The 144,179-nt window shown below is 39.6% G+C and overlaps 2 long non-coding RNA genes across 2 annotated transcripts; one reads left to right on the top strand and one right to left on the bottom strand.

Annotated features, from left to right (window-relative positions):
• Positions 1-41,018: 41,018 nt before the first annotated feature.
• Positions 41,019-96,237, bottom strand: LOC116451643. Its single transcript, XR_004243265.1, has 3 exons — positions 96,116-96,237; positions 84,555-84,650; positions 41,019-41,195 (listed from the first exon to the last, which is right to left on the bottom strand). It is a non-coding gene; the product is annotated as an uncharacterized LOC116451643 (long non-coding RNA).
• On the top strand, positions 71,315-73,029 carry LOC116451642. Its single transcript, XR_004243264.1, has 2 exons — positions 71,315-71,849; positions 72,198-73,029. It is a non-coding gene; the product is annotated as an uncharacterized LOC116451642 (long non-coding RNA).
• Positions 96,238-144,179: the final 47,942 nt, after the last annotated feature.

Below are 144,179 nucleotides of genomic sequence, written 5' to 3'. Positions count from 1 at the left end.
GTGTCAAGAGGTAAGGCTGACTCAACCCTCCGCACAGCTGTAACAAACACACCAGAAATCATTCTAGTCTTTTGCATGCTCCATGAGCTGGGGAACAGCTGTATGTTACTAGTGTTCCAGCCACCACATCTGTCACACATAAATACATAACAGCAACTACATTCATAATCATATAAGTAAAAACTGACATGCTTTTAATTACCTTGTTTTCAGTTGTTTATATTTCGTAACTTGAGCTGTTTGCAATAACATCATTTACAGGAGTCTGCCCCTCAGGGAATTTATCAGAAAAATTATCTCCCTTAGTAGGTTTTCCAGACATTCACACTGGAACCTGTAAAAATAAAGGACTGCAAGGAATAAATATAAATCAAATGTGGAACCCTAATGGTTGGTTTTGGAAAGTGGGAGGAACAAGGATGCAGTGGAGAGCCATTAGGATGAGATTTGAAACAGTACAGAAACTGAAGGTTTTAACTTAAATGTCAGAATCAAGAAAAAGATGTGTAAGGGAATAAATTTGAGGAGATATAAACTGATAGATGAAATCAACTTTGGTAACAGGAGACAGAAGAAGGATATCAGAGAGATTTTGAGGACCAGCGTAGAAAGCAAAAGTATCTACAAAAGATCTTCCCCTCACTGTTAGAAACTACCTGTGAAACCCAGTGCTGTAATTTCTCAGTATTTTCTTGAAAGGATGACAAAATTTGGTTTGTTGTGCTAATGCATAACTACACATTATAGTCCTCAAATTTTTCTTGCCTTATTGAATGCACAAGACAAACCTGATTTGGGTTTCTGTCAGGAGGCTGTTAGAAAATAAGAATGGATTTATTAGGTCAGATGAGAAGTGTAATCTGTTATCCTGTCTCAGCATGGAAAACCTTTTATAAGTGAGGGAAAAGCATAAAACAAGCAAATATAGATAATACTTCTGCAATTATAATGTCCCAGCCCCTTGACATAGAGTTTGCATCTGCATCATGGTGTTTAATAGCCCTTGATGAGTCCATGATTTTCTCTAATTGCTAAATGCTCTTTTTATACTTTTGATACATATAAAATCCCGAGTTACACACTTGAATTATGCATGGCATGTAAAACACAGCATTTTGGTTCAAATTTGCTTTATAAGTGTTTCAGTGGTTGCCCATTGGCTCTTCTGTTACAAGAGGTGATGAATAATCAGTCCTTATTTGCATTCATTTGGAGACCTTTATTGTGTACTTGGTTCAGTTGTTTCTTTTCCAAGTTCTAGTCCATTTAACTTTTCCATACAGGGAATTCATCCCAATCTTCTTGTCATTTCATTATTCTTCTCCATCTCTTTTCCAGGTCTGAAATATCCTTGCCAAATTAAAGAGGGAGAGCACCTTCTAAAAATGTGTCTTCCCTTTTCAGTTATTTTTTAATTAGGTGGGCACTTTTGCAGAATAATCCATAATTTCCCAAGATCTCTGAATAATGCAGTGAAAACAACAGCATTTCTGAAGTTACATACAGGTATCATTTCAGAATTAGCAACACTGAAATTTATCTGCCATTTTTTGCATAGCGACTCATAGCAGCAAGGTCTAGTTTCATTGTTACTGAATGTTATTTTATATTTTTGAACTTTACCACCTTGCTATTTGTTCCCTGAAAATGTAGGATAAAGATGATTTTTAATGATTAAAGATGATTTTTAATGATTTATCAATGATTTTTTACAAGACCACCTGAAGTCTTCCTCAAATGTCCATAGCCTTTCCTTTTGTTTTGATCAGGCATTACTCTATAGGAGCAATGACTCTTTTGACATTACAGCTTGATTTAAAGCACATAGCAAAAATATTTATCATAAGTTTTGGAAAAATCTGCATATGGTACACCAGCCAAGTCATTCTTACCCACACGTCTTTTGGCTGCTCTGAAAATTCCTACTGTGCTTATAATCATGTATTTATATGATTTCCTTCTACAAAGCCATGTAAACTTCTTTCCATTACTACTATTTTCTCCCTTATTACACATTTTTTAGTACATAAGACATGCTCAATGATTACATACATGGTCCTTTTAAAATTCTATTTGTAGAAACTGTAGAGTGTAGAATAAAAAAGATGGAGATTTCAGGAAAAAGAGGAGTACTAATCAGAGGAACTGAGATATTTTATCTTTTCTGACAGTCTGCCCACAACCTTGGTGGGAGAGATTAGTTCCATTTGTTCAAACTGTTCAGAAACTGCACAACTCATCTGAAGGCTTTCTACCCTCATGGAAATAGTTCAACACCCAAATTCTGTGCACATTTTCTGGTAGTGACAGGCACATCAAAGATAATGGGAGATGAGTTCTAAGTATACAAATTGCTATGTAATGCTAAATATTTGGGGCAGACAGAAGAAAGGTGATAAATGTCTGAAATAGAACACCTGTAGTGAGTTCTGGCATTAATCTCTCTGTACTTTCATTCCCAACTCGAAAGACAGATAATGCGAATACCATTCATCTCAAAGCTGTTTTATGAAAGTTCATTAACGTTTTTGAAGCACTTACATACCATAGTGATAAATACAACAAACACCATTTAGAAGCCCATGAGAAAATTAGGAGCTTGGACTTGGGAGCTGCATTCGAACAGTGGGCAATAAATATAACATGAGACAGAAAGTGAACTTCAAGGACAAAAAGATATAGATCAAAAACTTCCTCTTCTGTTTCACTAAATTAAACAGGTTTATAAAAGAAGTAACTGAATACTATAGGATTTAGAAGTTCCAAAGAAAAGATATACAACTCTAGTTCAGACACTCATGAATTTTTGGAGGCTGGACTAAAAGACAGCAGTGATGTCCCCAGAACATCATTTTGTATAAACACAATGCACAAACTGCACACTCCTCCTTCTAATTGCAATGTTCAGTTTACAAGTGCAGATAGATGAATGTAGTCTCATACTAATTATTTCAGGACAAATACTGGAGTCTGACTCATTAATCAGATAAAACTTTCACTGGTTTTAAGTTGGCTCTTTGTTTCTACAGCCTGCAGTTTGCAGCCAATCCTGTGTTAGTTTTCTTTTGTCTCAGACTTCCCAAGGACATGGAGATATGGTTTATACAGTAGAGAATTGGACATAATTTTTATCAATTCAAGCATTTTGAATAGATAATTCTTTGCTCTGCTCCCTAGGCATTATTCAACTTTTAATTGGTACATCTGCAACTCTTTCAGCTGGACACATTCACCTTTGGTTTAACTGCTACATAACAAATAAGGCAGACTGACTGCCCAACCGATTTTTGCCTACTATGCTAAATCAAGGGCTGCTTTGTGCATTTTAGGAAGCTTTTCACAGGAGGCAGGAAGCATTGCACACATCTGCCCATGCACAATGCCTCTGCTCCTGTTGTCTTTCAGCAGGTGCTTCACATATTTCCTTTCATACCTGACTAGATTTGCTGGCTGGTGAGCACTTAGAATCAGGACTATGTCTTTAACCTATCATTTTTGTGAAGCCCTGTGGCTGTTGTAATAAAAGGAAAAATATGTGTTGAACAGAAGTGTCTAGCCAAGCAGAAGAAAACAGGTGGTTTCAAGCACTTGCGAGAAAAACAGGGAGGACAAAATTCATTAAAAAATACCCCAAAACCTTAAAAAGACATGACACAATCATCTCCCTGTCATTCCACAGCTCAGTGGAGACCTGTATATTCTTTTTAGTTCTACAAGAGCAGTTTGAACCCGTATGCAAGACAGGATCAGCTCAGCATTTTCAAACTTGCCTGTTAAGAGAGTTTCACTTTGCTATGCCTTGACACAATATGCAGGAACATAAATGAACCTTCCCTCTTCTGACTGCAGAACTCCAGCTACATGGGCAGATATCCAGCAAGAAAAATAAAAATAATAACTACTTAGACAGTTGCTGCAAAAAGGCAGCACCTCCAAGATCTGAAACTGAGAAGACTTTCAGACCAGTGCCAAGACCCCTCTGGAAACTGGAGCTGAACTCAATATGGTGTGAACATTATCAGGTTCCCAACAATGTCATCAGTCATCCAACAATGAACTCTTCAAGGAGCTCCAGCTCTCACCTCAACATGATAGAGAGTAATTGAATAAACTCCTTCTAAAGTAAAGCTGAGCATTGCATCACCAAACCAATAACTTAGAGAGAAATTCAAAATCTGCCAGAAAAATTTCCAGATGAAGTACTGATCCCACAGGTAAGTTACAAACCACTCTGAAATGCTCATTTGGAATATCAAAGAGACAAATTTCAGGGTCTTTGCTCACCACCAGTTGTGCCCTGTGGCCTCAAAAATTCCCTCTGGTGCGTTTAGTAATGTAATACATCAAGTGCAATATAGATATTGAACACTGGAGTCCCAGTGGAAGACTGATCTCTATTTTCTGACCCACCAAAAGGACAGAGATGAGATGTACTAGTATTATTTCATAGCTGTGAACAGTACCCCTGACTGCAAATATTGCTACATATTTCATTCACACACCAAATTTTAATTTCTTTTTTAAAAAGAGAAAGAAATAAATTTTCTTTTGTGCAGTCACCTAAATTTAAGACACAGAGATAGATGCCTAAAACAGAAATCAGCAGACACCGTCTGTAGTTTAAATTGTCTCCTGACCACTTCGTGGAGGTCAAATAAATCCTTATTGCCAACTGTCACCCCAACACACTCACTGTTATTCAACCTGATGTTCCAAACCTTATCATGGCTGCAGGGAAGTGCTATCAGCATGGGTATAATCAGAGAATCTTAAGAGTGAAGCATCTGTTCATAAAGGCTCCACAAAGAAGCTTTTCCTAAAATTCTCTTTAAAGCAGTCCTGCCCTCCTTACTCAAGCACAGCATTGCCAGTCAGCTGCAGATTAAATGAGGTTGCACCACATGGAAACAGGGACAAATGGAACGTGATCCCTACCACCACATGAACATAACAGAGAGGGCAAAAAGCACAACACAAATATTTCACTGCTATGTTTCACTTGCAACCATTTCATTCAACTCACCAGGACAGATTATACACACACATGCAAGAAAAGAGGGAACAAATGATTTCATTTAGCAGATTCTGTTCACATTCTCAGCTTACAACGCATTATTTCATCTAAGGCTTTTTAAAAAAACAAAATCCTACAGCAGGTCAATCAAAAAATCTTTGCATTCTGCTGTCATTGTTTTCAACTGTTTAAAAGGAAAAGAAAATATCCAATGCCAGTCAATCTAATTTTCTGTTCAAACTGAACTGTAGTATGGAGCAGCACTGCTATTCCTGTCAATTACCTTTTCTAACCCGAAGAAAAGCAAAAGTTACTGAATGACACCAAGGAAAATTTCTTACATTCTATCCTCACAATCCAAAGGGCTTTGAGAGTTTAAAGTATCAAATTAGTGTCAACTTGAGGTATTTCTAAGAAGTAGGCAAAGGAAAAAAAAGCAACCAAAACCACTCCAGATTACCTGCCTTCATTTTAGATGTGGCCCACAGCAAATTCCTAATCATAGGCACTGCCTGCCAAGACACATTATGTCCAAGCCCATATTCTTTTTTAATTATATGAATGAATAATCTTGCTTCACTTGAACTTGAAAAGGTAGGGATTTAAATATCAAACAAAAAAATACAGTTTTAACTTCATATTGTCTGAAACAAATATTTCTTTTCTGACAAAGGAAGATGAGTTGAGAGTTCCTGAACCGTTTTGTCTTTCCTCCATGGGCACCTACCAACTCATTCACCTTTTCAATAATTCACGTTGTGAATCTCCAGGGAAAGTGATGAACCAATTCTTCTAAGTTTAATAAAATAATTGTAGCCAATAAAGGACAAATGTGATATTTGCTATTTTATACATAAATGTGCTATATATAAAGCCATAAACTCTAAAATTGAGAAAATAGTTTAATCCAGTCACCCTGAAATAACATTTGGGCCACATATATTCTGCCCATGTCTGCAAGTTTACTATTTATTATTTTAAAGTGTCAGCTTGTCTTGTCGATGCTGATTGTCAGAATCAACTCTGAAATTCTTGCAGCATCTTCGCACTCATTGCTTAGGCCCATTTTGCAAAGTTTAAGCTCTTAAGACTATTTGTGGAGCAGATACTGCAGTCATTACTCAGCTGATTTCTGCACGGTGGATAAAAGGCCTGGCTGCAATGAGAGCTCTGACTCAGTCCTCTGAACAAGCCAGCCCAGCTGCAGAGCTGATGTGAGCACTCAGTCCCTTAGCGTGGGACTGCATTGCCTTCTGTAGAAATACTCTAGCATCTCCTGAGGGTCCTCTGGTATACAAGATTTCTCTAAAAAGGAATGGTTTTCATTCTCTCAAAAGAGACAAATATGTGCATCACAGATACTCCATTAACAGTTATTTGAATAACTTAGCTCCCTATTTCATGCCTTTCACCTGATCTTGGCCCTCTGAGGCCTGCGGTATGGAAGGGCATTGGGTATCTTTAGTCCACAATTGTCCCCACAATATCTACTCAGTTCAGTCATGGGACTGAAAATTCACATTTGTTCCTCTAGATGAAATATATCCCAAGTGGAGAAGAAGTTAGTGGTATTACTGGTTTTTATTGCCTCATATGCTTTACACTTAACATTATTTCTTGGTGCCCATTTCAGTGATTGATTCAATTAGGAGTGTGTACTGTGGAGCACTATTTCTGATGAGCATATTCCTGTATGAGCTGGGGAACATCTACCGAGAAATTGCCTCTGTGAGAAGAAACAGAAAACCAGTGAACACACACACGCACAAAACCAGGAATTTTAAAGGTTATTGAATCAGTTATGCTACCTTTAAATACATATTCATGAAGACATCTGCAGGTACTGTCAAAATCTCATGGAAATTTAGAATGTATTTTTTGACTGATTATAAGGCATATAGGTTTGAAAATGTTGAGAAATGTAAGAAGATGATAAACACAGTGAAGTGAAAAGAAAATGGCAAATCTCCTTCTGGGTCAGAGTAAGTGAGGCTGCTGAATTCTACTGCATCTCTTTCACAACCTTTTCCTGACCCTTACACAAAGGACACACCTTTGGAATAGCCACCAAATTGTCTACCTAGACACACTGGGGCTTTTATTAAATGGCTACGTGTACAGACAATACACCAGCCCTGCATTACCTGCTCTAACTAGTCTAAAAAAATTTAAATGAAGCATTTCTTTTAGAAAGAGCAACTAAATATAATTTTTCTATGCTCTTAGAAGTATGGAAAAGAAAATTCCCAAAAGTAAAGACTAAGGTAAAGGCGTCCACTCCCCCCTCCCCTTTGAAATCTATCAGACAGTACAATATTCCTTTCTGCAGCCTGAATTTCCACCTACAGGGGACTTTCTTCACAGCATCATAAATTACATTTATCAGTGTGATTCCTGACCTGCAAGGCAGATCAAAATTAAATGCTTCCAAAGCTCACATTAATTAGGCCCGGAGATGCCTCCATAGGTTGTGATTTAACAAATATTCTGTACCTGCAAATAAGGTATGTGTGGGGGGAATATTGTGTTTAGGCAAGATATTTTAGCTGTCTGACAATACAGGTTGATCTGTATTAACTGCTCTCTTCTCAGAAACTGGGTGCAAGTCTGTGATGGGTTACCACAGCTACGGAAGTGAGTCTCTTGCAAAGAGGTGCTTACAGCTTCCTCTATGACCTGACAGAACCTATCAACTGGCTAGTTTGAATACTGACAATTTTTTAAGCCACTTAAAGAGCTTGACACACCTCTGTGGTCCACATTTAAGAATGGACAAACCCCGGGAAAGCCTCTCTCTCTTGCTTCTGGCCTTGGGACACGTAACTGGGCAGGGCCCGTGAGGCCCAGCGGGGCCGGGCCAGGACACAGCCGTCCTGGAGCTGTGCGGCCCTGTTCCATCTGCACCCCCCCACAGTCCTGTTACATGCAGACAGCGCGTGCAGCCCGGCTCTCCCCACTCCCCCTCCAGTTCGGCCAAGGTTCAGCTGAAGCTTCCCCACTGCCCTGCAAAGATCATGTGACCAAGAGTGATAAACGAATTCCAGCTGCGGCCCGGGTGAGATTAACCCTTTTAGTGCTGTAAGTTTCCTCCAGAACAGATGAAGCCTGCAGACATTAATCCTCTTCCGAGTCTGAGGAAGTGGGAAGGTGAAGAAAACACCATAGAGACACCAAAGTCAGTAAAGAAGGAAGAGCTGAAACTCTGAGGGAGGAGAAAGAGGAGATGCTTAGAAGCTGAAATTCTGTTGTAAAGCTATGGTGGTGATGGACTATGATACATCAGAGTACTCGTTGTAATTTCATGAAAGCATGGGGGGTGGAGCATTCAAACTGTACTTGTGAGCAAAAGTACCTATGCTGAAACAAGCAAATGATTGTAATTGTGAGCAAAAGTACCTGTGCTGGAATAAGCAAATCCTGAAGCAGCTGTAATTTGATGAGAAGTTTGAACAGGGAGAGATGGAAGTGATGAGGACCCTTGCTCCAAATCGGAAGGAGAAGATCTCTGTTCCTAGAGATACTCCCAGAGATAGTCCTAGAGATGAAGATGATGGGGACCCTTTTTGCTCCCAGGGAAGGAGGAGGGCCTCTATTCCTAGAGATGAAGATGCTCCCAGAGATGGGTGAAGAGAACCTTTGTTTCTGAACAGCTCAACCTTAAAATGGTACCCCAGTAGCTCAAGATTGGACCCTCAAAAGCAGTTGTGGAGAAAGCTGCAAGTCGGGGGAAGGGACTCTCACACGCAGGCAGAGAACCAACCTGGGCAGCTGTCTCGCTGTGACATTGAAGCCATGAGAGAACCTCTTGTGGAGATGTCTCCATAGCATGAGTAAGAGAGACTCCTCTTCTAAGTGAACTGAAAAAGGTTATTATAGAAGTGGTAAACTGACTGAAAATCTCAAGGGTTGTCTTTTTACATTGTCAGTGGGAGAAGAGTGAAAGTTGGGGGGAGGAGAAGTGTTCTGAAGATGTGGTCTGATTTTTTTTCCCCTTCCTTTTAGGTCTGTTAATAAACTTCTTTAATTCTTTTAAGTTTTGTGCCTGCTTTGCTTTCTCCTAATTCTTATCTCACAGAGGGTAAGTAAGTAAGTAATGAGTATTTTGGACCAAACCACTACACTAAATTGGTGTTTCTGCGTGGTTACAAACTGAACCCGCTACAAAGTCATGTCCTGATGCTCTGCTTCGGAAACAAAGAGAGAGCCTGCTCCTTTTCTAAAAGAAGGTTGGGCTCTAGAAGGCTGCTTATGGCCATGAGCAAGTGTGGGCAGCAATAAATCATATGGACTTATTTAGGGAATCTGTACACCTCTGGCCTTTTTCAGAAGTCTTGCACATGTTATGCAATAATTATGACCTGGCAAAGCAGGTACCAGGCCCAATTCTCAGGCAGAGGCAGCTGTAACAAAACCATATGAACAAGCTACACAGCTAAGGTGACAAAGACTTGTTATGGAAAACTAAAATAAGCACCATTTAAAACAAGTTCCTGGGCCAGGTGAAAATTACTACGGTAGAGAAAAAAAAAGAGAAAAGGTGCAACAAAAGCTCACATTCTCTGCCCTAAGCACCACCAGAAGCAAAAATCCTGGGCACTGCTTGATCATATCACTCACCGAAAGCATTTGTTAACACCTGGTATTTCATTTGCTAATGACTGGTATTCAATGCAGAGGCAGCTGACACTGCTTTATATCTTACAAACTCTTTCCTGGAAGACAACGTGCAGAACGGAGGACCCTCACCTATGATCTCCTTCAGTGCTGTTGGCCTTGCAGTGATGTGAGCAGATGGTCACTGGAGATCAGGGGCACTGTGGAACCAGGGGAGAGCTCAGCCCTGCACACCGCAGAGGCAAACTGGAGTCAGCAATTCAGTCTTTTGAAATATGAATGCTCCTTCCTCCTAAGTCTAATTACCACAGTTCAGTGGCTTAAATGAAGTGATCCAATAGGTTCAGACCTGTTTTCTAGACACCAACCTTCCAGTGAAAATATTTAATCTTCTTTATAGCCCTGTTTGTTTTCCATCTCCCTGCAAGGCTTGTAGTTTACAGAACTAAGTTCTCTGTTAGGATCCCACCAGAGGACAGGGTAAGACAGCAAGGCAAGCAGAGATTTAGGCTGCTCTGGATAGTAATGTTGCAGACCTAAGCAATGAACCAGACACAGGATATCAGAGAGACATTAGAGATCACATCTAAAATCTAAGCAACGATTTAAACTGTTTTCACACAGGTTACCACAGAATATGATACATTATTGAAATAATGTTACATTTGTAATATAAATTAGGGGAGGAAAGTATGATGAAAATCAGGGCTGATTCTAATTTCTGAATATCCTTAGGCTGAAAAGAAAAGGAGCATGAAAATTTAAATCATTATACTCACTTTTGTTGATTTTGTAGTATGCTTCTGTCAACTCAATGTATCTCCTATCTATACCATGGAAAGAAAAATAACTACTAGTTGCCCTTATTACTTTCTGAGCTTTTCTACCTTTCAGTCTTGCACTGAGCCTGTATTACCCAGGTAATTCTTGCTCAGAACGAACTCTTAGTAATAGAACATTTGTTCTTCCTTCATCTATACACACAAGTATTTACCAGTAGAAAAGAACCACGTTAGTAAAGAACTATATTTTACATGTAGAATATAGTTCTTTATTTAACAGGAATGGCTTCCTTTTGTTAGCAGAAATTACATCTAATGAATGGATATTACGTAAAATGTGAAATAACATAAAATGCTAAATAACATGTTTTCTTTATTATACTCAGTGCATTCCCTACATGACTGACAAGCTGGCTGGATGCACATTAATTTGTTTATGAGAGATTACACGTATTCATGTCTGTTCACCATCCAAGATGAAATCAATTAGCCTTAACAGTAATCCTTCACCTGCCCCTGGCAGTTTTTAATTACAACAGTCGATGTTTTGGAGAAGGTACTTTGTTACCTTCTAAAATCTGAAGCCTTTGGACTTGTAACAAACTAAGTGGGAAAAATTAATTCCTTTTCCTAAAATGAAGGGAAGTGATGTTTCAATACAAAAAGAAAGCATGATAATTGCAAAATAATTAATGAAAGTAATGCTGAATGATAACAGTAGAAAAGCACAAGCATGACACAACAAAAAACTTAGATACATGGTCTTAATAGAGAGAAATTTACTCTTCTAGCGAAGGACAGAAACCTCAATCAGAAAATGAGGAGACATGTTGTTTATTTGTAGATTTTTGTTGTAGATAAAGTCAGCTGACTGAAGCTGCACTGACTTGCATCCCTCCCAAGCTAACAGTCAGAATGTATCCAGCATTTAATTGTAACATTGACAGGCACTGAGCTCATATGAGCTGCTTACCCTCCTCCTTGCACTGATGGAATTCCAGTAGATTCATTTTATAGGAGAGCAGGTATGAGCAGGAGGGATTTTTATTGCTTTCTCCATACGTTGGGTATGCTATAACCAGTACTTATTTATTCCATCAAAACACTTGGCATATTTTGAATGACTACTTGCCAGGTGTCTGAAATCTGCCAGTGCAACTCAACAAAAAAGTCTCTGCCCTCTCACCTCCATGTGGAAGATACAGAAAAAAACTGTTATGAAATGTAAAATGCTGAGCTAGGTGTGTGGCCAGAACTGGAACCCAGCTTTGTGCACAAAAAAAGTAAATCATTAGATGATTTTGAAAGAAACTAAATAGTAAATTTCTTACATTACCTATAAAAAAGAAAATTAAACTAGCAAAAATCAAAATCCATCTAACCAATCTGATTCAATTCCATTAAGATACAGGACATGTGGATTTGTGCCTTTTCTGAAGCCGAAGTTTTCTGCTGAATATTTATTTTCTCTTTCTCAACCCTCCACCTCATGATCAGAAATCACTTCTCTGTGAAGACTTAGGGAATAAGAAAATCAGTCCACAAGGCCAGTGTCTCACATGTAGAATTGATCTACATCCTCTTCTTAGCATGTTGGCTCCATTAATTGATACAGTACTGGAAAATAACAATCCACTAATAGCTCTGAATGTGGTTTTAATGGAATAGAAATGTGGAAAGCATTACACTAATAAAAAGAAATGGAACAAGATTTATGCAGTAACAATAAATATTAAAAGGAAAGCAGAATTTAAGACCCAGTTATGATTCTGACTATTCAATACCAATCTCTTCATTTTTTTTAATGAGGTCAGTTTTAACATGCCATTTGAGATACACACGCATTCCTAGGGAATGCCTATAGGGAACTTGCAGCTGGGAATGCATGAACCAAATCAACACACAATACATCTTTTCACTTTGTTTCCCCTATTATTAGAGTCAATTCAGACTGCAAAGTTCTAAAATACATGGGATTTGGTTTTTTATTTTGTTTTGGTAGTTTTTTTAACTTATTTCATTTGAATGTGATTAGAACAATCACCACCCTTTAACCTGTTGTTAAGAAACTAATGGCAGCATTTCTTCATGCTTCTCTTTCAGGTGACTAAGCATTAAAAAAGTTAACTAGTCTGTATTTTACATTCAGCTACCTAGAAATTATGGAAGGCTATTCTAACCAGCTGGATAACAGTAGAGTGTGGGCATAAATTCATTTTCTTGGTGAAACACAGTCATCCAGCTTCATCAAGGGCACTGAGAAGAGAAACCAAACATTTCAAGCCAGATATTTGACTTCAGATCCTGATGATATATTTTTTTTAAATACAAATGGAGTTAAACTCACAAATGTTTAAAAAGGAGGTTGGAGATATATTCTACAGAAATTTAAATTAGCACTATTAGAATACAACAGTAGGTGCCCAGGACCTAGGGTTACCATACCACCAAACCTGACTTTATTTTGAGCAATATCTTGTTTCCTCAGAGGTCTAATTAAATCACTGGCACTATCATGCAAGTAAAGCTCTGCCCCCTTGATCCTCCATTACAAGATCACCAAATATTCACTTTACTAAACTGTTTTGGATGTAACATTTTTCTTCATTTCATCACTACATTTAACCTTCTAAGTTATTTAATCCTGTAAGGGTAAGAAATGAAGATAACACCTTGGCTCTAGAGATATCTCTTTAATGCATGCATGTCCTTTTAGATATATAGCCTTTGCGATACTTTATGTGTGCTAATAAATTAAGCTTCAGATCATAGAAGTACTAATAACTGCTTCTTATTTCCTTCTTTCTTCCAGATTCTACTGAAGCACCTCAACCGTTCTGTTCTTTACATATAAACACATCAGAAAAGCAACATTCTGGAATACACTAATGGAGAAATGAGGCAGAAGTGCCATGATAAAGATCATAAAACAAGTCACTGGGAAATCAGAAAACTAAGCCACATTTGCAGATCTAGTTTTTCAGCTGGCATGTAAAAGCATAGCTCTGAAGAAGTGCAACCCCAGCTGAGATGTTACCTCCCCTGAATTAACAATTTAATCCTACTCTCTACTGAATAATTGTGTAAGACATGTAAATGAAATTTGTGTCATGCTATCAAGTATTATACAATCTAGGAGGCATAATTTGAAGTGTCTTGATTTTCAACATACTGCAGTCTTCTATCAGTACTGAAAATGTGAAAAATGAGCCATTGGAGAAAAGGGATTAATATTGTCATACGAAAAAATGAATTAACCTGAAGGCCAACACAGAGTCAGAGCCCAATTTGAAAATTACTGTGCTAGTCATTCTAAGAAAAGAGACTGTACTTCAAGTAACTATTTATACAGTGCAACATTGGTACGGTCACTGGGTGGAATCTAAACAAGGATCCACGTAGTACTGTGTTTTGTCTCTCATTGTCATATTTGAAGTGAAGAGATAAGATAATACATAGATCACAATTACAGAAAGATTTAAGAACACAGGGAATTTAATGTAATTATTACTTTCAGTAGTTAGTAAGCTTTAATCTAACAGATGTTACTGTAAAATGCTACACCACGTCTATCCTTTCTCAAATTTTACATACTTTAGACTTAATGATACATGATGTCAAATCAATTTGACACCAATTCAATTTGACATCAATTAATTCTAAATGCAACAGTTTGACAAAAAAAACATAAAGTCAGAATTAACTTAAGTACAGCAATTGTAAGCATCACTGTGAAGATATGAGCTACCTACTAAATGCAATTCAAATTCAGAATATTGTTTTAGTTTCAAAAAAAAATCAATGCCTGAAATACACTGTGGATGGGCTACACTTGATGCTGTTAGTCTAAGCAGAACATGGAGTTTGCAGATCTACTGAGATATTGAATAAATTGTAAGATTTTTCCAATACATTATTGTAGAAAGGGTAATTCAAGTACACTATTTACAGGGAAATCAATAAAACCCCATTGATTTGAGAAAAATGTTTTCCATCAAAATGAGAAATATATGACTTGAAAGAAATTTAAGAAGTTTCTTATTTCTCTCATTATCCTCCTTCTCTATTTTTCAGTCTGACAAAGGCCAATTCTAGATAACAGACAATGAAATTTCTGTATTGATAAGGAGAAAAAAACCCCTGCTATCCTTCACTGTATTTGCGTAATTACATTGTATTTTTCCCAGAAAGTCAGTATATTGCTCAAATGTAATTGCTTGAGTCTGTGAGTTTGTTTTATATTTATTAGAATCTATTATAAAAACCATTAGGTGAAATACTATAGTACCAAAGAAAAGAAAAAAACACCGCCAAAACCATGATACTCTTCAATAATGAACTTATGAGAGTTGAAGGAAGTGCCTGTTCCCCTTTTCTGGGCACTCAGAAGGACACACCTGGAGAACTTTGTCCCATTTTGGGTCCCCAGACCCAACTAGGAAACTGAGTTCAAGAAGAGGAAAAAAAAGATGCTTATGTGAGGGAGCCATGTTCATTTAGCTCACAGAAAAGAAGCACCTGCAGGTGCACAGCAAAAGATGCAACGAGGAAGGAAAATTCCAATTGAGTATTGGGGAAAAAAAATCATAATGAGGATGGCTAAGCCCTTGGACAGATTGTCCAGATCCTGAAGAATGTGAGTCACCTTAAAGGGTAGTCCACAGTTAAATAGGTTACCAAATTAAAGAAATAGGAAAACAAGATATCAAATTAATGAAAGAGAAACCTTCCATGCAAAAAAACCCAACCAACCAACCAACCACTGCTAAACTGTGGAAACAAGTTCACAAAACCTGCTATTAAAACTCTGCATGTAGCCCTTTTTTCCAAACTGGACACACAGAACAGACCACTCTGACATCCTGTATGTAAATAACATCTTACATTAAAGAGCAAAAACATTTCTAATATTTGTTCTGTGTACTCGGTAGATTCTGGGTATTTTGCCCCAAGGACTGGCTGTAAAATCTGGATGAAACAGGCTTCACAATACCTTTGTGAGATACATATGAAAGACTGTCCAAAATTAGCAGATGGTCAAACTAAAGAATAGAGATTAGATACTGTTAAACTAATCATAATATGAAGTAGAGCTGGGCAAGATATTTTAGCAGAAGAGATGCAAACACAGATGGCAATTTTTTAAAAACAAATTTATGTTTGAACACATCAAATTAGGCGGCAGAACTCACTTTCGAATTAAAAAAAAAATTAAGATTAAAAAGAAACCAGATAAACTTCAACATGACATGATGTCTGCTTAATGGTGTATCTTAATTTTGAAGAAAACAAAGAAAGTATAACGTTCAGGGCTAAGGAAAAAAAAAATCTTTGTAAGAAAGCAGGGAGTAAGATTCCTGGTAAGAAAAAATTTTTGGAGGCTAAACTTTAGCTTAATTTGGCAAGGTATTAGCTCTGCCCAAAGAGTTTTACTTATTCTTGGAATTGTACTATGAAGGCAGCAAGCACCATCTCTTGGTACATTAAGATAAAATTCAAAATACTGTGGCTTACCTGGAGAAAATTCTACAGATCTGAAAAGGTATAGTGAAGCTAGAATAATCTACAAGTTGAACTAGAAAAACAAGACAATCTTTTCTGATTCAGAGACAGATCCTAGGAGCTTTTCAATGATAAAGGCCGTAAGTACAGATTTTCAATGAAAAAAATTAAGATGCAACCGAAATGGTTCTTGTCTTTTGAGGCAAAGATGTGATCACAGTCTTCCCAGCCTGCTTTCCTGGCTTTTTAGTTTACAAACACCCATGGGTTTGTGCAATTTGATTAATAGTTTACATATAGATGCATTATCCTCTTGCCAGCAACTGCCTCTACCTACACTGCTTATGATTCCTCCTGACTGCAACTGAGCTGAAGATTTGTTCACTTCAAGCGACATCTTGATGAGCACAACAGCTTCTGCACTGGCCACCTTTCACCCTCCAGTTCCATTCCACACACACTGGTTTAGCCCTGAAGTAACCAAGTGTTTGCTATTGTCTTTCAGCGGTTTCATCACTACAGTTAGAGCAGCCATTCTCTAAAAAATAACAGACTTAGGGAGAAAAAAACATGTCTAGGCAGGTTCCAATAAAATGAAACACTGAACTTACTGCCTATTTGGTGCAACTGTATGAAAATTAGAGGCAATAAAATTTATATGGCTTGCTCACAAAAAGTTTCATGCATCAGTGAAAAGGAAGCATTTCCTTCCTTAGTTATCCATTAAAAAAAAAAAAAAAAAAAAGAGAAGAATTTCTGGCTTTAATTCCCAATTTTCTGCTTGCTTGATGCATGTGACACTCCCTTGAAAGAAATTCTGTAGCCTCACCTGTGAAACTTGAATTTTAAGATATATCTGCAATCACTTCTGATTATACAGGACGTAAGCATGATAAAATGTCACTGGATGGAATTATAATAGCATCTCAAAAGATCATTACATTATGTTAGGGTCGGAATCAAATATACATTTTAATTCAGATCGATTCATGCAGAAATCCATTGACTTTTGTATCCCTTGCTTTGGTCATACCGTGGGCTTCATGCTTCACTCACGGAATATAGGGTCCAATAGGAGCATAACAGGATTTCAGGTTAAAACCATTACAGATATTGCAATCATCTTACTTTTACACTGCTGATCCTTGTAGGCATTTGATCATATTCTCCCTTTTGTAATACTGCAATCAACATGCAATATCCTAATGGTCTAATTAAGCAATGATGACTCAGGCAGGAGGTTTCCTGGGAATTAATGACCTCTTGGGAGGAGCTGATATCCCAAAATATAGCCCAGCACCATTAACTTCATTTGTTTATTAATCCTTCGGAAATGCTTCATGATGAGATTGCTACCTCTACTACAAGATGGAAGAATTAAATTTACTGGATATTTTAAGTCTGTCATGTTTCAGCTAGAAAATGTCAGACGTGTCTAGAGGATTTAATGATCCATACAATTATTTATATTATGCTTCACGATTGTGTTGTTCATATTTGTGGGATTTTAAAACAGAAAGTATATAAATGTGTATTATTGAAACTTCAAAATGAGAAAATGAAAATATTCAAAATCTGAATAAAGATGTTGTGGTTGAGCACTAAAGAATCACGGAAGCACTACAGAGGTGTACTTGGGCAAAGAGGATTACTGACAGAGATACAACTTGCTACTGGTACTGCACAAAGAATACAAAACCAGATAAGGAAACCTGAAGGAGTCTTTTCATGACCCTCAAAGCTCACCTTCCTGTATCAGGGCTAAGCAGGCTTAATTTCTTATTTATAACAATCCCATGAGTGATACCTTGGTCGCTGAATTAATTTATTTACATTGAATTTTGAGTTTTAGTCTGATTTGAAAGTTATGAACATTTACAGAATGTATCTCCTGGCAGGGGTGAAGCTTCTGAGAACACAGAGTGGTTTTAACCCCAAGAAAACATGGGGATTTATCACCCCAGTTTGTAAAATAAGTGGTTTTTTTCAATTTTGCAAAGTAACAGAATTCTCACTCAAATGAAAGTTGTAAATTCCAAAAAACTTTCACTGACTGGACATGAAGCATCAAAAATTACTGCTGAATACAAATTCCAAAGTGTAATTTTAAACAACTCAGATGATGTCCCATTTAAATTTTATTTTAAATAAAATGGATATGTCTTGTAATTTAGAAATCCAAGTCTTTGTTCAGAGTTCTTAGCCACCTGATTCTGAGTTACAAAGCCCAAATTTCTCAGCCTAAACCCAAGCCAACAATTAGCAGATCTTGGTGTGAAATCCTGAAATGGCAAATTACTGACACTGATGGGGGTGAAGGAGTACTCAGGGTTCGGCAGCTGTAAATTGCTTTTCATTATGAAGTTCAGGGAGGAAGAAGAGTTGGTTGAATCTTCTATGCAAGTAGATTTACTGCTAGAGAAACATTTCTAAATGACATGTTCATTTTACCAATACTAGAACTGAAAGATTTTGAGCAGCAGTATAATAACATCATTAATATCAGTCCTTCTTATAAAAAGCATGTTTTGACAGTTAAGTAAACAAACATCATTGATGTGAACGTATTCTCCTAGGCATCTACACTTTCATCTGAAAAATAAAGACTTCATCCAAAGCCAGTGAAATTAAATAGATTATTTACCTGAAAGTGTTTTTTGATTATGGCATTAAATGAGAATAACATTCAAGAAGCATGTGTTTTACCTCAGAGTGCTAAATTATTACAGCTAAAAAGAGGAATTTTTTGCATATTGGGTTTCCACATATAACTGCTAAACTGCTTTTGCTCAACCCATAGGAAAAAGAACAGCATTATTTTAGACAGAAGAGAATACAAAGGGAAGATAAGCTCCTTGTAATCAATATGGTCACAACTCTCCTGGCAGTTTCTTTCCATTGTTCTTGTGTCAGCCACCTTCTGACATGCTAACAATGGTTCTTGGTTACAACATGGGGGGAAAAAATCCCTTATTCAGAGCTGCATATATTACTGTGTAAAATAACATCTTGGTAGAAGAGGAGAAATTAAGACTAGAATATTCACTGAAGATTTAGGTAGCTTGGTGACAAAATTCCACTAAGAAAAGGCAAGGGGTTATCCCTTTACATGTCTGTGCACATGCCACCATCACAGCCACCCACTGGTGTCTTGCATACATTTGCCTTTTATAAAGTGTGTGCTCTTGGTTTTGAGCTACAGCACTTAAATTGGAGCCATGAGCAGAGACTTCTAAAGGTAGCTGCCACCCCTGGATTACAGAAGAAGCACTGCTCTATGATGAACAGAAGGGTCCCAACTATTATGTGTTGTGTAGTTTGCTGCAGACCTGGAAATACTCCAGTTTTTCCAGCACAGCAGTTGACTTTTTCAAAGATGTCTGGCTGCTTACTTGAATTAAAGTGAAATTTATAGAATATCACTGAAAGCACCATAAAATAACAGATTTATTTGGATCTTATCCTACTAAATGCTAGATGATGTCTCTAAATCTCAGCACTTTTACAGTTGCCTAATAGCATAGCATAGGCATAGCACTAACAAAGAAGATTGTACACTTGAACTATCCTATTCAACTAATAGAACAAAGGAAATTAGCAAAGCATAATTAGCTCCAATCTTACTCGAGGTAAGAGAAGGCAATGAGAAGTTATTATTCCAAATGTGGAATATTGAACGGGTGGTTTTACAGCACTTCAGATGACATCATTACTCTCTCCAGATAAGCGCCTAAGTGTTTGCCACATGAATGAGCCACAGGATGAAGATGCTCCTTTGAGCTCTACAGAAAGATCAATATAGAGAAGAGATGCTGTGCAGGCTCTTTGGTTCATTTGTGGAGAACCAGCCAGTTGACTTAAGAATGAGAGTCAAACTTTGACAAAGGAGCTTCATACAACCTTCAGAACCATCATAAACACTGCAAGTATTGCACATTTATCAGGAAAACTATTCTAGATAGGTAATGTCAGAAATTATGAAAAGAGAAACAACTGCTTACAAATCTTTCTTTTTAAGTCGTGTCTCCTATAACAACCTCATGTGAAGACTTCACTGCTAAAAAATTGTCGTGTTTCACTCTAATGATGAAAGTGAATATATTAATGCTTCAGATCTGTTAAAGGATCTCCTAGCATTTCACAGTTATAGTGATAAAATCTTCAGAAGAAACGGCCTAGAGGAATTACTACGAATGTAGTCCCTGTTGCAAGTAGTCTTCCAAGAAAAGTATTTTGGAGATTTTATTCTCACTCTCCTCATTCAACCATGTGTGCATCTAAGTCAATGTTTATTTCCCATGGTAAAGAAAGCTGGGACTCTACCCTAATTAATGACACAATAGATGTAAGAAGAAACAAATAAATAAAATGACACAACAGACAACTCTGTTGACCCAAACTGGATACAGGACCAGTGACAGTAAGAGATGAGGGACTGTACTGGCAAGGACTGGCCTCATTCAGTAGTATTCTGCAGTCACCCTACCACTGTGGAACACTCAAAAAAAGCTAGGATGCACTGCATGCTTGTTCTTATAATCAGTAATGGGCAACAAAAGAAAATATTCAATTTTTTTTCTTTTGTAGCCTTTCAAAACTACAAAAGCAGACATTAAAAGACCCAGAAAACCTCAGAAGGGATTTACAGGTTCTATACACATAGTTCCTCAATAATCTCTGTCCTGAAATGATTAAAATATAACACAGCAAATCAACACTCAACAAAATCAATGGGATTATTCAGCCAGCTCGCTCTCCCCCAAATCAAATAGTTCCAGTTTACAGCCATGAGGCAACTGCCCCAGGTGAGTCTGACAAAATGACTATGATCCCCTGCCTCCCTTCATGTTCCATTCACAAATACCTCCCTCTTCCTTCCCTGGTCTCATGAGCTCCCCAGGCAGAGCTGAATGTGAGCCTGCTGCTCAAAATCTTTAGTGTACTGAAAATGGAGCTGTGTTTGGTGTGACACAGGCTCGGCATCAGCAGTAACATCATTCAGATGAATCATTTTTTCAATTCTCTCATAATAAAAGATAATCTGAAACTAAAGAGCAGTTTAAAACCAGACTGAAACAAAGTCAGTTTAATCAACTGTAAACACATTCAGAAAATATGAGGATATTTCATTGGAATCTTTTGAATTGGACACAGTTGTTTCTGCTTATCACAGATTTTGTTTTGTATCCTTTCTGAGGCTATAGAAAAGGCTTATTGTTAAACTGTTATGGTTTTATTCTCATTAATCTACCCTCATTTCCTTTTTCCAAATGCTTTTGATTTGAAGGGTCACATTCAAATGCCACTATCCCAAGGACTAAACGGAGAAAATTTAAGCACAGGCCAACGTATCACTGGGATTAGCACAACCTTCTGTAAGGTAAATAAGGCCCTTGTGGCTTATCAGTCATTGGTGTGTTCAGCTCTCTAAACTAAGAGAATTGAGGGGATTAGTTAGAGGAGAAATGAAATGTACCTAATTAATTCCCCAGATCCCTGCAGATTATATGGCATGTTCGGAACAGCAGGAAACTGTGACTGAAGTTAAAAATACATACCTACAACAGTGATGCTGAGAAATGCAGCCTTTTCTCCTACTACTACAATATCAGTGATTTATTAATAAGGACCATTACATTTCAGGGTTTTTTTATCATTTTATAACAAGTTTTCTTGTCACACTTTTTTTTTAAAAAGTACATAAAAGAAAAATTATGGCAGTTTCAATTTGTTGAAGCGTGAAATAATTTTTATATTTCAGCTCCTCATTCTAACCTACTTTGGAAGAAGTGCCTTAGTTGTCTCTACATATTCTTACTGCATAGTGGGGAAGAAAAAAAGTGCTGCTTATACAGCACATAACAAAACTTTTCAAAAATTATCTTCAGGAGAAGATTACAGAAATATTTCTCTGAATTCATGCCAGTGTCTTCAGAGTTCTGCTATTATTTATCTTTTCAAACCACATAAATTGAAACCAATATAAATGTTTCTGCAGGTCCAGTCAGTTTTACAGAAATGTTTGCCAGTGCTTCTTCCAGTGTTGATTACGGATTCCTCGTATTTTCCTAATGTGGAATATAAATAAATATCTTTCCTTGTTTGTCCATTCTTTTCTGTGGTCCTTCCACATGCTCTCATCCATGGAATTGAATATCCACTAAAGATGAAATTTATTTTTCTGTGGGAGCCCTTTACAATAGCACTCCCAGTAGGTAGAAATACTTAAAAGTAGAATTTCAAAGAAAGGGTTTTAACAAAAGAGGAGCTAAAGAGGAACATTTGCACTCCGCTCGCTGCCAAACTACGGGACAGCACGGAGAAGGCATGGAGAATGTAAAAGCAGCTCTGGGAAACATTTGGAGAAATAGTCACAGATAGACAGGAAATCAAGTACTTTTTCATACATTTTGTAAACAAGAAAGGTAATCTGAACTGACCACAGGGAAGGACAAACAGGAATTCAACAAAACCACTGTGTGAAAAATCACTCAACTACATCAGTTCCCATAAGACAAAATGATTCAATTTGCAATCCATCAATCATTTGCCATAATAATGGAAGTAAATACATCATAATAGAGAGCTGTCACAGGATCAATGTCTTCTACTTTCAAAATAAACATTTTGAGATTCCTCCAGTATTTATCTTCCATAAAAGAGATAATTGTAAAATAAATAATTGGGTTTACTACAGCATTTCAGTGTCAGCAGGAAACCATTGCTTTGCAACTTTATTTCAACAGCATTATGTCTAAAAAATTTAAAAAATAAGAAGGTTGAGTAGTTGTGGATGTGTCTGTCACATTCCATTTACCTGACCCTAACTACCAATGGCTCCATAAGAGCCACTGGCTGACAAATAATTTCATTAAAAGACAGCAAATTAACACAATGCAATTGTCATCACCTGCAGATTTCTGGACTTTTTGTATTTTAGAATGATATCACTCATATAAGACCTAAACACTTATTAAAATATCTCAAAATGTACAATTAATAAGCTACTTACATTTTGCATGTCAGCTAAAGCTTGCTGTGGAGTAGAAAGGTATCAGTTTGAGACATTTTTCCTAAGGATTATGAAGCATTTGATTACAAACATCAACAAACATACAGAAAACCTATACAATTGAAAATCCTTTCCTAGTTTCCTTTCTCTAGTATCATTACAATTCAATAGTTTCAATCTCTTGAAGTGTATGCCCACATTGTACCCATTTTTGAGAAACACGGAATTAGTTAAATTTTTTCCCAGCTTAATTCCTGAATAAACTGAAAAATAATCTGAGTTTAATTAATTTAAAACTGCCACGTGATAGCAGATTTCATGTGCTACTCAGAATTTTTATCTGCTGGAACATCTAAGATTGATTTGTAACCCAAACTGAAACTCAAAGCACCTCAAAAAGCTCAAGAAATTTAGGTTATCATACCTAAGCCTATAAACCAGAAAGGAAAAGTACATGGGATCCTGCCTATAACCAGCACTTGCCAGTGGCAGACAGAAACTCTAAAAGATTTATCCATTGTGAGAGATGGAGTTACCAGCCCAGTTCCTCAGAAATTGAATTCTCAGGTTTTGTTTGTTCGTTTGCGGTAGAAGCCTGAATTCTATGCTGTAATTCAGTTCTTGGCAGGTACTGCCTTTCATTAACCTTCAGTTCACTCACCTGAAGTCAGAGCTGTTCACATAACAGGCCAGGCCCACAATTTCATACACCTCTAGATTCTCTCAATGAACTGTTTGCAGAAACTTGCTTAAGCATCTGCTTAGCTCTCATAAAGCACCTGAAGACATACCAGGCTGAGCCAACTATCTCCTAGAAATCTGCATAATAATTTAACAGTGCAAATGTTTTCAAAGGGGAATATATGTAGTATGACCAAAGTATTATGCAAATGTTGTTTTTACAATGATTTAGCCCTGCCATAATATCTTATGCTATTTTACAAGCAGTGCATTAAGCCATGTCATTGCTGACAAAGGCAGGCAGGAGCTGGACCAGATATCCTGCAGCCTCAGCCTGAATGTATGGATGCCTTGGGGGCACACTACCTATTAATTTTAAATCCTGAAACTAATTATGTATGTCAGGGTGACCTCTTTCTAATCTACATTCATCACAGAACACAAGCCTTCTGTCTCTGTTGTTTCCATAATAAAATAGCTGCTGATAGATTTATATAATTGACTGTATCTGAAGTGGACTCCTACCATGGTGCTACATTCAAATAGTATGTAATCCCACCTGAATAAAGATAAGCAAAAATAATCCAGCTATTTCAAGTAATTAACTTCTAAGGTTACATAGTAACATTGGAAAAAATTATTACCCATAATCTTAAAAACAGTGTAACAGAGTACATAGAAGTCACATTCATTGCTGAGCTACCAAGAAATTATTTGCAACATTTAAAAATGCATGTAGTGTAATACATAGACATTTCTATTTACTTATCCCATAAATAGCTTGACATGTTCAATACATATTGATGAAATATGCACCTACAGGCCCCTCAACCTGACAGTGGGATTTTTAGAGATGCCTAAAAGAATTAAAGGCAAAATTATCACTGATTTCTAAAGGAAACCATACCTAAATCTCACTGAATTTTAAAGAAAACAAAGGAGAAAGCATGGTAGAGCTTTCATTCTCTGCTGGACATCTATGGACACTACAACGAAAAACAGAGAAAAAAAGAGGTGCTGCTGCCTTCTTCTCCAGCCAACCTTGGAGAATTCCTTAGTCACATTGCTTTAAGAGAAATCAGACTTACAGTCCATTCATATGCCCAGCTTAGAATACTAACAAGATCACATCCCAACAACCTTAAGTTCCCTTTTCTTTGGCACTGGTGACTCACAGGCTGGTGACTGAGGAAATTCCAAATGACTTGGAAATAATTTAGACAGTGGTTCTGAGATCTTCGAGCTCTGTAGACCTGCTCACTTTTGGGAGCAGTCCCACAATCTCAAGCCAAGTGACTCAGACACATAACGGTCTTCATAAGATCATGTTTCTTCTGAAGATCTTTAAACCCCCAAATAACTTCACTCTATTGCATGCATGAACAGCAAAATGAAACTGAAAAATCATCATTAAAGGGAGATTGATCTCTGAAATATCCTGGCTCAACAACCACACGTACTCCAAGGAGACCTCCTAAGCTGCAGTACAGGCAGAGGGACAGAATGCAATAAGCAATCAAAAAGCAAACATCGTAATAATAATGTAGGAGACATAACAGATACATCTTTTTTGAAGCATGTTCAATTTCTAGTGGTCAGGAACAGAGAGCTTAGTGAGGCAAGAATTCATCTGTTTTCCCTCTTAGACAGCAATTATGAGAACAGCTACACTACAGAAAACTATAATAACACGTTAAAAGATGTAAACAAGATCCAGCTTAAAAGTCAAAAGTACATTTATACTTGGAAATTAATATTAACTTCTATTACCAGGAGTGCAGCAGATGTCCTAAAAATCACAAAAGCAGAAGTCTATTCTGTATAAATGAGCTGCAATGAGGAAAGGAGATGGTAAATGCATTAACTGATCTGTGTGATATTGTACCATAAACATTTGATTTAATCAGTAACAAACATTAATTTAACATTTAATCATCAGTTAAAAACAAAAACATTAGCATTTTTAAAAAGTAGGTCAGTGTGCGCTCCTGTGATACATATCTGAGTTGTACATGTAAAACAGCTGTACACTTGAACCAAACCAAAGCTTTTACACTTCTATGTGTATCTTTACCAAATCAACTCTGCTCTGCAGCAATGTTACTCACTTTTTCTCTTGCATTTCTTAATCCTCCTGATTTCTGCAATATTTATTTATGCTAATAATGAAATATTAAGAGTTCTTTTTTCACTAGAATGCATTCATTTGCACTGTGGAGTGCTCCATTAGTATCCATCTCGTCTGAAAATGATGGATACTCACTTTTTAAATGCTTCATGCTTTTCTAGAAGAGCCACTTCAGACTAATAGGTTATTTGGCTCAAGTAAAATGTAGCTGGATGAAGTTGTATGAATCTTTCATAGAGCACACTATACCATGTACCAGCCAGCTGTGAAGAATCCCGCTCACAGCTGTGAAATAACTCCTACAGGTCTAAAGACCTATGTACCCTACTTCAGGTAAAAATGAGAGGCTTTTTACCTCATTTTCTCCAATAGGTGCACACATGTCCTTTCCAAATAAAGCTTTCCCCTGGATAAATTTTGTACATGGAAGAACAAGCACATGTCACCTTATGCACTGCTGGTAGGATCCAAATGCTACACTGACAGATGCAGTGTAAGGGTTAGGACAGAATAAAATCCACAGCACAGAACATCTTCCTGTAGTCCTTAAAACCGGACAAAACACTACTTTACAACTGAGGTTACTTTTCACGCAGTTTAGCTGCCTATTTTGCCCATTTGAAATGTCACTCACTAGCATTCTAAGAAAACATGAACGCATTGTTTTTACTGAAAAACGCATGTGAACTTTACTGAATGCAAAGCTGAGCTCCTATAACAATACTACTACATGGGACTAGTGAATCTGGGTTTGCAAAATTCCCTACTGAGCTTCAGAAGAAAACATGAAAGACAACTTACTTTGCCAAAGACTAGTATTATGACCTCGCTGAAAGGAGGTTCTCTGTAGAAGTCACTTTTGATATTTCATATTTAGTGGTCTCTACAAAATCAAAAAAGCATACCATTTCAGGAAACATTCACAAAATATCAAGTACTAAAATAATTGAGAAAGTATTTCCTCAAAAGACCAGTCAGCTTATCTAATGCTTACCATTTATATTCTTTGTATTCTTACTATAGCTTCTACAAAGATGGCATTTCTTCGTGTGATTGTAGTACTTTATTTTTTAGACTTCCTATGTGCAAACTTACCCTTTTCTCAAGGAACAGTTTTACCTTCTTTGTGTGTCTGTTTGCTTGCAGCAGGATGTGCATGTGTGTGTGTGTAAACTACATAAAAATTTCCAACTAGAACAACACATTTTAATTTCTTTCATTATTGACAAAAACACTTCTAAGGAAAGATGCAAGCAAATGGTACATTTGTCTGTAAGGGATTTTTCAAGTAATAGCTAAAGAACAGAGCCACTCAAATCTTACAGACCTTTAAGATGTGCAGCTCCAGAACTGAAGTTTTGTTCTCATATTACGGAGCTTAGCTAGCAATCAAGAAGCTGAAATTCCAGACTGCAACATATTTGCAAATCACAATAGACCTCCCAGTCTTCTGTCAGTCATTTGGACAACACTGTCCCCGCTGAAGCTCTCAGGCATTTTCTGATACACCAGACAGGTTCTACAAATAACCTTATCACAACAATAATAGGTTGGCTCCCTTCTTGTGAACAACAGTTGAGAATATAAAATTCATTATTTACACAATGCGAATGTTGTGAGCATACAATAGTTTTACTTTATTAACAACATGCTTCTACATTAGCAATCCTGGTGTAACTTAAGTGATGTCCCCATTAGAGTAGCAAATCATCTTTTCACTAATACAGCAAGAAAGCCACCAATATGAAAATTACTTATTCTGAATCACATTAGGTAATGTACTTTTCAAGTACATTAGGGCTTAATTTTAACCTATGTATTGAGCAACCTGTGAAGCAGCACCTTCCAGGGGTATCACCATCCCAGTGTTCCCTCAGTGGCTTTTATTATTCTTTTGTCAAGAGTTTTGAATCATTTTTTAGCACTGCACAAAGCCCACATTTTTTTCCAGGTAATCTATCTATTTTACATGCACAATGTTGCATTTAGTAAACCCCAAAGTGCACCTATCTCTCATCATAGGTAAGAGATTTAGAAATGAAAGTCACCTTGAAACTTGCTAGAATTTGAGGTCCCAAGTAATTTGAATTATTTTTGCATCCTTTTTTTTTTAAACTAAACACATTTAGCACCTGTGCTCAGCACAGCATTCAATGAAGGGCACCAACTGGCAACCCCAAAATCTCTCTTAACAATAATTAACTTACAATTCTCAACTTTACATTACAGCAATGACATATGATAGCTCTGTAATCCCCTTCTAAAACCAATCCCTCATTCCTTGCACAGAAACAGTTTTATAGTTTTGGGGCTGTGTAATGTGAATACATGGAAACAATAGAATGAACTCTTCACTTAATGTCTCTTCATCTCAGAATACTTACATAACTTTTCAGCACGTACTAGTACATGCCAGGCTAGGCAATGGGTTGGAATCAGCAAGCTTTTTTTTCGTATAGAGAACAGGATTCTTTTATTGACCTACTTTAAAACATGAGATTATATCTATTCTGATAAGAATTTACTCCTAGTTATCACTACCCTTAAGGAAAGAGCATGGTAAGTCAGACGTTTACCATTCACTGCATGACAAGAAGGCACCTAATCTTTCAGAAGTTTTCTCTGGTTCAGGAGACAAGTTTTTAATGTGGTCTGTGGCAATGACAACACCCATGAACTGCAGAAAAAACTAATCTGGACTTTTACTGTATGCCCACCAGGCTATCCAGAGCTGCTTTGTTCTCAAAGGTTTTTCAGTTTTCTTCTTATTATTCACCTGTTCTCACTAACATAATGCCCAATAACATCTTAAATGAGGTTTGCATTGACTTCCAAAGCAGTGAGAAGTGAAAAATAATCATACTGAAATAATAAAGTGCCAAGCACCATGACCATCAGGGATTTGCATTATATTGTACTTTTGAGAGAAAAGAGTCATCATCAGGAAATGAAACTTCTGAACAAACCCCTCTATGCAACTGACCTGTTGTGATTAGAGTTCACTGCTGAGTCTATACACTAATTTCTTAGGACTTTGTCCTGAAGTTCAAAGTTATATTTCTTAGCACAAACCTTAAGAGCATTCAGAAGTGGTTACAAAGCTGTGTCAGTCCCTTTATCCATCCCACTGATAATATATCAGCAAGCTGCAACTCACTTTCAAACTGTCACAAGAAGTTCAACAGCAGTTAAAGAATTTTCTAAAGCACCTCTCTATAGCATTGGCACTTCTTTCATGCAAAATTCTTAACTAATTGAAGCTAGGAACTACATAACTACATTTTTCTCCATTAGGAAGTGACTGATGATTCCTGAAGAAATTACTGTTATGGCCCTTACAAAAAAATAACAAAATGGGATTTTGTCTTTTTCTTAAAATGGACAGTTCTTTACAAGTCCTAGTGTGACTTTATGTAAACCCTTTTGAGTGGAACCTTTTCATCTCCTACTGGCAAAGACTGTTCCTACCTTTTTCTTTTAGTGTCAGAGGAAGGGCTTTTCCACATGCTCAGTTGTGGCAGTCAGGGATAACTCCGGGTTTGTCAGTGATGAGTGCACAGCCTTGCAGAACAGAACAGCTAATCCTGGGTTGTGACTGATCCAGCTCCATCAATAACTTACACCTCCTCCTGCACTTACAGAGCCAATGCCATGCTCAAGGGATGCTTATGGTTGTCTCACTGAAGACTGTGGGATGATGCTTAAAGTTGTGCTAAGTTTGAACTGTTTGGCAGAAACCAATCTCACTTGCTTCTGCTTAGTCGTTAGCTTAATTACTATCAGTCAAAATAGCATCTCATGGAGACCACACTTTTGCAGGAACCGAGTGACGGGAAAAGACACGTCACTACTGATGCTGTAATAAATCTGCTATTTATATGCTAAGAAGCTTCAGAAGTACCCATGTGTTTCATGGTGATTACACAGGGAGCTGTGGATCATGTGGAGCATGTGGATGACACATGGATGAACACAGGCAGCTGCTTTACTACTGAGATTTCGTCATCTTGACCTGTACCTTTACACTGTAGGAGATGACTGCAGTAATATCTGCTTTCACACCTCACATTTTAACAAATCAAAAGAAAAGCCAGGACTTGGAAAAAATTCAGTATCTTCATATCACTAATAAGTTATTCAGAGGATTCAGCACATATTGTAGTCAACCTGTACAGTAATAAATTATGCCACATACTATACTTTCTCAAGTTGCATATTCTGCTGTAGGGGCTTGGTGTGAGAGCTAGTTACCAATTTTTCCCTTCTTCCAAGAGAGTGAGCCATTAAAAAAATAATTTATTGAGCTAATTTAAAATGGTTTGAGTAGACTTACAAGTTGATTGGCAGCAGATTTTTTTTTTTTTTTAATAAGTTTATTCTTAAGATTCCCCCAAACAATGTATTTTTTCTTGTAATCTGCTATTTGTGATTCTGGGTGGACCACATTATAAATGTAGCAATAGTCACATATTTGGTATAGCCTGCTCACACAATATAATGCAGGTAGGAGCACAGGAAAATAGGTCACTAGAGCTTATCGATGTGCAGCTGTCAAACCTTTTATTCATCTCAAGGTTTGGTGGTTTCTGGACAAATGCACTATGATTGAAATCCCATTGCAGAAGTAAAGCTTTCAATATGAAATAGTATTTCATTTTCATTATCATGAAAGAAAAGAAGAACAAATGTCTGCAGTAGCAGAATACCACAGCAATATGTTAAGAATGGCAATTCTACAACACTGTTAAGTGTGAATAGAATGGTGTTCATGGCTGTCTTTTCCTTTCCCCTGATCCCCATTCCTTTCCTTTTCTTTCTCTGCACTCTTCCAGTAAACAGAAGTTATAAACAAGAAAGGCTGCACCAAAAAGGTGCTTTTGAGACATTACTCACAGTATCACTGCCTTCTCTGGGAAAAAAAGCCACCGTTTTGTCTCAGGCACCTTACAAAGAAAAGCAGAAAATGGCAAAATAACCTTATTGTTACATATTAAGCAAACAATATTTTTACATATTAAAGAACAAAATCCCAATATTTTGTCTGGTGGTATAAATCAACTCTCTCCTGGAAGAAGGCTGCCCTCTGTCCTTAATCCTATGAATTTTTCACAGCACCATTCCCAGTACTGGTTTTCCAAGCACAAAAGGAAACAGCTGAGTATCTAGTGCAGCAGGACAGCAGGACTCTCACCACCAACCCTCTCTGCCCTTTCCACTTGGGTTAGCAGGGGCCTCTGGAGCTGTCAGGAACAGCACTGCCAGGCAACACCTATTTCATCACCAGATCTACCCATCAGGGCTCTGTACTGCAGCAATCAAACAACTGAGGGTGGGGTGAAAATAACCAGTCAGTCCCAGCACTGCCCACAACAAAGTGGGGATGTGAACCATGGAGTGAACTATACAAATGATGTAGGCCCTGAATAAAGGATTTTAATTACTTGTAAAGAAGATGGTAAGATATGGCCATGTGGGAGGGAACAGCAATCATTATCATCCAAATTTTGGAAGCATAACCATTTGGAACAGAAAAGGAGGCAATGCAAAGGGCAGCAGGTTTAGATGAAAATTCTTCCCAGGGGTGATGCCCCCACCCAAATCTAATGGGAACAGGTCAAGCACTACACAGGGCAGGCACAGCAAGCCTGTGCCAGCTGATGTCAGGATCACATAAAGGTCCCCATTTCATAAAGCAGAAAAGAGTTTATTTAGTAGTACAGAGCAAGGCCTCGAGGATCTCTGACTGGAAGCCACCCTGGCCATCTGCAGTCAGACACAGGTGGCTTTCTGGCATGGACTTCCCTGCTGTCCCTGGTCAGCAGCAAAAAAAGGGCTGTTGGCACTGCCAAAACAGCTTGAAAGAGGCCTGTAAGCAAGGTGGTGCCTGGGGTCTTGCTCAGAGCCTCATGGAACGAAGACCTGATTGCAGCCTGCTTACTTAGGTTTTTTAAATTCACTTATACTCATCAGTATAATTTTTTTCCTCTGTCCTTACCATCTCCCAATTTATTTTTGCACATTCTACTCCTCGGGTGAGCTTGGCATCTCATTAGAGAGAGGAAGAGAACAGTAACATGGGCAGTGCTGCACCAACCTCAATACAGGGCTCTGGCATGAAGAAACTGTTCAAAACAGTGTGCAGAAGCCTGGGAGCATGTGAGCTTGAAATATTCACGTAGGCAGCAGTGAGTGCCCCAGACATTACATTTCTTGGCTGTAACCAACACTTTATGGCATGCAGATGTTTACTACTACACAGGAAAAAGGAAAAAACCTCTAATTTTTACCCTTTCCATCAAACAGTGAGAACTCTACAATAACATGGCACCATATTATTAATGCATAGAGATGAATTGCTTGATATTACAACTAAACATCAGTGTTTCATTGATCTTTGAAAAGTATAGTGCTTAAAAAGCCAACAGCATCTCCATCATACAACAAACAGCCCTGTTCCTAGGAAAGCTTGTCTCTTACCTCTTAGACACACGGTAAAGGGTAAGCCTAAAACATCTGCTGCAAGATAGGCTTCAGAGAAATCTAATTAACACCATGTCCAGGAATGATGATAACAAATGTATCCTGGATAAAGTCGCTGACAGGAGATCACTTTGTTATGCCAACACAATTTCAGTTTGGAAAGAAAAAGATTTGGAGAAGTCTCCATTTAAAAAAATCATATAATATTAAAATGACAAATTACAGCAAAGGAAGGAGAGAAACACACCTCATGTAAGAAAACCCAAAACTGCACAAGGGAAAAAGAAGCTGAGAGGAAGGATCCCATCCTCACTTACACTGGACCTTGCAACTGTGAAGGTCAATAAATTAAAAAATGGCTGCAGACATTCTAGTGAGCAGAGCAGTGCCCTGAGCTGTTATGAATGTTTTAGAGCCTGCTGAAGGTGTTGACTGTAATTAAAGCCCAAATAATGGCCTCAAAATACTGAGAGCTGATATCACTGTCTTTTCTGTTTGCATTCAGCAGCAAACCAACAGCTTGGAATCTGAATGACTTCATTGTTAACGTGGTCTAGGATAAGTTCCCAGAAATCTACAATCAACTCTTCTGTCACCTAAACAAGAAGGAACACAGCGCTTTTCTTTCAAAATATTGCCATCTTACAGCTTTGAAGATCCCTTAAATAAAAACAGACTCAGACCTGGTTTTGGGTACAAGTGAATAACTCTCATTATTGTATGTATGGCCTATGTTTTACAATGATTTTCACTTTATTGATTGGCATTGCTCAAATCTATTTCATTGCCTCCCCAAAGGACTGTACTCACAGAAGGAGATCAACAAAAAATATCAAGTTCATCATGTTTAGAATGGTTTCTCAGCATCTGCGCAGCCTCTCTTTGCAATGACCTTTCACTGATAGCTTTTCAGAAGCATTTTCAGAACGACTGAAGAGAAGGAATGGCAGCCAGGTCTGCTCTAAGTTTTGTGATAGGTGTCTGAGAGATTAATGTTTTGATTAAAAGAACCTTGATTGAATTTTCTGACAGAAAATTGTTCATAAGCACATGTGCCCCTTAGTTTTGGATCCTAGGTTGGTTTTCTTGCTTACAGAGACACTGTATGTAGAGGGAAAGAAGAGAACAGAAGTAAACCCAGGCAGTGCTCAGGCGTGTCATGGTTAAATGGTAGGTGGCACAAAACAGACTATCAGGCTCAGGCTCCGCGTTCATTTTAGTGCCAGTTTGGACAACAGTTTTCCTCCTTGATCAGAGTTCACAGGTTCCCATAAATAAATAGTGACTTCATTGTACTGTCCACTAAATATTTCACTTGTGACAGGTCACGTTTCAGGAATGAAAACAGATATGACACAGATCGTGAGTAATACGCTCATTCATTTTGACTTACAATTAAAAACTTGTCACCCTGGTGTTATTAAATGGTTCCAAGGAGATTGATTTCTTTTTCAGGGTTCTTTTTGGTTTTGGTTTGGTTTTTGGGTTTTTTTTAAAGTAGAGACATACATTAGAGCAATCTTTTAATCACGCATTTATGGAGTAAGTAGTGTGTCTAGTAGGCAGAGAGGAAGCTGGCAATGAGGCTTCCCAAATTTTACTTTTAAGCTAAGCCATTGATCTCTACGTTGCTTTTGGCAAGTCACTTTTTGTGTTAGACTTGATCTAAGCATAATATACTGTAAATAATGCAGGTGTGCTGAAGTCTATTTAATCTCTGTAAATCATATTGCAGGATTTAAGCAAAGCAGAGATCCAAACACCCCTGTGGTGGGAGGGATATAAAATCCCAACTGGAGTAGAAAACCGAGTACTCTCTTTATTAAGGTTTCAAGGGTCAGTCTCAAAACAAGCAATTTTCAATTATCATTCACATACTACGTGCATCTCCTTGGTTTTTTTTCATTAAAATGTTTCCTTCAGCCACTGACAAAATGACAGATTCTGTTAAGTGCTAAAGGTAAGGGCAGCTGGACTTTTTTTTTTTAATTTTTTTTTTTTTTTTTTTTTTTAGTTTCATGCCCAATTTTTCCATCAACTTCAATCCTGAATAGTTCCTTTATGTTATGATTTTACATTCACTTTGAACAGAGAAAAATGAGACTATGCAGTTTAAAATAGTGAAGAAGCAAACTTTTGATATAGAAATTTGAATAGTTCTACAACCGTTATTTAGCTTTCATTTTAGTATCCTGAGATGGGATGGAAGCAGACATCCCATCTCCAGCATCCCATAATTGCTACAAAAATGAAAGCAGAAGGCTATTTTCAGTTGGTAATTTCTCTGCTGCTTATGTGTAATAGCAGTAGAAAAAGAAGAGATTAAGTTATCCATCAGCCTTGGAAGAATTCTCCATGCTCGTGAGAGAGTAAGAAAGAAGTCTTTGAGATGTTAAATCAAATACAGACATTGCCAAAGAAGAAGGAGGCCAAGCATGGGTAAAATACACACAGGTAGACAAAGGAAGCAAGTATGCTGGAGAGCTCTGAAATGAGTAAAAAAACTTGGATTTGCTGTTGAAGAAATACAGGCTAAGAAGGTATTACAGAAGGGATGCAGGGTGAAAAAAATGCAGAGAAAAAGGTAAAACCTGGGGACAATGTATCTTGAGTGAAGGAAGAGAACAGGCAGCAGATAAATTTTAAGCAAGCAAATGCTGAAAAAGAGGGCTGACAACAGTAAAAACAGTGTAAAATAAGTAGAGAGATAAAAAAAAGAGAAAGAGGAGTAAAATTGAATACACAAAGCATCGTTCTCTTTCAAATCCTGCCTTTCAGTTTTCTGATTCAACTCTTCTGATATTTATTCTTCACACCTCTAGTCTTCCACATCCTCACCCTTTCTACAACATTTAGCAAGAGTATTTCAGCATTCTGCCCTTCTTCTGTCCCCCATGCTCTCCAATGTTTCGTCTGCAAACACAACCCAGGCTTTATCTGTGATGTCTTGTCATTCTTCTCTAGACTCCAGATCCACCCCTGCTCATACTAAAAGAGTGAGCTGCATCTGTGATCTCTCCTCTTACCTAAATAACTAGGAGAGAGACCTTAAACCCTCATTCACCCCTAACATCTTCCCTTCTCTCTCCCATAAAACAAAGGGTCTACAATCTTCCCAGCATTCCTTTTCCATCCACTTCTTGGGGCTCAGGCTTTTCTTCAGACATCCAACCTCTCTCTAGTACCTCACATCCAGAACACACCAAACCCTTACAGAACTTCCCTGCACGACATGCAAAATATGTATGTAATTATGCCAACTTTCATACTAGTCTCTGAAAACACTATTTTCCAAACTTAAGAGTGTGTAGGAAAAACAGTTTCTTTAGGCACCTCCTCCCTTTCCTATTACCTCAAACCTGAGCTGCTCATTTACATGTTCGAAGTCCTTCTAAACCTCTATCTTGCTTGACTCCTACTGAACATCAGGAGGTCAACCCCCACCTAAGGTTAGACCATGACCCCAGCATCTTGTATCTGCTTGTCACATTTTTAAAAAGCACTTTCTCCCCAGCTGCTCTAACACAGGGAAGACATCCCATAAATATCCACAAAAATATTACATTATACATCTTCAACAGCTCTTTAAACCATACTATGATGCCCACAAAAGTTTTAACAATGCATAAGTAATTTATTTTATAAGTACACAGACAGCTAATACTGTTTCTTAATGTCACTGTACATCTAAATCTGTTGTATCCTACCAAATACTTAAAGGAGAAGTCTTTTTGATCTGTGTTCATACCATGTCTGGCATATACATGAATTTCCAGATGTTAGTACACAGACCCACAGTTCCTATATGCTGTATTGTTAAACATACAAACAGGTACCTTAGTAAAACATGCAAGCATAAAGCCCTATAACAAGTAGAATGAGGGCCTTGTCAATGAAGCCAAAATTGAAAACACTGGCTTCAAACCCTGGACTTTTACAACAGCTCTATTACTATCATAGTATAAGTCCTGAAAAAGAAGCTATGACTGAATTCATTGGGAAGCAGTAATGAATTGTAGCACAAAACACAGCGACATGAACAAAGCCTGTTGGTATCATTCGTATATGATTAAACGAACATCTATAGTCATAAGAAATGAGTATTTTCTGCCGATCGCATGTTTATAATTTTTTCTCTTGCTAAAACAGGAAATGGGAAGCCATCTGAATTCTAATTTGGAGCAGAAAGTACTTCAGGGAGATCTGCTGTTTTTAAAATATAAAAAATATGCAGGATTCTTTAATTAAATCAAGATTTAATGCAAATAAATGAACAAAAATATTAAAGATTCTAGGGCTTCGGAAGCGCTCAGCTGACCAGAGATTCACTTATTTACCACACTTTGACATACGCTCGATTCCTCAAAGCCATATTTTAAAATAAGCGAGAAGTCTGAAGAACCTCAGTGTTCTACATGAAATCATTATTCTGAAGACTGAACCTAATGCTGAGGTAATGTACAGTCTGACCTTTCCAAATAAATCTCTCTTAATAAATGTTCCTCTCTACTCTCAGGAACAATAGAAGTCTCCAATGCAGCAACAAAGTAGAAACAAGGGCAAGATGCAATAGCGAAGCAAGAGGCAATGTGATTTAAAGGTGAAAGGATTTGGACATGACCCTACTGGGCAAAGGGAGGCAGAGTCTACATCTTTCATGAGTGCCTAGGGCATCTTGTTTGCAGTCTGGACCTCTGGTGAACAGCTCACTGCAATTCTTGTCTTCTATTTTTGAATTTTATCAACTTGATTTTTATGTCAATGAGACAAGAGGTAGACTAGTTGCTGTACGTCAATTTACAGCAGGGAATTACCACTACGTATACCAGACATTCATAATACCACTAGAGGTGCTATTATTTCTACCAGAATCAGTAAGTTTTAATTCCCAGGTATAAAGAAGACTCCTTTTAAAAAGTTAGTGTAAGTTTAAAATCAAATAACTGCACAGAGACCCTTCTTTTGGCAGGATGATGCTTAAATTTTCAAGTAAACCAGAGATAAAGGATTGCAGCAGAGGTGAGACAGAAATGATGTTAATGACCTAACTGAAATGAGGATTAAATAACGGGGCACAGCAGGGGAGGCATCCAGAGTCTACAGGGCAGCACTAAGGACGCACTTAGGATACTTTGTTGGAATTCTTGAACAAATTGCACCACTTATTGAGTCCAGGGAAAGATCCTTTCACTTGTAATAGGCTGTAATGGCTCCTCCTTTGTTAGTCTGAGCATTCCAGACAAAGGAACTCCAGTTAAGACACTGGTTCTGCTTGGACACCTGTAGAGGTAATGGCATTCAATGACACATCGTCTGAGTGACAGGCCCAACACAAAAGGACTTTTCAATTGCATCTGGGATAAGGTTAAGATACACACACAAAATCACACCCAGCAGAAATGCTGACAGAGAAGCACAGCAGAAAAACAACTTGCTTACACAATTTTAAACCTCAGAACCATGTAGTTACCCTGAGATTTTGAAGCGATGCCCTCTGCTTTAAGTCATGCCAATTCTTCTAGAACATACCTGCTCTCCAGAGGAGTAGTAGTTATATACCAGTGAGGCCCCACACTGGCTGTTTACTCAGTCTTTACCTTCAGAGTTTATTCAGTCAGTTCATACTTAGAGAAAATTCTGGATGGATTTTCTTTTGCTACTTCAAACACTGAACAGATCCTTTAACAGTTTGCATACAAGTCCACTGCAATCTCCTCTAAAAGTCCTCCTAGAGAAAATATATAAATAAAAATTCTTGTGCATTTGGTAACTTTACTCCTATAGAGGACAGAGAGACCTATGCTGAGGTAATACTCCAGTTATGCATTCCTAGGTAATGAGCTTTATCTCTCAGGATCAATTTTCCATTAATAGCATTCAGTGCTCCATCCAACTTTCAAATTGATTTGACCTATGAACCTGGGGTGTTCTGATGTTTCTTTTTAAACTACTGGAATGTCAACACAACACAGAAAAAAATTATAGCAGCAAGACTTTAATGGCCAAACTGATGCTTATTGGATGATTTTAAGGCAGCTTAATGGCAAGTAGGCAGCCCAAATTCAGATGACAATTAAAATAAATAAGTAAGTAAAAAATAAAAACAGAGGTTTCTGCTCTTTCTACCTTAGCCATTAAGTCAGTAAGATAAGCAATTTAAAACTGCATTCTCCATGACTTTCTGAGCAAAGAAAGAATGCTATGCTATTGATCTGCAAGAAGTTTATTTCTTCCACTCTGCAATGTTAAAGGAATCAATCTCTTAACTAAAGAAAAAATAATGGTATTGATAATGAAGATGAGGGCTGAGCTTTTGTGGGACAACAAGTGTATTGTATTGGTGGTGTAATAGCATAACTGCCAGGTGAGCGTCTTTGACACACCAGCTGGGAGGTTATGACTACTGGAGTCAATTCCTGACAGTGAAAGACATCTCCAAAATGTTCAGTGGGACAAGCAAATTGTCAGGACACTGTCTGCATTAATCTCTCAGTGTTCTGCATAGCCCAGGTGCATTTTATTACTCACAGTCCAAAAGTCTGAGGACACATTCAAGTGAATGCAGATGAGCTAACGATAGTCAGTGGTGGCTTTCAGTAAATTGATATACACATGTATATATGTGGCTGTATACATGGGCTTGCATTCCTACCTGTTTTATTTAATTTTTTTTTTTTTTAAATGGGCATTGTTTTCGTTTAAAAACCAAAAACTCTGCTATACCAAAAAGTGAGTTGGTTGGAAAGGGGTGCTTAAGCTTCTAGAATTATCCCTTTTGCCAGAATCCAATACCTTGTTACAGGAAACAAAGATAGAACTGTTTCCACTTATCTGGAAGTGCACAGTAAAAAGATAAGAAATGCCAATTTCTTTCTTGCATTTTTAAAAAGCAAGCAAGTAACATCAAACATCAATAAACCTTTGGCATTGAGATTTTGGCTGTGATATGCAAGTTACAACTATTTTAAGAGTCATAGTTAAAGATGTATACCAATTAATTTAAACCTTGAAGGTACTGAAAATACCTGCTGTGTTCCAAGAAAAATGTTATCAAGGAAATAGTCTAGTTTATCCTTGAAAGGATATCAGTTTATCAGTGAAATGAGAAAGTACAGGCACACAGAGTAAGTACTGCAGATCTCTGGGAACTGAGGGCTATATAGAAAGGATAAAGATAGCAGGGTTATTATAGAAGAAGTCCACAGACCTTCAGAGTAACAATTGAGAAAGCCTGTCTTCTATGCAATTCATCAATGAACAGAGGCACAGATAACAGCCACTGAGCTTACAAGCATCAATCAATCCCTGAACTTTCACTCCACTCTGACCCATGGGTAGTCACCTTCCTGTAGCTGTATCTGCGTATATTTTCATGGGAGTTTTTGGTAGTTATTTTGGTTTTTTTGTTTTTTTTCCTTTCCTCCTTTTTCTCTCTTTGGTCTCTTAGAAGGTGATACACACACTATTTTAATTGCAGGGATTATCTGTCTTTTCACCTACAGCAAAAGAGAAGAAATAGTAGGTACTACACAGAGTTAAGCCTAAAAAACCAACAAGCTGTGATTTCCAGATTGGGCACCAGCCACAATAGCAATGGAATCAGCTACTGGAGAATTCAGTTCACACCTCTAGGAAAGCTCATGGAATACTTGCTTTCTCTAAGATCTCCACAAAAATAAATATCCCTATCACACATCAGGCTAGAGGATTCCCACCAGGATAAAGGTGTACACTCTCTCTCCTGTCAATCATAGCATTGTACTGGACCAAGATAGCATCTGCGAGCTACCACAGAATGCTGCAATACATCTGTTCTGCAGGAAGGGCTGCTGTGTGCGCATCTAAATTGTTCTCTTGCATTTCTCAAATGTGCTTGCTCTTCCTTCCTCAGGGAAAGGCAGAGAAGGACAACCACACAGCAGGTGTTAGTCACATCACATGGCAGGATGCTTCAGCACTAACTGAAGCTCATCTTTCTCTCACTCCAGTGCAGAGCATGGCAAGTCATGCTTTACCAAAGAGACAATAAATTTAGCTGGTCACAACAAGAATCACTTTCTAAACTCTACCTCTAAGAGTTTTTTAGGTCTGTAGCATTAAAGTATACCCTCACATACTTGCTCCAGAATTTTACATAGTCTGTTTTGTTACACATAGAACAATCAAAGAGAACACTATGTCTGTTTAGGAAATTGAGCTAATTCTTACAGCACAGTAGGAAAAGATTAGGTTTCAGATAAGTTTCAATTAGTTATTAGAATATTATTAAAAACACAACAGGAAAATTTGACATAGTAAAGCTTTAAATATAAAGTTCAGAAAATATTTAAAAAAGGAGATATCCATGCAAAAGTAGAGTTTTAGTGTGTCTCCTTATGATAGCAGTTCCTAATAATAAATGCAGAATGCATTAAAAGCACTACAGTAATTTAGCAGTTGTGGTTTTATGTCTCCATGGCACAGCAGGCCTCCACTGAAACAGGAGAGGATGTAGCTAAGCCACTTTTAACTTTTTCTGTGTGGTTAGTCTTAGAAAGTTTTGGGTTGAATCTGATATAACAGCTACGGCACGGACTGAGACCGACAGGGAATCTGAAACGTTTATTGAGAGAAACAAGCTGGTTTTTATACACTTCTTCAAGACACAGTATTTCCTTATATGGTTTTTTTTGTATTTTTCACTAAGCGACCTATCACACATTGCCACGTCAGCAGCACACTTTCCCAATGTCCCTATATGGGGGTGATCACGTGCTGCCCACCCATCCAGCAGGCTCCAGCAGGCTCCTCTCTGCAGGGCTCTGCCGGCTGGCATCTCCTCCCCCCAGGGTCAGGCGGAGACAAGCTTCTCGGTTCTGCCATGGTGTTCTGCAGGTGTGTCCCACAGCCTGTAGCTCAGTTCTATCTTATCTCCCACCACATGAATCCATTGTGGAAAGACTCTCAGTTTATACGAACATTTTGATAAAGTCCTCTCTGTACCTATTGAGAGCAAGAAATACATAACAATTTTTAAGGTTTTTACATAAAATTTATAATAGTCACCAAGTCAAGCTCTTCAATAACAATTTTTCATAGCTGCTAATCTTAGTGGGTTTCAATGCACCCATAAAGGTGCTTTGCTCCAACATTCAATATCATTTTAGTCCAAATATTATATGACTTAGAAATAATTCATTTCAAGCTAAATTTCGCCTTAGAGTCAATTAAAAGAAGCAACACAAAACTAAAAGCATCAGAAAAGGCTTTAGTGAAACCCTGTCTTATATGGGGTTCATTTGTTACAGTTCCTGAAGATAATCTATATTCAGGAATACTGAGCCATAGCAACTGATTAATTTGGATCATTACTTACAAAGACCTAAAAATTCTACCACCGTAGACAAAACCTATGCATCTACTTAAATAGATATAATTACTCTGTCAAGTACATAAAATGCTATTCCACCCCACTAACTTTTTTTTTTTTTTTTTAAAAAGCACTATGGTGATGCATTCATATTCTTCTGAGGTATCTGTTCTTTACTGAGTTACATTCAGCGTGTTTAAGGAAGATGGCTTATTTTGGCATTAAGACCAAGTTAGGATGTTTTAACGGGTCTTTGCCTTTCAGTGTTTCTCACTATGACAGTGGTGGAAAACGCAATGTTTATAAAACCATGTATGCCCTTGGAAAGCATTTTTGTTGCAAAAAGCCCTTCTTAATTTCTTAACAAATGCACTTCAGAATTTACTAAATTGACTGATTTTTGGCTGCACAAAAGTACATTACTCAGAGGTGTTATCAAGTAGACCAAACTTCCATTAATAACACTCAGATCTTAACTTATTATTAAATAAAACCAGCATTGCAGAGCTCAGATCAGCTCTGTTCCAGAGACTGTCCCTTCATCATGTAGTCTTGTTTCCTGAGGCCTGATTTAGTGAATTTAATGAATATTAAATTTACTTAGTAGCCCCCTTTCCTTTGCCAGACAGCAAAATGGGATCATGAAGACAAAGTCAGCAAAGAGCCTATTAATGTTACAATTCTTAGAATGACAAGAATCCCTGAACTAAACACACTACCATCAATCATGTATCAGCCAATGCCATGCCCCAGAATGCTAACTCCACTTGACGATGAGGAAGAAGTCTGACTCACACTTCTTTCAAGTCTTACCTTTGCCTCTAATTCTCAGGGAAAGCAGCTAAACAATACAGATACTGTCTGTACCTTTACATTGCCTAGCGCAATGGGGCTGGGGCCTCCAAGAGGCTTGCAGTGTAAATAACACAGAGTAAATAACAATGACATACTTTTTAACTGCAGAAACTCATCAACCATGCTAAAACGTACATCACACACTGCCACCGTTTCTCACTGTTCATTAAAGAGAATGAATCCTGAGGGAAGCATCACTGAATACAGATATGTCTCCAACACACCAAATCATATCCTGAGCCTCCAGTAAAGCTAATAAAACCATGTTAAATACATCCCAAAAGTTCCCTTGGCTTAGTCCAAGCCACTTGGGCAATTTATAATTTAAAGGAGAATATGAGATTAGAGAGTGATGAAAACAGTGTGATCTAGAATTTGAAACAACAGTTTAACTGTTTTGTCATACTCAGAGGATGTACTGATTTACTGAAATTTGCTTGTAGAGAACTGAAGGTCTCAGTATTTTCACTTTCAAAAATTGTACATACAGTAATGTTGGACTCCCAAATAAATGGTAAAATATACTACTTGTAAAATCAGTATAGTCAAACCCACTCTATTTTAAAGATAATGGGGTGTGACAGTGCTCACATTTATATTCTACCTACCCTAACCGTCAACAGCATCCTACACTCTGGGCTGATAAGGCTTTTAAGTGAGAGTGCCTGAGATGCACTCTCTGCCCTTGTCACAGTCATTCATTCCTAGCAGTTCAGTTCCATAGTGCACCTAATTTCAGTGGAAGTTACAGATCATAAATGCCCAAGAGCAGCACAAAGAATATTCACTGGGTCGACTCTCCTTCTCCCTTCATTCTTGCTATTCCAGACATTTAGCTCAATTCAATATCTTAAAGAAGCAAGGGATTCCTAAGAAAGAACTAAACTAAGAATGACCATAACAAATACTTGATTAGTTTAAATGAAGTGGAGAACAATTACTGAGATCATGAAGTGATAAAGTAAAATGAGTGAAATAATGTGAAATAATGAAAACAAGCTTCTTAGCTAATTCTATCACAGTTCTTATGAGATTCAGTTGAGTGTGTAAGGCCTTCTCAAAGAAAATGACAGTAAGCTGCAAGAGAAATTTAATATGAAATTCAGTGATGTGAGTTTATTTTCTTATACAGCACCTACTTAACATCTAAAATCCCTTTCCTGCTATTACTGTCTCACAACACAACATTTTGCTAGTACATCACAGCTTCCAGACTGGAGTTAGCCTGGGAGAGGTTGAGGGACTTGGTTCAATTCTACAGCCTTTGGGATAGCAGAAATTCACCCAAACCAACACCCTTTGCCAAGCAAAAGATTCCCACCACTTCTGCAGTAACAGAAGGCTTCAGCCCTGCCTGCTTAGGTAATATTACTGACCCAAAGGAGAGACTAAAACTCTCATCTGCAGCACTTCCTTAGCAATAAAGAAACTTATCCCTGTGAAGTGGTTGCTAACATTTGCCTCATTATTGGTTCTTTGTGAGCTCTGCACAGCAACTGCAAATTTAGTTTCTGTAAAATATTAATCTCCTAAAATGCAGTGACAACAACTTTTCCTTTTAAACTTGCATTCAAACCTATATCCATATTCCCACATGAATGTGTGCTTACAACACAGCAAGGAATACAAACCCATTCACAACTACACTGCTGCATCTTGCAGATTTTTTTCCCTGAAGAAATCCCCCCAGGATATCAGCTTAGCATGACACATAGAATTGTTAAGACCTCCATCTATCCTCCTCCAAATCACGGAAAAGACCGCCAAGATCCTCTACCCCAACATTTGACCCTGTCAACTAAACCACAGCATCAAATGTCAAGCTCAGTCATTTCTTGATCACTGTCAGGGATGGTGACTCCACCACCTCCCTGGGCAGCCCCTTCCAATGCCTGATCCCCCTTTTCAGTGACGAAATACTTCCTGATATCAAACCTAATCCTCCCCTGGCACATCTTAAGACTATGTCCTCTTGTCCTGTCACTGGCTGCCTGGCAGAAGAGGCTGACCCTCACCTCACTCCACCCTCCTCTCAAGGAGTTACAGAGAGTGATAAGGTCTCCCCTTTTTCCCCAGCCTAAACACCCTCAGCTCCTTCAGCCGCTCCTCACATGGCTTTACCCCCTTCAGCTTTATTGCCCTTCTCTGCACATATCCAGCACCTCAATGTCTTTGTTGAAATAAACGGCCCAGAACTGGACAGTACTCGAGGCATGGCCTCACCAGTGCTGACTACAGACATGATGTAAGATTTCACAGAAACTTCTATTTTAATCTCAAAGAATCATTCTTTTGCATAGCTTTGGTTATTTAAAAAAATAAATAAATAAACACACAATTATTATATTCTTTGCAGTTATATGACACCAACAAATCTGGAATTAAAAATAAATCTAAAGAAAGTATTCCATATCACTGTTGTGCCCTGTCAGCTTTTCATTTGTGTATCAAGGTGAAATATTTGACGCTTACAAGCCACAAAATGCCTAAAATGGTGTATAGTTGTACATGGACACTGGCACCAGTACATTACATTTTGTTTGTCAATGGCATTTAGAGCAGCTGGCTTTTTGAAATAAAGCATGTATTCAGTGGAGTATCATTAAGGGCAATTGAATTGCCCTTCATCTGTTTCTGGGGCTCTGAGGACTAAAAGGCAGCATCTGGAAGCTTTATGGGTATTATCTGGCTTTCTGTTTTATTCTGTTTAGGCAGACTTGTCTGGTTTTTCACACGTTAGACTCAAAGGCAAAAGGATTTCCAGCAATAACCTCCTTCTGATGAAACTCATCTTTATCTGCTGCTTCTTGTTTCTTAGCAAGTGATGAAAAAATCCTTTATGGGCATGAGATTACTTAAATCAATAGTGACTTGCCCATGCACAGCAGTGCTTTGTTGCCTGTTCATCAAAATGTCTGTTTACTGGCTGCACTGACTGTTAGAGGGAACACTCACCTGTCCAAGCACTTAGCTCAGTGCTATGGTAAACAGGGACACTAAATATTCCAAATATTCATGTTTTCAGGCTTACTGGTATCAGGGGCAAAGTTTCTCTATTTGTGATGGCAGCAGTGCTACACTTGAAGACAGCTGGCAGTTCCTAATAACCGGACAGCTTGTTGTCCCTATTGCAGTAAGTGCCACCTTATTATCCTTCCAAAAAAGTGGCTGGTACTTGCTTCCCAGGAAACTTCCCTGAGCTTGCAGGCTGGGCTCAGTCCCAGGTATGTGTCTGCTCAGCTGTCACTGGCCTCCCTGTCCAGACAGCTTGCATAGTGATTTCTACATAAATATGAATTACACACCTTGAACAGTCAGTTCTCTTTGGCAGCCACACGATCCCTTCTCTGTGCCTGCTGGCTCCTTTGACCTCTGCTCTCTGGACACCATTTTATATCCCACTCATTGGATATTTAACTTCTCATTTTCCTTGCACGCTGCTCCAGACAGCCAGTCCAGTTCCTGCTGACTCCATCCTGCCAGCTAATCCCTGCTGGGCCAAGCTAAAGAAACCTGACATACGGGTAGCTGGCAAAAGAGATACAGGCACATTTTGGTGAACGTCTGGAGGGAATAGCCCAAGCATAATGATTTTGGCTGGATTAAGAGAAGTGCTCATCTGTTATATCACTTGAAAAAGAACTTGTTCAACTGGGTGTTTTCAAGGCCAGCTTAGCATGCCCAGACCACTGCAAAGAGCTCTCATTGACAGGAGGAGACACCAACTGGAGTTCTACCAATGCCCAGCTCTACACCCCTTCTCCAAAGTACCTGACAGCTCACCAAACATCAAAACCTTCCTTACCACAGACTTCAAGGAAAAAATGTCAGGCACATCTCCTACAGAGGTACAAATCACTCTTATCAGCCCATGGAATAAGCAACAAGTTCTATGGAATATCTTTGGAATATTTGCAGATGGCATTTCCTCCCCTGTGATCCCAGGAAATAAATGCAAATGTTCAGGAAGGCAGGAAAAAGCTTCATCCCAAGAATTGCATCCTGGGGGATTTTCTGCTATAAAAAAGAATGGATAAGAAGTTAACTATATATTGTTCATGTAAACGTGTAGAGACCATGGACACCAGTGGAATGCATAACTTTTGGAGAAGTGTTGGAGGAAGGGAGGGGAAAGTGCCTCGTTTCCATTTTCTGTCCATGAAGGCTGAGTTTCTGTGGAAATAAAAGATGTGATTGACTGGCCCATCCTTGTCTGGGGCCTCAGACAGGGCATCAGTCTGGTCTCGAGCTACTAATCAAAAAAGCTTTACTTCATTAGCTTCTTAGCTTTCTCTTGGATCTTTTCCCACCCTTGACAGGGGATGCTGTGTCACACAGCAGGAATTTTGCTCAGGTGGGACTCCTGACATCTGCAAGTGGCTGCATTCACACTGATGCATCACGCCCTCAGCAAGCCTGGCAGTCTCCCTTTGGAGAGAGAAATAAATGGGGAGCAAATGAGGGAACAAAAGTAGGAGAGAGGGAAGGAGTCTCCAGGGAGCAGATTTCAGGATAAGCAACCTTAAAGAGCACTGGCTAACTTTCCATATGAACATTGAGTAAGGAGGGGTGCTACCTAAACCAACTTGTTCATTTAGATATCTGCTCCAAGAGTGCACATATAAAAGACAACTTGGGAAGGGAAAATAAGAGGCTTAATAGTTCTCCTGGTATGGGAAAGAAGGCTAAATTTTAACCTTGCAATTACCATTTTATAGCAGCACAAGTCAGTTTATTTTCTTATATTATTGTTCCATAGTTTAGAAAGCATTTATTTCCTCTAAACAGTCAGCAAGGCTAAGTACATTATTCATACTTTTTCTCTGTTTTCATAAAGTCCTGTTAATAGAACACATTCAAGAAGGCTACTGTCATTACCAGAAGGTTCTGTTACAATACCAAAGAGAGCAAGCAATCTACACAAGTGAATAAAGCAGCACCCTCTGTTCCCTAAATGACAAGTGCAAAGCACTATATTCTGATTATTTTAAACCAGCCAAAAAATCAAAACCTTTTTAACATAGTCCATAAAATTAATCAGGCAAAACCACTTTCAATTAGGTTAGCAGTCCTGTCACCCTCTGAATTTCAAATAATAAACACAAGAATCACTTAAAAATTCCACAGTGTCAGCATAACACACCTTTCCATCCACTGCATATGAAAAGGCCCAGGCATTAGCAGCTGACCATAATAAAAATGGCTTTAGGTGTGACAAGGATGTGGCAGTACCTGGTATCCTGGGCAGCTATCACTAATGAGCATCGTCTCTCCAGTTCTGCAAATTTGCATTATTTTACTTATATAATATATAAAACATCTGTAATAAATATACTATAGGTCCATTTTCACAAGTTCTCTTTGAGAAGGACAGGGGAGGTTTCATACCAGCCAAATAGCAAATCTACCACATCAGAGTAATCAGGTTACACCATCAGTGTCAGGAATAAAAAAAAAATAAATCACATGCAAACTGGAAATAGTCTTGATTCAGAAAGGCCAGAACTCAGCACTGTCCCAGACTCCTGGTAGTCCTGTATCCCATGGCCAGAGACTATCATTAACAGCTGTGGCACAGTCAAAAGGATTTCTGAGGAGTAGGATCATGGAGCATTCATAATGAATGTATTTTTCCAGCCCATCAGAAGTTTGGTAATCAAATTTCTAGAAGATCTCAGTTTAAGATAAGAAATCAAAATAGAAACTTTGGAAGTACAGAGGTTTTGAGACTTGAGTCAGACATAAAATTTTGGAATTTTTAGAATCCCCAATACAAAAGGTTTGTTTAATGGAAATCAGAGATTTAAAGGCCAGAGAAAAATAAGGGCAGAAAATGGTGATTGAAATGTAGGGGAAAAACACAAAGAAGGAATTTTCAAGCTGTAAAACTGCTCAAATCAAGTAAGTTTTGATGGGGGAAGCCAGGTATAACCACCCCAGGCTGCATTACCAAGTCAATAATCTGAGCAACACAGACAGGCACAAAGAAGTCCAAAGTTTCTAGGAGAAGCACTGAAAACTTAAGCAGAGTGACTGTACAGGCAGAACCAAGGTATTCACAAGGTACAAAGGCAAACCTAAGCACTGTCCTATTTTTGTAAAAAGTCACTAAATTTGTGTACAGAAAAAAAATCTGTAAAGTTGTAGACAAACCTCAATCCCAACAGAAAATATCAGGCAGAGATTTTCAAAAGCCTTGAGTCTGCAGAAGCTTTACTTGCAAAACCTTTCTGAAAACTTACAGAAATTTTGCCAAGTGTTTTTCCATGGGATTTATTTTCCATTATCATCTTATATAAACTTACCATTTTCATGCCGCAAACATACGGATAGTGTAGCAAGAACACTACCATTTGAAATGCTAGACTGCTTGAACATTGAATTCAAAGGATTTTTTCTAACTATTAACACCTGAAAGCCCTGACACACTTGGAGAAATGCCCTAATTCATAGAAGTTCTCTGATTGGTTAATGGAAAAATATACCCTTTTGCCCCCAATCCCTTTTGGTGTGTGAAACCATAGACATTTCATTCCAATAGAGCATCAGAGCGCAACACTAAATTTTGGACACTCTTAGCATGATTACTTTGCAATTATGGCATATGTATTATGGCAAGTCCCAAGTAAATTATGAACTCTGTATATTACAAAGGCACTGTGAAACACTGATTGATTTGGACAGTTTGTAGTTAATTAAGTTCATTTCCAATTCCATCACTTCACACAATTTCAAAGCATTCTGTGTTGAAAGCCCATTTTCAATTAGTAAGGAGGTTGAAACAAAAAAGTATTAATTATAAAAGTGGCAATCCCCATTGAAATCTTCATAGTACAGCAATTATTTATGTTAAGTGTTGAGAATCGGAGAGTTTTACTTGTCTAATACAATTTTTTCCTTGATATATATCTCATATATATTAAATCTGTACAAGTAGTGGCAGAGCATTTTTTAAAGTAAGGACTAAATTATTGCTCACAAACTTGTACAAAGCTCCAAAAGGTAGGAAAATGTCTGTGCTTGGCTCAAGTCAAATTAAGTGTCTTGGACTGATTCTTCTCACTGCTACTGCACTATTACCACGTAATTCCATTACTTGGACTAAAGCACACATTCCCATTGAAAAAGTAGTGACGGAATACGGGTATTAGTAGAACTTTATGCTGCCAAAGGAGTAGCCAAAAGAAGATACTGAGTTTTATTTTAAGTGTTTGATGCTGTTCAAAAAGAATAGGTCCAGGCACTTACCAAACTGCTTTTATAAAGAGGTACACACTTCTTGGAATATGACAAAAAAAAAGAAAAAGAAAAAAAAAAATCATCCCTTAAATTACAGATGTTATTCTTCTACAAAGCAGGTGTTCTTTAGCACATTAATACCTTTCTTCATGTGAGCCAAATGCTTCCAATGCCCATCTTAATTTGCTGATTATATTCTCTTCACCTCTATCAAAGACTGCCAGCCACAAACATGACACCAAAATGAATGATATGAGATCAGCAGATGCACAGTGCTTTAAACCAATTTTTTAAACTCCATTTGCTGGATTTTGAACTGTCATCTACCAGCCAGTTGCCACTGACATGGAGCCCCTGCTCCAAAGCCAAGATAACTTCTTTAACCACTGGCAACGCTTCATGGCCTGGATCCTGGCTGGCTCATTCCCTCTGTCCTCTTCTCTGCCAGTTTGGTAGCAGGCTCTGTAACCGCACTGCAACAGCGGAGCAGGAGGAAAATGACAAGCACTAGAAAACAGAAAATTATTCAGGGCAGGTAGAAGGACAGGCAAGAAGAAAAAATACAACCAAAAGGAGTTAAAGTAGAAAGTAAGGCTTCATGAAATGGGAAACTTAAATTAATGAGAAACAAGGATAAAGTCAACCAAATGCAGACAGTCTGGTAGCTTCAAAAATGAATGCAGATTAAAAGGAAGGAGAACAATACAAATCTTTTGTGTTTGTGAGCTGTCTGCAATATTCTGTGACTTTCTCAGCTATCACCAATCACTCTAAGAGGGAAGAGCCTGTTCCTTACACTACAAATGTTTTAAGCGCTGCTTTCAAAATACCAGCAGATAATTTATCTTAGACAAACCTGGGACTCTGTGCTGAGGGTTTCAGACAGGGCTGGAGCTCGCAGTCACATAGAGACAAGCTGTGCCCAATGGCACCATGATAAAGGGCACAAAAGAGGGGTTTTGTGAGATATACTGCAAGCTTTCCTTGTTTTCTACTCTTCTGCTCATTTCCTTCGTTTGAAGTAGCGTCCAATTGAGAAAAACACTTAAACTGGTATGAAATGAGATCCATGGAAGATGATTTTTATCAGAAGCTTATTAGAACTTACTTCAAAATCTGCAGTTTACTCAAAGAGAATTATATTTTGTGTCATCTAAGTAGAAAATCTCATCAGTGGCAAAACATATTTTCTCTAAATCTAACTGTACAATCAATGAAACTACATATATTATACTGGTTTGGCCTTTTATTCTAATGAAGGACAAGTTATGAGACACAGGCAAGAATTTCCATTAAACACCCTCATTAGAGCTGCAAACATGCATAAATAATTTGTTTGATAAATCAAGAAAAAAATCCCTATAATTTTGATACCCCATTCCTACATCCTGTGGCATCTGAACACACAGCAGGTATAGCCCACCAGTACAACAAGTGCTCCCAGCTGCACGAGCAGCCTGAACAGCTGGACCCTGGGCTGGTCTGCACTGGTAACCTGACAGTGGTATTTGTGTATTCCTCCAACACAGGGGGCCAGAGCCTTTTCTTCGGGAGATATTTAGCCATCAATTCAGAGAGACAGAGAGATGATCTTCAGGATACATAGGTATCCATAATTAGGATATATATATAGAGAGAGAGAGAGAAGATATTTATCCTTCAAAAAATTCAGGTGCAATTGAAATATTAATAATTAAAAGGAAGGAAGGAAGCTTTGATAAAAGCTCACACTTACCTAGTTTTGAGGGGTTTCTCTGTGTGTGTGTGCATGTGCTGCCTGCAGGAAGGAGATACTATTTTTGATTTTTATTTTTTTAATCAGCTTCATGTTACTGATAGTGAGGCGGCCAGTGGGTAGAGAGAGTATTTCTAGACTAGTTCTCCTTTAGGAAAATTAGGACAAAGAACAGCTGGCATAAAAGTATCTTTAAGAATTTTATATTTTTCACATGGAATTACCTTCCTCAGCACTTGACATGCATTTGGAAACTGAATTCAAAACAGAATGTTGCAAGAGACTTGTAAGGAAAATCCTTCGGCCATTTAATCAGTGTTACAGGATATCTACAGGCTTGCCTGTGCATTTCTTTGGAAAAATCAAGCAGCTGGGGGGTGGGGGTGGGGGGGGGGTGTTTGTTGTTTTGGGGGATTTTTTCCTTTTTTTTTTTATTTTTAAAATGCAGAGTCCTAGATGGGCTGAATCTGCTCTCACAGTGTGTAATACTGCTCCAATTAGAATCACAGCCACTCAAACAATACCACCCTTGAGAAGAAAATAAAAAGCCACTGACTTTAGGGTCTCAGCCACCTTGCTCCTTGATTTGAATTAGCTCAAATCTGATGTGGAAAATCAAGAAACTTTTTAAAAAAGGAAAAAAAGAAGAAAGCAAATAGAACAAATGGTTTTAAGAAGAGTCTGTTTGGTGACCATAAAAAAGGCTAAGAAGAGAGTGCTGAATACTGAAAAACTTTCTCTCAAAGGCCCAGATATAACACAGAAATTATCTGAAGACTCTACTAACTGCCCATCAATTTACCATTTTACATATTTATTATTTCCATATAGAAGTTCACATCTTATTTCAATAGTGAAATCTCAAATGTACACCTATCAAACAACTTTGAGAAAGAAAATAAAAGGAAAACACCCCACTGACATTCCAAATGCTGCAGCTGGAGCTCAGGCCCACATTCCTGAGCCTGCTGGGAGGGTTTAAGATCAGCTGCCCTGCAGGGATCCTATCACTGTTCTGACCATGACCAGGAAGAGGAAGTGCAGATGAACAAAGGGGATTGGGCTGAAGGTCCCATTGGGTGGGCTGAAGGAAAATGGACTTGACCATGGGCTACACTGTCACAGGATCAGTAAAATACTGACTGAGCTAAGGTAACACCTCTTGCACAGAAGGCCAGTCGGAAGTACAAAGCCCAGTATTACTCATGATACAGACTAAAATATTTTAGCCAAGGGAATCCTGGAAGTTGGCTAAGAGAAGAAAAAAAAAGCCATGGTCACCAACAACACTGACTTTCCTGACCCTTGAATAGTCAAAAGTTTTCTTCCGAACAAAGTAGCTAAGAAGCTAATGATGCTAAGAAACAAAAAATATAAACTTTCAATGCTTTTTAACAAACAGATATTGAATCTTTAACCAACATGGACGACAAACAGACTTCCAAGGGTATTAAATCCTTTAATAAATTAAGGACTAATAAATTAGTCCTTTAAAATTTAAATTAATATTAAAATAGGTACATTAAATTACGAAGCTTTACATTTCTGATTATTCAGATTAGCCACACTGGGGAAAAGTATCTTCATGCAAACAGGAGCAAATTCCTAAAGCTCTATATAAATGTACTGCTATTAGTGTCATTATACTTCTTATTCACAAAGGGAGACTTCATTCAGGACACCCAGAGCTTTAAAGTGAATTGGGTCATTCTCCTTTATTAGAAGATGGTAAATGTATTTCATAAGTATCTAAGTTCCACACTAAACATGGTGTGCCAGACCTGGGCACAAACACATTTATCAAGTGATAACCATGCTATCATGTGAAAGAGTTAAGGCCATTCCACATCCTACTATAACAGAGGTGAAAGTTTGTTTCCCTGCATGACATTGGGCATTAGGCTCTTCCAAAAAATTCAGCAATCTTTCTTGAATTCCTACTTCTTTTTGTCCTCCCTTTCTTCTATGTGAAGATTTTTCTCAATAGCTCCAAAGCTAGAAACAACCAAAAAAAAAAATCCCACCTGACTGAGCTCTGTAAAACTAAAGAAGCACAAAGCACCTGTGTAAGTCCAGAGGACTGGAAGTACTGGTGCCACTTAAATCAACAGCTGAACCCCCATTAATGTCAGCAGAATTACACCTAGGCCTCCCAGTTCTTGACAGCCTCTTCAAAATAACAGCAGCAACAAGCACGGGATTGGGTTGACAATCATTTACATGCAAGTGTGACCTTTTTTACTCAGTGGTGACATTTGTATCCTATTAGCAAAATACTGTATTGTATTTAAGCAATGATTGCATTTTCTATGGAGACAAACGACATGTAAATCAATAAATGACAAGGCTGCAAGCCAAGCACAGTATTGATTTTCAGTCATGTTCATCTCTGAGTTTAATGCTGAGAAAACACAGTATATGCTATGATTTTTTACAAGTTACATCTTTTGGGCTAGATAGTTTTCTAAGAATTAAGAAATAAGAAAGTTGTTCTCCACTTGAGAGAGAAGAGATTAAAGAGGAGTGAGAATTTAACAGTTCTAATCGAAGTTAACACAGGATCTTAAAAGCAAATGCTGAACAGATCAATACTGGTTTGTACAACACCCTTGTCATCTCCTCAGCTGCTATGGTTAATCAAATTACACACGAATACCATCTGCATTAAACCCATGGTTAAATGTACCATCACTGAAACAAGCAGAAGGTTTACAGAAGTTTCAGTGAGAACCATTCTTACTGCTTTTGTCCTTCACAGGAAAACCAATTTATTCCAACCCCACCACAATGAGACCCTGGCAAGTGGCAGATACTGAGAAGGGCATTCCTGAAACATGAAAAGTGTGTTCCCATATTTGCTGTCATTTCCAATGACAACATAGATTAGAAATTTTAATATAAAACTAAAGAGAGAAGGGAATCATCTCCTTGTTTTCCTTTTATAAACAGATCCAGAAGCAGGCAGTCCTTTATTAAAGATACCATATTCTAACACTTAAATAAAAACTGTGGTTTTAAACAATTCATTTTTAGAAAACAAAAACTTGACCAGTTCTTGATTGCTCCTTTCTGTAACTGCAGAGAAAAAACAAGAAAAATCTGGAATGGATTTCCTAATGGATCAAAAAAGTGATCACGACCTGATCTCTGTGACATGTGCACAAGTGGTTGCTGGAACCCTGGGTTCTGAGAATTTCAGCCTGTCAGTGCTGAGAGGCAGTGATCCTCAGAAGTACATTGTATTAGATCCAAAACCCTGGGAAAGGCTCCCTAAATTGTGTGATAACACTGAGGTTGTTGCTGTGTAATTAAAACTCGTATCACTGGGTGGGATATGTAGAGATGTAGAAAATTAGGTTTAGGGGATATAGGTAATAATAGGTTACAATATGGACGAATTTGGGTGTGGATCATCTTCTTCTTCCTTTCTCCTCCTCCTTCACAAATCTAGGGGTTATGCTATTGGGTCAAGAGTCCCACACTGCGGGACATGAAAAGTTAGCAATTGGATTATAAATAAAAACAAGTTACTTGGTCTTTCATAATTAGTTAATTTAGACCTTAAAAAGCCTTGGAATTTAGAACTCACGGCCATTTTCCACCCTGTTACCTTGGAGGCATGCTCCCGTGCAGCTGTATTACTGATAAGATATAATAAACAACTAAGTCTGAACAAGGATTCTTGGTCTCCCACATTTTAATTCAAACTCTGAGTAACAGAACTCACGGAACAGCAAAAAGAGAAAAACAAAAAATGGGAAAATTAATAGTGGTCTGCTTGTGAATAAGAAAAAAAACTTCAACACACAGGCAGCCTTGGCCATCTAGGAAGATACAAGCAACCTTTGCTACCAAAGGTACCAAGTCAGCACTGTGAATATGAGACAAGATGTCTGTCACAGGAAATGAGAAATTCATTACACTCTAGTACATTATTGCAGTAGCAGCACTGACTTTTCTAAATGTCCTCCTAAATCTTTAGTAAGGTCATTGACTGAAATTATTTTAGGAGATCTAGTCAGACTGATTTGGGATATTGTTTCACATAACTATCTCTGTGACAGCCATAATTTAAGATCCTTGTGTTTTTAACTGAAACTCTTCTCACTGTAACCCTAACACAGTGGTGTGAGGGATGAGTGAGGAATAATCCCACAATATTATTTTATGCTGATCAGACCTTTCTATACAATATAAAAGGAGCAGACACAGATGTTCACTTCCTCCACAAAGGCCAATTTTCCTTCCACTAGATGCTATTTTGAATTTGGATTATACAATATAAATGCAGTTGTTCAGTATGTAAGACTCCATAATATCCTACAATTGAACCAACAGGTTAAGGCACTTTTCATCTGACTGCACTAAATTATTGATCCACTGGTCCCTTTTTCAGATTTTAAATCACCTGAACAGAAGGAAAAATAAATGCATTAAGACTTTCCAGTCTCAGTGAGAAAATATATGTAGGTAGTTTGAGTCCCTACAGTAAAAATAATCACATAGAGTATCTTGCAGTAATCCATCTGATTTTGAATTAACCACTCAAAAAGCAGTTTATTTCAAAAAATATATTTTTAGTTTGCTTGGGAGTTGACTATATAAGCCCCATCTATCAATTCCTGCAGTTTGGGTATTACAGTATGAATAATATATGCCTTTGCCATGTGAATAAGATAACAGCCTTCACTCCTCAGTGCTCTACGTTTCTTATTCCAAATGTGACATAAAATACAATTTTCCTCAAGTAGCTGAAAAGGAATTTAGAATAAATGAATTACGAATACTTGAATACTTGAATGGAGATAGACGCTAATTTTGTAAAAAAAAAAAAAAAAGAATACAAAGCAAAAGAGAATACAAAGCAAAATATCAAGAATTATTTATTAAATTCAGTGAGACACTGAGAAGGGCCTAAAGATACAGCTGAAGAGTGATGTTTTCTCAAAAAACACACCTGAATACCTGCACATCTTTTTAAGTTATCACTTCAAAAGCTTCTTAAGCCCTCTTGAGCCTTTTTCAATAGCCAACAAGAAACGTGCCCCTTGACCACCTGCAGCTGTGAATTCAGATGGATTCAATTCTAGTCACTTTTTCTTATTTTAAATTTTTTTTTGCTCTGTTTTATTTATTAGGGAGGCTCAGGTAATCGTCTCTAAAGCATCAGGAAACTGCATCTGTTTAAAACAGGTTCCAGGGCTGGGCAGAACAGAGATATCACCCAAAGCCAGCTCCTGAGCTCCTGGTCAGCAGAATCATTATTTCTGTTTCTGAAACAATTCAAACAATATATTCAATATCTGGTGCACTGTTGTATTGGGTTGACCCTGAGTTGATGGACAGTCTTTAAGACCAATTACGCTTCTCACAATTTACATATTTAAACCGCACAGAAAGGCGGGACTTCCCCTTTTTGTCAGAGCTCGCCTGCTGGAAGATGGGGGGGGGCTCCGAGCCTCCCGGCCCTGCCGGGCCGGGCCGGGGCCACTGCCCCTTTCCCCCTTTCCCAACGCTGCGGCACGGACCCTGGGTCGCTGGGGGGAACTGTCCCAGAGCCACAGGCAGCTAAAACCAGCCATGGACTGCTCACAGCTAAACCCATCCAGCGCGGCTTCTGGGGACAGGCGGGTCCTTCTCCTCTCCATGCGGAGCCGGCGGAGTCAATGGGAGCCAGCAGAGCCTCCTGTCTGCAGCCAGCACACTTCGTGCTGAACTGAAGAGGACACCATGCAGCCAGCAGCACAGAGGGAGCGAGGCTTTCCCCACCGTAAAGCCTGAACAAGAACACTCTTCAACATGGCGGCGTCAGAGTCAGAGAGAAAGAGAAGTGAGTCACGTGGGACGGAGCTGGAAATGGCGACGGGAGAAAAGAGGGCGGTGCCGCGATTCTCGCGCGTAGCTTAAAAAACCTTCTTGCATGCTGTGGTAAGAAACTGTAATACCACAAACTGTTTGTCTCTTTAATCCATTTGAAGAACATGGGGGGATGGAGTATCTTCGTGTGCCTGTGAAGATTGTGAAGAGTGCCTATGCCAGGCTATATAGAAGTAGTAAGAGGCTGTTAGAGACTTGTGGCGAAGAAAAGCCTTTGTGTGCAGGCCCAAATAACTTATCCTTAAAAAGATGAATAACCCCATGTGATGGCCCATGTTTTGTAGTGTGAAGGAACTGTGAGATTTTTCATGGGAGAGATGTTCTACACACAGCAGATTGATTGTTTCCGGGCGGATCTGCTGTTAGTGGCAGTTTGGGAACCACGTGCAACTGAAGGAAAACCCTTTTTTCCTTAAGCATAAGAGAGAGACTTTTCAAGAACTGGAACACTGACTAACATCCCATGTTCTGTTATCCCTTGTGTGAGCTGGGTAAAAGGAGAGAAGTGCTGGAGGGGGATTTGCTTTAATTTTGTTTTGTTATTTTCTCTTTACTTTTAATTCTATTAGTGATAAAACTCTTTCATTGTACTGCAACTGTTTAAGGTTTGTGCCTGCTTTGCTTTTCTCCTAATTCTTATCTCACAGAAGGAAAATAAGTAAGTAATGAATATTTTGAACCAAAACCACTACATTTAATTGGTGTTTCCGCCCGGTTTCGAACTCAACCCGCTACAACTGTCCATAATGCAGCACTATGGATCTGCCTGGATACTGACTGCACTCCATAGGGCTCTGGCAGTGCAAATAATCATGAAAAACTATCAACTGACGAGAGCCACTAATAAAGGATTATTTGGCACACAACATATGACTGAAATGTTCTCTGTGTATATTTTTGGCCTGTGGCCTCCCTCACCCCATTTTCTTTATGTTCTTAAAAAAATAAAACAAAGCCTTGGCTTTCCCATTTTTCACCACCCCAGACATATTACTTTCATTTCAAGCCAAAAAGGAATTGGAACTTTATTGTCATGGAAGAGTCAGGAAGAAGCCCAGTTCTTATTTGTTTTGGACCAGGAACAGTTTCTTTTTCTGACTTCTTTTTCCAGGTTTTTAACATGTGGGCACACACAGTTATTTGGACTGTCACAACAACTGTTTAAGACATCTCTCTGTTTGATGTATGGTGAAAGAGTCATAAAAAAAGACAGGAGTGGAAGAGCCAAACAATTACAGGCAAAATTTCAAGGGGTCATGGTGGGAGGCAGATGGAAAAGAAGAAAACAAGACTCCACATAGTAACAAATCCAAGAAGCACTGAAAACCTTAGAATTGTCAAAATTCTCAAAAGAAAGCATTTGGATTTTTATTTTAAAATGTGTATACATCTTAATTTTTAAAGACTTAAATGAGTTAAATGAGGGTTTTCAGAGGGAAATGTATTTTCTGCTGACCCAAAATGATTTTCAAAATTATTTCTCTTTTCCTGTGCCTGAGAAAAACACAGTTTAGGATAACTCAGCAAAATGTTCTTGCTGCCTTCTCCTCTGGTAAAATCAGCAATCTAACAACATAATTTATTCACACAGATGTAACCAGTATCTCGACAGACCCACAACAGCAAAGCACTTTCCAAAAGCCTTGGGCTGGTGGTCACAATGAGAAAGCAGCCCAACAGTTTAACAGCAATGGACTTGGGCTTTTATTCTGTTATGGGAAAAGAAACGTCTTTATGTCAGACAGAGAATTCCCTCTTCAAGCCTTCGCTTGACCTTTAAAAATCACAAGGAACCCGAAAAAATGTCACGGATGGATAATGGTTAATGATGTTCACCAAAGCACAGTGACAGCATCCTGAACCAAACAAAGCCATCCGCCTGCACTCTCCTGTTATCCTCGTTAGAAATGGAAAGTCACAAGCACTAAAGCAGATGATAACATTTGTTTTAAAGGAAATGTTAATTGAAATTGGCATGCTGCTGCTCACAGCTAGGAACAGGACCCCAAAGGATCAGCAAAAAGAAATGGAAAAAAAAAGGTGAGTTTTTCCAGATGAGCACTGACTCCCAGCCAATGATGGGGAGGGCTCCATGTCTGATAATCCATTTTTAACTACAGCAGGATTAACTTTGACCTGAATAAAAAGCCATTTCTAAAGTGCAGAAAGCCTATTATCTGTTCTTTTAAGCATGTGAGTGGGAGTGGAAGGAAATAATCACGCGAGATCTACTTTTTCTTAATTATTTTTTAAAGAGATATTGGGACCTGAATATCTCAAAATAAGAAGAAATAAAAATATTCATTTTAATGCATGCCATGTAGTACTTATCACTTAGTCACTGCAAAGTGCTGTCAGGTTTAATTACAGTCTTCAGTGGCCCAGCAAGATGAATAAGTCATGAATCTTAACACCCAAATCCGAATCATGAAAGTTAGCTTTCTCCTCCCCTCCCAGTGTATACTGGATCCCTCAGGAGAAAATAACATATATTAAAAACAGCTTCTAAACAGGACAACAAACTTGCCCAAATTAATTCTTTGTTAAAAACTGTTTTTATAGCAGGGACCAAAGTTTACTTACGGACAAGAAATAACCTAAGTCAGCCTCACTCTGCATTAGTACTTGCTTAGTACAGTAGGAGCTATCCAGGGCTGGGGGACCCTGTAAACACTGAATAGCAGTTGGAAAGAAAAGATTCAGGTATCAGTGGCTGCAGAGACTGAGCAGAGAGACAAAGCAATCTCAGGAAGCTCACTGCAGCAGCCTCCCAAGCCCAGCACTCACATGCCTATGATCAGGAAATGCAGCACTCTTCCCAGGCATAAAACTCCAGGGGGAAAACCTCTTCAAAGTTTTTTTCCCGTGCCATGCTCCATCTCACAGGCATCCTGTTGGCATGAACTACCACTTAGCCTTCAGCTACTCATTTTCCCAGGAGCTTGTTTATTCATGAGCACCTCGATGTTTATCTCAGGGCTCAATACAGTCTAAAATGCACCAACACCTGAATGGTTTGAGGAATGGCACTTAAGAACCTGATCAATGAAACATTTTTCACTGACTTCAAAGAAAGCACAACTTCAGATAAAAAGAAACCCTATTCAAGGTATCCAGCAACTATTTTCTCATATTTTGAGGAACATGGTAATAATTTTTCTTCATTACTGTTTGGAGAATAATTTCTGGCCTTTGGGAAATTACCTGCTGGGCAGGCCTTACAGAAGACAGGTCTCCATGCCCAGTTTTCAAATTAGACTTATTCACATCTCCAGTCATGAGAAAAATCAATACAAGTACAAATTGAAGATTGTGTCAAAGTCACAGCCCCATGGCAGCCACTCTTCATAGGGTTAGATCCCTTGCCAATAGAGATGGCCTTGGCAGCTGGACAATTCACTCCTTTGTGCTGCAGCATCACCTCTTTCCCAAGCACTGTAATGTTTTGCTACTTTCAGGGGCCAATACAGCAGGAATTAATCTGATCCAAAATTCACAATGTTCAGCAGGATGCCCTCACTTATTTTTAACTGGCTACCAGGGAGATTTCCCTGACTTTTGTTTTCTCCTTTGCCCTTCTGAACGGAAATGAGAAACTGCTCTCTGTGCCTTCTTGCCCTCTTTTGGCTCTCATTGGGTCTATTGCTCTCTCTAGATTACATCTTGCTCCAATGGTTGTGTGTATTTGAAAGGCCCCTTCCCTCACTGCAGTAAAAAAACCTTCTTACAACAATTGGCATCACCTGAGCCATTCTGATTGACTTCCAGTCACTGCCAGTGAAGATGAAAATATGGTCATTATACAAATACACACACACACACTACCCCCAAAAAATATGTAAGAATACTTAAACCTAAGACAGTTAAGGTCTTGCATGTGCAGAAAAATAAGTGAATTTGCTGAAAACATCAAAAATATCAAATTCCTCTGAATATCAATATATGACTTTTTAAATTCTATTCATTACATTCAAGTTGATTAGTAGTTCCAATACCCATTGTTTAGAGAAGAGATGGGGAATACTTTGCTGCAGCTCTTTTCTGACCTCAATGGGTTGTTGCATTTCAAATGTGAATACTCATTATCGTCTCTTTTCAGAGTTTTTGATTCAGCAGCCAAATGATGCTTTTAAGGAAAAGGAAAGCCTAAGGCCCATACTGAAAAAAATGGATACATTAGAGCTATGGAAATAATTTATTCATACCCTAGTGTGCAAGAGCCACTCTCAGCCAGATATATGCATGTGACAAAACTCTTTAGGAAATCAGCTTCTATTATAGAACATATTTGGAAAGGTAAAGCTGATAACCTATCTGAAGTATATTTAACAGGCTTCTTCCTTTAAGCTTTCATAATTACAGTATTAAATTCTCTGCTTTTTAATGCATTAGACACACTGAGGACATAGGACGCTCACTTAATTAACGTTACATAGAAAAAAAAGGTGAGGTCTTCACAAAACAACTCAAGAGTAGAAGCATATTCTACATACCTGCACTGAGTTCCTTTCTGAGAAATAGGAAGAAGAGGGAGAAACATTTGAAATGGAAAAGAGGATCACCTTTTGCAACATTAGGTCTGTTGACTGACACTCTTAAACGCTACTTTTGATTATGTTTTATTTTAATGAATAATAAATGTGGCTCTGTAGAAAAATTAAAGTAGTTGATAGAAAAACCCCTAGCCCATAATTTTCAAAGCTGCATTCCTGCATACAGGGCCCTAAGCTTTGATACAGGCACAGAAATAGAAATTTATCCAAGAGCAAGAATTAAGAGGCTCCTGATACAGAATAATTAGAGCCTTGGGGAGGTACAGGTTGAGAATTCAAAAATGTGTGTGAGTTTACATGGTTTCCAAACAGATGTAAAGTTAAGGGTTCTTCTATGAGTATGCCTTCTAAGATAGTGGAAACTTAGTATTTCCTGCCTGTAATTGCCTGCAATGCATTTTATCACTGCCTTACCACCACCATTCATTTTCCTTTTTTATACAGCTCTGAGGGGAAACAGCAGTTTCTCTGGAGTACAGAATCAATTCATCCAGAGAATACAGGGTATGATAGTACCTTATAGAAATACTGAAATTATCACAGCTCTCATCACCTTCCAGTATAGGGGGCAAAAAAAAAAGTACCTTTCCGGAGGTCAGAACAAATGCCACGTGCATTTCAAAAACTCCATTTTAAAGTTCTGTTCTGAAAAAAAGGGTTAACAGAGCAATATTTCTATTCTGTTTCTGGCACTTTCATTATGCCATCAGTTATTACGGTGACATCTTCTAATAGGAATTTCATCATGTATTCAAACTGGTGAGCAGAGTCATTCAGCAGCCACAACAAATTTAGCTCAACAGGCTTTATTTCAAGAACTACAATGGTGTCAAGTGGTCAGTCCTTCATTTTTAATTTCTGGTTATATGAGATGTAAATGCATGATCTCTCATGCTAACTGCCAGCCATGGCAAACAGTTACAATTACATTCTAACATATCCTTAACTATGGGCAAACAACATTATCAAGCTGGGGATGGGGCAGTTTGAATCACAAAGAAAGGACTTGTTTTATTATGGAAATTTTTAATTTATTTTCCTCTTCATTTACCACAGTCATGTCTTCCTAATCAGAAAAATAAATACCACAGTCTGTACCTTGATCCAAAGTAGAGAAGTCCAATAATTGCTAGATTTATTTTTCCCCCCTTTTTATCTACACCTGCAAATTTGAAAAGACCAAGTCATCTGTTACACAACCAGCTCTGTGTACCTAGGTCTTAAATGCTGCTTAATAGTGAAACACAATGTTCTCCTCCTATACACAAAATGCAGTGGCACCTGGCACACAGATATCTGTGCTCTCTGTCCAGCACAAGGGTGCCAGTGGTCCCTGCACACACTGGACACCATCTCATGATAGTCAATGTAATTGAGGCCCAACACTCTCTGGAGTTCTGTGGATCTGCCTCCCTATTTGGATCAGCGAATGCTGGAACGTCACCAGTAACTGGCCCAATGAAATTAGTGAACATAATGGCACTTCCTTAAGGCTTTGAGGACACAACTGGGTCACTGGCAATTCTCAACAATGTAAAAACATAGTTATTCATTCAGTCCTTTAGCCAACAGCCTCTGTTCCAACGGACCTTATCAGTGATGCCAAATACTTTCTTTTATTTTAAGCTCCTTTAACTATTGACTGGTTTATTTTTATTTGTTGCTACCAAACAACTTCTGACACATCATATCTTTGAAGTCCAGTCTACTGTTTATACAGAAAAAGTGAAGCTGACTCTCCTTCCTCTACTTAATTGGAAAAACACCCAAACATTATAAATGAAGCTCCTACTTCAAATGCTGATAGGAAGCAATGCTGAAATTTGCTGTAAAAGAGTTGAAAACACGCAAGCTTAACATCTGCTTTCTGAGCTGGCCAGGTCAGTAAAATCTTTAATCATGATACATGTGCTAACAAAATTAAGGTACAAGACATTCAATGTGAGAACAACAAAAATTCATTTAAACTCATGAATAATCATGAATGCTATCTGGAATTTTATTATTAGTTCTGTGTTGCACATCCATATTTTTAGGTGGAAGTGCATCCTGCCCTACAGCAAGCCCTGTCTAAAGTCCTGACAAGCTGTAAACCCTTGTTTCTATTGCCAGCATGCCAAGCTATTGACCCATAGCACCTTAGGGTTGTTCTGATTTGGACACAATAACTTGAGGAACATGCTCACTTCAAATGCCAGATCAATTTTGTTGTTTGCACACGGGAAGTTCTTCTGTGACATGAATTGGAATGATTGTAAAATCTATTGATGTTTGTAAAATCTAATGGAATGCAAAGGAAAATATCCCTTGATTTCATATTGGGATACTGTAAAAGGCAAGAATGGTTAATCCTCACCAGCCCTATCAATGTCACATATATGCAGTCTTATTTACATTAAATGCCATAGCAGAGTTTACTTAAATTAGAAGGTTACACATGACTAGATAAAATTAAAGGAGTCACTTCGTGAATTTTTAATTTCCTCTGTAGTGATTTAATTCCGAAGTAATTTGAAAGAATCCTCTCAAAATGTAATATCAAATTACAACAGAACCTGCTTATCTCTACCTAAGTTATCTTTCATTGACCAGTCTTCAGATTCCAGGCTCTTTTTTCAGTGTTCCAGTGAACTCTAAAATGATTACTGAACAACATCTAACTCTTCATTCCTTCCAGACTGCACAATACAACTCTTTACAGCAGAGATGCGTTTAGTGTTGGTCTCCTCCCCATATTACACAAAAGATAAGCATTATTGTTTGGGAGTCAGCCACCCCACATTTGTTCACCCACAATGTATCTTCAACAAATGTCTAAAGGAAGAAACAGACATTTTTTCTCATTTGCACTACCCCAGCCTGGATAAGGTCCTCCCATCTCACCCTCAGGCCACTGCCAGGACCTTGAAGAAGTGCTGTGCAACACTGCTAATTCATGCAACATCAATACAAAACTCAATCCCAACTTTATACTAGATAAATTAAAAGTGATGGAAAGAATTTCAGTAAGTTGCCCAGGGGAAGCAGAATATTTATTTCAACAGTGCTCCAATTTCCAAATCGTCCTAACTAAGCCGGTTGTCAACACAGCAAGATTACACTGCTGGTTCATTGCTGTTCTAGCAGATGGTGAGGACCTGTAAAAGCTGAATGCGCTGCCACTTTGCTGTTCTAACAAATTAAAACTGAAGTCTTGAAAAGTAAATTTGTTCAACAGCAATAACAAATGTGAAGTTTAGACCCTTCATAACTATATACACAGGTACATATATAAGTTTGTGAGCACTTATCCCATCTTTTGAGAAACTCAGAGCTGTGAAATAGTTTTTCTGTGAAGATTTTGGATTTTGTTTTTAAACAAAATATAACCAGTCACAGTTCATTTATCATTTCAATATAAAGTCACTGTAACTGCAAATGTCTTCAAGTTTTGGCAGGGCACTCTAAAGCTCCAGAAAAGGCTTCCAACAAAAACATAAAATGGATTGTGAACAGCTAATTAAGTGTGATAGCCAGCCTTGTGAAAGAGAGAGAGCTATCTTTGGATGTGCTACATCATTATAGCTCTCTCTGGAATAATTTTCTTAAGAATAAGAGAAGATTTCACTCCCTGTCCCAAATCTCCAAAACATCAAAAGACAACAATTCTAAATGACATAAGTCACACTTCATCTCTTACTCTCTTAAAATCATAACCAGGTTATCTACCGCCATTATTAGAGAAATTGTTGCTCTATGGCTGGAACCATTGCAATATTCTCACTGACTGACACTAGCTAAGGATGATTTCTGACCAATTCATAGACCACAGCTATTTTTTTTTACAATTACTGCATCTCTTACAATGTCTATACATCATACATGAAATTTTTTGTTGTCAGTGTGGACACTTCTGGTGAAACAAACAATTATTATCCACATTTTACAGATGAAGCAGAAGGATGATGAGTCTGGTTTGGGGTTTGAGGCATTTTTGTTTTGGTTTGTTTTGAGCTTTTTTAATGTGATTGGTTGGTTTGGTGTTTGGTGGGGGGGGTTGGTGGATTTTTGTTTGTTCTTTTAAAAGGCATTTGAATGCCTTCCGGCTCCACAAAACAATAGCAAGCACTTCATTAAACACTCCTGTTTTCACAAGCAAGTTTAAAATACTCTGAATCAAGGAAGATGTTCTTTAACTAAGATGCTTTTGGAAATAAACTTTATAACTCAGAGCACTAAGCAGATTCATACTTTCAAATATGGGTTCTGGGAGTATCAGAAAATCACTCCAGAAGTCACTAGCAGCACAGGGAAATGAACCATGGATTCAGCAGTCTGCACTCACTCCACTGAGACAGGCAGACTCTCATTGTCTAATCCCCCACCCACCTAATTTTCAGGGCCCTATTTATATGTTCTCCTCTCTTACCCAGTCCTGCTCCAAAACAACCCACTTCACCTTCACACATGTCCTTGTTAAACCTTTTACCAAATTACATATTAACATACTTCTTATCGTATCTTTTCCTCATCATTTGTCTTTCTGTATCCCAAGAGTGCCATGGAACTTGCTCAGCATTCCTTTGTGTTTGTACAGCATCTAGAAAACATCTCACTGATCCACTCAGGGGTTTCTTTGGTTACTATGGAGATAGAAGTAACAGCAAAAGGATTTAGGATGAACAAGTCTAATAAGAAAAATACACACCTATAAAAATTACATCATACTGTCTAGACCCTTTGACCACATTGCAATAGACTGATTGAGGTTATGTTTCTTCATTGCCTTATTTAACAAGGAAGGAAATCAAGATATTCCTCCCTGATGCACCTGACAACACCCTATTGAATGTCCAAGCTGAAACTCTACTGAGGTAGAAAACGAGGATAGGAAAGAAGATTTAAGATTGCTTGTGTAGTGAGGGAGGTTTATCAAGGTTTAAAAATATCCAATTAGCACATTATAAACTGTTAACCTAGATGGATGCTACTATTTGGGCCTGCTTTTAAAACCTGCATGGATTTGCCAGCCTTTCTGGCTTGTAAAGATCCATCCCTGTTAGATACATCACCCACCAGCACAAGAATTTCTTCAGCTGCTCTTCCCGCTCTGTTCTGCATTTCCTCCCTCTATTGCAGCTCCAAAACTTCTCTCTTACACTGCCTGGCAGAGTTAATCTCAGCTATTTAACTTTACAGAGCAATATTGCCCAAGGTAAGGGGGAAATATACAAAAAGTAATCACTAGAAACAGAAACAAAATTCAAAAAATTTCAAAAGTCAAAAAGAGCATGACTGCTATAGTAGCCATACATACATTTATTCACAAAATTATATATCTATTTTGTGCATACAGAAAATAGGCATACAGCTCACTGCCTCTACAAAATCAAGATGCCTACCTTGATAACTGCTATCAGCAGTTTATGTAAGTAAAATTTTTCCACACAGATGACAAAATTTCCTAAAATAAGGGTCTGTACTAGAAAATCAACGTTCAATAAGCCAAGCCAGCATGCCTGTGGCTGAGTCAGAATTCTGTGAAACCACGATTTAGGTCTGGGTGTAGAAATACCTACTGACAGCTGCACTTGCTGGTGGGTATGGTTTGATTTCACCATCTATTTCACAAACACCCACAAAAGGGTTTTTGCATATAAATATTCATAAGGTGCAAATTAGTGGTTTCACAGCTATTTTCCCTTTCTTTTCCTCCCACAGTCTGCTACAATAAAGCCTCGTTTCACAGAATCACAGTTAAATGTAAGCAAGGTCTCTCCCTTGATCTACACTCAAGCGTATCACCCCTTGAGATTATTTAAAATACTGATTATTTAATTGTTTCTGATGCCTCTGAAGCAGGACATACATGTTGATACTGACTTTCAGCTAGTGAAAATAATTGGAACTCTCAAAATATTTTGAAAAAGGCTGAGAGATGATCCCAATGGCCAGTTCAAAACCTGAAAAGTTAACAAAGGTATCACACACAACAGGTCCTTCTTGAAATCACCTATCTCAATAGTATGAACTATAGACAGCATCCTAGTAGCAAATCACATTTGCTTTACAAAAAGAGAAGTGTAGCATGGAAATCATCAGTATGTTGTGTGGGAGGAAAACAACAGAGTTTCTAAGAAAAGAACAAAACAAAAAAACAACAACCAAAAAACCCCAAAAAAACCAAAAAAAACAAACCAAAAGAAAAAACCCCACACCAGAAACCCCTCTCCCTTTTAAGCAAGTTACTTAAAACAAACTTCTATTAAGGTAATACAAAATATATAGGTTCAGTCCAGAGTCCTGACTCCCATAAAGCCTCTGTATTTGAAAACACTGATTCCTAGTCCCACAGTTTAGCTTCCTTAAAAGTTTACTTGATCTAAAGAGTAGAGCTCATTAACTTAACACTGAAGTCAGAAAACTCACACAGGATAGATCACATGGTGAGGAAATCCATCCTGATCCCGGGACTGAAGAAACATGACCTGCACCTACCACTGCTGCTGACACAGATCATTCTAAGGATGGACACATATGAAGACCATACACACAATATCCTCATCCTGAAGTCACTGCATTTTTTTTTTTTAATAAATACTAGTAAGTTTTAGGAAAAAAACCCCAACTTTCTTTTTAACATGAAAAAGAGAGGTTTTAGTCCCAGACTCCTAAATTATTAGTATTTAAGTATTTAATCTGAACACTGAAGAGATGAATCCCTATCATTTGCTGATACACAGTAAACACATGCATGGTAGCTTATCTGCTTACAGCACTGCAGTATTTCTTACAAGGATGAAAAGAATTCTTAAGGAAAATTCCACTCTGCAGTCCCTCCTCAGCCATCAGACAACACTGGAAGGTCAGAACTACAGGGGGTGGAGGACAGCACTGAAGGAAGCTTTCCACTGACTGTCTCAACTGTGAGACGTTCTAGAAGACTGTGGTATTTTGGTTTACATGCACTAGAAGAAATGCGGCAGAACATTTGCTTGTTTTACATTGTTTTCTTTTCTTCTCTTTCTCAACATTTGTTTTTTCCATCATCTGATGTCATTACATATATAAGAAAAGTTAAATATTTACAGCAGCTCAGGCATATATAGCAAATCCCTATAACAATTCCCCTGGGAAACCCATCTCTCTGATTCAGTTTTCAAGGAACCACAAGACAAGTATTTTTTCCTATAAATAAAGATGACACTACAGTTCCACATTGAAACTATTTTCCCCCAATTTCAAACCTGAATATACAAATTCCATTTGCTGTCCTGTTTTATTCCAATAAATGAAGCTTTACCAATGGATCTAAGCAGAAATGTCATCAGTGCTTGAGTGATTGTTGGATATTATTTTTTTGATATGAAATGAACACTGCATGAATTGGCAAATTAATCTGCAAATGACATTACTAGCTTGAATAGATTTAAGCTACTCCATGTCAAACTACAGCTTATTGTTATACAACTTTGATCACTGGCTAAATGTACAAAGTCTACAATGTACAAGGCATCAGAAATGATCTTTATAAAAATAAGATTAGAGAGTAATAAGAACAAGGTGGTTGCTGGAGATATTGTTGACATTTCATATTAAAGCCAGAAATTGTTATGAAATTGAGTTGAAACATGCTATAACAGGGAGAAAAAGGTGATCATCAATAAATTTCATTTATTGGAGCACTCCATTATTGACATTTTATAAAATTAGAAATCATGAAACTGCTTCTTTCCACAAGTTTGACAAGGAGTAAGATCATTTACTAGCATATTAAGAAAAGGGAACCAGCTAGAAGTTACAGTGAGTGAAGCATTTTCCCATTGAAGTTTTAAAATATTCTCTGCTAATTCTTCCCGTCTTCTCACAGAGATTTAGGAACGTGATTCATGGACATGCATAACCATGTTCTTTCAGCCCCACTTGTTAGGGCAGTGCACAAGGCAGAGGGCACAGAAGGATGAATGCCCTGAATGGTATGAAGATGTGGGACTGAAGAGGTGAAAAGAGGCTTGGAAGGAACCATCTAGCACCCAGCTCTCTCTGCTGCTCTGTCTTCTCCAAACACCCTGACTGCAGGAGCTGACCATCACAGTTCAGAATTAAAATTGTAACCCTCTGTGAGATGCAATAGTCCAGCTTCCATAGTCAAATTTCTCTACTACTTTATTGCTTCCTAGCCAGTCAGACGCAAAGCACAGCTCACTGCATTTTTGACCTGTTAGCTAAAGCACCAGTTAGGGTTCTAATTGCTCATTTATTAAATACATCTTATGCCTGTTTCTAACAGTAGGATATCCAAAAAAACATTGCTATCTACGCAAAAGAACTCACTATTCAAACATATATTCTGAATAGCTTCCCAGTCTCGATAATTTCCTCACTTGCAGCATTCTGTAGTTGAGACATTTCCAGTATCCAAATGTTGCCATTTCATCTTTCTTAATCTATTCCCAATAGAACCATCATAAGTTATAATAAGTAACTCTGAATGGCAGATTTCTGAGGCAAACACATGATTTATGATTTAGCTTTAAAAAGACCTCTTAGGTTTAACATTCAAACTCCTGTCAAACACACTTTTAAGTCGACACACACTGATTGGGACTGCTGGAGCCTTATGTGAAAATGGCTGATAACTAACATGCCAAGGCATTCTTTTGTTTGGGAGCATTATTCATGCAGTTCTGAGGTAACTGGCTTGTGCCCACCCATCAGCCTCATCACCAGCTGCTTTCCCATAGAAGATTCCCAGCCACAAATAGGGGTATTTCATTTGAATCACACAGTTGCTCCACTGGACAAAACTGAATCAATATCCTCACAAGTAAAATTGACTTAGCAGCATTTACAGCATCATTACATATTTCATCTTTACATACATACCCTGATAGGCCACTGAATTCACACCTCCCCTCAACCCAGAAATATTTGAAGAAATGTTTCCTTCAATAAGCATTATATTTGGAGCTTTTTATTTCTCCTTTTGCTTTATAAATAGGTTCATATATCACAATTAACTCTTTCATTCTTCTTGTACAGAATATATAGTCTTATCCAAGCTTACTCCCATAAGCTTTGCTTAGATGACTATATGACTACAGCATAAACTTCTGCATATTCTTTAACACACATATAGGACAAAAGTATGAATTAGAACTTTTTATATTATTTTAATGATATTCACTGATGATCACATACTGAAATGTGGCCCTATTTAAATAATTTATCAAAGAAAAAGATAACTTAGAAAAATTAATATTGACCTAAAAAGGCTAATTCACCACACCGCGTGTAGGGAAAAATATTCTTCAGTTTAATGTAGACTAGCTAATCTTTCTTCCTGTGGTTGAGATGCATCTTTTTTGATGCTAGGTTTGTTTTACACCTTTGCATTCTAGCTTATGACACAGGTAAACAAACGAAGTGTGCAGGCACAACTGTACTGACTGAGCTGCTCACCCATGACCCTGCCGGGCCAGCTCCCAGGGTAGCAAACACAACAGAGCCCTTCTCCACCAGCACAGCCACAGCAAGCCCACACTCTCCCTGACTTCAAAATGGTTTTGCATCAGGATCATGTGGTGGTTTAAACTTAATTCGATGGACTGGTTGCTAAACAAATTAAAAAGTTGGTACCGCCTCTGCAATTCACATATTTGAAGGAAGACCAAGCACAGGAAGTTCCTTTTGTTCCTGTTTCCCCGCCGGGATGGCGAAGCGGGGGGCCCAAGCCCCGCGGTGCAGAGCCGCTGGGGAAAGCCGCGCCGGCTCCGCAAGCAGCCATGACCAGCCTTCAACAGCAGCGCAGCCGGAACCGCGCAGCGCGGCTCTGGGGCCGCTGGGCCCCTTCCACGCAGCCAGCGCGGCTCGTGTCGAACCGAGCAAAAACATGCAGCCTACAACAGCGAGTTTTCCCCAGAGCAGAGCCTGGACAAGAGACAAGATCAACTTCTTAGCCGCAACTTAACAGGCACCAGCTTTCTTCCAGGTCAGAGAGAAAGGAAAAGCGAGATCATGTGAGATGAAGCAAACATGGCGGCGCCAAGGTCAGTAAAGGAAGGGAAGGAGAGCAGGAGCTCCCAGCGCCGGAGCTGAAAATTCTCCTTGCAAGCCATGGTGAAGACTATAATACAGCAGGGGTTTTTTTCCCCCTATAATTCATAAGATGAATTGGGGGGATGTAGCAATTCATGTGTTCATGAAAAATATTCATGCCAGAGTATATAGATGCAGTGAAAGACTTTCAGAGATTGAGAAGAGAGCCTTTACTTTCAGGCTGGAATAGCTCATCCTTAAAAGACTAAATCCCGTGTTATTTGTGACCCATGATGGCAGTGGGGGAAGACTGCAAGATTCATGGGAGGGATTTTTTTTTTTTTTTTTTTTCGCTGCAGCAGATTCCGGGCAGACTGTTGTTTGTGAAAGTTTGAACCGCTCTAGAGAAATTCGCAGAGAGCTATCTCCCGTGGGAAGGATCGCACAGCACAGCAGAAGAAACTCTTTTCCTTAAACACAGGGAAAGACTCTTAAGAAATGAAACTGTCAAACTCCCATGTTTGTTTCCCTTGTGCAGGTTGGTGGAAAGAGGGAGGTACTAGAAGGGAAAGGTATTCTGGGAGTTTGCTTTAATTTCGTATTTTTTTTTTTTTTACTTTTAATTCTGTTAGTAATGAATTTTCTTATAGTACAACTGTTTAAGTGTGGAACTGTTTTGCCTTGAAGTTTTCCCGTTTTCCTCAATAGTCCTCATTTCACCTTGTTTTGTATGTGGTGCTTGGCACCTAACCAACATCAAACCATGACACTGTGCTATGCTTTGGGACATCAAATTTTGTTTTACACATCTTCAGAAAGGTCCTGTCTAATTCGAGCCATTTGATACCATCAGAACTTGGCCCTTCTTTTATGACAAACCAATCACAAAAAGAGTTTTCACGTCTCAATTGTAAAGCAGTCTGCAGGAAATTAGCTGTAAAAGAGACAGGAGGCTTTTGTGGCACAGCTGAAAGCTTATGAAGAACAAATTACAGAAGAAACATTTTTAATAGACATGCTTAATGTTTTTATTGGTGAGGATGCTGAAGTGGCTGCCAATTCAACTTTGCATCCAAACTGTCAAACATAATTGCTTGTATATGTGACATAATAAAAATCTCCATTGTAAAAGCCTTAAGAACGCTAAGTAATGTAACACTGGCTTTTACAGCATTAAAAAGGAATAATAGACTTGTGTCCAGTTATTGTATTTAGAGAAATGCAGGAAACCCATTAGATTTCAAAGACAGACAAATTGTTAAATTGCTTTTGCCACTTTGATCTGCACAAAAGACAGAAATCGTTCCTTGGGAACATTTTCAATTTAAACTTGTCTCCTTAAAATATGCTTTTCAAAGTGTGCATTAAAATAAAAGGTATGTTCAAATGCAAACACTCAACTAATAATTTCTCCATGTTGATAATTGTATTAATCGGGTAGCAATCTGTGCATCTGTGATATTGCTGTGACCTCTTCAGTTGAAAGCAGCTTGTAACCAGCACTCTGAAAATTCAAGAGTCATTGACCTGAGTACAAGAATTTTCTATTTACAAAGAAACGTGTTCAGCTGGTAAACAGGAAAAAAATTGTGTTGAATTCTCAAGACAATCTGAAAGATGAAGCAAACCTACTAGAATCAATTGAGGCATAATAAGAAAATGGAGCGGTAAAAACAATTTAAATGGTGTTCTCCTGCTGCCACAACCAGTCCAAGATGAAAGCTTAACTTCTTTCCTTAAGCAGAGAAAAGTCCTTTCCAACACTTTCAGTGTAATCCCAGCACATCTGGAAACTTAGCAAGGGCATAGTCTATTTCCAAGGGGAGAGTCAGACAGGCAAAAACAAAACTGCCACAAAGTATACCTGCCACAAAGTATACTGGAAAAAACTCTAGAAGGTAATGTCAATGGTTACAGAAAATAACGAAAGGGAAAACAGATTAGAAATTGTGAAGGTTCTGGTGGAGATTGAATCTTATTAAATATAATCTTCACCCAGGCAAGACCCCCTTCGATAACCCCAGGAAAAAGGAGAGGGATTAAGACATGGATGATGTCCTCAATTGTGTTCCCAAACTACAAATCAACATAAGGGACAGTAGGTAAAAATAAAAGAGAAATTTCTTTCTTTTTTTTTTTAACTGAAAGAAAAAGCTGCTGAAGAAACAGTCAGCAGGAAAAGGATAGCCTCATACTTCATCATACTTTGAAAATACAGCTTTATTTAAGCATTTCATTTATATTAGCTCTTTAGAAAATAAATCTCACATCAGCCTTTATGTCTTCTACAGAGAAGAATCCTTTCCTCATAAAAACAAATAATGTCCTCATAGCATACAGAGCTATGGCATCATCTTGAAAAGCAGTATTCTCTCTGCAAGTAACTGCCGCACAACCTTCCTCAACAGTCAGTCTTTTAAGGGAAAGAGAGCACAAGATTCTTAACATCTAATATTAAAGAATGTAACTTGGTTTGCTTCGGAAGCAAATCCAAAGAAGTTACATCAGACTGCCAGTATCAGTGCAAGAGCTCACCTCCATCTAGAATGCCTCTGACTCCTTTTCATCTGCAATAGTAAAGGCATGAAGAAATAATCAGGTAAATATTACAAAATCACATGCTTATAAAATAGAGCAGGCACTCCTCATTAAGACGAAACTAGAGAAAAAGGAGCTATTATTCACTAAACTATGTCCACCTTCAAGAGCTTTTTCTTTTTAATCCTGGTCTGGTACCAACTTCCATATAGAAGCAAAATTGGAGACCTAAATTAAGACAGGATTCAAGAACAGATCCACCAAGCAGTATGCAGGAGCAGGTTTGGTTTTTTTTTATCATAAAAAGATATCAATAGAAATGAAACGTATATGAGAATTGCCTTCTGGACACTACTGGACTCTACCATCATCAGTTTATTGCTTGCTTATGTATCTATATAGCTATTATTCTTAGAAAGAGCTTGTTTTCACTCCTCTCTGTGCCAGCTATTACTGTCAAATTCTAACAGTTCATCTCCTCTCCTGTCTCTTAATTTGATTTCCTACTTCCTTGAAGTGCTACTATCTTCCCTCCAAAGGAGAGGGGAAAAAAAGAGAAACAATCTATACAAGATGCAGGTTTCAAGCAGGGCTTCACAGTATCTCAGTGGTCAAACTAGACAGGGATGCAGTTTGAAGGATTCATAGAGATAGTGGATCAGCTGTACCTCTGTCATAGAGTAAAGCCAAGGCACTTCACACTGGGCAGATGGGCTGAGTTTGAAACTCTCTGTGGCTGTTTTCATCTTCAAGTCCACACCTTGAATACTTTAAAAAAAAAAATGCTTATGACAAAACCAGGAAGAAGCTACAAAACTCTTCCCTGCCCCCTAATGCCTAAAAAGCAAACACAAAGCTTGGGCAGTGCCACCCTGCCTACCCCACAGGCCCCTCTTTACTGGTACACTTGGCCCATCGCTGTTCCCTCAACAGGAGAAACATTTGCTTCCCGTAGTCAGTCTCGACCAGGCAGATCTCAAAAGCCTGAGAGTTTCTCCATGCCAGTCCTTACCCAAATGTTGCCTTTTCCAGCTTCCTTTACATCCAGTAGAGGAAGTCCTGTCCTTAAGTTCTACAGTTTAAATATTTGAACAAAGGTATTGTATTCTCTTAACACTCATAACTTTTATTCTCAGCCTGTATCTATGACATTTTGCTCATTAATCAGCCCTGGTGATTTGCATGTCCTAGTTCTGAATGAAAGCTAAAAACTTTTATGAGGAAAAGAATTTTAAAGTTGTAGAGCATAGTTAAAGCATAAAACCTACAAATGGCAACTTCCTCAAAGCTGGCCTCTTTAACAATTACATCCTTTCAAAATACTTCTTTGCCCAAAACCTGACCAAGCCCCTTGGTTTTTTTCCTTATAGTTATTTAAATCCCAGCCCCTTGTCAATATGGCTCTTCAAGAAAAGAAATTTAAAAATTCAAGTCCAGATTATTTCAGCACAAAACTGCAGAATGGAGCAGCAGGAAAACTGATCCTACACATACTGGGATAAGATGTGAGAGCTACATAATATTTCAGGAAACATCATGTTATTTCCTAGAACTGCTCGCTTCCCTGGGTTGATTTTTCAGCTGACAGCAAGTAAAGGCTTCGAGCACCTAACACAACAGGTTTCTCACAGGAACTCTTTTTGTGGAAAGTCTTTTAGATTTCAAGAACTATGTAAAGAACTTCAAGTCCATCTTTCCTTTGCTTAGAAGAGACAAAAGTGCCTTCTAACTAAAATTGGAAATATTGCAAAATATCTACTTATAAATGGCACAGTACATTTGTATGCCAATAAATTTATACTTCCATTACACTCAAAATAAACAAGGGAGTACTGTACTGAAAGGAGGATTTCCCACTATTCTAATAAGTAAAACTTCAAATTTTGCATGAAGACAACATGACATCATTAGCATGAGTTACATATGTAACTAATGTGTTTTAAATGAAATAAATATGTGAAAGGCTTAAAGAAAAGTGATGGGGTTTACCCTAACTTAAGAGCTATGCAGTACACACGGATGTGTGCAGAGAGGAGCTGGGGCACATCCAGCTAAAAGGTTTTAGGCCGTTAGGAGAAGGTAAAGGAACAGCAGACATGGCAAGCACCCCTTTCATTCTGGTGTTAAATAATGCTCTAGAGAACTGCAGAAGACATACAGAAAATCAAGATTTTAACTGGAACAGACAAAGAAATAATGAAAATGAACTCAGACACTTACAAAGCAGAATTGAACAGACAGGGAAATGAAACAGAAAGAGGAAATTCAAAATTATCGTGCAGGGCATCTTTGGATAACTAAGCATTTTAGTGCTATCCTGATGAGCAGAAGCTTCATTAATCTTTCCTGACAAGTGACTTGCAAGAAACAAAGTTGTGGCAATATTTCTGCTACTAAAGGAAACTTCCATGAACTGCAGTGGCTGCAACTAAACCAATATGGTAAAACTCACCAAGAACACAATAAAATTGCTTTAAGGAATTACAAACATAAATCTCTCTCCTGCAATGTCATTTTCTTCCCCAGTGCTAGGCTTTATGGGGCATGTCATCAAACATAGCACTGCTGCAGTGCCATTGACCCTGGGGTCAACAGAGCTGCTGTGAAACTGCATTGTATCTGCCCCTCCACTGGGGTTTGTTTGCCCTTTTAATAAAGTATTCTCCTCCCTCACAATTCAGGTGCTGGTCCAAAATCAGAAAAGAGTTTTCATTTCTTTTCAACCAGAAAAGACACCTACTTGTATTCTGGAATGGTTTTTCCACCTTGATACTTTGTCTTCTCCTAGGGGAGCACCTCCAAGATGGGGCTGTGATAGCGGCAGGGAAAGGCCTAAGGAAATCTTGCCACTCAGCAGTTTGAAGGAGACACTGCCTCTTAATCTTCCTCCTCCACCCCCATAAAACAGAACAGATGGTTTTAAGGCAAAACCTTCAGCCTTCCCTGAATGCCTGGGCTTCTCCTTGGACTTTGTCACCAGTGGGAAGGAAGAAAGGATGGCATGGAGAAAAAGACAATGTGGCTCAGACAACAAGGCCAAACATAGTTCCATGCCCTCTTTTCATGTGGCAAAGGAACAATCTGACTGTAAAATTCTGAAAGAACATGTTAGCTCCATAGCTGAGTCATTAAAAGGTGTCACATTTAATTCTACATCAGAGTCAAAGTTCTTCTGGACAAACCACTCTGCTCATGCCATAAATGTAAGCAGCAACTGGCCTCTCCCCTATGCAACAAAGGGACAAAAATTAAAAGATTTCTTTCATGGGAATGCACACAGTTTGATCACAGTGACACTGATTTATGCAAAAGCTTATCTGCTTTCTTGTTTATTCCATTTCAAGAAAGTTTGCTTTCTTGTCTTAGAGCCAGCTCCTTGCTATCAGAGGTACAGGGATCTGGAGGAGAGAGCAAAGAGTCCTGCCCAGAGGCAAGAGGAGCCAAGATGTTGTCAGAAATGGGCCCTTTTTCAGGTTTTAAAGGCATTTGGGACCTGTACAGATGTGAGTTCTCATTTTTATTGTTGCAGTGAGAGTATTATTCCCTTATGAGAAGCCGCCTGAGCGTCAAGCCACCTCTTGGTTTCATTAAATGGACCTTCCCTCCTCAGTGTGCACCTCAGAGAAGTTCAATTTGATATCCACAATCCCTAATGAGGCAACAGGGTTTTCTGTTGTGGAAAGGAGGTGTTCTATCAGTCCTGTTTTGGGTCACTCCTTTGGTAACTAGGGCACCCTGAATATATTCCTGTCCCTTTCCCCCTCACAACCCCTAAAAGCAGAAACAAGGAACAGATTTCCTGCAGAAGCCATCACCTATTGCCTTCACTCCTTAAAAATTAAGTTCATTTTTGTTTCTCCAGATCAAGCTTCTTTTTTAGGAGATAAATCCTACATCTCAGAAGACCACACCTAAGACAGTATGGCAACTGGCCAATTTTCCCATGCTTGTCCCTAATAAATTATAAAAGTGTGTTTTATATTACTTTTAAATGCAATAGCAATTCCAACTTTATATTCTATAGAACTTAACACATCATGTCAAAATACAAACAACCTGGAGAGCAGAAGGATCTGAGTTTTCTCTTAGATTTGGCACAAACCCCAGTACTGAGTGTTTTTGCAGACAACTGGGAAGGGGGGAAGCTACAGAAGAATCAGTTTTGACTTTTTTTTTTTTTTTTAAATGAAATCAAAAGACAACAAACCTTCAAATTGAGACACAGTATAACAACATTGCCAACAGAGAGAAGAACCAACAGGTTCAGGCACCCATCCATTGCTGCTTTCTTATGACCTGAACATTCTAACTGCATCAGAAGTGGGGTCTGTCTAACTGTGAACACAAGTAGCAGGACATGGTGCCCATCTCAAGTGAGAAAAAAATCAACCTCTTAATACACCCCAAAAAAGTTCTTGAACAAAATATAGGTTTTCCTCCTTATAAGTATAGATTTTTACTTTGTAAAAAGCAAGGTCAGAATTGTGGGTGTTGCTTTAGAAGGAAAATAATATAATTAGAACATACTTTTTATTGAATTAAGTACAAGGCAGAGCAGTTCATTTAATTCAATAAATGCAACAACAAAGAGAGCTCCAAGTACCAGATCTTTTTAACAACAGTGTTTGGGTTCACCCTTCACATTAGCAGCTGGAAGACAAATCAATCTCAAACTGAGAAACACTTGAGCAGGGTTGCCTCCAGGAAACCGACGGCAGCAGCACAAACACACGTTACACATTCTGCAAGGTTAAATTAATGTGAAGTAAATTCCTCAAGTTATGTAAATAAATTACAGTAATGTTGTCTGACAGCTCATATTAAGTAAGATTAATTCAGCAAGCATAAAATATGCAGGGGACTTAACACCCTCACGGATCCCTGTTCATCTTATGGCAACCAGGCAAACCTTCAGGCCTAAGGAAGATGCTGCAGCCTGGAAGCCACAGCAGCAAACCCAATACGTGGCTGCTCAGCAGGGGCAGGGCTCTTGGATGGCTTTGGGAAAGGTCACTGCTGAGGCTCAGCCCAGCTGATCTCACACTGCCTGCAGTGCTGGCGAGGAAGGGACGCCCTGAGTTCCGCAGAACTGCTGAAAAGGGGAGAACCTTCAGAAGTGAAGCAGAGACCTCTCTGCCTCTTGGAGAGCTGTAAACTGACCACCAGGTAGGTTTGTAAGCTGTCCAATCTGTGAACAGACAAACCAGAGAGCTTCTAGATAATTCAGAGGAAAAGGAACTCGGTTTGCAAAATTTAAGGTCTCCCCTCCCTCAAGCCTTTTTTTTTAAACAATTTTCTCTCACAATCAAGACCTCAAACACAGACAGCAAAAAATCCACCAGGAAACACCAGCAGAGGATCACTCCTCCATAATTAACATTGCTATCTCCATTCTTCTCTAACTTTGTGAAAATCTTCCTGACCCAAGTAAAATTCTTTCCTCTTTAGGGGGAAAATGATACAATTCCATCAAAGCCACCATTAAAGGATTCATCTTTTGTCCTATTCTCCCCCTTCAGACGGACTTGATATCCAGTTTCTGGAAGGTCCATTCTCTGAATCTGCTTTTACACACAAAAGAATGTATTTCCGTAGTGAAAACAAAGCACCACATAGACACATATACCCACACTGCTACAGAAAAAGGAGAGCAACTCACTGAACTCTGGGCTTTTGAAACTCAGCCCTAACCATTTTACCATAAAAAAACCCCAAAACCAAAAGTACTGAAAAATGGATTTTATTCTAGTGATTGTGTATAATAGTATTCAGTTTATAGACCAATATAAAGAGGAAAATATTTTCATTAAAGGAAGAGTAAGTGCAAAAAAGGTTTGTTTGGAAACCTCAAAGTAACTTTAGCTGTGGATCACAAGAAAACTAAAGATGTGGAGACACTGAAAACAGCACTCTGTCCAAAACCATAAGCCATTCATTCCACAATATATGACTGACTTTATCCATCTATTCTGTGATCTTTTTGCAGGCGTGACTTGACTCTAGCAAGCAAAATAGTTCTGCTCTTGTTAGGTTTAATCTTACTTCTTAATCTTCCTTTCAAATTTCATCTTAAATTTCCTGCTTTCAAGTATCAAGCCAAATTGATTTGATGCTTAATCCTCGACAAATAAATAATGAGCCTTTGAATTAGCCCACGTGTGATAAGGCAATGATCCCATTATTTCTCACATTCGTATAATCAGGCAGTGATTAAATTATTTCTAATGTCCTCAACATGAATGCAAAAATACACTAAAGAGATCTTTAACAAAGCTCCCCACCATGTTTTTTTTATTAAATGCTCTTAATTTGAGTATTTTATCACATGATGACACTAGCTGGGCCATAAGAGCTTATTTTAATGAGAATGGGAAGAGCTCAAACAGTGGGTGTTCTGCATATCTCTTTGACATCTTTACAACCATTTGCCATTTTGAGTGTGATTAGCTGAATAGCAACTATTAGGAAGGTTGATTAATACTTTTTAAATTTGTCAAATCTTGGATAGCACTCAGATTATTTTTGGGGAGAACAGACTGAAACAAAGACTTCCACTATCTCCATCCGAGGACACAGCAAAATGTAATGTGGGCAACAAAGAAAAGACCTCACACCCAGCTCACTGCCAGCAGCACTGACATTTCTATTTACAGAGACCTGGATGCACATATGACATCCAAGGACTTAATTAATATCATGTTCACATAAGAAGCATGAGCAAGGTTCCAGTTAAAGAAATGGTGTAGGCAGTGTGGTTTCAATGGGTGCCTCTGGGACGTTGCTATTGATAGCAGACACCTATTTAAGTGCTAAGAATCAACATGAAATGCCATTTAACATCCTATTTAAAAAAAAAAGTTTTTAAAAAATCCCCTCATATTGAGCTTGCACAACAGAACAAAGCAGCGCATTAAAAGCGCTGATAAGGGTATTAAAAGGCAATATTTGATGTATGCATATCTAGTACATTCATATTGAATCTGGCTGTGATATGAGTTGCACTAGTTAAAATTACATATTTCTCTTTTTCCTCGAATCAGAGGAGGCAGTTACAGGAAAAAATCAATATCTAAAGCTTACAAAGCCAAAATCTTCTTTCAGCACTAAGATATCATAGTGATAAAGGCCATGAAATAAAGGTCAGAATACATAAAATAGTCATTAGATGCAGAGAGACATTTGTAACACACACTGAAATTAGTAGTGCCTTGCCCTTACAGAGGTTTACCTGAAATGCTGCTCCTACCAGCACAACACACCCTCTTCTCCCCACAAGCCCACAGGGATGCAGAACTTGCCAAAAGTGAGTAGACTTTCCTGGACTGTGTGCTATGATTGTGGGAAAGAGATGGGGAGAACTGCACTGCTGGCACTGAAAACAACACAATTTTCTGTCATTCATGCTACTGTTCATCCCTAGGGCTAACAATCAACCAAGTGAAAATACTCCTCCAGAGGAACTTTAGGATGCTTCAAGTCTCTGTAGGTTGCAAAAGAAATGGCTGAAGGCTTCACCGTTCACCAGTAGTTTCTGAGTTAGTGAAGCCCTTTGCAAACAGGTGAGAGACAAAATTCTTTGAAGATGTGGGATAGATGAAGTGACATGAAGCCAGAAAATCATATCTTAATGTGCTTTTCCATTGGCTATAGCTCATGTCCAGCATGGAAAAAGAACAAGATGGAAAAATCAGAGAACTGGCACTACTGATATGTCTGTGAGGAAGATGTCAGTCTGAATTCCCTGCAAGCTCCTCTATGCCTGCAGTTTGCCCTAGTGTGCCTTCACGTTTAAGGAGAAAGGAGCAGAAAGCAAGACTGGAAGGAGGCCTGGAGGAAAAGGTGAAAGGAAAATGGAATAAGAAACAGATCAGTGCAAAAGGGAAGAGTGTTAAGACAGTAACAGAGATCAGCATGTGCAAGGCAAGTGGCTAAAGAGGAATAAAAGGAAATGGGAAGATGCAGCAAAACCTATTCATAACTATCACCAATGTCTTGTATTGCCTGTCTGAAGACTACAGAGCAGGAGGGAAAGGAAGCATTCCCAAAGAACTTGCCTATTACTTCTCAGGTAGGGGTGGGTGAACTGCCTTTTAAAATATGTAACACACTTCCCCACTCCTGCTCTCACTACTCTTAAAAGAAGTTGTATTTATCATGACTATATGATAATTCTGAAGGAACAAAATTTACATTTTGTCCCCCAAGTGCTGAAGGTGACACAATATACTGATGCAGGGAAAGAGGTTCATTTTTAAACACAGAAAATAAATGGAAAGTGTAGGAGAATGGAGAGAAGGTTACATTTACTTTTGAAAAATTAAGGAGAAAAATAGCTCATTTTCCAAGATGACCTTGCAACTCCTACCCCCTAGGGTCCAGCAGATGGGAGCATCAGGCATTGCTTTCTTTGGCCTGTGCTGGTACAGGAGCGATTTGTGAAAATGTCAGAGCAGCAGTGAAACCATGAAATCTTCCCGCAAGTCGTTCCCTACTAGCATCATACCACTTTAGCTTCCACATCATCATCCCAAAAACTTTATCGAGCAAGCTGCCCCACATAACAGCCCCTGCAATCAGACAAGTTTTCCTACAGCAAAGCAGGTACTAAACAAAGAACCCTCCCTTGCTATGTGTGCATAGGGAAACCGTATTTTTTGCAATCACTCTTTATTTTTCATGAGTGGAATAAAATGGCCAAAACATTTACTCTCCATGAAAGAGCAGTGAGCATGCTTGTCATTTTGCAGCAGGATGCTGAGCTGCCAGTGGAATGGCTGCTAGGGCTCCAGGCTGCATTCCCTCCACCCCTGTTAGCATGTTTAAAGCCATGGAGCACAGAAACCACCACCCTAACAATTCACAGCTAAGTACATGCACTGTCATTTATTTTCCAGCAGTTAAATGAGGCCCTTTCCTCAAAGGTGATGCAGTGAGTGGTTAAATTGAGGGCATGACTTAAGAACGTTCCCCCAGAAAAAGTAATGATATGCAAATATGAATGGAGTTCTCAATTTGTGGGAAGCTGATACATCTTTACTGTATCACCTGGCATGCAGCACTAGAGATTAGAAGACAGAAGACACTTCAGAAGTGGGCTGGTGCTACAGGCAGCAACAGATTGCTGCCATTAAAATGACATTTATCAGAACACTATCAAAGAGTCTTTAATTTCAACAGTGAATAGCTGGTCCTTGGTAAGATTCTGTGTCAGAAAATATAAAGAAATGGCCAACAGCCACAGTCATACCCACAGTACTCAGCTAGTTATTATGACAAGCAGCAGTTATAACAACAATCTTGTCTCGTTTCCTCCAAAATATAATCCTACCGCCATTAGCATTTGCTGTGTCCTGAGAGTGCTTCATCTGAACCACTCTGCAAAAGAAAGGAGAGGACAAGCAGCATTTACCCATAGGACAAGATAAATCCAGTATCACAATCATTTAATGAGGACTACAAATCCTACTAAGTGCTTTTTCATTTATAAGCCCTAGATAAAGGGCAGGACAAAGTGTGGTTTCCCTCCAGAATGCTCCAGACAAAGACAATGCCAATTTTGGCCTCATGACAATATGTTAATACAAGAGTATCTGCAATAAAGCCTTCACAAAGAACACCACAGAGTATATGTTTTAGTGACTGTGCCACAAAACTGGTGTGGTTTAGCAGCATAATTCCCCATCATTATAGTCATGCTTCAGTGAGGTGCAGTCATTTTCCAAAGATAACACTCTTAACAGTATTATTCCATTTCTTTTATGCTGTGTAATAAACAGGAGTTTCAGTTACTTCATTTGGCAGATGCTAGAGCAGAACCAAGCCTGTTTTTCTGCTTTACAAAACATTTTCGCGTGCTGTTTTCTCCTTACCAGATCACTCAATGGGACATTTCCAAGTCAATCTTTACATTATCTGGATCACAATAAAATACATTAAAGATAGAGGAAACAAATTAGATCAGAACAAACTATAAATTAACTCCTACACTCCTCTTGCCTAATCTCTTGGATTTGAGGTCCTGCAAAAACAAAGTAACTAGAGCTATTATTACAGGACACAGAAGAATCATGCTCTGCTCAGATCCAAAGATCTTCTCCAGGTTCTCTCACTAAGAAAACAACTTGCGGTATCATCCTCACACAGTGACTATCACAACATCTTCAAATATCAATACGCACCTGGAGAAACAGAAACTTCTGCTGAGATAAATCAATGACAGAAACATAGCCCAGGCTGCACCCAGCTGGCAGCACACGCAAGCTTAGATTCACATTCTGCAAATACAAATGAAGAATAAAATTACCTCCAGGTTACCTTTGCTTACCTCTCCCTCATGTCCCACCCAGACTCCTCCCTAACAGGCAGCCTTCAGCAGGAGCCCAGAGCACAGCCTCATCCACATGATTCCTTACCCATTCAAGGGTTAATGTCCTGCACTGAATGTTCAGCTCCACTGTGCTTCTGTAACTCATAGAGCCTTTCTAACAGGTACACACAAGGGTTAATTTTATACATAATTCCAAAATTAATTTCTAGTCTCCAGGATAGCACTGAATGAAGAACAAGAGTCCTGTTCATATGCCAGCTGTCTCGAGCAAAACAATCACATTTATTGCTCCCATTTCAAAAGGCAAAAAAAACTCCACTACCTTCTCTCAGAGTTGCTTACAGCTTTGCTTTCCTCTTTATCAGCTATGAAGGACTAGCAGCCAAACACATGTCTACCACTTAAGTTGCAGAGCTCCCACTTCCCCTTGTTGGCTGACAGAGTGGGACTCAGGAGTGGAGGCTTTCCTGCTTCTGCGCTTCCTTTGACCTCAATCTCCCCAGCAGCCACACCAGCCCTGGCCAAATCATTTAGATTACAGAAGCAGGGACCCAAAATCAAGGGGTATAGCTGTAAATTTAAGAATTAGGCAAAATGGTTTATTTTACCTGCCAGTGAATGCAATAATAAGAACATTTATCTGCATTTATCTGCAATTTCCCCATTGCCAGAATCTGCCAAGAGGAATCAACTTGTATGAATATTGTCTTTATTTAGATTGACTTGATAATTCTTCTTGTGCCTATAGCCCATATCTATCTATGTACCTCCAGTTCCCTGTACAGTGCTCCAATGCAGAGAGAAATAACTTGCTAGGAGCTTTAACCACACATTAGTTTGCATTATCAGCACAGACATGCTGAACTAGTGAACCATGGACACTTACCCTCTCAACCCACTTCAAACACTGCAAGAGCTGATAAGAGACTTGCCATCCAGACTGAGAGACAGCTGAAGTTTATTTCCCCTCTTCTCAATGCAATAGCATAGATTCTGTTGCATTTAGCAGGGTAGTGCAGTGTCACATCAACAGGACATGATATGGGGCAGTGTAATGGCACTGCAGATGGGCAGCTGGATTTGTTGGTAATCCCTATTCCAGTGAGCCCTCCAAGGGGATGTCTGTTTAACATCTACACTCTCTCCATCAATTAGTATCACTTTGACAAAGCCATACATATGCATATGTGTATTTTCTTTCTACATATGCATGCCTGTCTGAACTATGTGCTCGGCAATCAATCCTCCTTTAAAGTTCCCCATTAAATACAAACTCCTACATCTTCACACTCTGCTTTACCTCATCATGACTATGAAAATCCCTTTATGATGACTAAACTGGCCTTTTAGCAGAACAGTTCATCTGATGAAGGAGGGAAGGGGACATGAGGAAGACACCAACAGTGCAAGTCAGAGTTAGGAAACAGGAAAAGTCTTTGCACCCTTTAAAAAGGTTGTTAATTATAATAAGCCATCCTCAGCACTTGAGAATTCTGAGAAAAAGCTTATTACATTAAAAAGTGCTTGGCAAACCTGGTATCTCAGGTTTCCCACTTAAAGGTTTCAGAAACTCCCATCCTTAGAGAAAAACTGAAGCATTTCACCCTGATTTTTCCCTGAGACAGGGAGTGATAATATGGCTTATGTGGTTATGCAGAGATACTCTGATTTCTTAAAATCATTTCTGTAGATTTGTCAGTACAAAATGTTCCAGTCGAGTGAGAACATGGAGGAAAATACTATTTCCACATGAATGAGAAACACATCACTGAATCTGCTCAAACTGGCACAAAGAAGATGAAAGAGCACAAAATCTGGGGTGAAGCTTTTTTCCCCCCTGAATACACAATTCCTGTATTTCCTGAAATGCCATAGACTTGTAACAGGCTTACAAAATTATGTCCAAATTTTTGTCCAGCTTGAAATAAAAAGCCCTGATTGACAGCAAAAATAGGTCTTTCCTAGCAATCAGCATGCTTTGTTTTTCAGCCTCTCTTCATTTTGTGGACAACAGCCCAGATTTTGGCAGATTATTTCATTAGGGGAAGCTTGCAGTTTAACTAAACGTGGCTTTCTCGTATTTTAAGCAGACTTGATGATTCATCTCCAGGAAATCTGTATGAAAATCTAGAGTTATGGCTGATCAGACAAAATGAAAGGTGCACATCACTTGATTTTTACCACTGACACTATTGTATCTTTACACACATACAGAAAATTTCAAAAAAAACCAAAAAATCTCAAACCAAGTCTGTTTCTTTACTTATTTTCTTCCATCTTCCTTCATGACACTTACCTCCAAAGACATGCACTGCAATCCACTTATCTGCAGAAAGGTAGGAAGAATCCAAGCTACAGTCAACTACTATGATTCAGCAGCTGCTTTATGAAATTTGATGTTTTCCATTCACAGTAAATTTAGCATAAACCTTTTTGTGGCTGTGTTTCAGCTCCCAGCATCCTGCTTAGATACAGCGGGTCTGTACAAAACAGTCTATTCTTGCCAGTGGCAGAGGGTAAAGAGGGGGGAAAAGAGTTTTATTAAAGAATTTATAAATAGTTCAATACTCAGTCATAAAGCCAGGCTTGCCAAAGCAACTATATTTGTTCAGTGTTTGATTGTTGGCAACATCTCAGGCCTCAACAAACCCTCATATGAACAACTTTAGTTCTCTAAACACCAGTGAACTCAATGGGGCAGAGGGCAAATTTCTCCCCCAGAGTAGTTTTAAAGAGACCTTGATCTCTTTTTCAACTTCAGTAAATACATGATACATCTCTAACCCTACTACGTTATTTACCAATTGACTGGACCTATATTTAGACAATTTGCTACAACATATGCCCTAGGTAAATAAATAACTTTACCTGAATTCTCCTGTTCTAGATGCCCACCCAGAACTTAGGGTCCTGTATCTCCTCAGGTGTGAGGCACAATAGAAGAAAACACTTCCTCCCCCAACCTGGGCTTTAAGAAACAGGTGATTTAAATGTAATCAAGCTTAAGTGCTATTTCATGCCCCACACCTGATCACAATTCTTTCATTTGCCCACAAAGTGGAGCAACATAGTGACTCCATTTGAAAGATGAGGTTTAATTTGTTCTGTGAGAATTTTTATTCTTTCCTAAAAGAAACAAAAGGGTTCTCCCCACCCTACCATCTGCAATTTTCTTTGTAGTCACTGCTTTACTTAGTCAAGGCATTGCTGGGTCAGACAGTCACTTTAAAACTGGAAGAAACCAGGTGCTTTTTATATAAACATAATTAAGCAATTTAATGAAAATCTGTTGAGTCCACCTCTCTCTGAGAATATGCAGGGCTCAGCTTGGTTTATTTCTGCTCGTTTTTCAATGCATGCTGCACTTAAATGTAACTTTGCTGTCACCAACAGGTTGCCATGAGAATTAAATATTTTTCCTTTTTTTTTCTTTAATTTTACACCTCAGGATAAAAATACAAATGTGACTCACCAGACTTGCTCTTAGTGAGTATTGTTTTTAATTTGTAAGTAGACCTGTTAACTTTGATGCAATTAATGATGACTTAGTAATCTCTGACTAAGAGGGATAAATGTAGTATGGGAAGGCAGATTGAAGTTGCTGCTGTTCAAAATACTACAGACAAAGAGAGAACATAATTAAATTATCTATCTGATTTTTCAAATTGTAACACAGAGATGCATCACACAGTATGTAACTTCTGGTTTCTCAGCTTATTCTTCTTTTTTTATGAACAGAATCATCTGTATCCACTGCATGAGACAATTGATTGGTTTCAGTATAACTGAATGTTTTGCCAGCCTTCACCGTGCTCCCACTCAATATGTCATGTAAAATAATGTGCTGAAAACTGGCTGACCTACCTGTCTGCTTGGTGTTTATAAGGAGTTTGTCTCCATGGTATTTCAGTTCTTTATCAGAAAACAAAACAGGAGATACAGGAAGCCAAGGAAACCTTGAAAGGAAAGCTATAACAGTGATAAATAAGATTTGATGGCCCAGACACAATCCTGAGAGGCTAATGGCATGTCAGTGCTCTCACCCCGCTTCCTGAGCAGCCCTGGGAACACCACAATTCTCTCCCTGCTTCCACCTTGCTCAGGGCATTTATCCTGCTCTCCCCTCATCATAAGCACATCACATACAAGAAGGCTGAGCTGCCAAGCACTAGGGGAGAACAGAGCCAGGGTGGGACCCATTACCACCTCCATCAAAACTCCACCCTGTCCAGCCTGCTTCCTCCAGGGTCATATCCTGGTTTCGACTGGGATTGAGTTAATTTTCTTTTAGTACCAGGTATAGTGCTGTGCTTTGAATTTAGTGTGAAAATATGTTGATAACACAGAGATGTTTTGTTCTTTGCTAAGTAGTGCTCACACTCAGGGATTTTTCAGGTTCCATGCCCTGTCAGCACAGGTGCACAAGGTGGGAGGGAGCAGAGCCAGGACAGCTGACCTGAAGATAAGGCAAGAGGGATATTCCACACCATAGAATGTCATGTCCTGTATATAAACGGGGGGAGTTATCTGGGAACTGGTGATCACTGCTCAGGGATGGGCTGGACACCCATCAATGGGTGGTGAGCAAATGCGTTGTACATCACCTGCTTCTCTGTCTTTGATTTTTTATTCTCCTCCCCAGAGGAGGGAAGGTGGGGACTGAGCAAGTGGCTACGTGGTGTTTAGCTGCCAGCTGGGATTAAACCACAACAGACATTAATACAGACACAAAATGCATCAGCTAAATCTTGAAATACTTGCAGGAAGCTGCCTGGTAGCAGCTGTGTACAAGAGATCAGTCAGTGCACTGGAAAGCTGAAGAAACAGGCTGTGTATGGAAGCAGACGTTAGAGAGCACTGGGCATTGAGATCCAGGGCTCCACATGCTACTGTTGGGGCCAAGTTGAATCACTTCTAGGAATTGTATCCTGAATTCGTAGCTGGGACAACTCCATTTGTCTTGAGTTAGCCTGGTGTTTTGTCCAAGGCCTAAGTACCTTTTGTACAGAGCACTCACTTTGTCATGCACATAAGGGCTGAAGAAACATAGAAGCAAAATTAAAAGACTGGAACAGAAGACTTAAATTCTCACTTTCTTTACTCTCTCATTTTGCATCTGATCCAAGTTCAAGTGAATAATAAGGTAAACAATTACTATATTCTGTAGTAAGAGGCACAATCTTCTATATATGACTTTGTTTCAGCAATATCTAAGGGCAGCAGAGAAGAAAGAAACTTTATAAAATCTGGGCTCATATGTAACTTACCTAAGAATTTTAAACCACTTGCTTGGATTCTAGGGGTCTAGCACATATTAAAATATAAGGAAGTTAGCCTTATGGGAGTTATGTGTTCCTGCAAGTCTCTTTAAAGGCTCAAAAGTCAAACTGGGATCAGAGGCCCACAGACACCCAGACTACACAGCAGCTGCTTCTACTTCTGCTCCTCACTGGCCTCTCTGAGTGGTGGTGCTGTGAGAGTCCCTGCAGAAGTTCACATGATGAACAAGAGGGTAATGTCACAGATGTTGTCAGAGTGACAGATGGCCATGAAGCAAATTTTTTGATAAAGAAGTGGAGGTATCCAAGGAATGTGCCTGATTAAGAGACTTGCTGGAAGGCTGAAGCTCATCCCTATGGCACCTTCCTACACACGAGGCACTCTCCAAAGCAATAGAGCAGGCCGTCTTCTGCACAGGTGAGGCCCAAAGCATCCCTGGAGCTTGTCAGCAGGGCTCGCAGCAGGGAGTCCAGTGGATCTGTCTCCTCAGATGGCCTTTAAACCACAGTACTTGATACAGAGTTTTTATAGTTCTGCAAAACCAAAGAAATTAGTGCTGTCTCTTGCTTTTCACGACCCTTAATCTACTTTGATTTGTGTTGGCTCCTTAGACAGCTGTCTCCTCTGCTTGCCCACTCATACTGTAACCAAGTTAGGGTGTAATTCCTAAAATGACACAGGTCACAGTGACAAATAGGCCTCTAGAAAGCACCTTATACCATAGGGCTTAGTCCTTTTGGCAAACAGAAACAGGTCATGGAATTGAAGCGTGTGTACACCAGGTTAACTACATCTGCTGCCAGGTCTGTGAGGACAGAAGCGATTAAGTGACACCAGTACCGCTAAAGTGGTACAACCTTTATGTTTAGACAAGGTTGTAGAACCCTCCAGCACCTGCTGCTTAAAGGGGCATCAGGACAAGAACAAGAAGAAAACGGGAGTAGGTGAATTTCAGAGCTGTCACGTTAAAATGGCCTCACTGCTGCAGCAGCTCCGTGCTGCAAGCGCACACAGCTTGGTGTGCTTGGGAAACAGCTGAACACCAGACAGAACAAAAACAAACAAAAAAAAGGAATTCACTCACCACCAGGAAGGTTTTCCCTGGTGTCCTCAGCTAGAATGTTAACCTGGATGTCTTTCAGGATAAATATCTCAAGAGTTATTTGTACACAATGCTGCAGTGTTTACCTTTTGATTACAGATCTTTACACTCTGTCCATTATTATTGAATGCCAGGATGAAAGGCAGCCTAAGGGCCTGAATGCAATGTTCTGTCACAAAGAAAATACAGCAAAAGTAATGGCAGGCTCTGAAAGTAGAGATATATTAGGTTGGAAAGAAATACGAGCACAGTTATCAGCGTTTCTTTTGCAGAGTGTTTGGCTTTTGGTTTAAGATTCATGCAATTTTGCCTTGACAGTGACATGTAAAGCCTGGATTTGGATATAAATTGAGGACACGGGTATAAAATTCTCATGACTAATTTCTGCCTCTTGCATTTGTGTCTGTACAAATAAAATGGGAATTACAGGGGTGTTATTCTACATGTCTTTCTCTCCAGAACCACGATGAACATTAAACTGTGCTTTAAGATATCTAGAACCCTGATTTTTAAACATCCTAATGACGTTTAATTTGTGGTTATACTACTCATGTTTCAGTACTCATACAAATATCTATGATTTTTATTAATCTTCTCTTCTAGCACTGGAATATAGTTTACTCCTTAGTCTGCTGCAAGAGTCATACAACTTGTTTGCAATTTTTATGCTCATGTTCCAACAGTCCAGATTTGGATTTTGAAAGGCCAAAGCCTGGGGCCCTTTTCAGAAAGCATTTTGATGTGTCACCTGATATAGATGATTAATATTTTCAACACGGTCACTTGTGAAGTCTAGACAGCAGCAGAGGTGTGCAAACCTCTCTTTTAAATTGCATCGTGATTACCAGATGGTAATCAGAACACTTTCTTCCACTGGCCAATTTTTGGCATGATTTTTAAAGAAAAACCTTTCCACAGCAACTTATTAGTGTAACTACACTGACTGGTTAGTGCAGATTACCTGTAAATCTTGAGTTTAAGGGAAGTTTTTTTGTTCTCTTTTACAGCACTCAGTGCTTGCTGCAATACTTCTAAGAATACCAAACCCTCTAACTACACTTAAAGCATTCTACCTGTTAGATCCACTTGAAAATCCTCCTGTCATAGGCCAGTTAGGCCTATACCACAGCACCATCTGACTTCAAAGGACAAGAGAAAAACTGACCTCAAGTAAATACAACTGCTTTACATTTAAGGGTAGGAAAGCAGGCAGTAACAATTTTTCATATAATCTTGCATTAGATTTAATTCTTATTAATAAGAAATTAGAGTCATTAACACTATTAAAATCAAATTACATTAGCAATTTTCTATCAAGTCATATATGAGTAGTTAAGTATTGATATTTGTTTTTCCTAATGGGATTCAAAAGTCTAATTAAAAGTCTCTCTTTTGTGGTTATAATGGAATGAATCTTTATGAAAAACAAGATACTTCTAGTAGTCAGAGATGGCATATTCCCTTAAATATCATACTTCACAACTGCCTTCCTCTTCAGCACTTTAACCAAAAAAGAAAATAAAATAAATTTACTTGGTGCTGAAAGAGCACAACTGTGAGTCCCTTTCTCCTCTTCTCATTCCCCTCTCCATGCCCAGTTGTTTTACAGTTTGTAAGAACTGAGTAGTAAGGACAGGTATAACAAAACCTTTTGACCCTTTAAATAACACTAAGAGCAGGATTTTGCAACATTGTTCAGTCATGTTTATGAAAGCTTTATTGTGAACAGAGTTGCAATGGAATAAATTATTCCTCTCAAGAAATTGAAACAAGAAAGAGCAAAAAAACCATTTTCCAGACAGCTGCCCCACACAGTTTGTCAACACCCTATGTTTCAGCACAGCTATTGTAGCAATATTTGGCTAGATTAGGCTGGTCTCAATTCTATTTTCTAAGCACAACTGGTAATAGATTGTAAGCTAAAAATTTCCATTGCCACTGGAAGCTTCCCTGCTCTAGAGAAACACACACTACCTTCAACCCAGTTAACATTTCTGAGAGACACCTTACCCTTGCTTCTGTTGAGCATTGAACTACATCTGTGTAACAGAAATGACTGGTAAGGTGAAGAGAGATGGCAGAGGTAAGAAAGCAAAAACACCAGATATTCAGGACATTCAGGACCTCCAAGAGCATCAAGAAAAAGATTAAGTAATTATGTGAGTACAGCGCACCAGTAAAATCAGCCATTCCTTAACAGCCTAGGACTTATATTCCACCTGTGGACTGAATCATCAGTCATCCTATCCTGAAAGAAGCCTGTCCTTCAGTTATGCCACTTGTTTTGCCACTGATGATATATGGCACTGAGTGTTGCTGCTTTATTCTTCAATAATCAGAGCACTTTACCACAAATTGCAAGTATAAAGTGCTCCTCAGCATGCTGGCTTTGCTTTTCCTTAACATGTACAAATCAATGACAGGTTAATGCTTAGTTAACATTTATTAAGAGCAACATGGTTTCAGAAAATTCAGACTAAAGGTGTCAATTAGATGACAGATCCTTCATGAAAGATGAGAGAACCTCTGTGTTGGGCAGATACTCTTACGCTTTGCTGTCAATGGTTTATTAGTTACAAGGTCCAAGTGTCCAAGCTTATCAGGAATAAGAAAAGCAAGTATGAACTAAAGGGTACTATTGATCCTTTATTTCACAGAATCTCACTAATGATGAATGGAATCAAAATAGTCCAGAAATTACCGATTCACGCAGCCTTACAGTGACTACCACAAAGTAACATAGCATAGAATGGTTTGGGTTGGAAGGGACCTTAAAGATAATCTCATTCCAAACCCCTGCCCTAGGAAGGGGCACGTTCCACTATCCCGGGTTGCTCAGAGCCCCGTCCAACCTGGCCTTGAACACTTCCAGGGATGGGGCAGCCACAGCTTCTCTGGGCAACCTGTGCCCGGGCCTCACTACCCTCACAGGGAAGAAGTACTTCCCAATATCCTATCTAAACCTGCCCTCTGTCAGTTTGAAGCCATTCTTCTTTGTCCTGCCACTCCAAGCTGTTGTCCCAAGTCCATCTCCAGCTCTCTTGGAGGCCCTTCAGGCACTGGAAGGGGTTCTAAGGTCTCCCTAGATCCTTCTCCAGGTAAACATCCCAAGCTTTCCCAGCCTGGCTCCAGCCCTTGGAGCATCTTCATGGCCTCCTCTGGACTTGCTCCAGCAGCTCCCCATCCTTATGCTGTGGCCTCAGAACTGGACACGGTGCTCCAGATGGGGTCTCACCAGAGCAGAGTAGGAGGGGCAGAATCCGCTCCCTTGACCTGCTGCCCACACTGCTCCTGATGCCCAAGACACAGCTGGTTCTGGGCTGTGAGCTCTCACTGACAGGGCAAGCTGAGGTTCTCCTCAACCCACACCCACAAACGTACAAGTTCTCCTCCTCAGACACAGCATCAGGGAGTGAGCAGTGTGAGGGAAGCCTGCTAAAAGCCTCTGGAAGGGCAGCCAATCTATATTCAAGGTCACTCTACAAATCAGAAACATCAATGTTGATTACAAATTAAATTCTCTACTGTCTTTTATGTTGGTGCAGACACAGACTGTGTGAAGTGTCTGACATCCTGTACATAATTACTACTAAATCTGATTGAGAGAGAGTCATACACTTGAGCAGTGTACCCACTTGAGCTTTGTGACAGGACAGCAGAGAGTTAGCATGCTTGACTAGGCAGAATCTTACACCCAAGGGTTTTCACACTTTTTCAATTTGTGAACTCTCAACAGTTTGCTAGCACAGGTGTAAACCCAGTGTAGCTGCCTGAAAATGCTCTGGCTTTACCTGTTTGTGCCCTGGAGATCAAACCCCACAGCACAGATGTGTCATTTTGCACAGCTATGAAGGGCTGCACAAACCACAAAAAGTCAGCAGGAACCCAGATATGCAAGTTTAATCTTAGTTCAGCCTTTAGTCTGAATTTTCAAATAAAAGCATGCTACAAATGACAGTCAATATCCAGAGTACAAATCCATCAAGCACAGAGCAGTTTTAGAAGCTTCATGCTACCACCTTACAAGGAAGAACATCTTTGTAGAAATGACCCATATCTTTGTGTGGACTGACAAACAGATATGACTTTTTCTCTTGCCTCCAGTAAGACTCACTAATCAGTACCTCCAAAACCATCCCCTAAATAAATATCATAAAATCTATGTTAGAAAAGACATAATGCAAAAAATAATTTTTCCCCATCTTCTTTTTGTCTGTTCCAGACTCACTTTCTTTCACGGCAGAAAGATAATCATCCTAAACCTGCAAGAAGATTTCCATTACACAGATTTATTTTTCAGTATGTACAGGACTGAACCTGACCTTAGTTTATCAAAACCAGGAATGTTAGGAATCCCTTTTGGTGTGGGAGATTTGTTCTTTTTTAATCATTACCCATCAGTAGAAAAAAAAATCCCTCAGCAATAGAAATAAATCAATAAATTGGACTGCCAAAATTTTTAAAAGGGGAGAAAACCAGATCTTTTTGCAAAAACAGGGACTGTAAATTCTTTTACAAAAAGGTACTACCAGAATCTCTTCTGCATCTCAATCAAAAGGCTGCAAGCTGCAGCCTTGAATTTCAATTGGTAAGATGACATACAATTAATATGATTCTATTTATGTAGTCTAATCAAAGTGTAAGAGAACAGGAGAAACAAATGTAACATACTGTGTGTCTTCAGTTTCAGCCTGGGATGCACTGAAAGAGACCATTAGCATTTCAGTACCAAATTCACATTAATTTCCCTGCATCTGCAAGTGTTCCCTCCTTTCTCAATATCATCATGCCATCCTGAGCCAGAGGCAGCTCTTATCTCTGAGGTGTTTACAGAAACTGCCAAGAACACATTTTGTTCCCCTCTGGAATGCACCAGATGATATATCAGGTGTCAGATTTTTCTGGCAAAGTTTCCCTAAGGGTAGATCATAAAATCTTCTTTGTTATATGTCACTCATCTCATATTTGACTACCCCCTTCCACTGCTCCTCCATTATTCTTTGTGAAAAAAAAAGCCAAAAAATACCTACTGGAAGAACAATGTTTGCTCCTGATCACACTCTGATGTCTTCACTTTGTGTCTCTGCATCTTCTACAGACACAAAAACCTTCAATGCTTCCCTGCTCACCACATGCACCTGACTAAAATCTCAGCACACAGTGCTGTGATCCCGTTCTTTGTTACAGTTTTGTTTCATTGCAGTGACAATGGATTTCTGTCCATCTGGATTACTGAAAGCTACAGAGAACAAGGGGAATATTCTGCAGGGAACAATGGTGCTTTGGTAAAAAAAAAAGAGAGGCATTAAGATGACTAATAACTCTTTTCTATACCCTATAATGCACAAGCGTAGTTACTTTTCTTAAATAGCTCCCTTTCTTAAGAAGCCTGTTCTTGGCATAATAGAGCTCTGCTATTAGCTACCCAGCTCTGATATATCACCACATCAGGAGATAAAAAAACAACAGCCACATAACAGTGAACTGACAAGCAGACATATTTCTGAACATAAAAGGAACACATTTATGTATTCTGATCTTATATATACAACTTATTTGTGTTTTAAACTGGGATTTGCCTCAAAAAACAGGAAAAAAAACCAAACAAAAAGATCTTAAAGTAAGGACAGATCTAAAAATGTTGAGAGAATGACAATTTACTACTTTTTTCTCAGTACAGCACCATATTCATAGAAACTATTGTTTATTGCTCCCAACCTTGTCTGTTTTTTTCCTCCTAATCATTTTATTATAGCAATTGATTTATTTTACTGTACTAGAGGAGGTACCACATGTCCCTACGCTCCTTTGCAAGGTGAGACACAGGTGGATACGTTAAAGCCTCAAAAGAGAAGCTGGTTTGCTGCACCAGCTGCTGAAAAACACCACCAGTTGCTGGTTTGATGGAAAAATTGTCCATAAAAGCAACGACCCCCAAAAGGAGCCATTTCTTCAGCTCCAAGACCCTCAGATTGAGCGCAAAAGACACCCAACGTTTCATGCAAATTAATTTCATTCATTCATCAGATGGCTCGCAGACTGGCATACAAAAATTCATCACCATTTACCAGAGCTGGATCTGTCTCTGTGAGGATCCAGCCACAACCAGCACTGTGCTCAGTATGGGGCTGCTAATACAGAACATTAACAGAGCGTGGGTAATGGTCTGTACCACTGCTCAGGCTGAATTCCATCCTTTTAACTGCATGACAGGTCATTTGGTACTGCTTCTACTCCCCCTTTGCATGAGAATAATTGTGTAAGCTCTCAGATCAAAATCGTGCCTGTTTGAACATGCACGCCAACAAAATCTTCCTTCTCTGAACCTCCCAAACAATATACAGAAAGAACTGTTAGATAATGCAATAACATACTCCAGTAGTAGCTTCTATAGAATTCTTCACACAATATTTTCCCATAATTTAGTCTGATCTGTCTGTGTCTGACTTTGCAGTTCAGCTCAAAAGTTCATCCATTCTTAGTGGCTTAGTCAAAACTAATTTTCATCCTATATGTGAAATGAAGACCACGAAGGCCGTTGTGCTGTGAGACATAACATCCTTTTACATCCACTACAGTTGTTACTCCTACAGAGTACAACATATGTATACAACAAGCATGTAGAATGTTAAATGACACATGAATGAATAATTCTCCCTCTACACTTAATTAATTAATCAATTTTCAAGCATATAAGTAAATGTTAATAGCAAAGGTTTAATGTCAGTGCATAATAAATAAACTTAAATATCACTGGCATATCTTTTGAAACATCAAAGGAAGGAAAGGAAAAAGGAATTGTGAAAGTGAACAGTTTAAAAGAAAATTAAGTTTAGGTGACCTAATTAAAGGCTTTTCCTCAGCTACAAAAAGACATCAAAGTGCTGCTTCTGAAGTTCTTTTGCCAAGCCAACAGCCTCAAATTAAAAGACTGCATTAATTTCAAGGAGTGAGTCAGAGAACTACTACTGTAAGAGCCTTCAGTCCCTCTGTGTTGCCACAGAAACAGAACATTATGGCTAGTTTATAATCCAAGTGCCCCATTTATATAAGAGAATTTATTTTTCATTTTCACCTTTTCATTTACTCTTTCAGATATATAAGAAAGCCCCTCAGAAATTAATGATGCTTCTCCCATGACTGACAGCTGGAGTTTGGATGTCAAACAATGCTGAGTTTACACTGTTTATTCCTAATGGCTTTCTGCAGGAGCAACAGTGTATTTGCACAGCAGAACAGCCAGACTGGTGAGCCTCTGGCAAAGCTGGGCTGAGGTCCTCTGAACCAAAGCCAGGATCCAGAGAGTGACCAGAGCTCCAAGCAGCAATGTCCCTGTGGGTGTGCACAAGGGAGGAAATGCTCCCACTGCAGGAAACATCCTGCTGGCAAGCCCAGATGTCACCAGGAGTATTTAGGGGACGCCCTGGGCTGTCACCCACGTTTGAGGTACACTGGGCGCAGTTCAGAGCACACCTCTGCCCCACACATTGCTTCGGCCAGTGAGATGATTTTGCCACTGGTGTTTGCTGACTTTACTGCCACGATGTTGAACCTGGCATAATCCAGCTTCTAACATAAACAGAGGAAAATGGGGATAGATGAGCTGGTGAAACTCCACCCAAATAGTTCCTTTCAGGACAAAATTGACATAAGCTTTCATTCACTCATCCTGTGTACGCTTTGCTGCAAAGGACACAAACCATAAATTCTACACAAATTCAATATATATACACTATGCTCAAAATACAAGTTAATCAGGTTGAGTGCTACCTTCTTGGAAACAACTAGCAACATGTCTTATTTCTATGGCTTTTAATGAATATTCTAAATTGAAGAAATGCATAAACATAAGGGTAATTTACATTGCTAAAGTTAATCAGTTTCCTTATACATTTTATGCATCCGCATGATTTTTCATCTGTATTGCATAAATGCATCTTCTCATTTTTAATATGCATATGTACATCCAAACACTCTACTTGTACCTATTTGCTTTTACAAATTTCTAGAACCACACCTGTCTCAAGATTTAAGAAGTCTGTGGTTTACAGGAAAAATTATCAGCAGAAGGTTGTAAAATAGTTACAGATTCAAGGAGGCATTTAACTTAGATGTGAACTTGCCCTTTTGTAACTCAGTTTTTCTATCAGTAAAATGATAATAGAAGAATCTCCTCCAGAAGCTGGCATATCAGCAAACGTCCAATACAAAGGACAACTCCATTAAAGATGGTAAAATGTTAGGTAAGAAATTTGGCAAGGGTACAGAAAATCTTCACTGATTAGCATTTGCAAAGGTCCCTGAGATGCAGAGACGAAAGGTCTTCACTATGAAACAAAATGCGTATTTGTTATTAACATCATTCTACATCTAAAAGCTACCAAGTCCACCCTAAGTAGATACTAATGAACCTTCAAACATTTCTCTAGTTCATTCCAGCACAAAATCAATCTTGGCAGGGTCAAGAGAATTAGGTACCTAACAAAACAACTTATGGTTGTTTTCTCAAAAGGGTTGACCTTTACCTAATTTTGTTTAAACCACTATACATCCAAGTCAAGTCCCCATCACTTTACACAGGTAGAACTAGAAGCGATATAAACTTCACCTTTTAATATGCAACATTTCATTATTTACAAACCAACAAAAGAGGTTTAATAATATAATTTGGGAACTGAAGCACGCCAGCTAGTTGAAGGGACTTTTTTATCAGTGAAGCTGCTATTAAAGTGCCATCAAAGCATTTTTGACTCCATAGAATTAATCATGAAATCTGTTCCTGCCAGCTCACTTATCATATCCGAAATATTAATTTTGAGCAAAATTAAATTGGACACCTACCGACAGCAACATTTTGCCCTTCAGAACTCCCCTTCACATTGATTTATTAACGGCTGCCAGAACAGTGCACCAGAGCAATTTATTACTACTTTCTCGATGTTTCCCTGTGCTTACAAATAGTTCTCCAGAGTGAAAGGTGCTACCTGACATCATTCTGACAAGGTTCATTTTTCAATTTGCATAACGTTCTTCAGATTTATTAGGATGTAAGGAAAGGTATTTCTTTTCATTATCAATGGGAATGGGTGATTCACAGAGTGGAGATTCTGTGTTGAGTTGCTTTCCAACAAAGTAGACCCAGCATTTCCATTAGTACTTGATGTGATTTTAGACAGAAGAGTCAGCAAATTCTTTTGTTTTATTCATCAGCATCACTTTCTTTGCTTGCAAGACAGCCAAAGGAATTTGTACTGAGCAGTAGGTAGAAGTGGGTCTGAAGATGCAGCATTAGCCCAAAGAGAGATAAGGACATAAACACACACAAGCCTTACAGCTTTTTGAAAAATACCATGTCAGAAAGGCACTTTTCATGGGTGAAAAGCAAAAAAACACCCACCAAAGTTCCACTCTGACCAAACTGAGGTTTCTTTCCTCTGCAGCTAGAAGCCTTGGGATAGATCCACATAAAACATGAAAGTTGGGCATGGGGTGTTTTAATTGGACACCATACAAGTACAGCTAATAGAAGGGACACTTCAGACCTTGGTATGCCTGGTCTGTGTTCGAGTTACTACATCGAGTGGTCAGCCCGATCCAAATCCCTAACTTTCAAGTGGGGTCTTCAATCTTTGAAGTATTTGGTGTCTGGCAGAAGGTTCTAATTCAGTGGCTTTTAATTCCTTTCTGTAGAACTATTCCATCCTTCCTCTTCCTTCCATTTCTGTGGCTGCACAAAGCAGAAGCAGTCCCACTGTTAGAGATACTGGTTTATGAACTTACTGCCTAAGAGAAAGACAATTCATAAATACCGTGGCTACTGTCTGTTAATATTCCTGGCTCCAATCCAACTCTTCAATCTATGTGCTTATTTTTAAGCGTGAATAGTCCCATTAATGACAATTGGGCTGCCTGTGTTCTTAAGTAAAACAGGTGTTTAAGCACTTTGCTGCATCAGAGCCTGTAAATGCACATCTGCCATCTTCTCTGGCTCACTTAAAGGTTCCTTCCTAATTATTATACATTTATCCAGGAATTCCTCTAGTTTATACATGCATACACACATTCAGACTGCAACAGGCTACTTGACACATTTAAAAGCAGTTGTGTTTGTAATCAGAGGCAAAACTGTCTAGCAATATAAATTTGAATATATATGTTGAGGGAACCCACGTAGCTGAAGGTATAATGGGGAGAAGAATGCACGGTTGGACATGAGTGGAAGGGAAGTTTCCAGTAATTGACTGGAAGGCAAAACAAGTTAAACATGCACAGCACCAATTAAGACACTCCAGATGGGGCTAGAAAAAAATGTCACCAGCATGTAGCAGAAACCAGTCTTTTAAAACATGAACATTAGAAGTAAAATCTGTTATTGCTCTTGTCAACTCTAAAAATTCATTAAATACAAAACTCCTGTCCTTTCTAGAGCCACCTATGGAAAACCTGCTGCTAGCACTTATTTGCATCATTGTATGTAGTCGAGGCCAACATTTCCAATTCTGTGTGAAAATGGAACTCCTTTTAAATAAAACATAAAAATTCTGTTTTGTCCCCTGCCATCATGCCCCTGGGTATATATGCAGCATGCTATGATGTTTTATACTCTACCCTGATTGTCATTAAGTGGTAAAGATCTGTCTTGGGAATATTTAACATGGTTTTTTGCCAGTCTTGGACAGCCTACCAAGAGCCAATTTCCTCGTAGCCAAGCTGCCTCTCTCACATTGGGCAGTTTGGTATGTCGTAGCTTGAGCTACTTGACATTGTCCTTGACCTCTCAAATAAAGATAAAGGAACACAGGTACACCCCCAAAGTCACATACTGATGTACCAAAGGTTACAATTCTGCCCAGGAAGTGCTGATGTGTAAAAGTGACTATGGCAGGAAAAGGGCTGGCACAAACCAATCTCTGGGATTTCCCCATCTGCTCCTGAATGTGGCAGACAGAAATCATGCTTCTAATAGAGGAAAAGACTGAATTGAAGTATGCATTTCTTAAAACCTGCTCCAAAGCCTCATGGATTATCTTAGTTTTACAATGGAGCTCTCTTTTCCAGTCTTCTGATTTGTCTTTTGGAAAGCTATTTCCTATTAAAGACTTCAAAGTTTAGCCTTTGGAGTACTTTCTGCTGTAATCATATTGTCAACAACAACCCTAATTTTGTAGACTTCACCAAGTTCAGTTATTTCAGACTTGCTAATCTTTCAGAAAAAAATGACGTCACAATAAAAGCAGAGTGAACATTATGATGGTACAGAAGTGCAAAGGCTTTAGACCGTCGCACTGCATTCAGTATTAGGAACAGGATGGGCCCTGTCTGGTTTATCCCCCTACCAATTCCGGAATTCATGCCATATTGTACTCCATGCTCCATTTCAAAAATTATTAAATGCACTTCCACCCTCAAGTTATTTATACCATGTAGAACAATTTAGTCATTACTCTGATAAATATTGTTTGATTTCTTTTTACTTTTTGTTTCATAGCACCCATTATTCCTACTCATAGGTTAAGCAAGCTGTCACGTTTTCTAAACAGAGTTATCCTTCAGTGTTCTCAGATATTTATTACATAGATGTTTTATCATCATTTTGGCAAATTATTTATTCAGTTTACTGGTTTTTTCTATATCAGCCTTTCTAGTTCTTTAAGCAACCATTTTTGCTGAAGTTTTCTCCTGTACCTTCACTTTTGGTAACTGATGTCAACTTTTGATGTGTGTAGGAGATCAGTATTGCCAAAGTAGTACTTAGAACTTAAGACTCAAATATATCAAGACAAGGTTAAAAACACAGTGCTTTTAAAAAAACACTTGAATTTCCATAAGAGACTCAAAGATCACAAATGCCTTAAACACTGTTTAAGATCACCAGAGGACTTTGCCCACTGTAGCAAACAGTGCAAAGAAGCAACTGCTCGTCTGTGACCACCAAACTGCCCCACCCCTGAGCACAGGACATTCACATTCCCAGGTAGGCCAAGGGCATTCATCCCTTCTGAAGGAGCAAAACAGGCTCGGCTATGACAGGCAGCTTTCATGTCTTAGAAAGTGTCATAAACCACCAAGGACCCCCAAAATACCCTCAGACTCATCCTCCACCTAAGGCCTGCACATGACCAACAGTGTTACAACAGATCCAGAGTGCTGTAAAAGACAGTGTAAAACTTCTCCCAGTGGGAGTGTTTGAGCATTCCCAGGTACACCTGAACATATAATAACCCATTGAACTTTGTGTTTTCTGGGACCCCCACCACCGAGAAGCCCAGAAGAAGAGGACTAACAGGACACCACCTGGAACTATGAGCAGTGATATCTTTGTACTAAATCTGTCTCCCTCTATCTCCCCCACTTCCTGCTTTTTTTTCTATTTACTTCTATCTCCACCTCACATTTATTGTTAAAAATAAAATCTGTACTACTGACTTTGGCCTCATTTGCACCTTAATTCAGGCAGAAGCATATCTCTAATATAATCAACGGTTTCTTTTTACTTGTCTTATGAGGTAATTCTTTTACTTATTTAAATGCCAGAAGCTAAAAACTCATTGAAAATAAAAAATGAGACTCTTATAATAGCATCAAGAACATAGGAGCTTTCAAAAAAGAAGATACTAATGATTTTGAATTTCTTTTGCCAAATCCACAGCAAGTCGAAGCAAGTGTACGAATTCAGTCTTCACCATTATTATACGCCTAGTTTAATACATAATAGTCCTGTAACTATTCCTTGACAATCCCTTCCCCATTATTTCACACACATTTCACATTGTAAAACCATACTGTTTCCACTATTTCATCTCCTTCGTGTTGAAGTATTGCTCTCTTATTACATTAAACATTAGTTTCTCTATTTGCATACTTTCTAGATGACATTATTTATTATTTTCTGTCCTATTTCTAACTGCAGGATCTTTAAGTTATCATCCAATCTCACAGCTCTTCCAAAATGTAATACAACCTGTGAATTTGCCATGCTGCTTACAGTACCTTCTGGATTATTAAGGTGTTAAATAAAACTAGGTGCACCAATAAACTCAGAAATAACTCAGTGCATCTATTTACCAACTTTTGTGACAGATAGTGCTCATTTCTAAGATAATTTAAACTATTTTTTCACAAGTACACTACAGCAACCTATGATATCAAGTTTTCCTGGATGTTACTATGCAAATACAAAACATAAAACCAATGTAGTCTATGGGGGGGATCCGTTTTGACATAGATTTCTTGAGTAACCATTGCTGTTGATCTTCTCTACATTACTACACCTATACATATTTTATAGATAGACCTATAGTGACCCTACGAAATCTGTTCTTTCTTTAATAGATCTAAAATACATATTGCTCACAAACACATTTATACACTGTTGGGGTCCCTCCCCCCTGCTGTGGGGTCCTGGGAGAGGGGCCCTGGGGGGGAGGCATGGGGTTTCCCTGCCCCTGGTCAGCCTCATTCCCCATTGGTTGTTTTGTGTCCCCCTGAGTGGGCAAGGGCCCTCGGGTCCCGTGATTGAGCAGTTCCTCGGCAGATCCTCAGCCATGCAGCTGGGGAAATAAACATCTCTGAAACATCTATCAAGAATCGGTCCATATATATTTCTTTCCACCGGCTTCATTGTCTGATACATCATGCTGCAGAATCCGCACTGTAACAAATGGTGGATAATGCAGGCAAGTCACCAATCCCTAAGGACAGAAAATTCGTGAGTAAAAACCACTCTAGATCTCTCTCTTCTTTCCTTGGTTTGGATATTCTCTCTGGACTATGGAGGAACCGTGGAAAGACTCTTGGCTCTCAGAAACGCATATGGACATTTATCTTAAACTTGAAAAGATTCTTGAACGATTTGTAAATTTTAGCTTAATTCAAGCTCAAAAGGAACTGAAACACTTCCTTTCATGGTTGTTTAAGAACTTTTTCTATGTTTCTTGAGATTTAATTCTTACCAAAGACTTTTGGAACACTGTTCGGACACAGTTAATTTCTGAGTCAAAATATATGCCGATGGAAGAATATTTTCATGAATATTATTTAATTACCGAGACTGTTGAGCAATGTCAGCTGTGTCTTGGCAAAGGGAAGCCTGATTCAGAGTCCATGTGACCCAGGCCACGTGGACCGAGCCCTCTCTGAGCAGCAGCAAGGCAGTTCCTGCGGGCGGGCGGAGCAATGCGAGCTGCAGTGTCGGCAGCAGAGCGAGGTGCAGCAGGAGCGGCGCAACCCAGCGGTGCCTGCCTGGCCCCGCGCAGCGCGTGGTGGAGCGAGCCCCATAAACATCCGACTGAGAGGGGCAGCGCGCGGGCGGTGGCCAGCAGCGGAGCGGAGCCATGCCCAGCCGAAACACACGCTGGAGCAGGGCACGGGGGGATCGTCGCTCAGGGGCCTGGCCGAGATGTGGGCGCGGCCCCAGGCAGTGGCAGTGCAGCTGAGAGCAGAGGCAGTGGCACGCAGGGAGCTGAGCAGCGCGGCCCGGCCTGGCCCGAACGCAAGCCCGGGAAGAGCGTGCAGGCACGAGCAGTCCTGGCAGTTACAATGCGGGAGTGAGTGAAAGAGAAAACAAAAATGCAGCGAGACAGAAAAAGCAGCCACTCAGAAAAAGGAAAAAATCACCATAGCTAAGGTTTTAGGAATAGTAAAATGGTATAATGTTAAACAAAATTATGGTTTTATAACAAGATGTGACAACCAAGAAGACATATTCGTTCATAGAACTGCTATTAAAAGGAATAACCCTAAAAATTACCTGCAAAGTGTAGGAGATGGGGAAGTTGTACAATTTGATATAGTACAAGGAAAAAAGGGTTTACAAGCAGCAAATGTTACTGGGCCTGGAGGTATTCCCGTCAAAGGCAGCCGTTGTGCACAAAATTATAAACAATATCCATCCCAGCAACTTCCCTACCCACAGCCTACTTTCCCCTTTTACCCTATACCCAATATGAACCCTTTCCTAAGTTTACCCCATCCCCAGTTTATTCCTAATCTGTTTTTCACCCCATGGCTTCCCTATACAATTCCCTTTCCCTACAACTCCTCTCCGATGCCGAGGGGGGATGAAAAGGGGGAGGGAAGACATTAAACCCTCTCCTGCCTCAGTTTCCCCACAGCATGCTCAGAGAGTCCTGTCTCCCTTCTGTCAGCCTTAAGATGTTCCACGGAATCTGTTTGGACATTTAAAGGCTCAGGAGGGTGGCTTGTTTTGTTTTGAAACTGTCCTTGTTGTTTTCAATATTAAGTTTAAATCTCTTTTTGTTAAAAATAAATGGGTTAAATGTTGGGGCCCTCCCCCCTGCCGTAGCCCTGGGAGAGGGGCCCTGGGGGGGAGACACGGGGTTTCCCTGCCCCTGGGCAGCCTCGTTCCCCATTGGTTGGTTTGTGTTCCCCTGCGTGGGCAAGGACCCTCGGGTCCTGTGATTTTAACAGTTCCTCGGCAGAGCCCTGGCCATGCGGGTGGTGAAATAAACATCTCTCTGAAGCATCGATCAAGAATCGGTCCATATATATTTCTTTCCACGGGCCTCGTTGTCTGATACATCATGTTGCAGTATCTGCACTGTAACAATACACTACTTTGACTAAATTTATCAGAAAAATATTACAATATGCACGTTAACAAGACACAAATTAAGAGCTTATGATCCAAAGTATACCACTGTCAGAAATAGTGAAAGAATACAGTAACCATGGGGGGACTAAAATAAGCCCAAGTGATCTATTTTCAATGTCTTAAAGAATGAATGAAGGATGAGGAAAGACTCCAGTTCAGCACAAAAAAACGCCTTCATCCTGAGGTAGGAAGAAAATAAGTATTCTACACTGCCTAGTCCTTCTTCCCTTCCGTGAGTAAAGCTTTTTGTGCTTCGGTCCCTCATACGTCCATCAAAATTAAAAATAATCAAGCCAGGATCTGTCACTGAGAAAGAGTCTTCTCCTTCCTTCATTACAATCAAGCAACTGCTCACCTCCCTGCCTTAATGGACTCTGCTGCCTTCGACACCGGTGGAAAAAGCCCTGCCTATCTTGTTTCAATCTTCTGTAAGTTCCTGGCTTCAATTTACTCACGGGGATGAATCTGACTCGGAATCCCCCTCCCCCAGTTCTTATCTATTTATCTTCCTTAAGAGAGAGAATTTTTACTAGAGAACCGATCCTTCAGCCCAAGCTGAGCAGTGCAACAGTGACATCTGATGGCTGCCTACATTAGGCTCCAAAGAGCTTTCCTGACTTGGCAGTGGCCTCCCCTACCTTGGTAAAGAAAACTGATGAAATATTAGCTGCCCTAAGAGCATTTTATCCATTCACCTCCACATTAAAACTACCTGGGCAGTTTCCTCCATGTTTCCAAAGCACCAGGAATTCTCTTCAGATGCAGCCTTAGACTCAGACTTACTGAGCTCTCCTTGCACTGCATGTTAAGAAGGCAGACTCAGGAACAGACAGGTGTGTAGGTGTTCTTATCATTCCTCATTTATGGCTGCAAGGAGGGTGCATGTGAGGTTTTTTTGTGATGAACACAGCTCTCAGGAGTCTGCTGCATTTTTTCCTATATCGAAAAGGTAACTGGAGCCTAATAGAAACACTGGAAGGCTGTGTGTGTGTACAGCAGTGTTCTGTATGCAAATGGAGTGGAAAGGTTATGAGAAGTATTAAATAGAGAATTGCTCTTTAGTTCAAAGGGATCCAAAATCTACATTCCTCAGAGACCATTCCAAGGCTAAGCGAGCAAACTAAACCTGAGCTTTTCATTGCTCTTTTCATAGAGTCTGCACTCTAGATTTGTCTTAATACCTGAAGTGATTGTACCTGAAGTGAGGAATAGCTTCTATAGTTTGATGGCAATGGATTTAATTATGCAAATTTTATTATGTTTGTCTAATTCTGCTTTGCAATACAAGGACTAAACAACTTTTATTATCCTTTCCCTTGCACTAAAAGGACCCTATTCTGATGTTTCCCAGGGTGGCTGGGGACCTCCATTGGCCTTACCATGTACAAATGGTCTCATATTTTCTCTCTACAGACATAACTTTTTCCGTCTTAACTGAACGGTTTGGTAACTTAAGTATCAAAATCTTCCTCAACACAAGATAAACCTGACACAATGGCCAAACAGGAGCAGCCCAAATAAACTACACTACACACAATCAGAAGGAATGCACAACACAAAGCTGTAAGACAAAAGAACCAGTGACTATCCTGATCCAGTATTCTGTATTTGCGGGCAACCATCCAGTAAGTTTTTAATGCAAAATATTTACTTCACATGCTCCCTAAAGCACTTCATAAGCTAAGCAAGTCTTGAGACCAAAAGGCCACAAGTCACAGGTACATTGTCTCACAGGTGGAGTCAAGGTGCAGCTCTGTTCTTTGTTGTTAAAGCTCTGTTTGTACATGAAGTACTAAAACATATGGTACCTTCTACTCCATCCATTTCTATCAGAAAAAATGTTAGTTGGATAAAGCTCTGTTATTAAGTAATACAGTAAGTAGCCGATATTTTTTAAAGCCTGAAACATCTACAACTGTGTTCTCTTTATAACTTGTGCCTATTGTGTTTGTAAGGAAAAGTCATCATAAGGAACTGCCACTCTTCCCACAGACTTTCAAGAGGACTGTAAGCCATGTGTAACTATCCATTTTTAGTCTAAAGGCTCTCCTTTGTGTGCAGAATGCTTTCCAATTTACACAGACACACTCCTTTCAAACTTAAAAAAACAAAACCCAACCTGAAGCGAAGGAATTTTGCCATTTTCCTTTTTTCTTCCTTTTTCCCCCTTTGTGTTGTCTACTTTATTCAGTTTTTTCCACTAATGAATCTTACTTGGCCCGAGTCTTATTGTCATTTTGTTGAAACTATTCAAAGTGCCTCAAGCTGCTAAACAGCTGGCAAAATACACAAACATTTAAGACTTTAGTCTGAATATTAAATCATCGTTTCCAGGAGAGAATAATGTTGTCCTTTCTGATTTAATACCTTCTTTTGAACTGTATGTCATTTTGCTTTCAAATTAATCTATGGAAAACAGGTTGAATATATTTTTATTAGAAGACACTCCAAATATTTAGACAGTCATTTTAATCATGTTGTGGCAAAATTGTTGTGCTTGTCAGTCTGAAAACATACAATTTCCATATTTCCCTTACATTAACTCTCTTTAACAAAGGATTAATAAAATCTTAAATGCTATTTATTCTTCTTTTCCCCTCCCTCTCTGGCATGCATACTTAAAAGAAGCCCTAATAAAATATTTGGGCTGCATTAAGAAACATCTGAATTGCAGTTACAATTCTAGTGTAGTCACAAGCTTGTCATTAAAATGCATAGCACAGTGCTAGTGCAGCTGTATACAGCTTTTATTATTCAGACTGCTAAATAGATGAAACATATTTTAATTCAATGTAAACTGTGCAACTGGAAACACGAGAGATTGAGGCTTTTTTATTTCCTCAGGAGAAGCCAAGATCCTTGAGCTCAATAACTTCTCTTGGCCAAGGGCCAATCTAGATTTATTGCAAGAGTCCCTGTACTGCCTCTCCAGACACACATTTTGTAATACATGAAGAAGCTGGTGGGAAAAGCAAGCTTTCAGCCTCCACCACCTCTTTTTAGTAACATGTACCTGTTAATACTTTCAGGCTCTAACTCCATAATCCCTAGGCAGGATACAGGCAGCCACCCTCAGACTGGGAATCAGCTCTGATACCACAGGAGTCAGCTTACACAGGGGTGCACCAGAGCCCAGGGCCTCACTGCTGAGTTAGAGAACAAAAATGTCCCCGACTCTGCAGCTTTAGACACATGCCACACCTTTTATTAGTGTCCTGAGGAGTTCATGAAAGCTTAAATCTCCTGCAAAGATTGAGTCAATCCCTATCCTGACCAAATTCTAGCTGACCAGTGCATAAACAAGCTTTGATACAAACCTCATGTCTCAAGCATTAATCTGTATTACTAGCTGCTAAACATCAATTATTTATAATCACAGCCTGTGTAATCATCCCTAATTTTTATTTTGAATTTAATATATCAGGACAAAAATAAAGCAGAAGAAAAGCCCCAAAGCTCACACACAAATCTTTGGGAGTAAGTTGCTGAAATGACAAGGAAGAATCATAGAGGGACAGTAGAAGACCACGCAGAAGAGACAGCAGCAGAGTTTGGCAGATACATCCCTCTTTAAGTCAGTTGTGCAGCAGAAATGCAACAGAAGAAAATAGTGCAGGCTCTAAATAACAGTGAGCAGAGCCCATGAGCCACATGAGCCATGAGTGTGAGAATTAAAGGATATAACCCTAAAAGGAAGCAAGTCCTTTGCCAGATTTCAGCCCTCTGTAAGCTGAGCAACAAGGAATTTTCTGGCCCATTGTGTGCCCTTCTATTGAGGTGGCAGCAGAGTCTCATTATCTCCATGGGCTGTAAAAGTGCCTCTAATTAGGTAGTCACCAATGCTCTACCAGAGGGTATTTTGGAGTAGATATATTCTAATTGTCTCTGCTGGGTGTCTACAGCGATTCCATAGAAAACAACCTTCACACAGGGTATGCTCAGCTTGGAGGCATTCCTGCCTGCTCTTTCACTCATTCACAGCATTTTAAGCCTGGATGCCACATAAAGCTGAGATGGACGTGCTACGATTAAAGACAGAATAAAAATGAAATGAACCAATAGTCCGAGGTTAAAAATTGGAAGTAGCAACAGTTAATTAGTTCCATAGTTGAAAAGAGAGAAGCCATGGTGCTTCTGCTCAAGAGGCTAGTGCTGCTATTAGAATATGCTGCTATTAGAAAGTTCCAGGAATGGATTTCTACATTTCTATTATTTAAAAAGTAACATGTATTTTATTATTGATTTCCAATAGCTAAAGCTTCTGTATTTCTCTATTCTGTCTTCCTATAGCAATTTGTTGCTCCTCACTCTGATATCTACAAGGGCAGTCGATACCTACTTCTCCCACACCACAAAAGAGGGCTCTGTAATGCAAAGTAAAAGAGAATATTCATTAGCTATGACAGAAAATTATTTGACTCACAGTCTTCATCCTCTTTTCCTCTGCTCTCTAACGCAGCCATAAACATTCAATTGACTTTTATCCCTTCCTTGTAATATTGGTTATACAGATGCTTTCAGGCTATAACAGGCTTTCATTCTGTCACCTAGATCCAAAGGTCCAAGTTTTCCTGATCCCACACCTACAGGACTAAGAGAATCCAGACATGTCTTACTATATATATATATATATATTTATGGAGAAAGACAAAAAATGGTTACTTAGAAAAGCCCTTATGCCAGCCTATTTTCAGAATTTGTAATTTCCAAGGATCCTAGTGATAGGTTCCTGGGTAACATCTTTTGAAATGCAAATTATTTCACATGATTCACACATTTGCAGTAAAAAATAAAAAAAAAAGCTAAACAAAAAGTCATATATATGTATAATACAACATGTAAGTGACTCAGATTCCAGACATTTCACTTAAAATATGTTATTGTCTGCCTGCTGACAGCATTAGTAGTGCATCTGAGAAGAGTTATCAGTCTTTGTCTTTTTTGGTGTTGTTTTTAAAGCAGACAGTGCTTCTCGAAGCACTGGCACTGGACCTCACTGGCCACCAGACCAACTCCAGTCTAGACCAGTTTGGGCAACAGAATTTTTGGTCCCATGACAGATTCATTTGCAACATCATCAGTCTGAGCTAACTGGCCCCCAGGCAGATATCAGCCACTTGTAGCACTAGGAAGTTTTCACTCTGGTGGACAAAATTTTACTTTTCTAAGTCTGCTTCGTCATTCCTCTGTCCTATAATTATCACTCAAATTTTTAGATAGGAGCAAAAGATCACTGAATAATGCTGTCACACTAGAGGCTCAACATGCACCAGTAACCTCAGTGTGTTTGTATTAATCTTGGCTACATATACGTGTCACATCCAAGAGTATTTCTGTTTATAGCACGATATTCCCAAAAGCTTTCTCATTTTCCATGCAATTCACTTTTTTTTTTTTTTGTTGGTTGTTTATGAGAATATTTAATCCACTTTCTTTAAGTTTGAAGGTTATTGGAGTTGCCATTCACTCACATTTCACAGGCTCATGCATGACTTATACTTTTGATCACGAATACAAATCAGCAGCATATTTTCAGTTTATTGCTTTTAATCAAGAATTAGGCTTTCATGTCTGGAGACTTATCTAGATACTTCATCACTTAAGTAAGGACACACCTTAATGAAAAATCACGGGATGCCGACAACACCGCTTGAAAACTTACTATTTTATATGAACACTATGTTCTTCCATCCCTTCTTTAAATCCGCTGTCTGTATGTCTAACAATAAGAACTTTTTCCAAAAATATCTAAGTTCCCTTCAGCTCTGTTTTGGTTGACTGAACAAATTACTTAATATAAAGCATACACAGTCTTCTCTGCCTTTTACTCCTTTTAATCTTGCTGATATGTTATTTATGTTCTGTTCAATAAATAAAATCAAGATTAGAAAGTTGAGCTGCCTGAGGGCAGTCTTTGCTAACAAAGATTTTCAAGTGTACAGCTTGTTTTCAACTTCTAACAACATCCAGAGTGATACTTTGTTCTATAAGCTACCCATGTGATGTGTGCGCCTAATCAGTGAAACTCCCAAAAATTAATGACATTGTCTCTTCTAGGTACCTGCCATCTACTTTTTGATTGTTCTCTGTGATCTGTATGAACACTCCACTCTAACAGCACCTCACCAGCTTGCTGCGTGAGGACCAGGAGAGCAGAAATTCATGGTATGAACACAGAGAAACCCTCAAGGAGGGTAAGGGTGACGAAGTAGTGTTTAAGAATTACCGAGCTGATGCACCTCACCAGCAGAGAACAGGGATTAGCCTCTGGGAGGCACACTGGGTTTTTTGGGGGGCCTATATTGTGTATGGCCCCAAGCTGAGTGGGGTATGTTGCCAGACCAACAATTGTCACTGTTTATTATTTTTCCTCAACCAGTGAAGTGAAAATGACAAGAAAATAAGCAGTTGTCTGAGAACAGAAGCCACCAGCAAGCAGTCCTTTGCAACAGCATGGAAAGAGAAAAAAAGAGCAGCCATTAAGCTTCCTTAACACAGCTGGAACTGGCACTGGCTCTGCTTCTGAATTGCTGCAGAAAGCAATGGAAAAGCCCAATTGAGAAAGAAGCAGCTGTAGTACCCAAATTGCAAATGGCTTGGAAAGAGGCCTTTTCAGCTGACGCATTCTTCAGCAAAATTGATATGACAAATGGTCCACTTCCTTCCCAAACTGTGGGTTAACTGTGCAAGAAGGACCTTGTGCAAAAAGTTGTCCATCGGGATTTCTACCCACTTTCCCTCTTTTGCCTAGATTCTGCTGCTTCTCTCAGCATGCTGCAGTTCCCAACCCAGAGATCTGCGTCCATGATGCCTTGTGCCATACAAAACTTGTGCTGGTCCTCTCTGTAGTATATGTATGCCACAGGTCACCATCCTCTTCCACTCTTCATGCCTGACAGGGACCAATCTGACTTTTATTTATGCCTCAAGATACGTTATACAGGAGGTAAGGGATTCCTATTGTTATGATTAAGTTTAGGAAAGTTGGCTTTCGCATTTAACAATTAAAGTTGTTAATCAGTTTGTTAAATGTTTTTGCAGTTGAACAGTTACGCATTGAAGTACTTGTTGATCCAGTTGATTCGTTTACTATCGGATTTAAGTGTTGTAACCGATCAAGGTTAAGTTATTCATTGATCTGTTCATTATGCTTATTGTAAATAAATTTATTATGGGGATTGTTGTACAAAATGGAGAACTGCGGAATCTTCCAGAATATCTATAATGTAATTATAAGGAGAGGGTTTCAGACCTTATTTACATAAAGGGAGAAATAAAGGACTGTCTTTGGATGTTCACTGGACCAGTAAGAAGACCCTAGACAACGGCCAGATGTCAACGAGCCAGTAAGAAGATCCTAGACATCAGCGAGCCAATCGCAATGCTCCGGTTGGGCGGGGAAAGGGGCGGCCGGGAGGCAGGGACTGGGGGTATACAATATATTGCCCGAGGCTGCGAGAAGAGTCTCTGATCTGTTCTGTCCCACATCAAGTTCCCAGTGCTGTACCCTTTGTCCTGTGTATGGCAGATCGCTGCAAGAGGTCTCTTATTGTCAGTTAAATTTGTTCTTGTTAATAAATCTGTTTAAAAAGCTCAGTCATGAGCCCATTTTTAACAGTTTTTGGGAGCTTGTTGGGGATATTAAGCTTTGCCTCAATGACTTCGAAGGAAACTCAGGAGAGGAGTGTGCACCTGCTGGATTTTTGGCAGCTCAACTGGGCTTCTTCTTTGGTGTTGACGACGCCTGATAAAACCCCGGATGGACAAGAAGAGACCCGCGCAACACAAACGGCAAGGAGAAGGTACCACAGACTGCCTCAACTTAGAGGATAGCCCTAATCCTGTGCACAGACATGCTTGCAAACAGAGGATTGTGAGTAGCTTGCGGGGGCGAGGTGAGGGCAAGGGTGAGTGTCTGTGAGAGTGAGACGTGGACCAGGCAGCCTGGACCCGCGAAGCAAGTTTGGACCCCTTATAGCCGCGGTTCCAGACTCCCGCGAAGGGGGGAAGCGATAGTAAAGAGGACTGAGTGAGCCCTCAGGATTTTTTCTGTCAGTCGGATTGAGGGGAGATCATCCAAGAAACCTGAGGTAATCAAACTCGGTCAGGTTGAGGGTGGGTTTCATCCAAGAAACTCGAGGCAGGGTCCATCAGTTGGATTGAGGGCAGGACTTCAAGAGCTTGCTATAGGTGTGAAAGGGGAGTCCTTTTCCAAGAAACCTGGGGAGTTCTCATCCAAGAAACCTGGGGCGGATTCCTCAGACAGGCTGGGTATTCCGGACTCCAGATTGGAGCGTCTGAAGGGGACGGGGAGGGAGCCAGTTTCCTAGGTTGGTCCACTAGTGAAACCACAGGTTGGGAGGACATCTGTTCCCAGTTTTTCCAGGATTTGTCCTGAGACAGGAGATTCAGAGGTAGAGCGCTGGCTCGTAGGGTATGTGAGAGTGTGAGCGAAGGACACAGTTTAGGATTGGTTCTTGTCTGCTAAATTGGTAGTTGCAAGTGGTGTGTTGGTTTGTATTTTGATTGGTATCTTTTGGTGTCGGTTCTTGTACTGTGTTCTGATTAAGAGTTAGGCTGCATTTTGAGGTTATAGTCAAGTTGTGTTTGTCCTTCGTGTCCTTGAGGGGAAGGGTCGCCATTTTGTGTGCCCTGTTCTTGTGAATTTCGGTGGGAAGGGCCGCCATTTTGTAAATTTCAGAAGGAAGGGCCGCCATCTTGTAAATTTCTGTGGGAAGGGCGACCATCTTGAATTTTCCCACAGGAAGGTAGCCATTTTATAACTTTCCCACTGGTAGGCTGCCATTTTGAATTTTCCTATGGGAAGGCAGCCAGTTTATCATTTCTCACGGGGAGGTTGCAGGCTTATTGGAGGTAACATACAAGTGGAGAAATAATAAGAGAAGTAGGATTTAGAAGAAATGGGACAAAAAGGCAGTAGATTGGAATGGAAAAACAAAAAGAATAGGAAGGACATTGTGGATATTCCTCCCGACAGTACCTTGGGGTCAGATTGGTAAACTGGAGTAGGGACCCCCTTACCAAAGATAAAGCAAAGATAATACAGTTTTGCAGGTTTGATTGGACAAAGGAGGAGATCAGAAGGGACAAGATTTATTGGCCGAGGTACGGGTCTACCGAACAGTGGATATGTCAGGCTTTATATGCATATATAAACCTGAGAGAGCCTCCAGATCAGGAAGAGATAGAATATGCTGCATGCTGGTTAGAACCAGACAAGACAGTGATGTCTGAGGCAAGGGTGTATAAGGTGTCAGAGGTAATTGGAAAAGAACATGGACGTAAGGTGAGAAAAAGGAAAAAAGATGGGACCCATTAGAGGCTTTAGCTCCCCTGTATGTTCCTAATCCAGAGACTGCGAGAACCTCAGGAGAGTCTGCTTCTGAGACAGTAACTCTACCCCCTGACCAGACAGTTCCTTCTACCTCAAAGGAAGGTAGTCATGATAAGTCTAGTATCAAGCCAGAAAGTTTGGAGTCCCCAAAAGGACCTCCTAAGATTACTAAAGCCTCTCTGGATAAAGAAGGGCCATATTTAAATACCAGGAGTAAAAAGGCCCAAACACAAGGAGAAGAAGGGAGAACGGTATACTCACCAGAAGTTAGTCTCTTTCCTTTGAGAGAGGTGCCTATGGGTGGAGCTCAAGGAGGAATTGGTTATGTGAATGCCCCTTTAACATCTTCGGAGGTAAGGGGATTCAAGAAAGAGATGAAAAGCCTGTTGACAGATCCAGTCGGGTTATCAGAACAGTTTGACCAATTTTGGGGACCCAATATATATACGTGGGGTGAACTGGACTCAATATTAAAAAGCCTCTTCACCCAAGAGGAAAGGCAGATGATAAGAACAGCAGGAATACAGATAAGGGAAAGAGAGAACCAACAAGGACCAGCAGGGGAACGTAAGATGCCAATAGACTCCCCCAAACTGGAATCCGAATGCTGAGAGGGGTAGGATGAATATGAATGATTATAGGACTTTGATCATAAAGGGAATCAGGGAGGCAGCACCTCATGGAAACAACATCCGGAAGGCTTTCTGTGGGATGCAGGGTAAAGAGGAGACTCTGATGGACTGGTTAGAAAGGCTGCGGTGGGATATTCAACTGTATTCAGGTATTGTACTAGTTTGAAAACAAACCAGTGGGAGGCACCAAGTCAGAATAACAATTTAATAGGGAAATTAAAAAAAATAAAGGCAGAAAACACTGGGGTAAACTGACAGTCAGGATACAACCTGACACCCTGTTAGTCAGGATCGTGGTGGCAGTCTGATAAAATGGTGGCTGCAGTCCTCCTGAAGTGATGGATGTGGTTCTGTTGAAGCGGTGATCCTGTAGAAGGGTCTGCTCTTCCTTGGAAGGTCCAATGGTGGCTACGCAGCTCCTGTCCTCTGGGAATCCAGTGGAAAGGTCCCTGTGGTGTTTGGAATCTCAGATTATATCCAGGATGCATTGCTTGGTTTCTCCCTCTGGGTGGAACATCTCACAATGGGATGATGAGTCATGAGGCCAGGCATTGATGGGCTCATTAACAGAAGATAGTCCGGAGGGAGTTATCTATGAGTCATGCGGCAAGGCATCGATGGGCCGTTAACAGAAAGATAGTCCGGAGGGAGGAGGCAAGGAAAACACTGCCCCACCTGGTTTCAACAGCTCATGGGGATGGTAATAGAATACACTGCAACCCAGGACAGGTATAGACCCTGACAGTGGGACAGGTGAAACCTTGCTAAAAGTTCATTTTGTTACCAATGTGTGGCTGGATATTCACTGGAAGCTCGAGAAATTAGAAAACTGGCAAAGGAGAGGTTTGGAGGAGCTCCTGAGGGAGGTTCAGAAGGTGTATATAAGGAGAGATAAAGAGAGGATGAAACCCAAGGCAAAAGTGATGATGGCTAGGGATCACCAATCTCCAAGGAAGATACCCAATGAAGAAGAAAAGGAGGGAGAGGAGAAGTTAGTGACCAAAGGAAAATAGAGTGTTACAGCAGGGATTCTGCAACACACCTATATCAAACCAGGAGTCCCGTGGAAAGGAAATATATATGGACAGATTCTTGATAGATGTTTCAGAGAGATGTTTATTTCTCCACCCGCATGGCCGGGGCTCTGCCGAGGAACTGTTAAAATCACAGGACCCGAGGGTCCTTGCCCGTGCAGGGAAACACAAACCAACCAATGGGGAACGAGGCTGCCCAGGGGCTCAGGAAACCCTGTGCCTCCCCTCAGGGCCCTTCTCCCAGGGCTACATGGCGGGGGGGAGACCCTGACATTTCACCCGTTTATTTTTAACAAAAAGAGATGTAAAACTTAACATTGAAAACAACAAGGACACTTTCAAAACAAAACAAGCCACCCTCCTGAGTCTTTAAATGTCCAAACAGATTCCGTGGAACATCTTAGGGCTGACAGAAGGGAGACAGAACTCTCTGAGCATGCTTTGTGGGGAAACTGAGGCAGGAGAGGGTTTAATTTCTTCCCTCCCCCTTTTCATCCCCCCTCGGCATTGGAAAGGGATTTTTGGGGAAACAATTGGCAAAAGCATGGTTTTGTGAGGGAAACCATGGATGAAAAAACAGATTGGGAATACACTGGGGATAATAGGACATAGGATAAAAGGGAAAGGTGGGATTAGGAAAGGGAGACTGTAGGGGGGGCTTACAATGGAGATATTGTCTAACATGACTACGATTTTTTGCATATATACTGCCTTTTACAGGAACACCATCAGGCCCAGTGACCTGCGATGCTTGTAACCCTTTTCTACCTTGCATAATTTTGAATTCTACCACCTCTCCATCTCCCAAGCTTGGAATGCATTTTTCAGGGTTAATTCTTTTTAATAGCAGTTTTATGCACGAATATGTCTTGCTGGTTGTCACACCTTGTTATAAAACCATAATTTTGCTTAACATTATACCATTTCACTATCCCTAAGATCTTAGCTACTATGATCTTTTCCTTTTTCCGAGTGGCTGCTGTTTTCTGTCTCGCTGTGTCTTTGCTCTCTCTTTCGGTCGCTCCCGCGTTGGAATTGTCGGGGCTGCTGGTGCCCGCGCGCTCTTCCCGGGGTCGCGTTCGGGGCTGTGCGGGCCGGGCCGGGCCGGGCCGGGCCGCGCCGCTCAGTTCTCCGTGCGTCGCCTCCTCTGGTCGCAGCTTCGCTACCGCTGCCAGGCGCTGCATCTTGGCTGGACCCCCAAGCGATGACCCCCCCGCGCCCTGCTCCAGTGCGCGTCTCGGCTGGGCGCGGCTCCGCTCCACTGCCACCAGCCACCACCCGGACGCCGCCCCTCTCGTTCGGGTGTTCACGGGGCTCGCTCCACCACGTGCTGCGCGGGGCCGGGCAGGCACTGCCAGGTCCCGCTGTGCCTCGCTCCGCCACCGACACTGCGGCTCGCGTGGCGCCTGTGTGCAGGAACTGCCTTGCTGCTGCTCGCAGAGCACTCGGTGCACGTGGCCGAGGCTGCACGGTCCCTGAGCCAGGCTTCCCTTCACCAGGACACACCTGACATTGCTCAACAGTCTCAGTAATTAAATAATATTAATGAAAATATTCTTCCATTGGCATGTATTTTGACTCAAAAATTAACTGTGTCCAAGCAGTGTTCCAAAAGTCCTTGGTAAGAATTAAATCCCAAGAAACATAGAAAAAGTTCTTAAACAACTATGCCAGGAAGTGTTTCAGTTCTTTTTGAGCTTGAATCAAACTAAAATTTACAAATCGTTGTTCAAGAATCTTTTCAAGTTTAAGATAAATGTCCATATGCAGCTCTGAAAGCCAAGAATCTTCCCACGGTTCCTCCATAGTTTAGATATGGAATAGCAAAACAAAAACAAGAACAGGAATCCAAAGTTTCTAGGGTTTACTCACACAAATCAGTCGCTTAGGGATCAGGGATCGTTCTTCTCTCAGTTCACCACCATTTGTTACAGCGGGGATTCTGTAACACACATTTATCAAACCAGGAGTCCCGTGGAAAAGAAATATATATGGACAGATTCTTGGTAGATGTTTCAGAGATGTTTATTTCTCCAGCCGCATGGCCGGGGCTCTGCCGAGGAACTGTTCCAGTCACGGGACCTGAGGGTCCTTGCCCGTGCAGGGAAACGCAAACCAACCAATGGGGAATGAGGCTGCCCAGGGGCTCGGAAAACCCCGTGCCTCCCCTCAGGGTCCCTCTCCCAGGGCTACATGGCGGGGGGGGAGACCCCGACAATAGAGGACAGTAGGTCAGAAGTTTGTTATTACTGTAAGCAGGAGGGACATTTCAAAAGAAACTGTCCAAAGTGGATTAAGGATCGGAGAACCTTTCAGGAGGTTCATCCGGAAGGACCGGAGGATTAGGGGTGTCAGGGGCTCTACCTCCTGGGGCAAAATTTCCATCAGGAGCCCTTGATAACCCTATAGGTAGGACCCCAGGAGGAAGATTATGAATTTTTGGTGGACACAGGGGTGGAAAGGACTTTTGTGGGAAAAGTTCCAAATGGTTGCAAGTTTAGTGGGGAAGCCATGAGTGTTATACGGGCAAAGAGGGATCATTTTGCTGTTCAAGTTACCAAGCAGGTAGTCATTAAAGGAAATAATAGGGAAGGGAAAGGAGATATTCTGTTTGCGCTGGCAGCAGGGTGCAACCCTTTGGGGAGAGATTTTCAAATTCAGCTGAAATTAGGAGTTATCCCAAAGGAGGGGAGGATGGCGGTCAGGATTTTGCATATGAAATCTGAAGATGAGTAGGCAATAAATGATCAAGTATGGTCTGGGGCTGGGAATTGGGGAAGCATGAACCTTGCTCCAATAAGAATAACTATCATAAATGAGAATCCCCCAGTAAGGGTACGTCAGTACCTGATTTCAGTGAAGGGCAGGAGAGGACTACAACAAATTATAAAGGACCTCCTAATAGATGGTATCTTGGAACCATGCCTGTCACCGCATAACACCCCAATCCTACCCATAAGGAAATCAGACGGGAGCTATAGATTGGTGCAAGATTTAAGGGAGGTGAACAAGCGAGTCCAAACCAGGTATCCCATGGCAGCAAATCGATACACACTCTTGAGCAGAGTGCCTCCACGACACTGTTGGTACAGTGTAGTAGATTTGAAAGACCTTCTTGGGCGTGCCCCTTAGCTGAGGAGTGTAGAAACATTTTTGCTTTCAGTTGGGAAAACCCAGACACGCTGGACCAGGCTACCTCAGGGGTATGCTGAATCACCCACCTTATTTGGTCATGCCTTAGAAGAGCTGTTAACAATCTTTTTCAACCCCATCTGTAATCCAGGTGATACAATATGTACCTGATATCTTACTATCAGGAGAGGAGGAAGATATAGTAAGGAGGAGCACCATAAATTTGTTAAACTTTCTAGGGGTAAATGGGTTGAGGGTCTCCAGGAATAAACTGCAGTTTGTGGAAAAGGAGGTTTGGTATTTGGGCCATATAATAGGGCAGGGGAGCCATCAGCTGAGTCCTGAGAGAGTGGCTGGTATCCTTGCTATTCCTCCTCCAAAGACAAAGCGGGAGGTTAGGAAACTTTTGGGACTAGCTGGCTATTGTAGAGGGATGTACTCAAATAGCGAAGTTCCTCTATGAAAAACTGGTTGAGGAAGAACCTTTGAAATGGACAGAACAGGATGGGGTTAGACTGGGTGAGTTGAAACCAAAGTTGGCTTCCGCTCCGACCTTAAGCCTGCCATCATTAGAAAAACTTTTTTATTTGTATACAAATGTGGAGAGCGGTGTGGCTCATGGAGTGCTAGCCCAGGATTGGGGCTGAATTAGGAAACCAGTCACCTACTTATCAGAATTGCTGGATCTGGTTACTCGAGGTTGGCCCACATGCGTCCAGGCGGTAGCGGTCACGGTTATCCTAATAGAGGAAAGTCAGAAGTTAACCTTTGGGGGAAAGCTGATTGTCCACACACCCCATGCAGTGAGGAATATATTAAGCCAGAGGGCCAATAAATGGCTAACTGACCCACAGATATTGAAGTATGAGGCTGTGTTAATTCATAACGACAATCTAGTTCTAGTCATGGATAAAAGCTGTAACCCTGCCCAATTTTTGTACGGTGAACCTCAGGAGAGATTGATTCATGACTGCTTGGAAGTTGTCAATTTCCAGACAAAAGTAAGGGAAGACCAATGGATCAACCCCTTCCTGAGGGAGAGAGAATATTTGTAGATGGGTCAGCTAGATGTATCCAAGGGAAGAGGTGCTCAGGGTACGTGGTAGTGGACGGGACCAAAATGACTGTGATAATAAAGGAAAAGTTGCCTTCTCATTGGTCTGCGCAGTGCTGCGAATTGTATGCATTAAAGAAAGGGCTTGAATACTTAGCTCAAAAGAAAGGTACAATCAATACTGATTCCAGGTACGCCTATGGTGTAGTGCATACATTTGGAAAGATTTGGGAGGAAAGGGGATTGTTGAATTCGAAGGAAAAAGGCTTAGTACATGAAGGATTGATATTGGAAGTGTTAAAAGCGTTAAATTATCCCGAAGAGATCACAGTAGTGCAGGTGAGAGGTCATCAGAGAGGGATGGCATTGGAGATCAGGGGCAACAGCTTGGCGGATAGGGAGGCTTGAGATGCAGCAGAACGTGGCAGTGAAAGAATACTGGCACTGAGAATAAGTGAAGAAGAGGAAAGGTTAGAAGTTCCATCTTTTAGTGAAGCTGAGGAGGAAGCATTATGGAAAATAGGTGGAAAGAAGGATGAGTCTGGGAAGTGGGAACTCCCTGATGGGAGGCAAATGTTGAACAAAGTCCTGACTAGAAAACATTCATTTAAAGACTCATTGGGGTACCCAAGCTTTATGTGATCATTTCCTGAGGTCGTATGGATGCATGGGCATATATGAATTAGCCAAAAGGGTTGTATAATTTGCCAGAGAGTTAACAAAAAGGTAATGAGGAAGATGACACCTGGAGGACTGGGGCTAGTGGTGAGGCCATTTCAATGCATGCAAATAGACTTCACCAAGTTTCCTCAGGTACAAAGATGGAGATACCTGTTGGTAATGGTAGATTATCTTACTCACTGGGTGGAGGCAGTACCAACCACTAAGGCTACAGCCAATGTAGTAAGCAAAGCCCTTCTTGAACAGATAATCTCCAGGTATGGACTGATAAACAAAATTGACTCTGATCGAGGAATGCACTTCACCTCTCAAGTATTACAAGTGGCAAAATGTCTGGGAGTGGATTGGAAGTTACATACTCCTTGGCATCCGCAAAGCTCAGGGAGAGTAGAGAGAATGAACCAGACAATAAAAACTACATTAACCAAGTTAATGCTGGAAATCAAACTCTCATGGATCAAATGCCTACCTTTGGTATTATTGAGAATACGTACCCAACCTCGATCTGACTTGGGGATCTCCCCTTATGAAATGATGTTCAGATTACCATTCCTAGTCACCAAACACAAAGTGGCCACTTGCAAGATAGGAGAGACCAGTGTTAATAAGTATATACATACCATCTCAAAGAATTTGAAAGATCTGAGGGCTCGAGGACTGATTCCCCAGACTACCCCATTGGATTTTAAAATTTGTAACATCAACCCTGGGGACTGGGTATTAGTAAAGGCTTGGAATGAAAAATCACTAACCCCCAAATGTGAAGGTCCTTTTCAGGCTCTGCTGACAACAGAAACCGCTGTCAGGACCAAAGAGAAGGGCTGGGCACACACAACCAGAATAAAAGGGCCTATAATACCACCAGAGACCTGGACCGCGGCCTCTATGCCGGGTGATATGAAGATCACCATTCAACGAAAGAACTGAGGACTCCTGAGTAACAGTTGGAACAAGAGTCAGAAGTGGAATGTATGGGGTTAACTGAGTTAAATGAATTAATGGTTATAAGGTTAATTAAGTTGATGAATTGTTAGAAAGTAATTAAGTTAATGAATGGTTATAAGATTAACTAAGCTGATGAATTTTTATAAAGTAAAGTAATGAGTGGCTAAAGTTAGCTAAGCTAATGAGTTGTAAGTTCACAGGTTTATCTTGCTGATACGTTCCCTTCCACATATGTTCCTGTCCCGGGGATCCCTGATTTCTGCATACTCACCTCTTGGCAATCAAAACGGTATATCCTGTTACTACCCCTTTGAGGTAAGCAAGTGGGTCAGAGAAAAACAAATAAACTTCAGTATTGGTCTGGGTACGAGAAAGGAAGAAATAGCTGGAAGTCAAGTGGAGGTTGTTCCTGCCTCGTGACTGTCCCCTCTGTATGCGGCACTCCTACAGGAATGGAAGGAGGAGGGGCACCCCAACTCAGACCCCTAAAGCTTTTCCTCTACCTACTGCTGGTTCTCCTGCATGGAGTAGATGCAGATACCTGTCACAAGTGCTACCGGACCATATACACAGGTACTGTAACCGAATCTGTTCTCCAGACCCACACACACCTGGATAGAGCTTGCTCTTATCAGTCCAAAGTGGAAATTTGTGAGGAACGAGGGCACGCCTACTGGCTGGCCGAAAATGTGGGAACATATGAACAGAGGGGGAGAAGTGGGTGTGTTTTGAACATAACCCTGGGTATTTGGAAATTAAGCCACATTACCAAGATCTAGTCAAAGAACAAATGCTGGCAGAAGAAAAGCCTAAGGAAGACCCACAGCTTGAAATGGGCCATTCAGACGAATTATTGATGAGTGGGAAAAATTTGTTTGTAGAACTGGGGGAAACAATTAGTAGAGAATTAAACGTGTCAAATTGCTGGGTATGCGGGGGGACCCTCATAGCTGCAAAGTGGCCTTGGAAGGGAAGCAGCCTAGGTCCACTGAACTTAAATGGAACTATTCCAGTCCAGGTGCACGGACTTTAAGCACTCCCACGATTGGAGAAGAATGTATTTGGAGAATGGGAAAAAAATTCACAGACGAAGTAGGAAGCACTTCTTGTAAGCGCGACCTAGTATCAAATGGTACTACCACCTGGTGGATTCCCAAGGCACCAGAGTTACATTGGGCAAAACAGAAGCGCAAGGGAAACAAATGTATTTATAAACATCTTGAGAAACTGTTCCTATGCCATGCTCCAGGTAAAAATCCCTATTCTGAGATCCCTGAGGTGTCTAAGTATTGGAAAAGTGTAAATAGCAAAGACCCACAGTTTTGGGAGGCTCCAAATGGCTTGTTCTGGATTTGCTAAAACAAGGCTTATCCTACTTTACCTCCTCGCTGGCGAGCAAGTTGTACATTGGGTATAATCCAACCAGGATTCTTTTTGCTTCCAGGAAAGGAGGGAGATGATCTGAGAGTGCCATTATGTGACAACATAAGGTGGGATAAAAGAAACATAATCCAGGGATCTCAGAAGTGGGGGGACGAAGAATGGCCACCAGAAAGAATTATAGAAACTTATGGACCAGTGACATGGGCGCAGGATGGGAGTTGGGGTTACTGAGCTCCCATCTATATGTTAAACCGCATAATTCAGCTCCAAGCAGTGATGGAAATTGTGACTAATAAAACAACTCAAGCTCTAGAGCTGATAAGTCATCAGCAGCGGCAGACTCAGGCAGCAGTCTACCAGAACCGATTGGCATTACATTATTTGCTAGCCAAAGAGGGAGGGGTATGTGGAAAATTTAACACCTCTGATTGCTGCCTTAAAATTGATGACACTGGGGAAGCAGTTGTGGAAATCACACAGAACATTAGGAAAATCGCCCATGTCCCGGTCCAGAGGTGGGAATCCATTTTGAAAACTTTTTGGTTGGATAATTTTCCTGGAACAAAGGAGAAGAAGAAATTGGGGGTTTTCTTGCTATGTGCTGTAGGCGGGTTATTATTTCTACCTTGTTTAATCCCGTGTTTTATCAGGCTCATTACCAGTGTGGTTCAGGGTATGCTAACCACTACTGACCCCGAGACCTTAAAGGAGATCAAGGCCAGCAAAACTGGAAAGGTAATGATGATAAAAAGGAAAACAACCACCCGGGACGTCTCCGAGGAAGCTAAGTTGATATATGAAAGACATGAACATATCAGTAAGATCAAGAAGGAATGCAAAAGCCAAATGGTTTAACAAAAGAAGAAAAGGAGGGATTCCTATTGTTATGATTTAGGAAAGTTGGCTTTCGCATTTAACAATAAAAGTTGTTAATTAGTTTGTTAAATGTTTTTGCAGTTGAATAGTTACGCATTGAAGTGCTTGTTGATCCAGTTGATTCGTTTACTATCGGATTTAAGTGTTGTAACCGATCAAGGTTAAGTTATTCATTGATCTGTTCATTATGCTTATTGTAAATTTATTATGGGGATTGTTGTACAAAATGGAGAACTGCGGAATCTTCCAGAATATCTATAATGTAATTATAAGGAGAGGGTTTCAGACCTTATTTACATAAAGGGAGAAATAAAGGACTGTCTTTGGATGTTCACTGGACCAGTAAGAAGACCCTAGACAACGGCCAGATGTCAACGAGCCAGTAAGAAGATCCTAGACATCAGCGAGCCAATCGCAATGCTCCGGTTGGGCGGGGAAAGGGGCGGCCGGGAGGCAGGGACTGGGGGTATACAATATATTGCCCGAGGCTGCGAGAAGAGTCTCTGATCTGTTCTGTCCCACATCAAGTTCCCAGTGCTGTACCCTTTGTCCTGTGTATGGCAGATCGCTGCAAGAGGTCTCTTATTGTCAGTTAAATTTGCTCTTGTTAATAAATCTGTTTAAAAAGCTCAGTCGTGAGCCCGTTTTTAACACTATAGGGGCTGTACACGTGCTGGCAGCGCTGTCACGGCTTTGCCTGACAGCCGATCAGGGCTGAGAAAGCTTCCACGATCGGGCTGCAAGCAACCCCCCCACCTGCCGGTGGGGTAGATGCCCGGATGGCCAGGAAAAAAAAACCAGGAAGTGAGGCCATGGGAGGAGCTTTAGCACATAAAAGCAGTTAACTGCCACACAAGCGGCGGCCATTTTCTTTGGGTTTTTTGGCGGGAGAAAGGGTTCGCCTGGCCGCATTGCTTCCCCCCCGCCTCGCCTTTTTTTTCTCTGCGGTCCTGCTTCTTCCCTGGCTGTCTTCTCTGTCTGCACCTTCCCTTCACCCTGCTTCGCGACGGCCTAATGCTCTGCTGTTTCCCTGGTGGGGCGGACGCTGCCCGCAGCCATCCCGCAGCCGTCATTCGCCGATGACCGAGACGCGCTGCCGCCGCTCACAGGAGCCGCGCGGGCTCCCCGCGCCCTGACCCTGGGGGCCTGCAGCTGCTCCAGGAGTGCGCCCGTGGCCACGGCATCCTGTTCTCCGCCGACGGAAGGGACACGCAGCCTGCTGCTGTTCGGAAATCGCACCCAGCCCGCCACGGGAGCCACACAGACTCTTCGCAGCTTGCAGCACGCACGCTCCATCTGCCGAGCTGACGCCACAGAGCGCCCGGGGTTCTTGTGGTAACGATCTGTCCCAGTCTTCTGTTTATCTCTCTGGCTCTCTTTTTCCCTCTCTGCTCCCTTTTCTATCACCCTTCTGTAGGAACACTTATTCTTCTTTATTAATAAGCAGTTCTCCGATATAATATTGCCGTGTTTCCACTTTATTTTCGTGTGATAAATCTATCAGAAAGAATGCTCCCCGACTCCCCTTTTTGTAGCGGGACAGGACAATGCCACCGATGTATGTGAAGCTCAGGAAGCACATCTGAGAGAGGGGCACAACTACAGGAAGCGTTTCAGAATTGTCCTTGTTGGTTCCTCCGTGACAGATAACCACAAGACTGACGTTGTTTGCTTTCTGAGGCCAAAATGGCTCCTGACAATTAGATACACACCAATGTCCTCTGTCCTCAGCTGAACAGGATTTTAGAGCAGCACCAGGACACCGAGGAGGAGGTCATGCAAACTATCTGCTCCTATCCCTTCCTGGGAAAAGGGTTTCTTCCTATCATTCATCTGTCTCATTCTTCCCTTTTCTTCTTTCCCTTCCCCATTAGTGCAGTTACAAGAAGAAAGTTGTAACGACGACAGTGCTGCATCTCAGGAAAATGGGAAATGGCACAGGATTACTTTTTTTATATCGTGAAGTGTCCAAGGCTTAGGGACTGCAATGCTCATAAATACCACTTTAAGCAATTCTACTAGAGGTCCTTAGCTCATTATGACATAATTACACTCTTCCAGGTGCAGCACTTAGCCTGCAACCATTCCAGAGAATTGCTAAAAATTAAAATGGAGAAATAGTTTAAAAGTTCACCAGCTCACATAAAGGTTCTTACTTTAAAAAAATAGCACTAAACTTTACTTTCATTTGGGTATTTTTCAGAAAAAGAATCACCAACTGGCTGAGATCCCATTTATCTGCGTAAATGTATAGAAAGAAACAAACTGAAATTACTACCAAATAGCTTCTGAAAAAATGCATTTTACAGAGACATCCAATCTACTGTTGATTCCTGAGGATTTACTAGGAAGCTCCAACAAGTATCTGAAATCCATGTTCTTGACCATATTTCTCAAAATACACAGCCCTCAATCAAAACTTTGAAATCAAAGTCCAGTTAATTCTGAGGTTTTACTTTTTATACATCATCACCTTTTTCCTTACAAGGAGAATTTCTTTAAAGAGATTAAAACCTGAATATTACATTTAATCCCATAATACCTAATAACTGACTTATTTAAATGTTTTTTTAACAGTGAAGAGCAAGGAAGCTTCTTGAGAAGAAAGAACAAAAGAAACAAGCAGCAAATAAAAGTGATCAGCCACATGACTGTCTGGAAATGATAATTCATCTTTCTATTTTTGAAACCAGATGACAATCACCTGCTGTTAGGCCAGCTAGGAACTGTGAGATTTTAAAAAGCATAATTCATTAGTTCTTCTTAGTAATTACCTTCACAGAACTCTTCCAATTTTCCTCTGTGCCCCACAATTCAATAGTGCCCCAGCTTATCTGCTTCATTTTTTGTCTGTGAATTTTAGTAGAAACTGATTGAGCTTGATAAGGCTCAGAAGGGCTGACCGCTCCCAGTTGCAAGTAGGACCAGCCTCCACATTTATCTGAGTTTGGTTTTGGGTTGGGCTTGAGGATCCTTTCTCCTTTGGCTCCAGTCAGCAGATCCCACCAGCACGCAGAGACGAGGCTTTCCCCACCACCTCCTGAGCCAGGCTCACAATAGGCCTTATTCATCCCACGCTACTTTAAATACCAGTGAACTCATTTTTTCCTGTCTTCAGGAATGTTTTTCCTATGAAATAAAACTGAGAGATCTGTTTCTACTAAATCTGTAACTTTTTCCCATCTGGCTCCACACTCCAGGGCTGGGCTTTGCCAGTGCTCCCTTGCAGGGTGGGGTCTCCCTCCATAGGCTCTTGCTGAGCTTTCCCAGGTCACACAGCATTTGTCCCCTTTGTCCCACGATTGTTTCCTTGCCATCCATTTCTTTTATCCTGTGTACATGAAGCAAGGTGTCATTTAAATAGACCGCATCAGCCGTCAACATGATTTCTTATTATTCATCCAGCAGGATGAAATTGTCATACCCCACACTGATATCTAAATATTTCCTTCAGCTAATGACTGAATAGTCCTTGAAATTGTACCCATTATGCTTCCGACCCCCATTTGCCACCTGCAGTCATCATCTTTGTCCATCTGCACTCATCATGGCTGTTCATCTTTGTCAAATTTACAGCAAACAGTCTTGGAAGGAACAATGCACCAAGCACAATTGTAAAAATGACAAACCAGACAGGGAGTGGGGGTTGGGGATGTATCTAACAAAAGTCAGGTGTAGAAGTTATTAATTAACTGCAGAGATATGGCACAAATTATTCAAAGTACAATTTAAGTAATTGGCACAATGCATTTGCTTGATACAGCTGTGAATTATGTGCTCCTACCTTTTCACTAAAGCACTACAGAACATAAAATTATTTAGGAAAGCATGTTCATTAAATTGTACCATATTGTGAGAAGCAAGCCTTAACCAAAGCATTTAGAATAAAATATTCATATGTCAGGTGATACAGGCAGTAAATTTTGACAGCATCCAATCTCAGGGACTGCAGTATCTATACTCAAGGCCCCAGAGTAGTTGTGTTGTTTCTCTTTTAAAGCAGTACTTAAAAAGAAGAGCTTTAGTTTGATCAGATGAAACTTAATGAAGGTGATTTAGCCTATAAAGTTAATCATCACTTTGGTGTCACTTTCACAAGATTGGAGACTTTCCATTCTAAGGCAAGAATGCAAACTTCACAGAAAAGAGCACATCCATGTTTCTCCACTATCGGTTCTACAGATAAAGAAGAAGATGGCAGTGTCTGATTCACAGGCACACTGGTTTTCCCAATTGCTTTATGATAAATATAATCTTCTTCTTCTTGGACTTATTTGTAGATAAGCCTTTACTCTACACACCTATCTGTGTGCTCTCCAGGCTCCCCAGTGTGTATTTCTGCGCTTTCTAGAGCATCTTAAAGGAAGGAAGGTCTATTAAACCCTCATCTGCTGGGCCAGGCTTTCCCCTGCACTCTCAGAGCCTGATCCAATGTCCGCATTAAATCAACATGAATGTTTCCAGTATATGCAATATGCATTCAGTCACATCCCTGATTACTCACCTCTGTCCCCCATTATTCGGCCTGCAGAGGATACAAGCGTTATGAAGGCCACACACACAGCTGCAGTAAGGACAAATTATTTTCCCCATTTTAAATTATCTTCCTGAAGTAAATGCAGCCTGGGGCTGTAGGAGCCAAAAGGCCTGTCCAGAGATTTCCATGCTATTTCACTTTTTTTCTAGCAACCAAAATCACCAGAGAGATCATGAGGGCTGAAACTATGATTAGAATAGCTGCATACTTTAAAACTTTTTTCTGCATCATGTCCAAAAGTAGATTTTTTTCATTACATTTGCTTTGGTAATAATAAAGAGAAGATAAGGTCTGGTGCCAAGGTAGATTATCTTGTTTCTGTAGGAGAGAAATTTGGCTTTGTGAATCCAGCTACTTGGTATCATACACGTATGTGTTCACAATATTCTCCTCCCGCCAAACAGGCCAGCATGAGGGGGCACCAAGCCCAGTATTATGATTAATTAATTAGCAATGAACAGTAACTCTTTAGGAGTACACTGTAGTCACTGCATTGAGAACATACAAGGCAATTCCTGCAAAGTGTTTGAACCCACAATACTACATTTAGATAGGAAACTCAGTTCCATGTTGAGCTTTCTCATGTTTTCTCTTCTTCTTCTCTGTGACATGTTTTCCACTGCTTTACTACCCAGTAAAATTAACCTGAACAGAAACACAGCGGCACTTTCATCTACCAGATCCAGTTCAAAGTTGTCAGATCTCAACTTAGAATTCTTTGCTTTTGCTCATTCACATTTTATCAATTGCCAGCAATTAAAAGTGGGGGTTTGTGTATCAGGCGGCTTTTATTTGTGAAATATATAACATTTTGATAAATACTATAATTTTAAATGTTTTAAAGCCTACTTTATACTGTTAATGAGGTCATACGATAAAGAAATGGCAATTACAATGATTTCTTTAAATGTATTTTGCTTAGAAAATAAAATGCCTGCACAAATTTGCCAGTTAAAAATCAAAATTGTCATATACTACATGTAAGCCTTTAGTACACATAGAATTTCTGACAGATTTATATTCAGGATAAAAGAAATGTTACCTGTCAAAAACAGCCATAAAAAATTAAATACCTGCGTAATGTGAGGCTTTAAGTATTGCAAATGTAACATGCATTATAATAAATACAGGAGTATGATCTAATTACGTATTCTGTACTAAGTTTGTCAGATAACACAACTTGAAAATGACACAACTAAATCAAATATGTTCTACTTACCTATTGAGTGTTACTGGAATTGCACATAAAAAGGCTTCTTTACAGTCAATTTTAAGATGCTGCAACTTTGTGACAGGTTTTATTTTATTTTAGGATTTTATCATCAGTTTGCTAACTGGTATTAGAGCTTCTTCCAGCATGAGAGTATCGTCATATCCAAACACAAATAGATGAGTTGTTGTATGAATCATCAATCTCATTAATGTTTATTTTCATCTCACACACGCTGACCAAGTGTGCCCATCTATTACAGCTGGTGATGGGGTCAGTGGCTCTGACCCAGGAGGAGGTGACCGGTCCGGAGAGATGGTCCTAAAAGGAATCACCTTCCACCCGGTGTCTTCCCCCAGCTGCTGGCAGAGGAGCCCTTGCAGAGGCTGTCAGCTCTTTAGTGATTATCAGCTCGTGATTCCAGCTCAGCTCTGCAGGGCAGCCTCCAGGCCAAGCCAGACCAGAGTGAGAGACGAGAGGCTCGTGTGGCTGGTTCCGCACGGAAGGAGCTTTATTGTTGGTCCCCTCCGGCGAAGGGGAAAGCCAGGGACGAGAGCTCTCCTCGCAGGGGCAGAGGGCTTGCTTTTATAGGGATACAGGGGATGGGTGAAGACCAATGGGTTACAAAGGATCTGCATAGGGTCTCCTAAAGGATTGTGGGTCTGTCTTTTCTCCATGTGACCAAAGAAGTGGTTGTCTTTCCAGGGAGTCCTGCTGGGCGATTACACAATTTCCTTATCTCAGCAGAGATCCCTCCAGGGCACCGGCTGGGCATACCGTACACACCCATCTTTTTCCGCTGTCCTGTGATTCACAATTTAGACAAAGGCAAAGTAAGTCTTTACAAAAACCATATAACTGAAATAGAAAAGCAAGGCAGGAATCTGAAAGCCAGCTTGCTTGGGTTTGGGCTGGGATAGAGTTAATTTTCTTCCTTATAGCTGGCACAGTGCTGTGTTACCCCACCAGTGAGCAGGCTGGGGGTACACAAGGAGCTGGGAGGGGTCACAGCCTGACAGCTGACCCCGACTGACCCCAGGGATATTCCAGGGATATTCCAGACCACATGGCATCATGGTCAGTAAATAAACAAGGGAGAAAGGGGCCAGGGGGACACTGCTCAGCAGTGGGCTGGACATCACTCAGCAGGAGGGGAGCAATTGCATTGTGCATTGCTTGCTTTCTGTATTCTGTTAATTTTTATTAATAATAATTATTGTTATACGTTCTACTTCTGTCTCATTAAACTGTCTTTATCTTGAGCCACAAATTTTACAGTTTTTTACCCAATTCTCTCCCCTATCCTATTGATGTGGGTAGGGAGCAAGCAGACAACTCTGGTGTTGAGCTTCCTGCCAGTTTAAACCACCGCAGGTTCCAACATCAGCATGATTGGCTTCAGGGGCAAAAAATGTGGTTTGTACCATACCTCTAAATAAAAAATAGCCTGTCCTCTTAAACTAAAGCAGTGGTAAGAAACTGTAAGAAATACAACTTTCTCATGAACTAGAGAGGCAGAACCAGGGCAAAATTAAAGTAACTAATCTTTCAAATAACTTTTCTTCAACATTACATGAGTTTTACTTCAATGAATCTAGTCCCTAATATGGATCCTTGGGATGTCAAATAGGTCTGATTTTTGCTTTCCACTCAAACTCCTATGCCTTTGACTGTTTCTCTCAATAGCGGCGGAAAAAACACAACTTCTGCTGTCTCACCCTTCAGCTGGAGTCATTTTCTCTGGAATGATCCCTCCCCTGCCTCTCTCCAGTATGGATTTGCCCTCACAGCCTTGTGACACAATGCTTGTTCACCAGGTGCATTTTTAACTGTTCTTCAGAAATCAAGAGCTACACCTGCTGTCTGGGGTGGTCTGAATTTTCTACTCCTTCCATTGCTCCCTCCCTGAAAAGTAAGGTTTTGATCATTCCCTTGTTCTTTGGCTCCCAGCTTCTTTCATGTCAGTCTGAACATATTCTCACAGTGCCTCTTTATACGTTATGATGTCTAACTGGAGCATCTCAATAGGATTGGAAAAACTGCGTTAACACAAGGAAATAGCCTAATTATGATCATCATCATTTCCATTCCTGCTACTTGCAAAATTGGTCCTGGGGTGACAGTCCCATTCTATTTGACACACATACACAAAACATTCAGCCAAAAGACCATCTCTGTTCAAGAGGCTGTAAAAATGGGTTCCGAAAAATCACTCTAGGTTCTTCTTGATTTAAAGGAAGATGTCTCATTTATTGAGACATTGGTATTCAGGCTTTCTCCTGAATTTTTTAAACTTCTAAAAGCAAATTTATATCCGTTTCATGAAAAACAGAGCAAACATCCTCCTACATGCGTAAAAAAAGGTAACATAAGGCTGTAAAGGTACATAGAAGAAAATGAAGGAAACTGAGTGTACACACACATGTAAAAGTTATTCACATAAAAGCTAATATTTACTTCCAAATCCCAATTCCATTATGACCATAATAAAACAAACCTAGGTACAGATATCTATGAGACACAGGCCACAAGTGTCTCTTAATACCTACTGCCCACAAAGCACAGTAATACAACTCTTCCAGTCAAAGGAAGTGCTGGGCTTAAACACCTTCAGAAAAAAGCACCCAAATTTCATCTTAGTAATACAAAACAAGAGACTTATTTTTTCCTCAGCATTCACCCTGCCATGATATTGGTGAAAAAGACTGAAAAATTAAAAAAAAACCAAAAAAACCTTCAAAAGTATTGAAAAACCAGAAACTGTCTTCATAATGTGGCAGCTAAATTATGAATTAAAATCATTCCATTATTATGCCATACAATTGGGGCCTACTGGGGAAATTTTGGCATGAATTAAGAGTTGTACTAATACAATTCTTGATTTCTCATACTTAAAATTCTCCCCATGGTGATTATGGTAAGAATAATAATAATAATGTGTAATAACAGTAATTAATGTAATTAGTTCATTAAAATGATGATGACTATTAACACTAAAGGTCATAAATTAAGACAAGACCTTCTCTGAACATCAATAGAGATGAAATATGTTTTCCTCTGCACAGTGGACAAGGCACCAGCTGCTTCTTTGGTGAAAAAAATAGCAGGATGATTATCTGAAGATCCAAATGGGAGTTTCTTTCACTACCCACTGTGGAGGTTGAATATCAATGACACAAAAATAATTTTTCTTCAGCTGGAAAGGGAACAGTCACAGCCCACTGCAGAGGAAGGAGAGCTTTTCATTTCCCAGTTCAAGGCCTATGACCTGGCAGCACTTCCCCTGCCCTACTGTTCCTCCTTGGTCCCCTTCCTCGTAAGAAACATCCATGTGAAATGCTATATTGATCACTAAACTTTAAACAGTACATTTGCTTGCTCTCTATAATACATTTATGGTGTTTCATTCATGAGCTTTTGGGTATTTATTTGTATGCATTAACTCTACCTATGTGAAACATCATATATGATAATAAATACATATCTTGGTATGTGAAGGTGAAAACCTTGTGCAAAGTTGCAGAAACATATGATAAATCAATTATTTATATCCTTTTTATTGCCTTACTGGCCAGATAATTCTGTGTTCCCTGGAGCTTTAGCATTCCAATCCAGTGAACAGATTACAGCATCCATCATTTGCTTGAAATTCACATGCCAAATAAATATTTCTTCCATCTGCCTCTAATGTGAAATGTCACCTCTTTTCTACAAGCACTGGTATGATTCAGTCTTGAAAGAGCTCCAGGTTTCCCTGCTGTAAAAGCTTCAGAGTCTAACCCAGGCCAAGGAAAATGATGCCATCAAGACAGGACATTCCAGTGCCCTGCTCACATCTACTCCAAGGCTTTTGAAGAACCCAAATCATCTTCCTTGAAAACAGGGAATTCACATACAAAGTATTTTGTCAGAAATACATATGACTGCAATCTGTCCTTTCCTGGGTCTCCCAGGAAAATGTATTAGTGCAAAATGCCACTACGTGAAGCTCTCCATGAAGGTTAGCCTTGTGTACCCTAAATATTGCCTTCGTCTTCACAGCCCAGGGCCAGCTGGAAAATGAGATCCTACAGGGAACAGCAAGACACAGAGAAGAGCAAAGTGGAACCTGTAGAGAGATTGTGCCAAATGACAGAATTTGTAGAGATCACAGAAGAAAGGTCACAAAAAAATGAAGTCCTCTATGGCTTCTGGGTTAGCAGACCTGTAGTTGGCTTCAAGCCCAGGTGACCATTTAGCCTGTTTACACAAGTTATTTAACACTGTCACAGAGGGTTTGATTCTTTCATAAACAAGTATTCTATTCAGAAACTATGTTTACTGTATCCTGACTTGCATCCTTCACACATTTCTACTGGTAAGCTTCAAAAATGGGTGTTCTATTAATAGACAGACAAAGGCCTCCTTCCCAAAGCAGCCCCTCTGTAACATGGCTACTCCTTCACCAGCCTCCCAGATAGGTGCTTTGGGATGATAAAATTTTGAATTCACTTACTTTGTAATTTCCTATCCTAACAATTGAGGTTATGTTGGTTGATACAGACATGAGTGAACCAGAAATATGACCAAACTCTACAATCTCCTTATCCAAAAATATAACATGATAAAAAGAAATCATCTAAAAACTTGTAAGGAATTACAACAAAATTGCAGCTGGGAAATGGCATCTGATTTTGCTTTCAAATACAAACCCAGAGAAGGCACAAAACAGGTAACTCTCAAAGTATGATAATTAGTAAGAATTCATGGACACTGTCTAGGCATGGATTTTTTTTTTTTTTTTAATGTCCAACTTCAGTGGCAGTCTTAAGTTAGAAAAAAAATGGTTATTTTCTATGCATTTTTAAATGAAATAATGAATAATTCAATTTTAAGGAAGGAAGCATAGGAAGAATTGACTCAATCTTTCCTTTTCACTGTATTATTTATGCTTTATTTCCATAAGAGGTAAACCTCTCTTTAAAGAACTAATACTTCTAGAATAAAATTACAAAATCTCAAAACATTTTTCTAGGACTGAGTCTCATTTTGTGAAATAAGCTTGATAAAAAAAAATAGGAAAAGACAAAAAAGCCTAACATTTTAATAAGGAACAATAGCAATTTTGGCCAAAGAGTTAGAGACTATTAGCAGTTTTCTTCCTGTGAGCTGTTCTATTTACAGGAAGAAAAATGCTGGTCTGTGGAAAATAGGAAAAAATCCCAACCTCTGAAAAAACACAGAACTTTTAAGTATTCTGCTCTATGCCATCATTTTCCTTGGCCTTACCCTTCCCAAAGCCTGGGTGCTATTAGAAAGGTAAAATGAGATGGAGGCAAATGATTTCTTCTACAATTCATGATTGCTTTTCACTCTGCTTTATATTGTTCTTAATAAGCCAGCTACAGTTCATACTCCATATAGAGTGTACTACAGTTCTTCCTTGTAAAGAAACTCAACAATTATGAGAGAAAAAAAAATCTCCCTCTCCCTCCAAATTATAAGCAAATTGTTATAGGTCTAAAGATCTTGCTTCCAAAATAATGGCTTTGGTATTCACTCTTTTATTTTCCTTCCTTTTTTTTTAGTTTTCTTTTTTTGTGTTATGGGTCATGTTTTCAACTTCTCTGGAACAATGAGAAGCAAAAACAAATATAGCACTTTAAAAAATGAAAGCTGGCTCTTGCAAAATACTACCAGCCTGGCAACTGGAGCTTTATAAATAATATCAAATATTGCAAGGAAATAAAAACTGAGAAAATAATTGTTAGAGAACATTAAAGACAAACTGCCTTAGAGGAGAAAAATTTTGTCAGCAAAACTAAGAAGTTGAAGAGGACCAACCAGCCTCTTCCTCTTGTCTCACAACCTGCACTTGTAACTTCATGGTTATTCTTGGGATTTGCAAGCTGGTCAGCACTACTTGCAAGCGTACAGAAAAATTACAGAACCTTGTTCAAGGTTCTGTTTTTTTAACTCTGGTATTTTCTGTCTGCATCTTCAAAAAAGTACTAATATCCAGGAGAGATATTGATGAGGTCTAAAAATCTTACCAAAAAATACCTGTGTTCACTTGGAGAATTTTTACCTCCATGACACTGGATACACAGGTATCTTTTACTGGAAAAAATAAATTCACTGAAAGTTTATACATAAATAGATTTCACTTACATCTTTGTAGGTACAGTGCCCTCACTGATGTTACAAAGACAACAGAATGTTACAGAAACAACAGCAAGAGCTGATTATAACACCTTCAACACCATGATTTCCTCCTTAAGGCACCCATATCTTAGAAACACTGCTGGCAGGTTTCCCTTTGTTCATCGTGTTCCTGCTGAGTCCAGATGTTTGCCTTTGCTCCACTCCAGTCAGAAAAATCATGAAAGGTTTCCTGATTTGCTCATGGGCAGAGCTGTGTAAGCACAGCTGGTCCAGCCCAGTGACACAGAGCCTCTGGCCCCAGGGAGGAAGGAGAAATAACTGCCGAGCTCCATTCCAATGACTGCCAGTCACAATTCTGCTGTACCTTTGAGTGAGGAGCTGAAACACTTCTGAGCCTGTCTGGATCATCTGCATCACTTCAGATCACTCAGTGCAGGCCTGTGCCATCACAGCTACACTACACTTTTACTGGGTAGCTAGACCATCCTTCTTCTATCCCATTTAAAAATATTGCCTTCAGTCAGGACTTCAACATGAATAAGAATCTAGAACCCATGTGCTAAGAATTTACAATGAATTAAGGTTTTTTAAGATGCAGGTGCTCAGCACTTTCTAAGAATCTTGGAAGGATACTCAGGGTAGGTACTTCTGAGCACAAGGCAGTTCAAAGTCAGTGGTCAGAGTTTAACCCCTTATCTCTCATTTGGAAAAGTAATGTGGTGAGGAGTTGTCATATTCCACTGCTGGAGCTGCAGGGATCCTTGGCACACAATTTCAAGGCTAAAGCACGGCCAGCACAGGCACCTCTGGGGCTCCTGCACCAGCCCCATGTTCCACTGCACTCCCTGACAGCTCAGCCCATGCAGCATGTTCAAGGAAAGTCTTTGTTAGTTTAATTTCAGGGCTGAGCAGGTGATTCTTTCAAGTCTACCAGTTCCTCGATTTTACTGTGTGCTATAGGTGCAATTCTTTGTTGATTCCTGTGGGGCTGAGCATCTGCTCAGACAGAGAAGGAGAACACCTCAGCTAAGGTCTGCTTCTTGGCCTAGTGACACTCACAATTAGATTAAGTTCTGATGTTTGGCTGTCAGAATTCATTCTATTAAAGAACACTGAGTATAAATTGCATAGTTGTGTCACTAATGATAATTTTTTTTAATGAAACATTTTTACATATAAAAAAAGTTAAAAAAAAAAAATCTGCATTTTCTCTGGCTTAAAACCAAAACATGAGTTATTTCTCCTGCACTAGAAACAAATAAAACAATTAAAAGGAAAAAAGGAAAAACAACTTTGCTTCTGGGAAAAATTATTTCTTTTTCTTAATCAAATTCATGAATTTTAATCAGTAAGTGCCTTAATGTGTGAAAGGAAAATGGCGATTTTCAGAGCTCTTCTCCCTAGAAGGATATTAAATTATATATTTTCCATTCTGAATGTCCCAGACATATTTTACAAGTGCCTACTGATACTTTAAAGTTAGGATTGAATTCTGTATTTAAATTGCAACCCATCTCCAGTTTCAGGTCATTGAGATACAAAAGGTCATGATATTTGCCTTTCATTTTTCTCCTCTCAGAATACTAAAACTTGAGATTATAAAGGATGCTGCATGAAATATAATTTCTTGCCAATTGCATGAAGAATATACAGTGATTAAGTAAGTAGTTTGACCTGAGTTGTTTAATCCTATTCACCTAGGATCACCTTCAAAAATTTGGCTTCTCAATGCAAGTATGAATATTTTAAAGAATACAGGAAAGATTAAAGGTGAAAAAAGGCCACAAAAGATGAGAATCTGCTTCATCTTTGGGTGAAAAACATTGTCTCTGAATAAAAACAATGAAAAAAAGATATAAGTGACTTTTCTTTTACATACAGCAGAGAATATACTATTTTCAGTGTGGGACCTGAGAATGTAAAATATGAAAAAAGAAAATCTAGGCTAGATGGACTCTCTCCTCCCATCCCCAAAAACTTGAAGACAGGTTTTGGAATAAAGCTTTCAATCCTAAATCCACACAATCCCTTTTTACTGTACTAGAAGTGAAGAAAGTAGACAAAGTCAGTAGATCTTGAATCTACTTTAAGCTGCTTAACACCTCCAGATGGATGTGAAGAGGTCACAGTGCAAATGACAGTCAGAGGCAGCATTTCTACTGAAATTACTAGATTCACCAATTTATAGGAACTGAAATGGACCATTATCATCATCCAGTCTGACCTCCTGCATCTTGACAACCATAGTCTTTTACCAACTTATTCCTGAAGTGAGCCTGTAATATCTATTCCAGCTATCCTATATCTTTTGAAATACGCCCATTTTGATTTTGGCACATTACGGAATGAATATTCTGTCTCATTTCTCAGTAAATTTTCAATTGGGCAAATCAGTCTCACTATTAAAATGTAATGCCTCAGTTCGACAACATCAAGTCCCTTATTTTTCATGTACTATCAGTACATTGGCAAAACTTTGCATATCACTTTTGCCAAGCACATATTTATGCCTCAAAACAAAAGCTGGCTTTTAGCATCCCATAGCAGGGACTCCTCAAACTCAAAATAGTCCATAAAAGCTACTGTGACAGGAAGTACAAAGACAGTTCCTCCACAATTAACTGCTCAGTAGCCAAGTTCAAGAGAACAGCTCTGAGGGCCAGCTGCCATAGGAACACTGTGCCTCCTGTGCTCTTCACCTGCTTTTCCTTTGCTCCTGTCAGGGGCACAAGGCACATCTCAGAGCTTCATTATATGCAGAAATATACAGATACATCCCAAAAATATGGTCTTGTCTCAAAGTAACAGCACTGACCACTCCCATCAGACCCCCAGTGACCCACACCAGATCTCTGCTGGGAGACATCTCATTCTCCAAACACTGAATACCGAAAATGCGTCTTTCCTAACACTTCCCCACACGTGTACATCCACAGTATCTGCAACCCAAAAAAGCAGCTCAGAGTTGTGATACTTGTTCCCTTTCCCTCCCACTTCATCCCTTCAGGTGTGCTGACAGGCCACAAGGCAGTGTCTGAGCTGGTTGAGCTTCCTCCTTTTCCTCTCTATCTAGCTCAGAGGTCAGAGAGCAGCCGTACAGGGAAGGGAGAGAGGGGAGGCTGCTGGCAAGAGGGAAAGAGTAGCACAGGAACACCTGGCCGTACACAGGGTCTCCAACACTTTCCCTCTGGCAGCATCCTGGAGGTGGGACTCACCCCAGGTACCCACAGGCACAAAGGAACAGAGACAGGGCTGTGACCCTGCCTTACTCAGGGAGCCAAACTGATATCAAGCCCAGTGTGGGCAGTCACAAAATCATGTCAGAACCCATCAATTCCATTAAGAAGCTCCTGATTACCCTTGGAGGAACACATCCAGACTGCACTCCCCAGCCAGTAAGGGTTTTTTATTTACACACCTGTGGATCTCCAAAGATAACTTATTTTTTTTTAATCTGCTTCTTTTGAAGAGATAAAGTATTCACCAGGTTGATGGAGCTTTCAGCTGCAACTCTCTTGCTTTCTCACTCTTAAGCTTAATAGCTCATCAAGATGCAGCTTGCCAAATCTGCTTCGGCTCCTCCTCCCCCATAATTTCCATTGTTCTTTTCAGTATACAGAGTTTTAAAGAGTTTCTGCTTATGGGGTTTAGAGGCAAGACACTCACAAGTCTGCTGATAACGCATCATGTTACTTACTGATTTTTAATCCTGAATCAGCATCTTCTCACTTTTAAATAGAAATTGTATCTTTACCAGCTATTTTTTTTGTAAAATTTAAATTTGACTTTGTGCTGTGACTGCTAACCTAGTGCCTCCAACTGCTGGAAAGCACTTCATTCTCTTTTCATAAACTTCATCTACAAATATCTATTTAACTTCCCTGAATATATTATCCAATCATCTTGTGCATTTGTGATCTTACTTTTATGCAGAAGCTGCAATTTATTACCATTAAAATCTTGTTACAGAGGATTATGTTCAATTTGTTGAAATTTAGCTTCTGTACTAGAAAACAGGGAAGAAAGATGGAAAGCAAGACCATGATGGACTTATTTTCCAGGATGCTTGTCTGCATTCATGCTAAGGGTATTAAATGGATTTACTTCCTCAAAGAGTAGTAAGAAGGGAGTTAAAGAGAAAAGGAAGAAGATTAGTTTGACACTGAAAGACTGAGAAGATTTATTTAACAGTATTTAGGAAAAAAGGAAAAATATAAAACCTAGCTTATGCCAAAACTTTCTCCCACCCTTGGCTCCAGTGTAGGTTATATAGGAATGCTAGATTTTCAACTAATTTATTATTGAAAAAAAAATACTATTAATTTGTTTTCTCTTAAAGAGATAAAACACATAAATAATTCTCCATCCTTTCACTTTGAAGCGTCAGGTGTCACTTTACAGTGCAAAGTTTGTCAGCCTTAAAAGTCTTTTTCTTTTTTTGCTTTGTGCTACTGCTCTTTTTATCGTGTGTCACATTTATGGAAATTTTAACTAACATTTCAGAGTGCCCTGTTTATACCACAGATGGTGTATTTTTAATTTATATATTTATTTTTATTTACTGTTTTCTCTTTTCTGACTCAGAAACTTAATGAGCTCTCCCACACCTCATACCCAGGGGAAGTAAGAAGACTGAAGAGGCAAGTAGTAAGCAGGAGCTGATTTTGTAGCTGTTAAATGTGAAATATGCTATTTATAACAGAGAAGCCTGTGGCCACTATAAAAATGCTCAAAGTGAGGAAAAGATGCCTTTAGTTGTGGGGAAGAGTAACTTCTTCACAAGTCATCCTACTAAATTTAACAGGAACAACTGAGTGTAAAAACTGAGTGACTACTACATAGTAACACATCATAAAATCAAAAAATGGTTTGTGTTGCAAGAGACACTAAAGCTCATCCAGTGCCACCCCCTGCTCTGGGCCGAGACACCTTCCACCAGACTAGGTTGCTCCAAGCCCCGTCCAACCTGGCCTTGAACACTTCCAGGGATGGGGCATCCACAGCTTCTCTGGACATTCTGTGCCAGGGCCTCAGCCCCCTCTGTGACACCCTTTTGTAGCATTCACCACGTTAACTGGATGTCACAGGTCAGACAGGTATTGCTCCATACACACCTTTCCACTGCAATACCGTTGTTTCTGCTTCTGATTGCAGAAATGTTGATCTCAAGCATATTGTGGCAGACAATCTGCTGTGCCTCTATTTACACAACAACTGGGGAAGGATGTCTTCTGTATTACTCAGTTAACTTTGCAGCTATTTCCATTTTCCCCCTATGGCTTCAAAAAAGTCAATAAGCAATTGATAAATCTTCTGTTGCCCTGGGCAATTAATGGGAGTTACACAGCACTGACTGCATCAGTTCTCGTGTATGTGAAAAGCAAAAAATTGATTTTACAAATTTACTGGTGCCTATTGATTTAGTGTCTCTTCCCCAGGCTATTCCCATTTAGTGCTTTTGTGAGGTCATTGAAAAAAAATTCAAGACTGTCAAATAAAATCTGTTTCTTCAGAGCTCTGTTACATTATTTTGCAAATATTTTTAGCCTCAGCAATATGTTTTCAGGCTGAGCTTCAGGCTTGTAAGATTTTCATAATCTAGAAAGTAAGCATAAACAAACTGACCCAACCAACCATTAAGTGAAGGTGTTTTGAAGGTTCAGGGTCCTTTTAAAAAGCAAAAACTCCACCTACAAAAATCTTTACTGAGACTTCACAGGCTCAAGATGAGTTTACAGACAAATCAAAGTACTTGCGTATCTAACCATCCAATTTGCATCTGCATGTATCTGATTGGCAACTGAATACCATGAACATCCATAAAAATTGTTCGTCCAAGCAGCCAGATTTGTTCCTAGGACTGGGCTTCAAGCAGAGGATCACAGAGACAAATGCAGCAAAGGTAAACTGAATGTATCAAAAAATAAAAGCCTTTTGGGAAATTTGTCCTCATGCACCTGTAGCTCACAGCTCATCACCCACATTTGTGAAGGCACAATAGGCAGAACAGCAAGGAAAAATTACTTTTCTGGTTTTTTTTTTTAGATGTTAACTCATTTTTGTTAAAGATAACATTGAATGGGAAGTCATTTGGTTCTGCATCCTCTTTAGTCTCATCCTCCTTCAGGCCTTGCAGTCAGCAGTGTGGGTTTGATCTCATTGTCAGCACAGTGATAACTCTGTGAACCGTTTTGTTTCTTTCCTATAGAGGCTCTTTCCTAGAATCTCCTGTCAGGACCAACCAACAACCTCAGGTTGATGCAAGGAGCAGCTAAAATGAGATTTAGAAATTCTTAACTAGATACCAGTCATCCTCTTTTGCAAAGGGATGACTTACCCCCTGCTCTTCAAACATGGAAGTAAATTAACATTTTTTCAACTTTTTTTTTAAAAAGGAAATAATTTCTACAGGATGTATGGATGTAAGTGCTGTGCTGAGCTGTGAAGGAAGTGAGGACAAGAAACAATACGGTTCTTACCTACTTTGAAAGTACAGTA

Source organism: Corvus moneduloides, chromosome 15, assembly GCF_009650955.1.
Source record: "Corvus moneduloides isolate bCorMon1 chromosome 15, bCorMon1.pri, whole genome shotgun sequence".
NCBI classification, from domain to species: Eukaryota; Metazoa; Chordata; class Aves; order Passeriformes; family Corvidae; genus Corvus; species Corvus moneduloides.
The sequence above is the reverse complement of the archived record's forward strand: the minus strand, read 5'-3'. Positions and strand labels throughout refer to the sequence as shown.